The sequence below is a fragment of the Magnolia sinica genome, chromosome 5 (assembly GCF_029962835.1).
Source record: "Magnolia sinica isolate HGM2019 chromosome 5, MsV1, whole genome shotgun sequence".
In the NCBI taxonomy this organism is placed as follows: Eukaryota; Viridiplantae; Streptophyta; class Magnoliopsida; order Magnoliales; family Magnoliaceae; genus Magnolia; species Magnolia sinica.
The window spans coordinates 76,369,580-76,513,758 of record NC_080577.1 but is presented as its reverse complement, the minus strand read 5'-3'; the positions used below and the strand labels follow the sequence as shown (position 1 = coordinate 76,513,758).

Genomic DNA, 144,179 nt, shown 5'->3' with positions numbered 1-144,179 from the left:
TAGACCAGTCGAGGGAACAAAATTTTTACCTACAAATAGAGGATGAATCTCAGAGTTTTTCATTCATTCCAAGCCTAATCAAGTCATCACTCTGAGAGATAAGTTCCTGCAATTGTGAACCTATTACTTATTCATTTTAGATTCTTGTTATAGCTTTTTGTATTTGATTTTGTGATCTCTTTATTCAACTCCATTGTATTAAAAAAGCAAAATCTTGATTTAGTCTTTTGAGATCAAAATCAAATCAAGCTAGCCCCAAGTTAATTTAATTTAAAAAACATTTAGACCTTGAACCCTTTTCATTTGTGAGATTGGACAATGAGCATCTACGTCTACATCAAATTGGTTCTACCGGGCTACATTAGAAGAAGAATCTTTAGATAAGTACAATTTCATTTTCTGCATTTTTGGTTTGTGGGATTCAGCCAGGAAAAACTCATTAAGGGGTTTTTGTGATTGTGTAAGCTTATTTGAAAAACAAAATTGTGAAGGTTTTAAGTGAACCTCTAAAAACTTTATTTTATAGTGAAAGTCAATATCCTGTGAGTGTGGATATTGGGAGTGGAGTAGTGTGTGGCTGTTTGCAAACAGTTGGCGTACACACACGAACCACTATAATTCTTGAAGTTTAGATGATGATTGTGATGTATGTGTGGTGATGAATGTTGTAATTTTCTTTATGTGCTTGGGTCACTATGTATGTTTATAGTCTTTTCTTCGACTAGTCCTAGTCATTGTTCGACTAGTCCAAGCACTGGCTCAACCAGTCCAAGGAGTTTCTCGAGTAGTCCAATATGTTGAGAATTTTTTAGAATTTTTTCTTGTGGCACGACCAATCGTGCACACTGCTCGACCTGTCGAGTGAACAGTCCCAACCAGTCGAACAGGGCTCGACTCGAACTCCAACAACTTAATTTTAATTCACTCGACCAGTCGAGTAACGGGTTTATCTTATCGCGCCAGAAATTTTAAAAATTGGATGGTGCTTCGACCAGTCGAATCGACCCTTAGACTAGTCAAGGGAACAAAATTTTTACCTATAAATAGAGGATGAATCTTAGAGTTTTTCATTCATTCCAAGCCTAATCAAGTCATCACTCTGAGAGATAAGTTCCTGCAATTGTGAAGCTATTACTTATTCATTTTAAATTCTTGTTATAGCTTTTTGTATTTGATTTTGTGATCTCTTTATTCAACTCTATTGTATTAAAAAGGGGAATCGTGATTTAATCTTTTGAGATCAAAATCAAATCAAGCTAGCCCCAAGTTAATTTAATTTAAAAATCATTTAGACCTTGAACCCTTTCATTTGTGAGATTGGACAATGAACATCTACGTCTACATCGAATTGGTTTTACTAGGCTACATTAGAAGAAGAATCTTCAGATAAGTACAATTTCATTTTCTGCATTTTTGGTTTGTGAGATTCAGCCAGGAAAAACTCTTTAAGGGGTTTTTGTGATTGTGTAAGCCTATTTGAAAAACAAAATTGTGAAGGTTTTAAGGTGAACCTCTAAAAACTTTATTTTATAGTGAAAGCCAATATCCTGTGGGTGTGGATATTGGGAGTGGAGTAGTGTGTGGCTGTTTGCGAACATTTGGTGTACACACACGAACCACTATAATTCTCGAAGTTTGGATGATGATTGTGATGTATGTGTGGTGATGAATATTGTAATTTTCTTTATGTGCTTGTGGTGAATGTTAAAATAATTTAGTTTATTTCCTTCGCCTCATTCTCAGTTTGAGTTTTTGATACTTACCAACGTTCTAAACATCAGGTTGTCCTACCATAAACCTTAGTTTTTGGTGACAGGTTGTCCTTAGAACTCAGTTTGTATCAACCTCTCAAGACTAGTGCACTTGAGGTTGCTATTTAATTGTGCTATCTGTCTTTGTATTCCGCATTTATTTTTTTATTTGGCATAGTCATATTCCCCCCACCCCCTCCCCCTCTAGGACTTAGAGCTCGTCCTTTTTAGAAACCTACTACCTCGACTGGATCGCCAACATCATGCTAGTGAAGAAGTCAAATGGAAAATGGCAGGTACGTATCGACTATACAGATTTGAACAAGGTGTGTCCTAAAGATAGCTTCCCTCTCCCAAGGATCAACCAGCTAATCGATAGTAAAGCAAGGCACAAGCTCCTCAGCTTCATGAATGCATATTCAGGCTACAACCAAATCATCATGCACTCGCACAACAAGCAAAAGATGACCTTCATCACCGACAAGGGGCTCTACTATTACAAAGTCATGTCTTTCGAGCTGAAGGACGCCGGAGCAACGTATCAACAACTTGTTAACAAAATGTTCTCTGGGCGGATCGGACACTCCATGGAGGTCTATGTCAACGACATGCTGGTCAAGAGCATTAAGGCAGTGGACCATGTGGCTGACCTTGAAGAGATGTTCACCATCTTTAAGAAGTATTAGATGAAACTAAAGCCGAGCAAACGCACCTTCAGAGTGAGCTCAGGGAAGTTCCTCGGCTTTCCAGTCAATCAGAGAGGGATCAAGGCAAATCCCGACAAGATCCAAGCATTGTTGAACATGAGCTCACCTAGAACTACAAAGGAAATCAAGTGCCTCATAGGCAGAGACGCCGCCCTCAACAAGTTCGTATCTAAAGCTACCAACTAGTGCATCCCATTCTTTCAACAATTAAAGGGTAAAGCAAAGTCAACATGGACCAACGACTGCGAGCAAGCTTTCCACCAGCTCAAGCAGTACCTGGGGTCACCCCCACTACTTTCCAAGCTCGAGTAAGGAGAGTCACTGCTACTCTACATGGTAGTTTCTGTCGTATCAATAAGCTCGATCGTGGTATGGGAAGTCAGGGGCAAGCAACTTCCTTTCTACTACATTAGTAAGGCACTGGTCCAAACCAAGACCAAATATCCAGACATTGAGAAGCTCGCACTAGCTCTGATCGTGTCATCGTGCCGCCTCCGCCCCTACTTCTAGGCCCACACCTTTGTGGTCCCCACCAACCAGCCCCTTCGTCAAGTACTCCAAAAACCTGATGTGTCGGGGAGACTGATGAAGTGGGTAATTGAGCTCGACGAATTTCACATCGAGTATCGACCCCGAACTGATATCAAAGGTCAGACAGTGGCTGACTTCATTGCTGAGTTCACCAACAAAGAGCTCTCGAGAGAGTTCGGGGAGACCATGGAGGAAATCAACCCCCATGCATGGACCCTTCACGTCAATGGGTCTTCCAACTTTAAAGGTAGTGGGGCAGGAATAATCCTTGTGGCACCCGACTAAACCTACACACAATATGCCTTAAGATTTGGATTCCTGATGTCCAATAATGTGGCAGAATACGAGGCACTCCTCGTCGGATTCAGAGGCTCCTCATTTACTTGTTCTTTGCTCCTTGATGCTCATGTCCTCTTATATCTTTGATCTTTATATTTCAAGGGTTCAATCGCCTACTTGACACATGAACTCATATAATTGACAAACAAGATGCACAAATCAGTACACTAATATGTTTACAAAAGTCATGCAATACTAACTCTACAAGCAATATGAGTTAAACCATTAAGAACTTCGGGCCCACTTTTGAAAGTTCATGTGGTCCCCAAATAAGATGATTATAACCCTATTTGAAAGCTTGTTAAATGAATTTTTTAATGAGCCCAATATTTCTTCAATTTGACCTACAATAAGGAAGTTATGACCCTTTTATAGGTCGCGTGATGTTGTAAACAAGTTTGCAAAGTTGTATTATTTGCGTTTGTGAATTTATACCTTTCTCGTTCATGAATTTTTACTATTTACGTTTGTAAAAATCCCACAAAAATTATCATGATTCCCTCATTACGTGTTAAATTAAGACGATTTTGGACTTGTTAGAAAGATAATTTGATAAGCTTGCAAATAGGACCAGAAGAGACCATTTTACCTTTTAAAAGTATGCCTAAAGTCTCTGATGAGGTAATTTACGTTGCTTAAAAAGTCAACACAACATGAATTCAATAAACAAATTAAATCTCCCTCATTCCACCTTGGTTAAGTGACATTGAGCATGTTGGAAAGCTAATTAGATAAGATTTTGCCATAAGTTGTCGTGATGAAAAAATATTTGGTCTGTTATCATCTGACTTTAAGTATGCCTTGTGTAGAATTAGTTCCACCTCATATTTCCACGAGTCCGAGTTAGATGATAACAAACCAAGCAATTTTTTTATAGAGACGACATATGGCTTATTATAAAGTTTATCCTATTATCTTTCTAACAAGCTTAAGATCACTCAGATTTAAGGTGGAATGAGAGAGATCCGGTCTATTTATTAAAATTGTGCAATGATGACTATTCAAGCAACATGAGTTACGCCATCAGGGACTTTGGGCCAACTCTTGAAAGATAAAATTTTCTCCATATGATATGATTCTAAATCTATTTGAAAGCTTATCAAATTATCTTTCCAATAAACTTAAGATCACCTGATCCAATCTATAAAGAGGTAGTTATTGATAGCAAATCATCTCCTTCCAATGTATATAGATTCTGTAATTAGTGATGTAACAATTTAAGAGAATTCTCCTTAAGTCTTTCCATATATTGCTTTGGCCTTAAATGGAACTTTTATAGAAATATACAACCCATTTATAATAATGAATCACTAATTACAAAATCTATATATATGAAAAGCGATGAAGGAATCACTAATTACATAATTTATATACATTGAAGGATGTACTTTGCTATCAAGTATAACGGTTTACGTGAGATCACATGGTGCTAGAAATGAGTTCTCCCCGTTAAGGCAAGTTTTAATAAACTCTTTAAAGGAAAGAATAGGAATCAAATTTACAACTTCCACTTTTTTTAATATTTTTTATATCCTAAAAGTCTTAATTTATATTTATTAGTGTATGTGGTGCAAGCTGCGTAGAGGTAGAGTTAGATTAGCACCTTTTAAAAAGTGATTCTTCAGCCATACGCATGAGTTCCAAGACAATCCTGACCATCCAAAGCATTGGCCGACTGTGGATGGAGCATGACCAAAAATCTATACGGATGGGATAATAACCTTTTGATTTTCCCTTTGAAGTTGAACCATTCGAAATATTATGCTTAGCCACTAAAAATCGATGGTTATGACCACTTGGTAAGTATAATTTGATAGATATTTTTATCCACCCTTGCAACACAATTTCAATGATCTTTATAGCTTTATATTAGCATCACATGTGAGGAGATAGTCACCATCAATTTTGAAAAGATGCAAAACTAACTAAAGAGTCCGGCTATGCAGAGCATGCACCCACGTGGTATACGGAAGCAGTTGCAACATGGCATGGGTAAAGGATCCAAACCAGCCATCTTGAAAGTCCTATCATAAAAATTCATATGTAATGAAATCAAGTATGATTGGCTTTATAGATTGGCCCCAAATTGTGGAACAAATCAAGGGATGATAGTAAATTTATCAAAATTCTCCACATAATGCATGTCCATCCCTTCCACTTCGGGCCACGACATACTAAAAGTTCAACACATGGAATGAATGCTTCATGTAATTACGCATAGATATAGGCTGAGAGCACACATAGAAAACCTAACACCAGAGTCTACTCACAGGACATGAATGGTATTTAACAAAAAATGCAAACTTGTACTATTCGTGTAATCAACCTGACCCAGATGAACATGAGTTTGAGTCCGGTCGACTCGGCCCAACCCAGTTGAACATCGAGTCGAATCAGTTTCGCAGGTTTTAAAACTATAGTTTGGATGACGAACGCACTTAAAATCACTTTCATTCATCTATGGCCAACAAAGCCGACATATGTGTCAGCACTAAACCGATATATTTACATTTGTATGATGCCATGCCTCAGCCAAGGTACGCAACGTAACGTAGAGTCCAGATCCTAATACCCATGCAACGTATTGGAATTTGTGGAGGATGGCAGGATATCTCGGCCTCCCCTCATCGTATTTACCCCACATGCAGACAAAAAATCAAACCAATATATCCAAACAGGCCCTTTTACCCTTTCTAATCAATTGGTCTCTTACACGTGAAAGTGAAAAGATTTTTTATATTTTTTATATTTTTTATGTTTTTATTATTATTTTTTTTAAAATTAAGGCTGCGTTTGGCCCACAACAAGTGGGATGGAAATTTATAAAAATAAATAATTTAAAAAAAAAAAAATCAAATCAAATCAAATCATACCAAATCACGTAGTGCCACATGTAGCAACATTAGCGCCTGAAAGAAAAATTAAAAATAAAAATAAAAATAAAAATAAAAAAATCAAACACTAACAACCAATGTATCATTTTCAAGTATGAATGAAAATCAAAGCTAGAGAACTCAAGAGAATATGCACCAAATGTCCCCACACACACCATACAAGGCGATACTTAGCTGTGTTTCTGGCCTCAGACCATCTGAATACTTCGGAAGAGAAAAAGATATGGGAGAGCTCAAAGGATGAGAAGAAGAGACAGAAAATATAACAGTTGCGCCTGATGAAAATGGCAAGTCGAAAAGGACCACTGCATCCTTGAGGGAGATATTCCGTGAGTCAGACAGAATAGACACATGTTTAATGATGCTCGGGACTGTGGGATGTGTAGCTGATGGGGCGACGGTGCCTCTGATAATGCTACTGCTATCAAAGATGATAAATACTTATGCGATTAATTCATCTTTTACGCTCCAAAACATTAATGAGGTTGGTTTTTCCCTTCCATCTGTCCACACTTTCTATCTCCCACTTTCTTCTCTGATTTTGTGACACAAATGCTTGTGCGTGGGGTTTGGGATGTCCATTGAGTGGTCTCTAAAAATCAAGCTAGCCATCTTTAGTGGAGATTGAATGGCCACTGTTGAAAACTTCCCCTGGCCCACCGTGCTTATGAGACTGACATCCAAACCGCTCATGAGGTCATTCCCACTAGAATGGACTGAAAACACAAATATTAACTTTATCTAAAATTTATGTAGGCTTTGATGGGATGGCCGTACGTATTTTTCAATGGTGGGCGTTCAATAACAATAGTTTTTAAGCCTACCACTGAAATCATTCGGCAAAAATGATATTTTTTTAAACATCACGGTAGGTCAAGAATTTTTTTACTGTGGGTTAAAAAGGTATCAAGCAGTGGGATTTTAGTTTTTGATGTATCTCATTTTTGAGGCCCCTACCTAAATTAAACTGGATAAATTGGTGGACAAGATAGATTCCTCAAAAACATCACAGTGGGCCCCACCACTTCTTCAGATTTGGATGCTGTTTCAAAGATGGACATTCAATACCAACTGTTTCAAGCGATGTAATCCACTTAATTTTAGATTTGTCTATTTTTTAAACCCCTCACTAAAATCATACGGCGAAACTGGTAGACGTAGTGGATTATGACAAAATCACCACGGTGGAACCTTGAATCTTTAAATGGTCGGTATCCATAACACTGTTTACGTATGATTGCATATGCATCCATGCATTAACGGGAAGCACGTCTGGCACGACTCTGTGCGCCCACGTGATGTATGTATTTTATTCACGCCATCCATCCATTTTGACAGCTCATTTTATGACATGAGCAACAAAATGAGGCGGATCCAAAGTTCAAGTGGTGGCCCCACAATTTTTCATCTAGAGAGAGCTCAATGGTCGGCATTCAGTACCGACTTCTTCCTGCCATGTGGCCCACTTGAGAGTTGGATCACCCTGATTTTTTTTGTCCACTCCCTATATTTATGTGGTTAAAATAGTGGACGGGTTGGATATCTCGAAAACATGACGATAAGCACCACGACATTTTCGACTACCACTGCATGCAAGCCAGAGAAGGTTAAACCATTAGCGTTGGATGCGATTACCGTGTGCCCGGTTGAGTTTTGTATCGGCCTCACTTTAACATGAGCTGAAAAAATAAATGAAAAATGTAGATTTTTCAAAAACATCACGGTGGGGCTCTAGTGTTTCAATGATGGCCACTCAACCTGCACTATTTTTCACTATGTGGTCCACTCGAGTGTCGAATCTGCTTCAATTTTTGGCCCATCCCCTAAAATGATCTTAGGAAGCTGATGGACGGGGTGGATTTTCTATAAACATCATGATGGGCCACAATATTGTTTCAACGGTTCATGCCATGTGGCCTTGGATTTTTTATTTTTTATTTTATTATTATTATTTTTAAGAACTAATGGGCGGGATGGATTTGCCAAAAAATTAAGATAGAGCCTGACTGTTTCAACAGTGGGCGTTAAATTCCCATTGTTTTCATCCTGCAGGGCCACACCATGCGTCCATTTTGCCTTCTCATTTTAGGGCATGAGCCCAGAAATGAGGCAGATCGGAAGCTCAGGTGTACCATAATGAAGGGAATGGTGGGGATAATGATGACCACCATTGCAATCTGCCTAGGGCCCACCGGATCAAACTAATGGTTGTTATTGATCGACCACCAAAGGTGGGGCCACACATGAAAAATAGTCCAATTCACCAAATATACCTTTTCGAATATGATATGTGGACCCTCTTCCTATTCATTGACAATATAGTTTGAAACATTGATGGGTTAGAAATAAAAGGTAGACACGCGGATTGACGATCCATATCATTAACCGTACCTTTTCTAGTAAATATAATTGAACCATCTATTGTCAATGATCAAATGATTAGGATCTGCAAATCAAAGTGTATATTTAGAGGGCTTGGAAATTAAAGGGCCCCACATGATGAATGAACCAGATTGATCTCTACAATTATCAATACCAGTCATCTGTTTTCCTAGACATCAATTGGATTATTAGGAGCATCATATGAAATTAATTTTTGTTAGGGATATAACAATCAAAGATAGTCCTCACATGATGAATGGTGTAGATCATTGATCAGACCTTTTCTAATATACTAAATACGGACCCCAATTTCCTGTCCATTAATTGATTGTTAGGATCATCAAATCAAAATAAACTTTTCAAGAGTGTTAGCAATGAAAGGTGGACCCCATTGTAATGGAAGGTAAAAACCACTAATCAGACCTTTTCTAGTATAATAAATATCAACCACCCATCCCATCCCTATCCTTTTAGAGGGATTGTCAATCAGAGTTAGGCACCTCATGATGATTAATACAAATCAATTATCAGACCCCTATTATAAATAATGGATAGTACAGATCATTCCTCTCTATTTTTCTAAACATTGACTAGATGGCTATGATCATCCGATCAAAATGATTTTCGGAGAGATCAACATTCAAAGGTGGTCCTTAAATGGACTGTCCATGTCTTTTATTGGACTTTTATACTATGATAAATGTGGATCATCCATTGATCTAGCTATTGATCTCATGGTTATAATCATCCAATCAATGGATTATCAGGAGTGCATCTCACATGATTAGTGGTCTGGATCACTTAATGAACTTTTCAAGTATAATAAATTCAAGCCATCCATCTCTTATTCATTGATTACATAGATAATCGAAAAAGCCTTTTAAAGGATCAACAATGTAAGGGGGTCCATGCGATCAGAAGTGCTGATCACTGAATGAACCTTTTTTAGTATAATAAATGTGCTTGCTCGTTTCTTATCCATTTATTGGTACTTAGGATCATCATGTCAAAATAGTTTTTTAAGGTAGATTAACTGTCCATATGAAGAGCGCACCTTTCTTTTTTTTTTTCTCTTAAAAATCACTTTGATCTAATGATCCTAACCATCCAAACAATATATAAGAAATGTATATTTTATATTGATTATAATAATGCAAAGTTCAGATAATTTAGACGGACCTTCCCTGGGGTGCACTACCTGCCCATCCCTCTCCACAGCCGCTCTGATTTAATTATCCGATCAATGGGTAAGAGACGGATGGTCCATTTTTATCATACTAAAAGGTCAAATCATTATTTAGACCATCCATCATGTAAAGCCCATCTTTCTTTGTTCATCCAGTTAATGTATAGAAATGGATGCTCCATATTTATTACACCCAAAAATGTTTGATCATTGATTTGGATTGTCTGCTGGGTCAGGCACGCCTTTCATTCTCCAACCCTTTTGAATGCATCACTAATTTGACTATCCTAATTATCCAATCAATGGATAAGAAGTGGGTGGTCCATATTTATGTACTAGATATGATCAGTCATTTCACTGGATTATCCATAATGTTGGTTGCACCTTTGATTTTTTATCATTGTCAAAAAGTAATTTTGATAGGATGATCATAACCACCTGATTAGTTGCTAAGGGAATGGACAGTCCATATTAATCATAATAGAGGTACAGTCATTGATCTAGCCCATCCATCATGTGAGGGCAACATTGGAGTTTTTATCCATCCTAAAATGTCCTCTGATCGGATGATTGTAACCATCCAATCAGTGGCTAAGACAATCATCATCATCTCAGCCTTATCCTAGCCAGTTGGGGTCAAGTACATGAATCCTGTTTTGTTTAAATGTGATATTGTCCGGATTCCTAACAATTTTATCTATGGCTGAGACAATGGGCAGCCTATTATGATTTTAATAGAGAATGAATGAACATTGATCTGGGCCGCGCATAATGCAGGGCCGGCCAACGTTTGGTTATCCATCCATCTTAAAAGTCATCCTCATTAGATGATCCTAACCATTCAATCAATGGATAAGAAATAGGCAGTCCATATTGGATATAGAAAAAAGACCAATCCATAAAAGGCCCACTTTTGATTGTCAAACCTTCTCCAAAATCATTTTTGAGCTAATGATCTTTAACCATCCAATCGGGATGCGCAATCTACGGTAGGCCCCATATCATGGTTGGCCCAAATCTCCTAGGTTGGAGGATCTTATAGTGACATATTCATATGATATTACTATAATCAATTCTAGAAATTCTTGTTAGTCGAACAAGATTGATAGTACTAAATTCAAATCTTGAGCAAGACAACCGAATGGCCTATAATCTATTTAAAAATTGAAAATATTATCCAATTCTAAAAATAATGAGAATATAGATTAAACAGAAAAGAACTTCAAAACTTTGTGTCCAAATGGGGCCTAAGTATGCGTTTGAAGTCACCTACCTCGAACTTCAGTGAAATGGCACTTGAGAAATTAAATTGTTTGGAGGCCACATTAACGAAAAATAGCACTTTGAGGCCTTTAAATCACCACTCACCAGTTTAGTAGTTCCTATTTCAAGTAGAAACTTAAAGAATTGCCATTTAAAATGCCGCACTGTATATTTAGGATCTTTTGATCAAAGGAATGGTTGATATGATGATCCTAAGTATCAGCAACCCACATTTATTATACTAAAAAACGTTCATTCAGTGATCAGCAATGCCCATCACATAGAGCCCACTTTTGATTGAAAAGGCATTTCCAATTATCCAACTATCAAATCAATGAATAAGAGATGGATGGTTTGGATTTATTATACTTGAAAAGTTTGTTAAGTGATCTAGATCTTCGATTATGTGGGATGCACTCTTGATAATCACTTTAATCAGATGATCATAGCCATTCGATCAATGGCTAGAACAATAGATGATCCATATTTATCATAGTATAAAAATCCAATAAAAGATATGGACAGTCCATTTAAGGACCACCTTTGAATGTCAATCCCTCTCAAAACACCATCATGGTCCACATTTTGGTCCGTGGAATTGAATGGTATTAAATTGTATTAGACGGGATTAACATTATTATTGCACAATGATTGCATGTCTGGAAATACCATGGTATTGTTGTCATCCAATCCCATGTTTGGGATACAAATTTTGCTACGGGAAAACATGGGATTAAGAAAAATCATGTTTGGTGGACCATGGAATTGTAATCAGCAGACCAAATTCACAACGAATGTCGTTCACTTGTACACATATATGACCAGAATGTCACGTGTAAACAGTGTGTATGGATGGATGGCATAGATAAAAGCATGCATCGATGTAGGGCCCACATGTGTAGTGGATTTCAAAATCCACCGAAATCCTTTATGGGACCAAATGCAATTCCATCCCACCTAATCCCAACCTTTCCCATCCTCTCCAAATGCTAGATGGAATTACACAGGACAAAATACAATTCTATCCCACCTAATCCTATCTAATACCATGCGCTAAATGCCCCGTTTCCCAAACAGCCCCAAGCAATCATCCTAATGCATCTGAATTGTAGTAGATTGACAATATCCAACTCTTGGTGAAACGCCTGATGCTGTCCGAAAAGAGGCATCACATGATATCCCAACATGGGGTTTGCCCCTGATACATGTGTTTTCAATTATTGGAAAGTGGCACATGCCTTCGTGATCAGGACCGTTGTTTTATGGGTCCCGTTGCCGATGTACCATGTACCAGAAGAATCTATATTGGATGATCCTAGTAACCGATTTTCAATTTCTCTAAGCTGGACACGGAGCATTCTATTTCTAGGCGCCATGAATCTAGAGCCTGTGATTATCCTACCAAGTAGATCGGTGGTCTTGATTACCAAAGCATGGGCCGCATTTGTCAAACGGAAGACCCGTGTATAACACACAAGGCCTCCACGCCACATGTCCCACAATTCCTCGTGTTTATATCCAATGTATGTGAGCAATCAAAGTGCACGTCGACACATTTACCACACGTGCTTGTGAGATTACTTGGGCTCGGGTGCAACGAGAAGAGAAGATATTCCTAGGAATGTTACATGTATATAAGTAGTTAAACTACAGCTTAATTTGAAAGAAGCATTTCAATGAAATAATCCTTTTACCCAAAAAACTGTACACTACCAAACAGACCCTAATAGATCACTTGTATGGTTGGAAAGGATGTCATTCAATGAAATAGTGACCACAAGCTCCCAAACAAGCCCTTATAGATCACCAAGAGAGTAGGAATGGATGCTGTTTTGGTTGTTTGTTTCCAGTTCACAGAGTCTAGACTAAGCACATTGAATTTATGTGATTTGGTGATGCATGTTGAGAAAACATTTTCACGAGCATATAAATCACTTTAAGAAACGTGCTTCTGTTTTTGGAAGGCAATGAAGAAACACACTTCTATGTGCCATTCAAAGAAGAAGAAAAAAAAAACGACAAAAAGGGAAAAAACAATAAGGAAAAAGAAAAAGAAAGAATCATGCTTCTACATCCCAATTCCAGCAAAAAGGTTTATCATGTAGTTAATAGGCCTGAAGAACTGATCCCATGGAGTCGCTTGGGTTATGTTTGGATGCTCAAGTGAATTACATTACAAATGTTTAGCTTAATCAAGCAAAAATAACAAAAGATCGAATGATGTATCCTAGCATCCATCATGGTTTCGGATAGTGCTTCCAAGCCCAACTTGAAAGTAATGTACTTACCATTTGGTTATTTCCACTTTATTACACCAAGGGCCTTATTAGTAGCCACCTAAAGTGAATTCATCTCATTTTAGTCATAGTTCAAAAACTAAAAATCTCGACTTAATTCGATGTCTAGCAGGGCCGGGTCAACTCAAGACTCGACAGGATCTTTAATGGACTCAAGTCGATATTTTTTAATAATTAAATTTGAAGAACCTTGATAAGGTCATAAAATCTTAAATTTCTTAGAAGTGTGTAAAACATTAAAATATCCAAACGAAAATGAAGCTGCTGTCGGTGGTATGCTGGTAGAAACATTGTCATTCCTTTATGAAGGTTACTGTTCAAATCCTCTATCAAGCATGTCATTTTATTAGCTGTCCAACTGTTAAGTGGTGCAAGTGACTTAGCCAAGTCATGTTGAGTCGAATCGAGTCAACCAAGTTTTCAAGTCGACTCAACAAGTCTTGTCAAGTCCTGATTGGGTCAGACTCTCCATCGAATTTCTAAGATTCTCATCTCAAAATCTCATTGAGCTGAGTTGACTCGGCCAAGTTTCGAGTTGACCCGCTGAGTTTTAGAACTATGATTTTATTTAATTGTAATTATGTATTAGAGATCATATTTTTTGGATAGCAATTAAAAAAAATCCCAACAACTGTGTATATAATCTCTAATACATAATATTAACTAAAATTAGATGAACTCATTTGAGCTCGTTTTTAAGTTGCTTCCAAACGGGCCTATTTATTGCAATTAAATTCGATGGTGATTCTGATTTCTTCGACTCTGCCAAGCCTAACACCTTACCACAAGGTTTCATGGTCTCATGGGTACATGCCGAAGTACTTCAAGAAGGTTAGTACCAAACTACTGGCATTTTATTTCAAGACAAATAAGTATGTAACCAAATTAAATCAGCAGACAACAACAAGTGGAGGCTATTAAGAGTTCATGGACAAGGAGATCAACATGGTTGCAAGGCCACATGGAAGACATCTCCTACGAAAAATGGAAACAAAGAAACAAACTATAATAAGCCCAAGAAAAGAGAAAAAATAAAATAAAATTATATTCTTCTGAAATTCCTATGTACCACTAACTCAATGTAGTTCCTATGTGCATTTCAAATTTCTCTACTACATTCACCATTTTCACATATTTGATGTGCTTTTGATACTTTTATAGGACACCATGACTCCAATCTACTTGGCTATTGTTGTGGGCTTGGGTGCATTCTTCAGTACCTAGACATCTTTACCTCACCACCTTTTCTTTTTCCTTGTTTGATTAAGATGTTAAAGAGATAGTAAATAACTGCTTAAAATACTTAACCATAATTAGGAACAATGATAGATTTTGTCAATGGCAAATAACTGCTTAAAATATTGATCCATGATTGGGAAGAATGATACATTTTGTCGATGATGATGATGATCTCAAATTTTTTATTTTGTGCTGGATCAAGCACTGTAGAAATATGCCAGAGAACCTACTTCTTGGATGGAAATCCAATCTCCTTAAAGACAGAAAAACCAAGAGAATTTCATTGTAGCTGTTGATGCGAAAATCTGGTTCGTCCTCTCAGACCTTCGTATACCTGCACGGGAAGAGGACAAAGGAGACCCTGGCTTGAGCAGGGGACCCTCCGATGCCAAAGTCAGGCCTGGATTCTGGGTCTGAATGTATTGAGGGGTTTTTGAGAAAGAATTTCTGCTTACCTTACAAGACGATGGAGGCCCCTCTTTTATAGCTGCTGGAGCATTTAATCGTACGAGGATTCTCCTCCTGATATCGTGCGCGGGATCCTCTCCTGGTATCACGGAGAAAGGATCGTGCCTATCTCCAGTCTTCGTCCGATCCCGTGAGCTTCGGAGTCGGGGATCTTATTCCGAGATATTCGGGATGAGGCTTTATCTTGCGTTGGCCGATCCGATAAGAAGATCGGCCCGATGCATGCCCGGATCGCTGATGTGTCATCCGAACCGACTTAACTTCTGTCTCGGTTTAGTGAACCATGCCTCGGATCTGACACATCCTTTGGCGACCCGAGGCATTAAGTCCGAGTCTCCGAACTCTGTATCTTTTGTCCCCAACAGTAAGCCCCCTTACTCCGTGTGTTTCATATAACACTTAGGAGTAGCGAGTTTTGAGTCGGTTCATAACTTAGTCCGAGACAGTAAGTAGTCATTTAATGCATTCTATGTCACCTTTGACGGGAGACGGTTCAGTCTCTGACATCGCATGCGCCGACAGCCGTCAAATCGCTCATCCCGCCAATGAGGGTTGGACACGTAGCAAGGGCATTATTGTCGTCAGTCGACGTGCGCCACGTGTCGAGTGGGGGAGTCGATGCAGGCGTCGAATCATTTCCCCATTAATTGTTTCCGCCACATGGCAATCTTATAAAATGGTGGGGGTCCCGCATTTCGAACTTCTACTGCCATTCCCGCTTTGCATCTCCTTTGGAGCTTTTTCGGTCTTTCGTCTTCTTCCTTTCCTCTTTCTTGACTGTCAGCGGCTCCTTTCACCATTTCCGTTTTCCTTCCTCCCTCCGGTGAGTCTCCCCTTCCTCTTTATTTAGTGATAATGGCGGCTAGAGATTCTCGAAGTCCCCAGGAGGGAGTTTCCGGAGATGAAGGTGAAGCGCAACGTTTTTGGAATGTTGCGGATCGCCTTCCTTACTGACAGAGATAGCAGTTGATGCGAACGCTGCTTTTCTTTCTGAGAGGGTCACTGAAGCTCCGGCGGAGCGCCCTGCTTCCGTTGATCCTTCTCGTGGTGGGTCGTCTTTAATAACCCGCCCGGGAAGGCCTAATCTTCCAAGGGGCATGGAGGAAGAAGAGGAGGAGGAAGAGGAAATGTTGATTGCCGAGGGAACCTCTGGGCCGGTTCCTGTTGATGAGTCGGCACACGCCGAGTCTGAAGGAGAAGGATCGGGGGATGATCTAAGCGGCCCGGTTCCTTCAGTTTTGACTGAGGCGGATTTAGACAGAATCCGAATCGGGTATCACATCCCCGAATCGGTTATCACTTATCTCCCCCGTCCGAATGACTTGCTGGATCGTCCTCCTGCTGGGGCGGTCGCGATCTACCAAGTCTCGATGCAATGCGGCTTGCGTCTGCCCCTTCAGGCCATTGTCCGGGGAGTTTTATCTCGTATTCAGATTGCCCCGGGGCAAATAGTTCCGAATGGGTGGAGGAACTTATTCGGGTGTGCGGTGTTGTGGGCTAAGATGGAATAGCCACCGCTTACAATCGACGAATTTCTCCACTTATACCAAGTGCGCGTGAACCCGAACTACCCCGGCTTTTATGTCTTCTCTGCTTAGCGGGGCGGAGGCGGTTCCCTAATAACTGACCCTCCCACTTCCAACAAACATTGGAGAGAACGTTGGTTTTGGGCCTGTGGTCGCTGGGAGACGGCTGAGTCCGAGTCCTGCGAGGCTCGTGTTCCTCGGGCGTTCCAGAGAGCAGGTGACTTGGGTCTTCTCTCCTGCCCTTCTTTATTTTTGTAACATTCTGAGTCTAACGGGCTCGTGTCTGGCAGATATTCCGAAGAAGCGGCAAAAACTCGGCTCCAGTGCTTCAACTCGGATCAAAGAGTTGAGGACGTTGGATCCGGCAGATAGGTCCTGGAAGGTGCTTTTACAGCCGGAGCGTCTTCACCTCGCAGGTCTAGATTCGGCCGTCACAGGTAATGGAAAAATGTATCTTCATGTATCTTCTGAATTTTTTTCTGACTTACTTCGTTTTTTTTATTATTATTATTTTTAGATTTGCCCGAAGCTCGACCCCATCTCAGGATTGTTCCCGAATCAGCTCCCTCGGAAATGACTGGAGCTCGTCCTCCTCTTAGGGCGGTTTAGAAGTTAAAGGCTCCTCCGCGATCAGTTCTTCTGTCGGAGCCTCGGCTGCCGAAGAGACAGAGTGGTGCGGAAGGAGAAGGAGCCTGCGAGTTCTTCTGCCCCTACTGTCGTCGTAATTTCTGACCCGGAAGAAAGGGTGGAAGCGACGGTGGCCGCAACCTCGGAACCTCAGGCGGCGCCCGACTCGGGACACGTTGCGACGGATGTTCCGAGACGGGAGGAAGAGACTAGGGTTGCGTCTTCCAGAGGGGAAGAAGAGACGAGGACTGCATCCTCCAGAGGGGAGGAGACGAACCAAGAAGGGTCGTCCATCCTGCAGAAGGTGGTGTCGGGGATGGTTCCCTGGGCCTTAGCCCATGGGAGCGAAAAAGAGTTCATCAGTCTCTACAACGCTCATTCATCGCAAACCGTCGGCCATGCGGCAAGAGTGCTTTTTGAACTCGCTCCCTGCTTGATTAAGGCCAACAAAGAGTTATCTTCGACTCATCGGCTGTAGACTCTTCCGTCGGAAGCCGAAGGGCGACGCGAGGATGCCGAAACTCGGGTCGGCGTTCTGATGGGCGAAGCGGCCCTTGCCCGGAAAGCTGCCGAAGACGCAAAGGCAGAGGCGGCTTCCTCCAGGAGAGCCCTCGATGAAGCGCAGGCCGAGGTTACTCGGGTATTGGCTCTCCTTTCCAGAGCTGAAGAAGAGAACCGACGAGTTCTCGCAGTCCATGCTTCTTGTGCAGATGACTTGGCTCGGGCTAGGCTTGAGGCAGCGGAGCATATTCAGCAGGCCAACGAGAAGACTCGGGAGGCTGAGAAGGCTAGGGACCAAGCCGTCCAAGCTTTCCTTGAGTCAGCGGAGTTCGAGGATGAGAGGGATCGCTTGTTCCAAAGCGGATATCTGGAATGTGTCAAAGACATAAAGAAATCTTTTCCTGACCTTGATCTCTCAGAAATCGAGGGAGGAGGAGCCTCAGAATCCGAGAATCCGGACGCCGCTGCTGAAGTCACTGCTGGGGATGAGGCCGGCACATGCGAGAATGCTTCGGGTACCGTTCCTACCGGAGGACAGTAACCAGGGCCCCTTGTGTTTTTTCTTCTTCTTTTTTTTTTAAAAAATCGATGTATTCACATGTTGTACTCGCATGCGGTTGATGAATGAAAGAAAACGCTTAGTTTTATTCATTTGACTCGGCTTCAATCTTTCTTAGTTCAGAGTCTTTAAACATTGAGTACCGAGCTAAGGATAGTAAATTTTGAGGTGCTCAGCGTTCCAAGGATGAGGCAATGATTGTCCGTTTAGATCTTCTAGCCGATACGTTCCTGGTCGGATGGAGCCCGAGACGATATAGGGTCCTTCCCAATTGGGTCCCAACGTACCCGATCCAAATTCCTTGGTATTGGAAAATACTTTTCGAAAAATCATATCTCCCATTCGAAACCTCCTGATTTTAACTCGGGTATTGTAGAACCGAGCCACTTGTCGTTGCCGCACCTCCGTGCGCAGCCGCGCCACTTCCCTTTGTTCGTCTAGAAGGTCGAGCCTGAGTGTAAGGAGTTCTTCATTTTCTTCTGCATTGAACGAAGTGATTCGAGCCGAAGGTAATCCGATTTCAACGGGAGTGACGGCTTCCGAGCCATACGCGAGCTAAAAGGGGGTTTCTCCTGTGGCGGTTCGGGCTGTAGTTCGGTAAGCCCAAAGAATTTTCGGGAGCTCTTCGGCCCATGCTCCTTTGGCCTGGTCAAGCTTGGTCTGAAGATGTTGCTTGATAATCTTGTTAACCGCCTCAACTTGTCCGTTAGTTTGAGGATGATGAGGTGAAGAATAGACGTTTCTGATTCCGAGGTTGTCTCACATCTCGTGAAAGCTCCTATTATCAAATTGTCTTCCATTGTCTGTAATAATGGTACGGGGTACTCCGAATCGGCAGATAATGTTTTTCCATACAAACTCGGTGATCTTCTGCTCGGTTATTTTAGCTAATGGCTCTGCCTCGGCCCACTTCGTGAAATAATCCACTGCTACCACAGCAAACTTGGTCTGACCTTTTCCCATAGGGAGTGGACCTATGATGTCGACGCCCCACTGTGCGAAGGGCCAGGGACCAGTCATCGGCGTCAGCGCCTCGGGGGCTTGCCTCAGAATTGCCGCGAACCGTTGACATTTGTCGCATTTTTGGACGAGCTTGCGAGCGTCGTATTGGATAGTGGGCCAGTAATATCCCTGTCGTAGGACCTTGTGGGCGAGAGATCGCCCTCCAGAGTGGTTTCCGCAGATTCCTTCATGGATTTCACGTAGTACATAGTTCGCCTCACTGGGTTTGAGGCACCACAGCAACGGAGTGTAGTAACCTTTCTTATAGAGGGTTCCGTTGAGTATGGTGTAACGGGAGGCTCGGATCTTAACTCGTCGAGCCTCGGCATGATCTTCAGGCAGCTTTCCCTTGTCAATGTATTGGCGGATTGGATCAATCCAGGATGGTTCCGAGTCGATGGCATTGACGGCCTCGCTAATTGGTTCATTTATACTCGGCTTATCGACGTATTCGACAGGGACGGACCTGGGTATATCGTCTTCATCCGCGGAGGCGAGCTTTGCTAATAAATCGGCTTTACCGTTTTCTGTACGAGGGATCCGAGTGACACGACAGAGGTGAAATTCATTGATAAGTTCTTTTGCTTTCTCCATGTATGCTCTTAATTGGTCTTTCCGTGTCTGGTATACACCGGTAACTTGATTAACAACCAACTGAGAATCGCTGAAAACACTTAGGTGCGTGACTCCTATGCTAGCGGCGAGTCGGAGGCCGAGTAACAACGCTTCATATTCTGCTGTATTGTTCGACGCTTGGAATCCAAGTCGTAAGGCATACTGTATATAGGTATGATCGGGGGTTTCCAGCACAACCCCAGCCCCACTTGTCTTCGAGTTGGAAGAACCGTCGACAAACAGTTTCCAGGGAATAGGGCAGGGCAGGGTCGGGGGAGCGGTTGTTGTTGGAACTGCAACATCCTTTGGCATATCGTTGACCGGGAGTTCGGTTGGTGGTGTTCCCTCAGCAATAAAATCAGCTACGGCTTGCCCTTTGATTGCTACCTTCAGTCTGTATTGAATGTCAAACTCACTCAGTTCGATAGCCCACTTCGTGAGTCGGCCGGACGCTTCTGGTTTCTGCAATACCTGGCGAAGCAGAAGGTCGGTCATCACGACGATGGTATGGGCATGGAAATACGGCCTGAGTCGATGAGAGAAAGTTATTAAAGCCAAGGCCACTTTTTCCAAGCTTGGGTATCTCGTTTCTGCTGGCAATAACGCTTTGCTGACGTAATAAACCGGCAGTTGCTTTCCTTCGGATTCTCGTATCAAAGCCGAGCTAACCGCTGCCTCGGATACTGCTAGGTAAAGGAGCAGGGACTCCCCTGATTCGGGTTTTGATAAGAGAGGTGGAGAACCGAGATATGATTTCAATCGTTGGAATGCCGCTTCACATTCTTCCGTCCAACCCATTGTTTGTCTTCCTTTCAACTGTTTGAAGAAAGGGAGACATTTATCTGTGGCTCTGGACAGGAATCGATTAAGTGCTGCGACTCGTCCAGTCAACCTTTGGATGTCCTTAATGGTTTTAGGGGATTCCATATCAATCAAAGCCTTTATCTTCTCAGGGTTTGCCTCTATTCCTCGCTGACTGACCAAGAAACCGAGGAACTTTCCAGAGCCCACCCCAAAAGCACATTTACTCGGATTCAGCTTCATCCGAAACTTCCGTAGGATGAGGAACATTTCTTCCAAATCATTCACATGATCTGCCGCGTGTATACTTTTGACGAGCATGTCGTCAATGTATACTTCCATGGTTCGGCCTATAAGCCGAGCAAAGATTTTGTTAACTAATCTTTGATAAGTCGCGCCGGCATTCTTCAGACCAAATGGCATCACTTGGTAACAATAAAGGCCTTTATCGGTGACAAAGGTAGTTTTTTATTTGTCTGTTTGATGCATTACAATTTGATTATACCCTGAATATGCATCCATGAAGCTAAGGAGCTCATGTCCGGCGGTACTATCTACTAGCTGGTCTATCCTCGGAAGCGGAAAGCTATCCTTCGGGCAGGCTTTATTTAAGTCAGTATAGTCAATACAGACTCGCCACTTCCCGCTGGATTTCTGTACAAGCACGACATTCGCGACCTATTCTGGATAGTGTATTTCTTCTATGAAATTAGCCTGGAGGAGTTTGTTGACTTCTTCTTCAATGATGGCGTATCGTTCAGGGCCGAGCGGTCGTCGCTTCTGTCGGATCGGTCGATATGACGGATCGATGTTGAGTCGGTGAGTCATCACAGAGGGGTTGATCCCGGGCATCTCTTCATGACACCAGGCAAACACGTTGGCGTACCTACGGAGCAGGGCTATCAGCTTTTCTTTCAAGGGGGACTGTAAAGACGAGCCAATTCGTACCGTCTTGAATCCATCTGTCTCGACCAAGGGGACTGAGATAAGATCTTCGACCGGCTGCCCTCGTTCATGACTCTCGCCCCGAGGGTCCAACGATTCGATCGTTGATATGTTGTTGTCGGCGGTTCCCTTTACAGCTATCATGTAACAACGCCTCGCATCTTGCTGGTCTCCTTTGACAATTCCTACTCCCGACTCAGTCGGGAATTTCAGTGAAAGATGGTATGTGGATACCACGGCCTGGAGGAGACTCAATGAAGGTCGGCCGAGTATTGCGTTGTATACTGAGGGTTGATCGTCGACCAAGAATTCAACCATCATCGTCGTCTGATGTGGGGCACTACCGGCAGTGAGTGGTAATGAGACAATCCCTTCGGGCAGTACTTGTCCTCCGAAAAAACCGATTAACGAGGTCCGAACCGGGCGTAGCACGGATCGTTCAATCCCCATTTTGTCGAACGCCTGAGTGAACAACACGTCTGCAGATGACCCCATATCGACGAGTATCCGGAACACTTTTCGGTTAGCGATAGTCAGGGTGACAATCAATGCGTCATCGTGGGGGTGATAGATACCTCGGGCATCCTCCTCTGTGAACGAAATGCAATATCTTTCCCTTTTCTTCTCCTTTGGTGGCCGATCTATAATCATAAGCTCGGACTTAGGCTGACTAAGTTTTCTCGCATGATTCCTTCGAGCATTGTTTGAGTCGCCCCCACCTCGCGGACCGCCGATAATTGTCCGGATTTCTTCCATAGGCTGACTCTCGGTCGGACGTCCCTCAGCTACCCCAGCTTTAACCACATGTTCTTTGAGTCGTCCGTCCTTTATGAGTCGTTCGATCTCTTCCTTTAGGTAACGGCAATCACTTGTGTTATGCCCGTGATCACGGTGATAATGGCAGTATTTATCCTTGTCCCGCCGATTAGGATTACTCCTGAGCTTACTGGGCCAGTTGACAAAGCCTTCGCTTTTGATTTCCATCAATACCTGTTCCTGAGTCTTGTTCAGGGGGGTATATGTGAAAAATCTTCGATCTGGTCGTTAACCTGACCTTCGCTCATCATGTGCTTGATCATCCTTGCGTTTCCTCCCTCCGGCCGAGTCGGCTTCCTTTTTGGCGGACTCTTTGACCAAAGTTTTAGTTTCACGCAGAATTCGCCTTTCTTCGGCGTTTGCATACTTATCCGACCGTGCCATAAATTCTGCCAGAGTATCGGGCGGAGTTTTGTCTAGAGATGCCAGGAATGGTTTATCTCTAACTCCTTGCATGAGCGCATTGAGAGCCGTTTCTTCTGAGTGTTTTCGAACCTGAAGGGATTCGAAATTGAAACGCTTGATATAATCTTTCAATAGCTCTCCCTACTTTTGAACTATGTTGTTCAGATGTGTAGGGGGCTTCAATTTCTTTTTTCCGTCGATGAAGTTGGTGAGGAAGGCATCGCTCAGCTCAACGAATGAGCTGATGGACTTTGGTTTCAACTGTTTAAACCACAGTCGAGCTACATCGGTCAATGTAAGAGAAAAGGCCCGACACATTACTGCATCCGAGGCATCGTGGAGCTCCATATAGGTTCTAAAGCATTCGATATGCTCCGTCGGGTCGGTCTTGCCGGTGAAAGGAGTGATTTGAGGTAATCGAAACCTCTCGGGCAACCGAGCCTTCATTACCGAGTCCACAAAGGGGGACGCCTTTGCCTCGGATCTGGTCGAATACATATTCCGGCTATGCTTCATGTCCGCCATCTCTTTTGCCATTTCTTCCCGCACCTCTCTTTTAAAATTTTGAATATCGGCTTTCCAAGGTTCACTGCTCTCTGCCGTGCCTTCCATGGAAGGGCGGTTGCGCCTTCTTCGCTCTATCTCGTGTCGAAGATCGGTCGGGGACAGGGAAGCGTTGGCCGACTGCGCTGGAGATGGTTCTGATTCGCCTTGGGGTTGGCTCGGCCGGAAAGACTGCGGCGCGGAGGGTTGAGGATCAACCGCCGCAGTCGGTACGTTCGCTCCCTCCCCTTGAGGATGCGGGAGTGGCCGCATTTGCTGATGATACATTCGTTCCAGCATCTGCTTCATCATATTCATATCAGACCGGATTTCTTGAACCTCCTGGTCCAACCGCCCATCGTCGCGACCCCGCTGATTGTTGCTTGTTCTGGTCACTCCTCGTTGACGGTTGTTAGGCGGGTTCTGGGCTGCGGGGACCGCGACTGGACCCGCAGGCCCTGTAATCGCAATCTCTTCTTTTGGGACCGCCCTTCTAGTCATCACCATGGAATTCAATATAGAAATATGAGATGGCTTTTTTGTACGGTTCCCACAGACGGCGCCAAACTGTTGATGCGAAAATCTGGTTCGTCCTCTCAGACCTTCGTATACCTGCACGGGAAGAGGACAAAGGAGACCCTGGCTTGAGCAGGGGACCCTCCGATGCCAAAGTCAGGCCTGGATTCTGGGTCTGAATGTATTGAGGGGTTTTTGAGAAAGAATTTCTGCTTACCTTACAAGACGATGGAGGCCCCTCTTTTATAGCTGCTGGAGCATTTAATCGTACGAGGATTCTCCTCCTGATATCGTGCGCGGGATCCTCTCCTGGTATCACGGAGAAAGGATCGTGCCTATCTCCAGTCTTCGTCCGATCCCGTGAGCTTCGGAGTCGGGGATCTTATTCCGAGATATTCGGGATGAGGCTTTATCTTGCGCTGGCCGATCCGATAAGAAGATCGGCCCGATGCATGCCCGGATCGCTGATGTGTCGTCCGAACCGACTTAACTTCTGTCTCGGTTTAGTGAACCATGCCTCGGATCTGACACATCCTTTGGCGACCCGAGGCATTAAGTCCGAGTCTCCGAACTCTGTATCTTTTGTCCCCAACAGTAGCAATGTCTATAGATCCATCCTAAGCTTCTATATTAGGTCTAGTTGATTTGTATCATCAAATTATAAAAACAGAATACTGAGAATAAAAATTGAAACCAAGATTTTACCTCAAATGGAAACCAAGATTTTACCTCCAATGGTCGAGCATCTAGCTGTCAAGTAAAGATGGAAGTCCAAAGTAACGTCATTAGTGAATCCAAGATAATTAATTGTTCATTTTGCCTATCTAAGAATTACATACTCAAATTTAATGAAGACGATCTAGGTATTGGATGTGCTGACCTAGTTTAGTTTACAATGAAATGAGTTTACAACTTTAGATGATTTCGCATTCGTGAAATGCCACATATTGCATCTCAATATCAATCTGCTTTCTTAGAAAATGGGGTCACAAAAGGCCACTTTGTTGAATGTTTAGTTTATTATTTGGGTGCTTGACTTACTGTAGGCTTTAACATTTTATTTTGGAAAATATATAGATCACATATGCTAAGAGATGTGTCTTTATGGTTGTCATTAATCTCCTAAACCAAGAAAAAAATTTGGCACACCATAAATTTTCATCTTATGCATCTCACTGGATTGCATAACAATATACTCACCATTGTCATCTCTTGTAAATTATACAATTTCCATACATTGAAAGAAGTAATTAACATAAAAGAGTTTGCTTGATGAAGAATGAATATTTTTGAAAACTTCTATTAAAATTGGCTTTCTCCAAATAATTTTTTCATAGCTTCTATTATCTCAAGTCCTGCAAAAATTCTTGTTTTAGAACACAAGTAACTTTCTGCAACCTATATACAAGATGTGGTAATGTTGAATCTTTATGCTTTGAATGTCGTAAATAAACCTCTTTACCTAACTCCTCAAAAAATGCATTTAAAAAAAAAAAAATCAAGTTAACCAAACATGCATCCAAAATATGGTAAAATAGAAAAGACACCCTACAAACTAAACAGACTACAGGTCTCATCGTATTGAATGTTAGTTAATAGTCTTTCTTTATTACTTCTAGATAATTGATCATTTTAGACTTTGATCTAGGTACCCATTGATCCAGAAGCGCAGGAAATAGAAGCAAATGTTTTAGGAGGGGGTGCATTCTATACAAGGTAGGGGAACAGTATAATATTGACATATTGTAGAAGGATTTACGGATGGGGAAACCCAGTGTTGTCATATGCAATCACATTAGTGATTTTGCGATCACATATGAGAATTTGGGAGGTTGGACTGCAAATGCCATAGTGGCATATGCAATTTTGGGATAATGCAATCGCATAAGCCATGAATGTGCGATTATGCTATCACATACTCTATATGCAATGGCATAATCATTTACCTCAGATAGGTTGGAACAGTGGAGTCTGTCTTTTGTTTATAATGAGATCAAAGGCATCACTTTGAGGCTCTACAACTTGTTCTCATCAACCCCCATATTCGGCATGCAGGGAGTTGTCTTCTTTGGAGATGCTCTCTCATGATGTGTTCCTAGCGGATGGTGATCCCTCTATTGTTTGAATCGTTCACCTCAGATAGGTCAGAACAGTAGTGTTTGCCTTCTGTTTATGATGAGATCAAGGCATTACTTTGAGGTTCTACAGCTTGTTTTCCACCTCTCCTAATCTCATCAACCATGGGGCCACTATAATTTCCATATCTGGCATGCAGATGTCTTCTTTCGAGATGTTCTCCTATGATTTGTTTCTAGCAGCTAGTGATCCCTCTTTTCATTCCCTCCTCTTTTTTTTCTTATTAAAAGTTTTTGTATAAAAAATATGAACCACTTACCAAGACTTGATGACCTAACTGCGGTTATGGCCCTTGATAGGGTGGAATTGCGGAACAGGAATCGTGTAGCTGACCCCTATTACTTGCAATTAGGCTTCGATGGTGATGATCATCATCATTTGTAAAGAACAACCAATCCATTGTTCACTCTTTGTTATGTATTCATTTGAGTATTCTTTCAATTTTTTTACATATTTTTTCATGATTCTTTATATTCATTCATTTCCATTTTTCCTTTTAAAAAAAAATTCAAATAAAAACAAAAAGAAAAAACTGTTTAGGGGGGGGCCGTGCAACCACTTATATGATTATGTGATCACATAAGCGCACATACCCCCCTGGTTCTCATGCAATTGCTTATGTAATTTGACAACACATTGGGGAAACCATTCTAGTTTCTCGGTTCCCTCGTCTTTTCTTGATGGCCAGTTGGAAAAATGTCTATATCAAAGAAAGTTATGAGAATTTAGGTACAAATGTAATTTAGCATATATAGCTTTGAAGAAATTAAAGACATTGAGATTGAGAACCTCTCAAGCTTCGCATCCCTCCGAAATAAACTTCCAAGGCTTTTTTGGATGCTTGTAATTGGACATACCATTACCTAGAGGGGACCCACCAAATGTGTAGCGTCGATGTCCCACACATCACAGGGAGGCAGCTCCCATGAGGTCGACCTCATAGAACATTTTCCCTGTGTGTAAGATAGTAGGAGGAACGGAAGAGAGAGAGAGAGAGAGAGAGAGAGAGAGAGAGAGAGAGAGAATGGGTTAAATTAGGGTCCCCCCAAATCTCTCTTTTATATTATAAAAGTTTCATAATTACATAAATACCATTAATAACAAAAACAGAAAATGTTCACTATGTCCTATACCAAAATAACCCAACTAAATGGGCCTATGTAGGCCCATATCACATTCATTAAGACTCCCCCTCAAGCTAGAGTATATATATTATCTAATGCCAAGCCTGGAAGATATGTGTAGCCTGAGTAGAACGAAGAGGCTTAGTGAGCACATCAGCAAGTTGGTCCTGAGATCAAACATATGGAGAAGAGATTTTGCCACTGGAAACTTTCTCATGTATGAAGTGACGGTCAATTTGGATGTGTTTAGTCTTTCATGATAAACAAAATTATTTGCTATATGTCAAGCAGCTCGATTGCCACAAAATAACTGTATAATTAGGTACACTATAAATCCCATTTCTTGCAATAATTTCTTGATCCACATCAACTCCCAAGAGGTATGAGCCATTGCTCCGTACTCTACTTCGGCACTCAATCAGGCCCCCACACTATACTTCTTGCTCTTCAATATGACTAGATTTCCACCCACCAATGTACAATCCAGTAATTGATAGTCTATTTGCTAAGGACCTTGTCCAATCTACATTTAAATATCCTAGTACCCGAAGATGACCATTCCGTTTATACAAAATTCCTTGACTTTGTGCTCCTTTTAAGTACGGAAAATTTGAATAATTACTTCCATGTGAGCTACTCGTAGAGAACTCATGCATTGGCTTACAACAGTCACTACATAGGATATGTCTGGTAGAGTAATAGTTTTCTAACCAATCTTCTGTACCTCTCCAAATCCTCCACTGCATTTCCTTGATCACTTACAAACTTGCAATAGCATTCATTGAAGTGTCAACTAGCTTGGTCCTAAGAATACCCGTCTCCATGAGTAAATCTTGTACATATTTTCATTGAGATAAATTAACTCCTTTGGATCTGGCTAATTCTATACCAAAAAAGTATCAAAGATGACATAGATCCTTTGAGAAAATGTTGTTGAATATACTTCTTTAGTTCTTCAATCTCCTTGGCATCACTTTTAGTAATAAAAATATCATTAACATATACTACAAGCACAATGAGACCTGAGAAATCCTTTTGTATAAAAATGAAATGATTAACATGACTTCAAACAAAGCCATAATTTAATACAAGCTTGTTAAACCATGCACATGGAGACTATTTTAACCCATAAATTTCCTTTCACGATTTACACAGTTTGTCAAACTCCCCCTTAACAACAAATCCAGGAGATTCCTCAATATAAACTTCCTGTGTGAGATCATAATGAAGGCATTTTTTACATCAACTTGAAAGAAGGGTCAGCCATGATTAACTACTACATAAAGTATAACGCAAATGGAATTCATCTTAGACACAAGAAAGAAGGTTTCACCATAATCAACACCAAGTGTTGAGTATACCCCTTAGTGACTAGGCGAGCCTTCAACCGTACCATCAGGATAAAACTTAATTGAGCAGACCCATTTGCAATCCACAACAAGTTTACCAGTTGAAAGAGTGGTAACTTCCCTAGTGTCATTTTAATAAAGTGCATCCATCTATTCCTCCATTGCCTGCTTCTACCTCTTATGTAACATAACTTCCCTATATGACTTGGGAACAAAATGAGAAGACAAGGACATAGCAAATTTGCAGAAATTTGAAGATAAGTAATGAAAGAAAACATATTTAGAAATATGATGAATGGTACACGTACACTTACATTTTTTTAGGAACATACAAATATTATATGCATCTGAGAACTCACTGGACCACAATTCTCTAAAGAATATATGTTGGGTGACACATTATAATCGATTGCACCATGATGCAAGACAATTAACCACTTGCTTTAAAAGCTCGAACTGTTAAAGCATGGCGAATCAATCCCTTTACCTCATAGCCTAGGTCCCACATCTTATGGGTTAGGACCTCGGCCGAACCCCCCTCATGGGCCCCCAATCACATGGGTACCGTCTCATACGAGCCATCCGCCTCACATGGGCCGCCCACCCCGAGTGTGCCCCTGCATCCCACAGGCAACCCCACTCAAACCCGATGTAAAAATGCCCGTGCATTACACCATCTATCTATTTTCATCATGAATAGACATTTAGCTGAGGCACCGTGCGAATAGAAGAGGCAGTAAGTGATGGAGGTTGAATGTCTTCATTGACCACAACCAGTATGGGAACAATTTCTATATTAAGAGATTTGAGATCTTTTGAGAAGTACGGGGAAGACTAAAAAAAGTACCATTTGCACATAAATATTGTCTTCGAAGTGATGAACTATAATAGAACTATAACAACGATAACCTCTCTCTATGCGAGAACATTCAAGAAAAATACATTTAACTACTATTATAACTGATAAATAAAACAAGATATCCAAAAACCTTAAGAGGTAAAGGAAACAATGGAGTATTTGTGAACAAAACTTAATGAGATGATTGACCCTTCAAAACAAATGAGAGCATCCAATTTATCAAAAAACATGTTGTGACTACGGCGTAACTCCAAAAACTCTTAAAAACATTCATGTAAATTAAGAAAACATGAGTTACCTTAAGGAGGTAACAATTTTTTTCATTCTGCAATCCTGTTTTGTCATGGGGTGTGTGCACATCATGTTTGATGTATGATTCCTATTTTAGAAAAAAAAAAAAAAAACTGACTAAAAATTCGAGACACACTCCTTGCATTATCAAATCGAAACACAAAAACTTTCTAATTAAACTGATTTTGCACTTCCATGTAGAAAGTCTCAAAAATAGAAAACAATTTAAATCTTTCTTTCATTAGATAATGTCATGTCATTCTCAAACAATCATCAACAAATGTAACAAAATGCCAACCCACACCTACTAGATATTTTAACTAGACCCTATACATCTGAATAAACTAATGAGAAACTAACTAAAAGATGCTTCTCAATACATAGTGGAAAATTAGCACAGGTTTTGCTAACATCCTCACTTTCACGTTCATGAGGACATTAGCAACTTCCTAGAAGCTTTTAAATGGAACTTGGGTTGACCTATCGTCGATCTGAACCATTCATTCATTCATACCACTATGAGCCACTCAAAGTGTAAAAATCACACCAATTTGAAAGGAAAGACTACCAAGCAAGAACAAACTGAGATCTCAACTCAAAATTGCACAATTAGAAGATTCATTTATAAATTTGACTCTACTCAAGCCATAAAATCTTAGAGGTCCTAATTTATATAAATACCACGTAGATGTTGAAAACGAGTTTATCTCAACAGTTCACAGTGTACAAAGGATTTATATCATCAATCAATCTTAGCAAAGCCCATGGTATGCCAAAATAGTTACGTAATTCTAATGATTGAAACCATTACGCGTTACAGGGCCGAAACGGCTGTTAAAGAAAAACAACCTATAATTGCCCTGTACGGTCCCAAAATAGGCTTTTTCACAAAAAAAAAAAAAAAGAAAGAAAAAGAAAAGAAAAAAAAATAAGAAAGAAAGAAAGAAAGAAAGAAAGAAAAAAAAAAAAAAAAAAAGGTCGTAATGGCCATTACAGGGGCCATATTGGCCTAGCGGTGGCTATTACGGAGGCCATCATTACCATTATTGAACACCTTGGTGGAGCTATTTTAGGTTGGCTTCACAAGTCTCATTTCATCAATTCTATCAAAAAGCATTAATCCTTGGTGTGTGAACAACACTCCATATTCCTTCTCACTAGCTCAATCAAAGCATTTTACAAATTTTTTACCTCATCCTCCTTTCAAGGCCCATCAACCCTAAGCAAAGAAAAGACTCTAACATACAAGTGAAATAAATAAATAAATAATCCCATATTCGTGCCATAAATTAATCCACTATCTATGGGTATCATGTACAATATCATTAGTTAACCATGCATTAGTTGTATTGTTCATTCTGGTCAATCTGGTCCATCACATCCAATCATATTGATAATAAAACAATCCTATAGTCAACAAGCATCTCCAAGTACTCCGTTACATGGTAATATAACTACTCTTCTTCCTCACCATGTGTTATTATGGTGGTACAATAACAGAAGGGTTGTGTTGGGCTCGGACTGCAGAGAGGCAAATATCCCGTGTAAGAAAGAAATATTTAGCTGCCCTGTTAAGGCAAGACCCCAGTTTCTTTGACATGCAACACGGTGCTTCGACAACATACCAAGTGGTTTCCAGTATTACAACTGATACTCACACTATACGAGATGTTATCAGTGAAAAGGTAATCTGCCTCTCCACAGGGATATTCTCCTATTGTTGGTTCAAGCCACTATATTCTATGTTCTAAATTCTAACACAACACATCATGTGATTATAGACAAAGCATGGATTTCTTCTAGCTTCTGTTAAATTTTTATTTTTATTTATTCCCATCTGACATAGATTTTTTTTTAACATGTTCCACTTGACATCTTAAATGGTACCATTTGGAATTCATGCATCCAATGGTTTGAGCATCTACCATCTCATGAGGATGCTGTTTTTCATGGCCTATAGCAAGTGGCATATGCCATGTTGAAAATATCTATACCCTACTAAATTCTTCTTCTTCAAACTTCACTCATTAACGTATGTCCTGAATTTCCTAATGAAAATAAGACATCCGTAACTGCTCAGGTGGTTTATTCCATAGACTACAGCACATGGCATATGTTATGTCGAAAATATCTACACACTTCAATTTAATTGTCCTTCAACCTTCGCTCATTGATGTAGGTCCCAAATTTCCTTATGAATATTGCGACATTCTTAACTGCCGAGATGGTTTCAATATATCTCTGTTGGAGATTGGCTATTATCGTCATTCCACGATTGTCTCTATTCATCATTCCAGGGATAGTATATGGTAAGCTATTAGTGGGAATTGGAAGGAGGATACAGGAAGCTTATGGAGCTGCAGGTGAAATAGCAAAACAGGCACTATCATCAATTAGAACTGTCCTCTCGTATGTTGGAAGCACCAAACTGGAGAAAGCTTCTCAGCTGTGTTAGAACAGAGCTTGAAGCTTGGGCTTAAACAGGGACTCATGAAGGGCATGGCAATTGGAAGCACTGGTGCCATCTCCGTAATTTGGTCATTTCAAGCCTGGTATGGTAGCACCCTAGTGATTCACGAGGGTGCTAAAGGTGGAGATGTTTTTACTGCAGGTGCCTGTGTTGTAATTGGAGGACTGTAAGTCAAGATGTTTACAACTAAAGCAAGTACATAAGCTATGCTGTTACAAGAAAATGCACCTTACAGATGTCAATCTAGAAAATGCAAGTATGGGCACCCCACAAATGCCACATGGCATGTCTGACTAGGGCATTTTATCAGGCAGTCCAATGGTAAATGTTCCCCAGCACAAAATTAGCTGGTCCACTTACCATGCAGGACACATGTTGTAAAATGGATTGTTAATAAGGGTGAAAAATTATCTAGATACAGTGTGACCCAGTTAATTAGATTTTTGACCTATGAAGCATTCACAACAGCTTCTTAATGAATGACAAAGATCTCAAGCACATGGGTTACGTTAGCAATTGGCACATGCGGGGCACTTGTGGCAGGCCTTTACAGATGCACTTCTATAAGAAGCATTCTCATCAACAGAATAATTAGATGTAATCTTCAAGCGTCACAGCTAACCTTTGATGTCTAAAAAGTTCACAAATATGAGAACTGTTATTTCATAATCTTGCGGTGCAATAGGGAGTGCTCTAGCCAATTTGAAGTACCTCAGCGAGGCATCTCTTGCAGCCTCTCTGATATTTGAAATGTTCGAAAGGGTCCCAAGCATAGACTCTTATAATCAACAAGGGAAAGTCTTGGAAGTTGTTAAAGGTGACCTGGAGTTTAAGGATGTTGATTTTGCTTATCTGTCAAGACCTGAAAGCATGGTACTACAGAAATTCAATCTCATAGTAGAAGCCGATCAAACTGTAGGCTTGGTTGGTGGCAGCGGTTCAGGGAAATCCATAGTCATCTCATTGGAGGAGAAATCCTCTTAGATGGAAACAGCATAAAGACCCTTCAGTTGAAATGGTTGCGACATGAAATTGGTCTTGTCAGCCAAGAGCCTATACTTTTTGGGACCTCTGTTAAGGAAAATATAGTGCTTGGAAGAGAGAGCGCCTCCATGGAGGAAATTATAAATGCAGCTAAAGCTGCAAATGCACATGACTTCATTAACCAATTTCCTAGAGGATATGATACCCAAGTATGTAATACATCTCCTTGCTGATGTTGGCATTGTTATTGCTACATACTACTGCTCTTTCATATGAGATTTAATAATATAACCATTTATCTAATGTTGTTGCTTCATCTATTACTTCTACCTTCTTTTCACTACTGATACTGCAGGTTCTGCTAACTCCTAACTCCTGAGTTCTGACTACCACTAGGACTACAATAGCTGTTGCAGCTATTTCTGCAACTTTTGTCACTACTGTTACTGCAAGCTACAAATTAATATTATTGCCGTCTACTAGATGTTGCTACTGTTGTTAATGCTGCTAGAACTAATGCCACTACTGCTACTGTGGTTGCTATTTCTATTCTCTAATCTCATTACTATACCTTCCTAGTAATTCCTAATAACCTACTATTCTTGTTGCTATTGCTTCAACTTCCACAATTACTACAGCTGTTATCTGTACATAGTGCTACATCATCAACATAATCACTCTTGGTGTCGTTGTTGTCAAATAGCGTAAGCGATTATATGTGACCCAAGGGGCCTGTGTGCATATGCAAGCACATAATCGCATATGGCATCTCACAGCCCTCCAAAAAATTTACATTTTTTTATCGCGTAAGTGATGGCATAATCGCATAAGTGATCGCATAATCGCATATGCCATCGTATAATGCCTAATAGTCATAAACCGCATATGCCCCTATGGCATATGCAATCTGTGCTCCCATAATGACATATGACAACACATTTGTCGTCAATGGATATCATATAATTTAAAGCTAAAGGTTATATATAAAAAAAAAAACATGTATATTAGTTTCAACGATACACTTGGCAAAACATGTGGACACTTTGACCAACACTTGCTGTTTTTCAAGTAGGGCAATTTGGAGTTCAAATATCTGGAGGACAGAAGCAAAGGATTGCCATCACAACAGCTTTACTCAAAGACCCAAGAATCCTATTGCTTGATGAGGCTACCAGTGCATTGGATTCACAATCAGAGAGAACTGTGCAGGATGCCTTGGATCAGGCCTCTGTAGGACAAACGACCATAATTGTCGCCCATCGTCTCTCTACACTCTGTAATGCCAACTTGATCATTGTTCTTCAATCAGGACAAGTAATGGAATCCGGTTCCCACAATCAACTTATTCAAAACAAGCATGGTGTGTACTCGACAATGGTGCAACAACAGATGACTATGGACAATGATGAACCCTCCATGGCTCTACAAGAATCTGACCGTAATGATTCACCCACCTCAACAATGAAGACCAAAAGTAATACCAAGATATTAAATGAATCAAGCCCATGTCAATCTTTTGATCATAATAACCAGACCAATCCACACCAAGAAGATAGCTATAGTCCTCCATCTCTATGGCATCTATTGAAAATGACAGCTCCTGAGTGGAAGAGGATTGTACTTGGTTGCATTGGTGCTATTTGCTATGGAGTAATTCATCCAGTGCACTCTTTCTGCATAGATGCAATTCTTTCTGTTTACTTTCTTAATGACCACAACGAGATCAGGTCACAGACAAGATTGTACTCTTTTGTATTCCTAACAAATGTTGTCCTAACTTTTGTTACCAGTGTGAACCAGCACTACAATTTCAGTGTTGTAGGTGAGCACTTAACGAAGAGGGTCAGAGAGATGGTGCTAGCAAAGATCTTAACATTTGAAATTGCATGGTTAGATCATGAAGGCAACACTAGTGGAGTTGTATGTTCAAGGCTCACGATAGAAGCAAGCATGGTGAGATCTCTCGTTTGTGATCGATTGTCATTGTTGGCTGGTGCTCTCTCTGCAGCCACCTTAGCAATCATATTGGGGATGTCATTGGCTTGGCGACTCTCAATCCTAATCATTGGTTTGCAGCCACTCATTATTGGTTCCTTCTATGCAAGAGGTGTTCTGCTGAAGAGCATGTCAAAGAAAGTCTTAAAAGAGCAACAAAGAAGCAGCGAACTAGCGAGTGTGTTGTCAACCACCGAACCATCACTGCATTCTCCTCTCAAGAAAAGATCATGAAACTGTTCGAGGATGCTCTACAAGGCCCGAGAAATGAGAGTGAAGAACAATCTATATATGCAGGTTTTGGCCTCTTTTGTCACAGTTCCTTACTGCTGCTAATGCTGGTCTAATTTTCTGGTATGGAGGGAGACTATTGTACCATGGACAGATCAGTTACAAGCACATTTTTCAGACATTCTTCATATTGGTGACAACAGGAAGAATTATAGCAGAGGCTAGGAGTATGACATCAAACCTATCCAAGGGAACGAATGCCATAAAATCAATTTTTATGATTCTAAAGAGGAAGAGTAAGATGGAGCCAGATGACCCCAATGAGATCAAACCAGGAAAGATAAATGGATGCATAGAGCTCAAAGAGGTGGATTTCTCTTATCCATCAAGGCCTAAACAAATTATATTCATTGGCCTAAGCCTCAAAGTTGAAGCCAGAAAAACTGTCGCATTGGCTGGTAAAAGCGGGTCTGGCAAATCCACAATTATTGGATTGATTGAGAGATTCTATGATCCATTGAAGGGGTCAATAGAAATAGATGAAGTGGACATCAAGATGTATAATTTCAAAGCCCTAAGATCACATATTGCATTGGTCATTCAGGAACCTACTCTGTTTACAGATACAATCCATGAAAATATTATATATGGAAAAAGGAATGCAACTGAGGCCGAAATCATTGAAGCAGCAACTCTTGCCAATGCGCATGAATTTATAAGTTATTTAAATGCAAATAGTGATGCTTACAAAAGATTAAATCTTTTCAATTTTATTATGTTCACATTAGTGGTCTTTTTTTTCTTTTTCTTTTTCTTTTTTGTTTTTTCTTTTTTACCTTTTGTACTTCTCAATAACTCTGTCTCAAATGAACTTAGCCGGCTTACCGATACATAACGGTAACTTGAGGTATGTGGTCGGAAAAGAGCCCTCCCTACACCCAAAGATCCTAACAAAGGCTTCTACCTCTTCTCTTAAAAGGCCTACTCCCAATAGTTCACTTTTGTGAATATTTACCTTTAATCCTGATACCACCTCAAAACAAACTCAAATCATCCATAGATTTTCAATCATTTGCTCGTTGGCCTCATAGAAAAGCAGAGTATCATTCACATATTGTAAATGTAATATTTGAAAGTAAGAGTTGTCTACTCAGAAACCTTGCACTAAACCCAGCTGTGTTCTTCCTAAAATCGTCCTACTTAACATTTCCATGACTAGTATGAAAAGATATGGCAAAAGTGGATCCCCTTAACGCAACCCTCTAGTCACTTGAAAGAAACCAGTTGGTGAACTGTCAACCAGAATCGAAAATTTTGCCGATTGAACACAAACCTGAATCCACAGCCTCCACTTCTCCCCACACCCCAAACAGCGTAACATGTAGTCAAGAAAATCCCAGTCCCCAAATGGCGTATCAGTAGTCTATGCTTAGGGACTGTTCGGATGGCAGAAGCTGTTAGTCATTGAATAGTTACGAATCCTAGGAGCAGCCAATAATGGATTTGCTATCCCTAGAATTAATAGATCTGTTGTTTGGTTGACATCCAAACTGATAGTCATAAATCCTGGTATGAATAAATTTCTTGTTTGGTTGACAACTTTAAAAAGAAAGACAAAACCTAAAACTACTAAATAAAGGTTACTTGTGATAGGAGATCAGATGCAGGTTGGACAATGTTTGTACGACAGCCAGATGCAGCCAGATATCAAAAAGGGCATCAATCTGAGTTTGTGTGCATTCGTGTTTTTTTTTCAAAGATAACGAGATTGTATTAAAAAGGAAAGAGAACATGGGAGGCAGCTGCTGAGATAGCAGCGAAGCCAAAGCAAAAGGAAAAACAGAAAACAAAACTAATGGCCTAGAAACAAAAGATCCACATCCTTAAGCCCACGAATATTAACTACCAATTCGATAATCTTCTTTTTAGCTTTAGAAATAACCACTTGAACCGAGGACTTGATATCATTGAAGCATCTATCATTTCTTTCCTCCCAAACGGACCACCAAATGGCTAGAAGAGCCATTCTCCAGATGCGATTCTTGACTTTACCCATCTTGAATCCGTGCAAGTAAGGTAACATAGAAGAGGAGGAGCCCGGAATACACCCACTGATATTAAATCTGAGGAAAATATCGGACCAAATGGCAGCGATAAACGGGCAATGCAGCAAGAGGTGATCTACCGATTCTTCATTATTCATACAGCATGAGCATATATTCACTAGCTGCATACCACGTTTGCGAAGATTATCAATTGTGAGAATGCGATTTTTCCCTACCAACCAACCAAAACAGATGAATTTGGGTGGGGGGCTGAAATTTTCCAAATGGAAGGGAAGGCAAATGACGCTGGAATGGAAGGGGGGAGCAGGAAGGAGTAGAGTGTTTTAACCGAAAATATGCTTGATTTCTCCCTGGTCCAGATGAGCTTATCCACAGTCAACAGATCACGAGCCACTTTAGACATGCAATTAAGAAGAGCCGCAAATTCCGAGACCTCCCAATCATGAAGATTTCTAATACACTTCACCTCCCAGGTTACAGAGGAGCCGACGATAGGTAAGCAGTTAGAAATAGAAATCATCTTATCTGGAGCCAAACGATATATATTTAGGAATGAGATTTTGAGAGGTGCGTCACCAACCCACTGATCTTCCCAGAATCTAATCGAGGAGCCATTACCAATCTTGAAACTGATGTTGTCGAGCACGGCTTGCTTAGAACATAAGATACCTCTCCAGACGAAGGATGCTTTGTCTGCGATGGAATTTTTGGTCCACCAACCCCCTGACGACCTCCCGTACTTTCCTTTAACAATATCATTCCAAAGAGCACCATCTTCTATGCCCAGCCTCCAAGTCCACTAACCTAGCAGAGCTTGATTCATTACTTTCAGATTTTTAACAATAGCACCCCCATCTTGAATATGCTTTTGCAGACTTCTTTCCAGTCAAGGAGATGTAACTTCTCTTAATTCTCCTTCCCAGTCCAGAGGAAATCACGTCTGAGGTTGTCAATGCGCACCAGGACCGAAGACAGGCATCTGAATAAAGACATATAGTAAATAGGAAGGTTGGACAGGGTAGCCATGATGAGGGTCATTCTACCTCCCATAAACAGGTACTGGCATTTCCACGTGGCTAAGTATTTTTGGATTTTAATAACGATTTTGTCCCACATGGCTTTCGGTGGAGGGCCAATGCAGAGAGGGAGACCCACAAATGAGGTAGGGAAAGAGGCTGCTAGACAACCAAGAGAGACAGAAAATCTACCGAGATCGTCATCTAATATGTTGTGTTTGTGGTCAGGTGAAGTGAGAGTGGTACTTTTAGCCCATTATGAGTGGTGCTATTAGCCTCTTATGGCAACTAGATGACCATCAAAGATCAAATAGAGTGTTGTTATGGGGTGGGTGAGAGGAGATGAGAGTGATCAATCCCTGTATTGTGCAATAACACCTTTTTGGGAGGGCTCATCAGTCACTACTTCTGGGAATTTGAGGTGGTGCATGAGCTCATCAATCCTAAGATTTACCAATCACAAGAGGCTCCAAACATTGAATTTGAAGCTAATGCTTGGATTCTTGAATCTAGAATTAACAAATGCATGGATCCAGATGGCCCCCTAGATTATAGACATTTAGTTACTGACACATACACATTCTCAATTTTTCATCATGCAAGCACTCTTCTATCTTATCTCTTGATCATTGTTTTCATTCTATATTTCTTACAGCTTGATAAACTGAGATATTTTAATGTGGGTGGTTGGTTAATGACTTTTTTCCCTTCTTTTTTTCATTTGTGACAAATAATGACTGGTTTATTTATGACCATGGGGAGACAGTTGCATGAAGGATGGATACATGACCTACTGTGGAGAAAGAGGCATGCAGCTATTAGGTGGGCAAAAGCAAAGGATAGCTCTTGCTCGAGCCATTTTGAAGAACCCTGCCATATTGCTCTTAGATGAGGCAACGAGTGCACTAGACAGTGCATCTGAGAGCCATGTTCAAGAGGCAATCGAAAAGATGATGGTGGGTAGGACGTGTGTAATTGTAGCTCATAGACTATGAACAATACAAAACCAGACTCCATAGTAGTGATTGATAATGGGAGGATAACAGAACAGGGGTCCCACGGTGAGCTAATTGCCAAAGGAGAAAAGGGCGCATACTACTCTCTTGTTCGACTCCAGCAGAGCAACCCCTAGGAAACAAGGAGTCCTCAAACTGATGAGTAATAGAAAGATCTCAACGGCAGATCCAGTGCTGGCTTTGACCTATTAGCCAATCCATCAGCATCCATGAGGGCCTGAGACATTCTAGTATTAAGTTACTGTCACATTCTATCCATCATAAAACCAATGCCAACACAAGTAAAAGCCCCTACTATCTCTAGAAGCAACAAGAAACCATTGGTTATTATCAACTACAATTTTTAATGCATGCTCTAAAGCAACTAGAAATATGAAAGGACCATTACACCAAGAAAGATTTGAGAGGGTATAGAATAAATGGGAATGTTCACTCGTAATAGTAACGTTGGCAAACGTTATACGTTATAGGGTCCTAATGGCTGTTATGGAAAAATGACTTGTAACAAACCAATATAGGATTTCTTCAAAAAAAAAAAAAAAAAAAAAAAAAAAAAAGAGAGAGAGAGAGAGACCATAATGGCCATCATAATGGTAATGGTGGTGGCCATTGCGGCCACCATTAGTATTATAGAATACCTAGTTGTCCATTCTCAAGACATAAAATTGCTCCATCTAAGGAAAAAGATTTCCATCAATACAAATTTACGGGTCTATCAAACCGCTTTCATAAAAGATTTGAACTGGATAGAATTGAGGCATGTAATGACAAGGAATGAGCATTAAATGGGGAACATATGAATTGGTAAGCAGCAACCATCTATAGTTTTCTCTTATATTGGGCACATTGTTATGGAAAGCAAAATCATCTACTAAATTAGAGTGGAAAAAATTATATACCAATATAATGCATCGTTTGCCAAAAACATATAAGAACATCAGCCTACATTTTAGGTGAACCTACAATTCAAGAGTTCCATCTACTGGCAAATCCAAGGGTCTTTAAGCAAGACCCAAGACTTACTTGGCCCCATTTATCCTATCAATTAGCAGATGAATGGATATGGAAGACTTGTTACAAACAAGGAGAGTTAAATAGAAGATTATTCTTTTCTCTTGAAACCTAGATGAACAATTACAAAACTAATCCAATGTCGTTGAGGACCAAGTTAGAATACCTTGTCCAAAACCAAAGCAGCTCATGGCATGGAGAGTCCCTGAGTAGAAAATTATAGAGCAGAAAATGGACGTCAGAAAGTATTATCAACAGAGAAGAATAGAAATTAACTTGAACTGTAAAAAAAAAAAAAGCATATTAGAACAATTATAATTACAATTCATGTGTTCTATACCATGAGTATAGTTGCACGAACCATGAAGCGAAGTGTCAACGAATTTGGGTGCAGGAGCAAGGAAGCGTCTCTTTCAAAATGTAAACAAGTATAAATGGGTAGGAAGCGGTGCTGGTAGTGAGAGCCTGAAGAGGGGATTTGAAGCAAGAGCAGCACCTAGTTAGAAGGATCCTACAACTAAAACCATGAGCTCGCGCACTTTTTTTGACAGATTTCTATGACATACATGAACTATCCAAAGACAGTGTGATGATTACCATAAATGTAAGACCCGAGGCCCTGAAATCTGGTTTGTACACTGGATAGCCGTTGACTGTAGGTCCATTAGCCTCGAGAATGTTTTGACTTGATCATAATGTTGCTCTATTATCAAGCCGCAAGCTGTATTTCAACCCGATGTCTGAATTTTAAGATACGGACTTAAAATTAAACAATCTGAGAAATGACACTTATGTCCTTATTTTATCTGGCGGAGCCCCACCATTAAGTTTTCAAAATCCGTTAGGTCCGCGAGCCTAACCGTTCTGACCGTAGTCGAGTTATGGAGTTAATGGCGAAAACGGCATGTCAATAGGACACCCGGATTGTAAGTTATGAATATATATGTACATGTATATTTTGATAAAATAACTCAAATGACCTCAATTTTCTTAAAATCCATGGAATGCTTTCTTTCAAATTACTTAAATAATATTTTGTTTATTGCTACCATAAGCTTAAACTTCTCAAAATCATCACAAAACATCCCATAACCCTCCTTTTTAGACAAAAGCCAATTTAAAACCATTTTCAAGTCTATAAATATAAAAACCTTCTTGTAACATCCCATTTCCAGCACTCTCTTTCTTGTTGAGTGTGAAGTTGAGAAGAAGAAGAAGAGGAAATAGAAGCTGAGGTTGAGAGTCAATCCTCTGATAGTTATAGTTGAGTGCATAGATTAGGAGCACGCATATGTGTACGTTGGGGTTTCCTTGAAAATCCTATTGCTGGAATTTCTGTTTTAAGGTTAAATTATTGTTGGATTTTCTGAAGGTTATTGCTGGATTTTTCTGATTTAATTAGTGAGATTATTAATGAAAGGTTGGATGATAGATATGAGTTAATTTTGTTTAAATTCATATGGATTGCCATCGGTTTCTGGTTGTCCCTTGCAAAGTCCGCCCACTACCTATTTGACAAAACGTTTAAAAGAATTATCCTTCCTCCTTTTAATGTAGTTAATTCTTAAGAAAAAGCATGCTTGTGGCATGAAGTCTTATAGCGGAATGAATTTTAGCTTGGATTTAGATTGGCTAAGTCATATGCAAATCATACGCAGGGTTCATAGTTGATGTATCATTGCATGATTGAAAGTGAATGATTCATATCATGGTATGTTGATCATAGTGGGTTGTGTTGCGACAGATGATGTGTCTATGATTAGTATGTGAACCATCTAGATACAGGATGCATTACATGAGACCCCTATGAGAAACTTAAAATTCATGAGGAGACCACATGAGGAAGGTCATCCTTTGCTTATCTTGAAAAACATGATATATTGTGCGTGTGTGTGGACTCATGCATACATGCATACGGTGATTGTAAATGCGATGAAACATACTTTGTTATGACATGAGTTGGACACCATACCGAAAATGTGTAATTCAACAGGACATGATTAGAGGGTCCGTGGGTGAAAGTCCCTAAACCCCGATTGGTACCACTGGGAGCAACCAATGCATAGACCGGGTGGAAGAACAAAGCGCTGAAATGCCAAAATACTAAAGTAGGCAACGACTCCCACCGACGCGTGTCGATTGGCTGAGAGGTTTGACCTGACCTGCTTATGGGCAAACAAAGATAGGTTGTGTGTGACGAGCTCGTAAATTGTCCGCTATCATTTTACTAGGCGACTTATGACTTCTCACTGTTAGGCAGATAGTGAGGTTCAACACAAGTGGGTTAGACTAGTTCGGCCCGTGAACTATGTAGTCCCACCTCTGTAGTTGACCACGGTTGAAAAGTCTATACAAGTGGGTAGCGATCATATGCGAGTCCCACCTCTGTTTTAGACTTTGGTGATCTAATTGGAAAATGTGGAAAGTTGTGAAAACGTTAAAAGAGTATGTATGTTACAAGTGTGTAAAAGTCCCACCTCTGTATATAAAAATAATTTGGAATATAAAAAGTGGTATAATGCATTGTATCTTTATTTTATTGTTATCGATCCAGAAAGCCCGTGCATTCCTGTGCATTATATGAGCATGACATGAAACATGCATTTTCACTGCACACACGCACTCACTGGGCTTAGTAGCTCAAGCTTTCCTTTCTATTTTTTACAGGTGAGAGTAGGGAGCTGCAGGAGTAGAGGCTACAGACTCCAGTTGTCCTTTTTGTTTTGTACATATCAATGTATATATATATTTTTTATAATACCCTAAATATGTACATCAGGTATAGTAAATATGACATGGTTTCATCAGGTATAGTAAATATGACATGGATTATGTTTTGGTTTTGCCTTGATGTGCTCAGTAGTACAAAGTAATATCTGTTGAATATGATGAAATTTTGAGAAATGATATGTGTTTGTCGTCTTTACTTTCAGAAATCCTCATTGTGGAGCCCTGCTTATGGGACTTAGTATGTGATAGTTGGAAGTCCCAAAATTGGAGTTCGACGGAGGCTATCAACCAAAATTTGGTGTATAGTAATCAGAGATTACCAACACTAGATTTAGGGTCATGACAGAAAATGGTATCAAAGCATGATCTGGGAAATCTCTGCATAAATCATGTAATGTATTTACTATATGTTGTTGTGTTAGAGTTGTTAGGTTCATGCTTTGCGAAGTCGAGGAGTTGTATAGTTATTTACTATTGTGTATATTATATAGGTTTACTTGTTCTTTTTAGGCTAATTCGGTGTTTTATCTATAGGATGCCACATAGACAGAATCCTGTTCAGACTCCTCCAGTGCAACCCAAGTCTAAGTCAAAATCTACGTCAAAATCTGTTTCAGATCCAGTTATACCTATTCCTACAATACAACTTCAACAATTGTTGCAGACTATGTCAACTATAACGACTAATCGGAAGTAGCGAAGTTATACTCCTGAGACATCAGCACAGGAGCGGGCCAGTGCTCTTTTTATGGATTTTAGACGTCTAGATCCACCTTGTTTTTCTGGCAAGCCAAATCCTTTGGCAGCTGAGTTATGGAAGTCAGAAATAGAGAAACCTTTTCAAGTTATGGATTATACCTCTAAGCAATGTGTTACCTTAGCGACTTATCAATTGTAAGGAGAGGCAGAACAATGGTGGAAGTCAGTTGTTCATTCAGTAGATCCAAAATTTGTGTGGACATGGGAAGCATTTAAAGACCAGTTCGATCGTAAGTTTTTCCCCGTAGCTGTTCGTCGTCAAAAAGCATATGAATTTGAGTCTATGGTTCAGGGTGAGATGTCTATTGCTGACTATGAGGCTCGTTTTATAGGATTATCTCATTTTGCTCCACATTTAGTAGCCAATGATGATTTGAAGGTGAGGAAATTTAAGGATGTCATGCGTCCTAGTTAGCGATCTCGAGTTAGAGGGTTTGAGTTGTCGACTCTTGAGGGAGTAGTAGCAAAGGCACAGATTTTTTTAGTCTGATTGAAACTAACAACAAAGTACGCATCCATCTACTTCTAATCAGCAAAGGAAGAGGAGATTTATTTCAGAGAGTGGTAGTAGTTTTCAGCCCTTTTCATCCCCAAAGAGGCCTACAGTTAGATATGATAATGCAGTCAGACTTGATGTAAGACCCCTAGTATCACCATCTGTTCCTCAACGACAGTTTTTAGCCAGACCTGATGTCAGATCCTCAGTATTACCGTTTGTTCCTCAACGACAGTTTTTTGAAACCTGTTATAATTGTGGTGGTATAGGGCACCGTAAAAAGGATTGTCCCAATCTGCAGAAACAGCAGCCATATCAACTACCTACACACCAGCAGCAAAGGCCACCATTTAGGACACAGTATAGTCCCCAACAACAACAGTCTCAATAGCAGTCATAGCGACAGCAAGGTAAACAACCTTTACCCCTTCAAACGCAACCTTGTGTTTATGCAATCCAGAAGAGAGATTCTCAGACTAAGGGAGAAGTCATAGAAGGTATACTTGTAGTATCATCCCTTTTTGCACGCGTCCTTTTTTATTCTGGCGCATCAGATTCATTTATAGCAGATAACTTTTGTTAGTCGTTGGAATTGCCGAGAACATCGATGACCAAGGAATTAGATCTCTTGACTCCTTTAGGGCAAAGAATGGAGTTGAGTTCTATATGCTAGGACTATCCTGTTTACATAGCAGAGTATGCCCTTCCAATTGATTGTTATGTTTTGGTGTTGTTAGAGTATAATGTGATTTTGGGAATGGACTGGTTATCCAAGTACCATGCAGTGTTGGACTGTACAACTAAGACAGTCACCTTTTCTATACCTGACCAACCTCAATTTCAATTTGTGGCTGATCCTAAAGAAAAGTTTATAGAGACTTTGATGTCCTATATTCATAAAGAATCCAAAGGTGTATGTATTGAATAGTTTCTTGTAGTACGTGATTTTTCAGATGTTTTTCAGGAAATTTCAGGATTGCCACCCATTAGACATACAGAATTTCAAATAGATCTTATCCTTTGCACTGCCCTTATATCCAGAGCCCCTTATCGTATGGCACCGATAGAGTTACATGAGTTGCAAAGACAGATAGATGAATTACGTCATTTGGAGTTTATTCACCCGAGTACTTCACCTTGGGGAGCGCCTGTGCTTTTTGTAAAGAAGAATGATGGTTCTTTACAGTTGTGTGTCGATTATAGAGGACTTAATAAGTTTACGATTAGAAACAAGTATCCGCTCCCAAGAATAGATGATTTATTCGATCAGTTGAGTGGTGCGCAGTATTTCTCGAAGATAGATTTACGGTCTGGGTATCATCAAATTCGAGTTTGGAAGGAGGATATCCTAAAGACAGCTTTTGTGACTTATTATGGACAATTTGAATTTCAGGTCATGTCATTTGGTCTGACGAATGCACCTATAGTATTTATGCAGTTGACGAATGAGGTATTCCGTCCTTATTTGGACCAGTTTATTGTTGTTTTTATTGATGATATTTTAATATATTCAAAGACAAGGGAAGATCATGAGTGTCACTTAGAAATGACGTTGTAAACCCTTCGTGCCCACCATCTATATGCTAAACTAGAAAAATGTGAGTTTGGCAGGAATAAGTAAAATTTTTAGGGCACACAGTTTCGAAGAATGGAGTTTCAATTGATCCAGCTAAGGTTGAAGCAGTTTTGCAATGGAAACAGCCGAAGAAGGCATCTGAGATTCGGAATTTCTTAGGTCTAGCAGGGTATTACAGATGTTTTGTTAAAGGATTTTCTCGTATAGCTGCCCCACTGGCTCGATTAACTCGAAAGGATGCAATGTTTGTTTGGAGTGGAGCCTGTGAACGAGCATTCGCGGAACTAAAAACTCGTCTTACGATGGCTCCGATTCTCACTCTTCCATCTGGGAGTGAGGGATTCGTTGTTTATATAGATGTCTCGCTTATAGGTTTAGGGTATGTCTTAATGCAACAGGGCAAGGTAGTAGCATATGCATCTCACCAACTTAGGCCTCATGAGTAGAATTATCCCGCACACGACCTAGAGTTAGCAGCGATAGTTTTTGCCCTCAAAGTATGGAGGCATTACTTGCATGGGGTTAGATTCGAACTCTTTTCGGATTATAAGAGCCTGAAATACTCTTTTCCTAAGCCGACTTGAATATGAGGCAGAAACGTTGGATGGAATTGATGAAAGACTATGATTTTGATCTTCAGTACAACCTAGGAAAAGCTAATGTGGTGGCGGATGCTTTAAGTCATCAGCCACAGGCCCAAGTGGCACAATTGATGATGCGAGAGTGGAAAATGGTAAAAGATATAGCAGAATTTGATTTTGAGATGACTCTATAATCCTTGGTTGTACACTTAGCAAACTTGACGATTCAGCCCTCTTTGATATCCCAAGTAATAGAAGCCCAACAGTTTTATCAATGGGCGTTGTTTTGTAAAGATGTGATAATAGGGAAAAGTCAACCGGAGTGGCAGATAGGTTTGGATGGTGGACTTCGGTTTCAGGGCAGGTTATATGTTCCAGATATCTCAGAATTGAAGAAGACCCTTATGGATGAGGCACATCACATTCAATTTACTATCCACCCAAGATCTACGAAGATGTATAAAGACATGAAAAGGCAATTTTAATGGACTGGAATGAAACATGAAGTTGCTGGGCATGTGTCAGAGTGTGACGTTTACAAACGAGTAAAGGCAGAGCACCAAAAGCCTGCAGGGGAATTGCAACCTTTGGAGATACCAGTATGGAAGTGGGAACATGTAACTATGGATTTCATTGTAGGTTTACCAAGAACCTTACGTCGACATGATGTTATATGGGTTATTGTAGACCGTTTGACAAAGACAGCCCACTTTCTTCCTATTTGTATTTCTTGGTCTAAAGATCGACTCGCAACTTTGTTTATAAACGAAATTGTTAGATTACATGGTGTACCTATTTCGATTGTATCTAACCGAGATCCGAGGTTTACATCAAAGTTTTGGAAGAGTTTTCAAAAAGCAATGGGGACGACTTTAAGATTTAGCACAGCATATCATCTACAAACAGATGGGCAGTCCGAAAGAATTAACCAAATTCTTGAGGACATGCTCAGATCATGTGCCTTAGATTTCTCTAGTAGTTGGGACGACCACTTGCCGTTAGTAAAATTTGCGTATAATAATAGTTTTCAGGCTACTATTGGCATGACATCGTATGAGGCGTTATATGGTAGACCTTTTAGGTCCCCAAGTTGTTGGACTGAGATTGGTGAGCGATGTCTTTAAGGTCCTAATGTTATCCGGAAAATGTCTGAAAAGATTGATCTTATTCAACAACGTATGCTTACAGCTCAAAGTCAGCAGAAGAGTTTTGCAGATCGCCGACGTAGACCCTTAGAGTTTGTCGAGGGAGACCGTGTATATCTCCGAGTTTCACCAGTGAAAGGTGTAGTAAGATTTGGTGTTTAGAAAAAGTTAGCCTTGAAGTTTATAGGGCCCTTTGATATTGTTGAACGAGTTGGCACTGTAGCTTATCGTCTCGCTTTGTCACCCCAATTATCTGGAGTTCATAACGTTTTTCACGTCTTGATGCTCCGTAAATGTGATCCGAATATAATAGCACTTGTTATTGACTGGCAATCCTTAGCAGTTAGGGAAGATACATCCTATATCGACCAACCAATTTGTATCGTGGATAGAAAAGAACAAGCTCTTCGTATTAAAGTCATTCCCTTAGTTAAAGTCTAATGGGGTTATCATTCTGTAGAAGAAGCAACTTGGGAATGGGAAGCATAGATACGCAGTTGTTACCCTCATCTATTTGATTCCTAAGTATGTATAAATATTATATTGTTATTGTTGTATTGTACTGTTATAACCAGATATGTTTTGAAATTTCAAGGACGAAATTTTTTTAAGGAGGGAAGAGTTGTAAGACCTGAGGCCTCGAAATCTGGTTTGTACACTGGATAGGTCCATTGGCCTCGAGAATATTTTGACTTAATCATAATGTTGTTCCGTTATCGAGCCGCAAGCTGTATTTCAACCCGATGTCTGAATTTTAAGATACGGACTTAAAATTAAACAATCTGAAAAATGACACTTATGTCCTTATTTTATCTGGCGGAGCCCTACCATTGAGTTTTCAAAATCCATTAGGTCCGCGAGCCTAACCGTTCTGACCGTATTCGAGTTACGGAGTTAATGGCGAAAACGACATGTTAATAAGACACCCGGATTGTAAGCTATGAATATATATGTACATGTATATTTTGATAAAATAACTCAAATGACATCAATTTTCTTAAAATCCTTGGAATGCTTTCTTTCAAATCACTTAAATAACATTTTGTTTATTGCTACCATAAGCTTAAACTTCTCAAAATCACCACAAAACATCCCATAACCCTCCCTTTTAGACAAAAGCCAATTTAAAACCATTTTCAAGTCCATAAATATGAAAACCCTCTTGTAACATCCCATTTCCAGCACTCTCTTTCTTGTTGAGTGTGAAGTTGAGAAGAAGAAGAAGAAGAAGAGGAGGAAATAGAAGCTGAGGTTGAGAGTCAATCTTCTAATAGTTACAAGTGAGTGCATAGATTAGGAGCACGCATATGTGTACGTTGGGGTTTCCTTGAAAATCCTATTGCTGGAAATTCTGTTTTAAGGTTAAATTATTGCTGGATTTTCTGTTTTAGGGTTAAGTTCTTGCTGGATTTTCATTTAAGGTTAGGTGAATGCTGAAATTTCTGTTTTAAGGATAGATTATTGTTGGATTTTCTGTTTTAGGTTTAGGTTATCGCTGGTTTTCTATTTTAGGTTTAGGTGATTGCTAGAATTTTTGTTTTAAGGATATATTATTGCTAGATTTTCTGTTTTAGGGTTAGGTTGTTGCTGAATTTTCATTTAGGATTAGGTGATTGCTGGAATTTCTAGATTATTGCTAGATTTTCTGTTTTAGGCTTAGGTTATTGCTGGAATTTTTATTTTAAGGTTAGATTATTGCTGAATTTTCTGTTTTAGGGTTAGGTTATCGCTGAATTTTCATTTAGGGTTAGGTGATTGTTGAATTTACTAATCTAGGGTTAGGTTATTGTCGGATTTTTTGAAGGTTATTGCTGGATTTTTCTGATTTAATTAGTAAGATTATTAATGGAAGGTTAGACGATAGAGATGAGTTAGTTTTGTTTAAATTCATACGAATTGCCATCAGTTTCTCGCTGTCCCTCACAAAGTCAGCCCACTACCTGTTTGACAAAACGTTTAAAAGAATTATCCTTCCTCCTTTTTATATAGTTAATTCTTGAGAAAAAGCATGCTTGTGGCATGAAGTTTTATAGCGGAATGAATTTCGGCTTAGATTTAGATTGGCTAAGTCATATGCATATCATACGCATAGTTCATAGTTGATGTATCATTGTATGATTAAGAGTGAATGATTCATATCATGGTATGTTGATCAGTTGTGTTGCGACAGACGATGTGTCTATAATTAGTATGTGAACCATCAAGATACAGGATGCATTACATGAGACCCCTATGAGAAACTTAAAATTCATGAGGAGACTACATAAGGAAGGTCATCCTTTACTTGCCATGAAAAACATGATCTATTGTGCTTGTGTGTGGACTCATGCATACATGCATACGATGATTGTAAATGCGATGAAACATACTTTGTTATGACATGAGTTGGACACCACACCGAAAATGTGTAATTCAACAGGACATGATTAGAGGGTCCGCGGGTGAAAGTCCCTAAACCCCAATTAGTACCATTGGAAGCAACCAATGCCTAGACTGGGTGGAAGAACGGAGCGTTGGAATGTCGAAATACCAAAGTAGGCAGCGACTCCCACCTACACATGTCGATTGGTTGAGAGGTTTGACCTGACTTACTTATGGGCAAGCAAAGACAGGTCGTGTATGACGAGCTCGTAAATTGTCTGCTATCGTTTTGTAAGGCGACTTATGACTTCTCACTGTTAGGCAGATAGTGAGGTTCAACACAAGTGGGTTAGACTAGTTCGGCTCGTGAAATATGTAGTCCCACCTCTGTAGTTGACCACGGTGGAAAAGTCTATACAAGTGGGTAGCGATCATATACGAGTCCTATCTCTGTTTCAGACTTTGGTGATCCAATTGGGAAACGTGGAAAGTTGTGGAAACGTTGAAAGAGTATGTATGTTACTAGTGGATAGAAGTCCCACCTCTGTATATAGAAATGATTTGGAACATAAAAAGTGACATAATGCATTGTATCTTTATTTTAGTGTTATCGATCCAGAAAGCTTTTGCATTCCTGTGCATTATATGAGCATGATATGAAACATGCATTTTCACTGCACACACACACACTCACTGGGCATAATAGCTCAAGCTTTCCTTTCTATTTTTTTACAAGTGAGAGTAGGGAGCTGCAGGAGTAAAGGTTACAGACTCCAGTTGTCCTTTTTGTTTTGTACATATCAGTGTGTATATTTTTTTGTAATACCCTGAATATGTACATCAGGTATAGTAAATAGGACATGCTTTATGTTTTGATTTTGCCTTGATGTGCTCAGTTGTACAAAATAATATATGTTAAATATGATGAAATTTTGAGAAATGATATGTGTTTATCGGTTTTACTTTCAGAAATCCTCCTTTTGGAGCCCCGCTTATGGGACTTAGTATGTGATAGTTGAAAGTCCCAAAATCGGAGTTCTACGGAGGCTGTCAACCAAAATTTGGTTCATAGTAATCATGGATTACCAACACTAGATTTAGGGTCGTGACAATAAAAGAGGCAAATGTTGTTGGTACAAGACACATTATTTAATCCTAGTATGAAACAAGGAGATTATGAAAGAGTCCTTAAAGTAATTTAATTAACAAAAGATGATAACCCACCATGTAATTAAGAGTAAATAATAAGAAATAAAATTTGATTTAACCTAAATCATGCGTCCGCATGCTAAGAAATCATATAAATCAATTAAAATTATGCCCGATTGGATGATAGAACTTCCAATTTAGTATAGGTACGTTCCACACTCAATGGATTGACTTGTAGGTTTTATGATTGAGGTTAGGAAGGAAAAAATCTAAAATTTGAAAAATTATGGTTCATGGGAATTAGGAATTGGGAATTTTGGATTAGGATTTTTTTTTTTTTAAAGAATTTGGGGAAAACATGAAATTAAGAATAAATTGGGTGAATTGGTCAAAGGGGTTGATGGATTTAGGTATTGGTAGAGGGGAATTAAGATTTTGGGATCCTCAATAGTTAATTTTGGATGATGAAAAGTTAAAGAAAAAGATGATTTGGATGGTTTTAGATAGGAAGGGAAGAAGACAAATGAAGTTTTTTTTTGAAAAAATACCTATGTGGATAGAAAGGAAGAGAGAAGGAAATGATAGATGAAAGCCTCGCACTTCCATTGAATGGGGAATAAAATCACACCATGCCCAAGCTCCATTCAAATCACATGGAGTATTCTTCAAATCATATGAAGAAGAGAAAACATAGCTTTTTTTGTTTTTTCAAAATAATGGCATTAGGGCTTCACACACCCATTTTTATCTTTTATAATTTCAGAAAATACCTTTTACAAAAAGATGCTTCAGACAAGATTCTCAACATAAAAATGCTTGATAAATTAAAAGTTGTTCCTAACTCCCTAATCTCAACACAAATATAAGGTATACCAAAAATAACAAGCATGTAAGCAATCTAAACAACTAAACTATTTCGTGGCCCATGGGGGTCCACGATCAAGATGTTGGATGATGATAATCCAATGATCCGATCTTCGTGTCCACCCAATCCAATGGTCCGATGTGTCTATCAAGCTCCTATATGCAGCCCAAGTGCATCTTCCCAGTGTGGGGTCTTCAAAGATGCACGAACATGCACGTGGGATCTTCAATATGGCTAGGAATATGAATTGGGCCAAGTGGGCCCCATGTAATGGTCGTCTAGCCATAAGAAGGCTGGCGCAACCCTTCTCTAGTATGGTGCTCAGATGTCCTCATCAATTTCCCTCGGCTGATGAGATTTCGTCTCTGGCGAAATAAAGCTGCAGTGATGCTTGAGGAGATCTGGGTCTCGTCGCTGAAGCTCTGTCTTTGTGATCCACATACTGTCTGACTTTGGTCTGCTCTTCCACTTAATAAGGTACTCCTGGCAACCGCCATATCGTATGGAAACTGCTTCATCATCTAAGATGTCCTTTATCTCCTCTCTTCTCGTAGGTATGGATGGTACAAATGGTAAAGGTTGAGAAGAGGTGTCAGGTAATGGCTATGGGTTATGGGACAGGTTAGGGGCATCATCGTTAAAGTTCATGCGAGGGGTAGGGGAAGGTGCATGAAATGGTACAAGATCTTCCACATTAAATGTGGAACCGATACCCATGTTAGGTGGAACATCTATCAAGTATTTAAATCTAGTCTTTTCAAGATTTTTTACGGTCTAGCACTACGAGCTTGTAATTTTTTTATGGTTCCCTATGGAAACCTTTTTTGACGTATTCGAATCATGATTTCATCACTCATAACAAATTCTTTAAACCTATGATGTGAGTAAGCAATCATTTTGTATGTTTCATTACTTATATTGATTCTTTTTCTAATCTCCACATGCAAGTCATGCATATGTCGTGTAGATGCATGTGCAGACTCTAAAGGCCTATGGAACACTGACATGGGTATGCAATCTATAGGGGTCATAAGCTCATATACTTGTCTTTCTAGATCCACTTTCTCCTCAGGACTAATTTGATCATGACGAAGGTTTGGTAGAGTCAACGTGTGAATGTCCCGCATGGGTGTAAGCTCATCCAATATATCCTATGGAAAGACAATACTAGACTCCAATACCAGACTCACCTCAGGTAATAACTCCACACTAGACTCCAATACTAGACTCTCCATAATAACCTTAGGTGTGACCTCACTTGCCACGTGGGCATACAATTTTAATCTTTCTTTTAGACTCTTTGACATTAACTATAGGAAGAGACTCAAGCTGGACTTTCGTCACATCTTCAAAACCACATTTCTTGACGTCCACTTTTTTTTGGGTGCTTTTAAGTGAGAGAGGCTTCAAGACAATCCTATTGCCTTCATATAGAAACGTACATGTATTTGAGCGACCGAATAGTGTTACATCCCTATCATACAACCAAGGCCTACCCAAAATGATGTGGCCTATATCTCTAGGCCAAACATCACACCACGTGTCCGTATATGAACCAAACTTTATGGGAATGGGACAACGGTGAGAAACCGGAACGAAGATGCATCAACCCATGAGAATCGATAAGGCTGAGGGTGAGGAATGACTAGCATACCTAAGCGGTCCATGGTGTTAGCAGAAACCACATTGATGCAACTGCTACTATCAATGATCACCTTACAGTTTTTACCACCACACTTGGCATAAGTGTGGAAAATTGAATTCCTGTGCCAATCATCACTTTTTACAATATGGTTTAAGGCGTAGCTAACAATTGCAAGTGGCACAGTCTCAATCCTTCAATTTAATCCCCAGCTTGTGATTGGACATTGGGTTCACCTGAAGAGATGCTTCAAGATGATCAACACATGCATTGGTCACGGTCAATTGAGTCACGGTGGTCCTATTGTGCGCTTTAATGGCCATCAGACGGAGGTTGATAGCATTAAGAGCCTCGACAATCTGCTCTAGATTCATAGTGGAATGTAGACCAAATACAATCTAGAACGAGTGTGCATACACAAGGTAACTCTAAAAGGGAAACTTAGATCTTAGGGTAATGTTATGACAAAGATAAAACCAACCTAGATATCAAACTGGACACACTAGAAACACTAATCTGAAAATTCAGGAAGCCGTTAACCTAAAATATTATGTTGAAAATTCAGTAGGATAACAATCTGAGAGTACTAAGCTAAAATTTTAGCAAGAATGTAATCTGAAAACTACAAACTGAAATTCAGCAAGGCGGCAACCTGAGATTACTAGGCTAAAAATTCAGCAATGGTAATGTGGAGAACACAAGCTGAAAATTCAGCAATGGGACATTCAAAACTAAGAACAAAATTCAGCAGGATCAACATAGATTCCATATGTAATGTATATTCTACACCCTAGATGTAAATTCTACCCTAAATGTGACTCTAACCTAAGTGCAACATAAAAATCCTATACTAAACCTATAGCTCTGATACCAAATTTGATGCAGGACACATGATTTAATCCTAGTATGCAACATGGAGATTATGAAAGAGTCCATAAAGTAATTCAATTAACAAAAGATGCTAACCTACCATGTAATTAAGAGTAAATAATAAGAAATAAAATTTGATTTAACCAAAATCACATGCCCGCATGCTAAGAAATCATATAAATTAATTAAAATTAGGCTCAATGGAAGGATTGAACTTCCAATTTAGCATAAGCACGTTCCACACTCAAGGGACTGATAAAATTTGAATTTTTTTTTTTATAATTTGGGGAAATGATGAAATTGGGAATAAATTGGGCGATTTGGTTAAGTGGGTTGATGGATTTAGGTTTTGGTAGAGGGTAATTAAGGTTTTAAATGAATGAAAGTTACGGATTTTGGGGTCCTCAATGGTTAATTTTGGTTGGTATTGAAGTTGAATGATGAAAAGTTAAAGAAAAATATGATTTGGATGTTTTGGATAATAAGGGAAGAAGAGAAATGAAGTTTTTTGAAAAAATACCTCTTTGGATAGAAAGGAAGAGAGAATGAAATGATATATGGAAGTCTCGCACCTTCATTGAATGGGGAATGGAATCACACCATACCTAAGATCCAAATTACATGGAGTATTCTTCAAATCACATGAAGAAGAAAAAAGATAGTTTTTTTTTTTTCAAAATAATGGCATTAGGGCTTCACACCCATATTTCTCTTTTATAGTCTCAGAAAAGACCTTTTACAACAATGCTCTCAGATAAGATTCTCAGCATAAAAATACTTAGTAAATTAAAAGTTATTCCTAACTCCCTAATCTCAACACAAATATAAAAAGCATATAAACAATCTAAACAACTAAACTATTTCGTAGCCCATGGGGGTCCACAATCAAGATATCCGATGATGATGATCCAACGGTCCGATCATCGTGTCCACTCAATCCAACAGTCTGATGTGTCTATCAAGCTCCTATATGCAGCCCACGTGCATCTTCCCAGTATGGGGTCTTTAAAGATGCACGAACATGTACGTGGGATCTTCAAAGTGGCTAGGAATGTGAATTGAGCAATGTGGGCCATATGTAATGGTCGTCTAACCATAAGGAGACTGGCTCGGCCCTCCTCCTTTGGTGTGGTGCTTAGATGTCCTCATCAATTATCCTTCAAAAAGAAATTTATTGTAAAAGAGGCAAATGTTATCTTTTCAGTCAAGTGATACATTCTATAACACTTACTAAGAAACTAGAAACTATGTAACAATTCATTGATAACTATTGTTTAACCTTACAAGTGAACAGAGATTTCATGCTCCCAAATCCTACATATAAATATAGCAACTACAAGGTATTCCGAAAAGGTAACAGTGGACGTAACAACCACCGCTAGCCCCTGTAATGGCCGTTGTGGTCCCTTAAAAAATAAAAAATAAAATAAAATAAAAAACTGAAGAAAACCTATATCGGCCCCGTTAGCAGTTATGAGTTGTTGTTTCTGTAATGGCCGTTATGTCCCCATAATGGGTAACAGTGACCACCATTATCATTACGTAACAGCCATTATGTAACCGTTTTTGCATACATTGATATGTTATGCCAAATATTCTTTGGCAGTGCAAATCATATTAAGAAGGCCCACAATCTTCTCATGGAAACAATCAAAACCCTCCATCAGCAATGTAGTATGGAGCTCTTACAAACAGACTGATGATTCTCATTGTTGCGTATCTTGTAGGTGGAAGCAACAAAAACACAGTTGTTATGCAACACAATACTTGATTTTGAAGGGACTTGACAAATGGCATGTAATGTTTCAAAGTGCTTATTGCTTAAATGTAGCCTACATATTAAAACTAATGAAAGGGGAAGAAGGGAAAAAAAAAAAAAGAGTAGATCGGTACAAAAATATTCACACAGCTGAACGATTATGGTGTTTGCTTGATTCATCAAGACATATTGCCATATGATACGTTGGGACTTTAGCCTTTGAATATGGGTTATCTTCCAATAATTCAAACCGCTCAAATGACAAGCCTCGCTTTGTATGGTGGAAAGAGCCAAAAAAGAGAGAAAAAAAAAAAAGCCTCCATTGGATTATTTCAACCCGTTGATAATTTGGCTCATTTGCTTTGGACATGAACAGTCATCATAACCTTTATATAATCAATGGGCACATCCAAGTAGAGCCCTATCAAATATACGGTTTGGGTCATTGAAAAAGGTAAAAATTCAACAGTTAAAGAGTCCCGACATATCTTGTTGTAATAGATTGAGATGTATTCAAGCAAACCTCATCCATTATTACAACATAAAAAATCAGTGACAATGATACTCATCATGTCCATATGCACACAGTTCCATTCTTATCAGCAGATGCTAGGGGCTTTCCTAGCCAACTCCATGAACATGAAAGAACGGGAGCAGTGTGTCCCTTTAGAGTGCTCACGATGTCTGCCCCTGATCTTGACCAAACATAAACAGAGCCATCGGAGAATCCTGCTGCGACATAGCTGTCATCAGCACTGATGCATGAACGGCTCCAATTGGATGCCACTTTGTTGCCATTTGCTCTTAGTGTGCCACAAACTTCTAGAGACCGCACGTCGAAAAGATTGTGCAAATTGTCCCTCCCACTAGTCAACACAATGCTACCACTATGAGATAGAGAGATTGATGTGACAGGCTGTGCATGAGCAGCAACTTCACTGATTAGCTTTCCTGTCTGAATATCCCACAAACGAAGGTTCCCATCAACATGACCCGAGCATATGGTTTGACCATCCATGCTGAAGCAAAGAGTATTGCAGTTGCTGTATGAGATGAGGGTGTTGATGCAATAACCTCTCTGCAGATCCCATACTTTTATAGTTCGATCATAAGCAGCACTCACTACATTGCGGCTAGAAACTTTGCTTGCATCGACAGCACAGACCTTATCTGCATGGCCTGTTAGAGTATGACGGACACGACCGGATCCCACGTCCCACACAAACAAGTTGTTCGAGCTGCTTGCTGCAATGACAGATCTGTTATCATGAGTAATGGAGAGATCAAGAACAGAACCAAGGCAACCATAAAGAGTGCTGCTCAGTGTCCCGCTCTTTGTATCCCATATTTTAACCGTCTGGTCCTGGCCTCCAGTAATCAACTTATCAGTATTGTATTCAAACAAAAGGGAACCACAACCGCCTGTGTGAGCACTAAGCTTGTGTTTGCATGTAGTCGGAATAGTTGATTCCACAAAGTTCTCGGCACCTACTTCACTTTGGCGGATTACACCATCAACTTGTAGTCGTGCAAGTTGTTGTATGCTGCTAGCCTTGACCTGATCCATCATGTCTTCGTATAATGCATTAGCCTGTAAGCAGAAAGGAGAGTGTGATCAATAACAGAATTAATAGATTCTTTTTTGGAATAATCAGTTAATCTAACTATATTAGATAAAGACAAACAAAATGAGCATTAGAAGAAGATAAATTCCCATGGGATGGAATGACAATAAAAGTCAAGTAATTGTCAGCTCAATAACGATGAAAACAATACTTAGCATACCCAAACAAAAGACAGGAAAGAAATGGCAAAACACCTAAAATAATAAAGCAAAAGAATAATGCAGATATCACGAACATGTGTGTGTACATCCGCCTGCCCTTGGTTTGGGCTGTGGGCCTTTCCACTGATAAGTTTTATGTTATCTCTTAGGGTTTTTTTTTTTTTTCCTGTTTCTAATTTTTCCCTTTTAATTAAGGGTATTTTATGTAATTTGCATATTTTTTCTTATAAATACGAACGGGTTGGACGTCCAACCCTACTGGTCTTTCTTTTCTTTCCAAGTGTTTTTTACTTTACATGGTATCAGAGCAGATTTCTCAACCACGGCAAGTCTCGTGGCTACACGGTGTCTCTTATCTCTTAAGAGCAACGCATAAACACTATTTAAGGAATGTAGAGTAGATGAACCAAGAATCTAAGCCCACACAGGTTCAAAATCAGAACTAAGGCCTGCTAAAAACTTGAATATTCTATTTTTCTCAATATTTCATTTATATGCCTCTACATCAGTGATATAAGCAAATTGAAGATCATCCAGGAAAGGTAGTTCCTACCACAAACCTTGTATCTTAGCATAATAATCAGAAACTGAATAATCCTTGTCTCAAAGTCCCAATCCCCTACTAAATATTGTAAATCCGAGCCATATTATTCTAATCAAGATATACTTCATGAGTAGTCAACCAAATCTCACAGGCAGTAGATAATAAGAAATGAGAAAGGGTACCTTGATGCTTATTAAGGGAAAGGGCAGCAAATTAGTTGAATATCAGTTTCAAGATGGCCATATCAGCTGTATAACTATATTAGCCACCCCTAGTATGGAGTTGAACAGGTCTGTCATGAAAAAATGGGTTGTATCAGCCGATATAGATTAAAACAACCCATTTCAGTGTCGGAATGGGGCCAACACAACCGATACAAGCCAATACAGGCCATATCGGTCGCCCACACAGACACATGCTCATCGGCACACTTGCGTACCCACAGACACGCACAAGCGCAGGCACCCCACACACATACGCATGCACGATACTATATGACACATTCCAATATTCTCAAGCTTGAGCCAATGTTGAACTTACATATTAGTTATTGGGGAAAATGCATCAACAATACAATCTGATGTTGTGTGGCTGCATCAAAATGTATCAACGATACAAACAATACTTTCCAATACATTGTCAAATCTCTATAAGAAAGTTTTGATCATATCAAAAAATGAATTTATTGTGACACATTCCTAATATAATATAGCCTGATAAATTAAACCTTCCGTCACTGGTTATTATAGCACATGGCCTAACCATATCAATTTTCCAAGACATCAATGTCTACATCCTCATCTCAGCAATGCCCATCCTCTATTTTTCCTCCTAATTGCCCAACTGGAGTTCTTGATTTTATAAAGTTCCCCCATTAAGTCATATTGGTGTGAGTGGATAACACTCTAAGGGCCACATCCCACAAAGCTCTAACTCTATTAATCATGAAACACATCAATTAGAGGTTCTCTCGCTATTGATTCATGCTAACATATTGCATCTATAATTATTCCTCCCAAAGATGCATTCCAAATACTCTACCTTGCTTACACTAATTTTTAAACATCAAGGCTCCTTTCACTATTGATTCATGCTAACATCTTGCATCCATAATTATTCCTCCCAAAGATGCATTCCAAATACTCTACCTTGCTTACACTAATTTTTAAACATCTAGGCTCTAGAGCCTTCCTACAAACCTATATAACATTCGCCTCCTCTCTTGTCCCATCAACCAAAACCACTCCATCTACAAACAACATATACCAAAGAACCTTTTCCTCCAATTCTATGGTCTTTAATTTTTTTCTATCCAATAAATCTTGAATGCAGAACATTGATTTTAAATTAATTTTTTTGTCAACTTCCTTATAGTATAGATTATTTTCTAAGTTCGATAACATGATAGTCAACATCCTTTTCCATTTTTATAATTATTTCTCTTCTTAGAAAAATGTGATCAAATCTTATGAATTACCAGTCAATTTACTATTCGATTCAATTTGACCCCAAGAGCAATTTATGATACAATACAATAATGATTATGAAAACATTGCCTACATCTATTCACATCCCTAGTGCAAAACCTTTGCTACTTGTGTTTCCTGTCTTAGGAACATTTTGTGCCAAGGGGGTTTGGCTTTGGGGCTTGTGTTTGGAGTCTTCTACATGGCTACAACGATGAGTTAGTGTTTACCATATCAACGATATTGGCTGATATGTCACCCAATATTATCGATATCGCAAGTCACCAATACGATATCCCTGTGGAGTACCCAAAATCCATGGTATCACATAAGGCAATGTATCGCTTGATATCGTGAGATATCGCTGAGATCACGATATATTGTAGTTTATCGCTTTAGTCTCTTTTACTTTTTTCGGAAGTATCGATACCATATATCGTCAATACCATTAGGGAATTTTGCTCTCAAGTGAAGGAAAAAAAAAAAAATCAATTTTTCTTGTTTTTGCTACATTCTTTCCTCCTCTAAACACTTCTCGAGTGGATTTCAGTCCATCCTCTTCAATCATTTCGAAGAAAAAATGCATTTTCATGCCGGAATTAGGATCAAATTCAATTTGGGGCCGGTTTTGATTCGGTTGAGTATTTATTTTTTTTCATCCCCCCCCTTTTTTTTTTTGTTTAAATCATATCAAATCAGTGCCAACTGGTTAGAAATGCATGATTATTCATTTTTTTTACATGGAAAATCAAGGATTTCAACCTTCAATTTCGAAATTTGAGGCTAGGTAGACTGATTTTGGAGAAATTAGGAAAAAAATCAAAAATTCTGCAATTTTTCCCAAATTGATTCCGATTTTACTGTCCAAACACGAAATCAAACATGTATAAGGCCTGATCTACTTATTCTAATAGTTTTGGATAATTTTTGGGGAAAAATATTTTTTTGATTAAAAAATAGTTAAAAATATTAAAAATTATTTATTTTTCAAAATTCCACTTCTAAATTTATACTTCTTTTGGTTTTGAATATATTGGTAGTGTTTCCATAAATGTCTTCTTATATTTTTGAATTATATGAATTGACTTTGAATATAGTTGCGTCAATTAAGTCAAACAGCTTTTGAATAAATTTAGACCTATATAAAGGAAACCTATTATGTGCACATGCTTTTTGTGATGTTATGGTTTAAAAGTGTGTATTAAATACTATTAATGTCTTCTTTAACAATCTCAGGAGTTTCATTGAAAAATTCGACCAATTTCCCAATGTTTCCCCATGTTTCCCAACAACAACGATACATTACCCGATATGAACGATATATCCCATGCGATAACCGATATGTATCCTTATCCCAAGGATGCGATACGATGTGCGATACTGATACAGTAAACATTGCGAAGAGGATCACTTGACCACCCAACTTGGGTCTACATCAAGTTCATCCAACCACCAAGGCCACGTATCTACACTGACAAGGTTCATCTTTCCACCCAAGCTGGATCATCCACACTGATGAGGTTCAAATGACCACCCAAGCCAAGTCAAACCCGACAACCCTTCTTTTGGCCATCTTAATTAGACAATCCATGCTAGTCATTTCTACTTCTCAACTAGTGTTGATTTGTCACTTTCTAGACTTAACTCTTCTTCTGATCATCTTGATTGTTATTAGGCAATTACTTTCTAGATCACCATACTAATGACGTTGCTCTCTGATGCAGGACAATTAACCACTTGCTCTAAAAGCTCGAACTGATAGAGAGTGGTGAATCAATCCTTTCTCTTATAGCCCAGGCCCCACATCACATGGGTTAGGACCTCAGCCAAACCTCCTTGTGGGCCCCACTTCACATGGGTTTCTGCTTCACACGGGCCACCCACCCCGAGTGTGTCCCCGCTTCCCACGGGCTACCCCACTTGAGCCCAGTGTGAAAATGCCCCTGCATTACTCTCCCACTAGAGACCTAGAAGACACTTTCAACGATGTTGTTGTCCTCAGTCCCCAGACCTACAAATCCAACATCCCTCACCAGTGACCTTTAATCTTACAAGGGGCTTGATTAGATCTAAATGAGATCCATCCAACCGACTAGGCCCAAGTCAAACCCCACGTCCCTCCTTTTTGCCACCTTGGCCAAACAACACACAGCTAGCTTCATCTACTCCTCAACCAACTCTGGTGATCTCTTTACAAACCTAAACACTCTTCTTCTAGACATCCTTGTCGTTGTTATTTGCAGTTACTCAAAAAGATCCAACAATGTTACTAATGATGTAGCTCCCAAACTAGAAAACGTTTTCAGTTGCATTGTTATTCCTGCTTTCCAGACATGAAAATCCAATGACCCTCGCAACAGACACTGTCTTCCGCGGAACTTGAGCAATTTTATGATTCTCCTCTTTGGATAGATCCACCTCCAAATCTTTTTTCAACTTGATTACAGGATCATCTTCCCATCATAGAACTGTCTTCCCCTCGATCCGATCTTATAAAGAGACCCAACCCCCATGGGCTCACCACATAATAGCATTAAGATGATTGTGCCAACATGGTGGACAGAAAGCATCCTTGCTTTGTCAGACTGGCTAGGCTCATAGACATATTACAAGGAATCAAGGTTCATAGGTCGTAGCTTTATAGCTTTTCTCAAGAGGTAGTCATTCTCAAATCGTCATATGAGTGGACATACGAGGGAGAAATAGTAATATGATCGACATGAGTGTGTTGAATGATCACGGACTTTCATGGGTCCGTGTGTTATCTGCCCTGGCAGGGGGCATAAAGGAGTTGGGGTTGTAAGAGGGCCTGAACGTCTTTTATGACATGGCCAAGTAATCTCATCTTTAAGCAACTCAAGCCCATGGATGAGATGATATATGATAAGATGCACATAAATACATGAATAATGACTTTTGGTGCCAAAAGTCACTTGTAGGGTGGTTCAACTTCTCAGGTGACTCGAGAAAGGGGTGCATGTCCGGCCCAGGACTCATAAGGCTTAAGACGTGCTGACCAGCTCGGAGAGCATTGGAACCCGTAGAAGTTAGAGGCCCCGTGAGTGTCCTTGAGACTTGGGGGAGGCCAAAGTCAGAATACAATAGACCTGAGACACCACTAAACGTGATATATGGGCTTTAGTAGTCAGTACATGAGCGATGCAAATATGCATGGAAGTATCTTTAATCTGCTCGAGGACACCCGAATCATCAGCAAATCACCTACTGGTTGGGTATCCAATGTCCGATATAGATATGTCTCGACATATCACGGAAAGAATGTTTTCATCTTCCAATATGCCTTGGATCATTTCATGAACATATAATTCACCTCGGCGAGAGTCAATGATGAAGCTAGCTTTGTGTCCCATTCGGGCTATGCACATTTGTATTTTACAGTTACATCTCTCCCTTTTCCCACGAATTAGAGTGAGATGCGAGAGGTGTTGACCGGACAATCTTTAGGGAGCCTTTGATAGATATTTCGTGCTAGACTAAATAGAGGCATGGTTGTGAACATGAGCATATGCCCAACTCCACGGATCAAGGTACACTAGTTAGGCTAGTTCCGGTACCCATCTTTAAAGAAGATATTTATGTTCTCTTCTTGCTCAGGATCAGATTAGAGCAATCCAACGCTTATCGGGGGATAGATCCATTTAGCCTTATGGGTTAGTTGTTCGCCCGAATCGGATTTCAGTTCTTGTATAGGGGGCACGGCCCAAAGCTGATATCATGATGTTTATTGCCATGGTTAAAATTTGGGTCAATGCCACTCACGCATAGGCCATGCTTCAATGCGGGCCACAACATTCATTATCTCACAACCGTATTCGGTCGTTTTCATGACATTCCCGAACGAGAATTTCGACATCTCCCTTATACCCAATGTTGTCGAATCGCACATGCGATCATGTGTGATCGCATATGCGATTACACAATCGCATGTGTGATCGCTTTCTTTTTCTTTTTTTTTAGAAAAATTAATACACACACACACACACACACACACACACACACACATATATGGGAAAAATTCAAAAATATATAAAAATATATAAGAAACTAATTAGAACTTTTCTAAGTTAATAGATAACTAATTTTACATATTTAAAATACATTTGAGAGAGATAAAATCAATTAAACATCAAGTCATCCACATTTAACAATATAGTTAATAAGAAATAACAACAAAATCAACAAGCTATTTATTGTAGAAAATCAACAAACTATCTTCCTTGAAACTTGAAAGTGCTTGAATCTTGATCTTCCAACTTCCAAGAGAGAGGGAAGGTAGGAGAGAGAGATTAAGATCACTTGGAAGTAGGAAATACAAGAGAGAGAGAGAGAGAGAGAGAGAGAGATTACAACCACTTGTAATTAAGAAATGTAAGACAAAATTAGAGTAAGAGAATTTTAGAGTGAGAATATTGCAAATGGAGGAGATTTGGAAGCCTTTTTATACGCAAAATGTTTTTTTTTTGCAACAACAATAACAACAAAAAATAAAAAATAAAAAAATCAATGTGTCATGGCCAATATGCGATCGCATATTTTCACATATACCACATATGTATTCGCATATGTGCCATGATCACATATGCCATGACCGCATACGATTTGCATATGGATATGCACATCTACAATCACACATGACAACAATGCTTATACCAAGGGCATGCACAGGCCTCATCGGGCACTTAACAACAGGAATTTCAACAGCATTAGGGCATGCATGGGCCTCATTAGGCACTAGGACGGAGCGTCCATAAAATCATAGCACATGCAAAGCGGGAAAGGCCAGAAATAGCGGTGAATGGGGTGAACTGGGCACAAAGGGATCCTAAACACCAACGGGGGGATGCGGCACACATGCGTGGGAGGTGGCCAATACCTATGTGCCGACGCCCAGGAGTGCACCGGGTCTCACAAGGTGGGCGCTAGCAACAAGGTGACAGCAGCCAGGACAGGCGAAGCGCTGACAGCAGTGCACCAGTAAGGTGATAGTGCTCAAGGTAGGTAATGCAGGGGCATTTTCACACCAGGCTCGAGTGGGGTGGCTTGTGGGATGCGGGGACACACTGGAGTGGGTGGCCTGTGTGAAACGGAACCCATGTGAAGTGGAGCCCATGAAGGGGTTCGGCCGAGGTCCTAACCCATGTAATGTGGGGCCTAGGCTATGAGATGGGATTGATTTGTCATTCTCTATCAGTTTGAGCTTTTAGAGCAAGTGGTTAATTGTCTTGCATCAATAGGCGCTAGCAAGGTGTGTGCCTACAAGGCAACGGGTTCGCCCGAATTTCTCTTGGACTTTACCTTTCCTAGAAATTCGGCCAAAAGTCATAATGACAGATATTAGCACATTATTTATAAGCAAATTTGACGGGAAACCGGGCCACGTGGCAACCTGTGATTGGTCCATGCAGCGCCAAGTGACAGTCATAGTGCACTCTGTTGTGGCAGGCGAGTCAAACTAGGTCAATTCAGAGTTGACTCGGTTTCAGCACTTTGGAAGAAATGAACAACTTCAGTAAAATCAGTGTATATCCTTCATTACAACTCCGATTGGGCTAATTCCGAAGCCATTGGAAAGATAACTTGAAAGGTTATCAAGTCATCCCAAAATGGGATCCATTGGACCCTAGATGGCCCACCAAAAGTGGCCATAAAGTGATCATAGGCTACAGGCCTTCCTGGCTTTACAACCGAGTCTACAAGCTTATGAAGGGGAAGCATAAATTCACAGTCTTAGCACGGATTGAGCTAATATCAAGCTTTCTAGAAGATTGTTCGAATAGTTGGTCTCGGGCTTTCCGAAAAGGTATTTGAATGACCTTCTAACCCTTAGAATAATGTTTCCAGTCTTGGGCACGCGATTGAGAGTTTTAGGCTTGCCTCTTTCAATTGTGCGGTAGAGCCTCTAAATAATCTTTAAAACTGCGCAGTTCCAGGGATTCTGCTTGTGTTTGGCTCATCTGATCTTGAAATGGGATGATCCTAGATTCCTTGGAAAGTAGTTTCGATGACCTTTCCAACGGATCCGAGTTTGCTTTATTCGGAGCTCGTTTGACCCTCCATCTACTGGTCCGAAGTCAGACTTGATCCAAAGGAGGATTTTTTTTTTTTTTTTTAACACACAAAATCCATTCCTCACCTTTTCCTCCATTGTTCTTTTGTTGTTGAGGTTTGGTCGTCCATTTCCTCCAAAGTTCATTGGGTGATGCCTAACTCAATTTAAAGCCACCTATTCGCTTGGAATGGTTTAGATCTTAAGAAGAATTTTAAGGCAAGTAGGAAGATGGAGGTAATGGCTACTCTTTGGGCTCTTCGAAAAGAAAGGAACAATCATTGTTCTTGTGATCTCTCATCCTCTTCTTCTTTAGTGTTGAATTAGATTATCTGGGATCTGAAGAAATGGTCATTTAGTCTAAATGTCTTAGACAAAACTATCATCTCCTTGATCTTAGATTAGTGTTCTTGCTTCCTAGAAGCTTCCTCAAGTTGTATAACTATTTTTTAAGGTTTTTGTGTGCTTATGGTTTATTTTTCTTTGCTTTGCTCTATCGTTTCGTTTGGCCATTTTGCCTCTTCTAAAATAGTCAATTCAATCTTTAAAAAAAAATTTAAAAAAAAAAAAAAAACGACCCTCACGCGAAAAATAATAATTTTCCAATGGAACCTAATCCTGAAGCCATTCTCCAGATCTAACAGAAAAATTCCAATTATACTTAGAGTACACCCCCAAAGGGTTTGGGGTGTTAACAAAATTGAACCACAAGTGTCCCAGGAGATCTAAAAGTATGCAGGTAACAAGGACCTTGACTGCCAACCCTCAAGTTCGAACACCCCAATTGACTCAAGGAAGCAGCTCTCATGTTCGTGTGAGAAGACTTTTCAAGGCAACAATGTGAGTCGTGAGGTGCCTTACCTCAAGGGAGTTCAGGTTATCAACAAGACCAAAGCTCAAGCATTTCAGCAAATAATAGAATTATAAAGGACCATGGATCTTAACCATAGGCGTCAAGTCTGTAGACCCATGTCAAGCCGGTTCGTTTGCCCTAACAGGATTCATCTAAACCACCCAAGTCGGGTGATCTACACCAATGACATTAATACGAACACCCAAGATGGGTAAGACTGACCTCCCTCCTTTCCAAACACCTTGGTCAGACACTATCCAGCTAGCCTCATCCAGTTCTCAATCAACATTGATTCTCACTATCAAGGTTGACCACTCCTAGTCACCCTAGCTGCATTCTTATTAGGTTGTAAGGCAATTATTTCCAAATCTGACAACCCTGCTGATGTTGTCAGTCTCTAACTAGAGACTAGTACACATTTTTTTGTGGTGTTGCTATCGCCACTCTCCAGAACTATAAATATTATGACCTTCACGATATAGCTCGATTAGATCCAAAAACCCTCAGACCAAAGAAGTTCATTTTCCAAAGGAACCTAGCCCAATAGTTGCTCTCCAAGTCTGACAATCCATGCCATATTACGCTCACTCAAGCAAAAGTATGCAAAGGCAAGGGACCATAACAATGGACCCTCGTATTCATCCAGATTGAACAAGCGCAACAGTTGTCAAGGTTGATGACCGGCATGTTTGTGCGAGAAGACCTTCTAAGGTAGCAAAACCTAAGGTTCCTCACTGAAAGTTGTCGTAGAGGTTCTGATGAGGTTACTCAAGTGGTTTTGGGTTGAGGTCGTTTGCATCAATGAGATTCATCTAACAACCGAGTTGGGGCATCCGACTACATAGGTCAGGTCAAATCCCACTAGCCTTCTTCCTGCCACATTGGTTGGACATTGTCCGACTAGCCCATGGTTCTAAATATCGGTATTCAATGGTCATATTGACCCTCCCAAAAACCTATACAATATAGCATCACGTATTGATATCGGCCCATATTGGATCATATTGAATAATTTTATTCTTTTTTTAGCCAAAAAAATCACGGAATATATATATATATATATATATATATATATAAAAGGTAAAAATGAGATATCTAAGAATCTGTACTATGAATGAGAATGATGAGGACATCATGCACACGCACGCCCGCACACCACCACCCCTACGCACGTACGTACGCAGGACCCCACCATCGATCCTTCAAATTTGTCCTTTTGTTGCATCAGATTTTTTCATTACAGCAGGTTTCCAGATTTCGGCCTGCAGGCGAGTTGAAACTTCAGCGGAGCACCACGCACAAATCGTACATCGGATCGAGCTGAGATTTGGGGGTTTTGGAGACCATCCCTAGCCGACCAAGGCCAAGGTGGCCTTTTTCTGAATATAATTTTCATGTCCTGCATCAGAGAATCATGGAAAAAATGAGATATCTAACAAAATTAATTGTTATGAATGTTGCTTGTCAGGTTGACCTATTGTAAGCAGTGCACTGAATCTTTCAGGTATAAATCTTATTCTGATATGATAAATTTACTCATGTAATTATCTATCAACTATTTTACTATCATTTTCATTAGTTGATGATGTATAAAGTAAAATTTAGAGACTAAATGATATATCAATTGAACAATTAAAAATAACTCAAAAATATTAAAACCATAATTGATAGACAAATTAAAAAATTGAAAAAATAGCTGAAAATGGCCAAAAAATACATACATAAACAAAATCCAACACAAAGATGGTAAATCAATGTTCAAAAACATAGACCTACCTAAATCTATCATTCCACTAGACTAATAAAATAGAAGTTAAAAAAATTCAAAAAATGGGCGCTAATGGTCAAAAATGGCTTGAAAATACACAACTAAAATCCAACACACAGATGGTATATTTATGTTCAAAAAACATAGATGGAACTACACCTGTCATTCCTCTAAACTAATTTTGAGAGAAAAAAATGAAAATTGCCCTAAAAAAGCCTAAAAATAGACACATTATTGAAATCTAGTATATAGATGCTAGATATATGTTTAGAGAACATATATCTACCTAGATCTATCATTTCCCTTAGAGTAATTTTTGAAAAAATTCAAAAATTCAAAAAAAAAAAAAAAAAACAAAAAAAAAGGTCCCGCAGAGGCCAAAAATGGCCTAAAAACACACTAATACTAAAATCTGGCAATGAATGGTAGATTTATGTTCAAAAAATATAGATTTACCTAGACCTATCATTCCCCAAAACTTATTTTGAAAATACATACATACATATATATATATATATATATATATATATATATATATATATATATAAAATTCAAAAAATGCCGCAAAAATAAATTAATTTTGTTGTAAACAACTAATCTAAGAAAAATGCATCTTGAGATATAATAGGATCATTGTAATCGTGCATCATCGCAAAATTTAAAAAGAGAGAAGTTGCTGAAATTTAAATTTTAAAAAAAAAATGAAAAAAATGCAAATATCCCCAAATCAAACACAAATCAAGCATGATTTGACCGATTTGGGGTTATCATCTTAATTCAACACCATCTGAGCAAGAATAAATAAATAGATTTTTTTACCCTTTTTTCGATTTTCCCCAAATTTGCTACCTAATGTTCGATTCTTTGGTTTGAGTCCAAATCCCATGTTTTGATCTTCAAAACAAGCATAAATGTGGTCGGAAATTGGTTTAGAAGAATCCCTAACCAAGAAAAATCGAAAGAAGCACAAAAAATCAATCAATTGTTGTGGGACGATGAACTTATATACATGTATTAGTAGCTACAGATACGCTATAAATATCAGTACCAATACAACCATATCGGCCAATGAGGGCCGACAAAACATTGTTTTTTAAGACAAATTAATACAGACCCATATTGCATATCATATCATGCTGGTAAGGATAAGATACAGTCGTATCGGCCAATACAATACTGATATTGCAAACCATGTGCCAGTTTCATCCATTTCTCACCGAGTTTTGCGTACTGTATCATGCCCATAAGGATATGATACGGCCGTATCAGCCAATATGACACCGATACTACAAACCATGGGCTAAACTCATCCACTTCTCACCGGCCTTTATAGTCACTCTCAAGACCCAACCACCCTCCTTCCAGATGGCCTAGTCTCATTGCTATTGAGCAGTTACTCTCCATATTCAACAACCCAACTAATGCACCGCTCTCCAACTAGGACCCGATACACATTTCTATGCCATTGATGTCACCACTCTCCAGTAGTTTTGTCCAAACTGTACGATTCATAACAGCGTTACATAACAGGAATGGTGGAAACTGTTAAGCGTTCAGGAAAAAGACCCTTAATGGCCATAATGGTCCTTTATGAGGCTGATACAAGTTTTCTTTTCAGTTTTTCAAGAAAAGAAAAAGAAAAAAGAACAGTTAACAGCCATTACAGCCTGTGTCATAACGGAAATGATGGTGGTCGTAACCATTACAGTTACGAAATCAAATTATTACCGTTACCTTGGCGTATATTAAAATTATACACCCAAATCACAAATCTTAAACAATCGTATAATTATTGTATGAATCATATCGAATCGTACAAGTATTGTATGAGATCGTATGATTATCATAGAATCACATAAGTGGACCCAAAATTACATAAGTAATCAAAATGTTTAGTTTTTATTCATTTTTTCCTTTCTTCTTTTTATCCTTTTGCTTATAAAACATGAAAAAGGCCCTCCCCTATGCTTATTCAATTTTTCTTCTACCTTTATACCCATTTTCTCTTCTTTTTTCTTACCCCTTCTACCATTTTACACATGCTACATATACTGTTTGCATGTTCTCAATTGATAATATCATGATATGCAACTACTTTTCTTGGTGTATATTGATGGGAAATGGATTATTGATGAGTTCTTAATTTTTTTGATTTATTTGTATTCTTTTCAACTTTTTATAAAATCAGAGAGAAAAAATTAAAAAATAAAAAATCTTATAATTTATAATACGATTTGTGATTCGATACTATTTGACCCGTCTTATGTGACATGCGATATGATAACAATTTTGACAGCATTGATCTCAAGAACCGTAGATTTAACCAATGTTTTAAATATCGAAGATATTGGCCGATATATCTGTAACGTCTCAGAAAAATCCGTACAAGGACCCAAGTACCACCTCAAGCAGAAATCACCCAGGACCAAAACCTTTAGAAATTAGGTTAATATTAGCAAGTGCTAAATTAGAATACTTGTGAAATTAGCACTAATCACTTTAAATATGATCTGCAAGATCCAAAATGTGCAGAATCATTGACGCTACATTATCCTGAAATCTAGAATCCATCTCAAAACCCCATTGCTCTCGGGAGCATCTTGAAACTTCATATCGGACCTGGACCGCACGTCGAAAATCCGATAACCGCAAAACTATACGGATATGACCGCATTACTAGACTTGACAACCCCTCAGAAATCAAGTCCTAATTGTGTCTAGAAATGCACAACTTGAGCCTGGAGCAAAGTGTGTGAGAAACGTGAAAATATTTAGAAATAAAATCCGAATTTAAGTAATCTGAGTCGTGTCGCTTGCGGGCCAAATATAAGGATTCAGACCATCAGAATCTGACCCAAATACACCCTCGGATCAGGAGAAATGTCCCACACATGTCGGTGTACTTGTGGCCTTGATCGAGTGCCAGTGACCGTTAAACTGAAACTGGTCCGCCACGGCTGATCTGTAAATCCGATCGGAACGAAAACTCAGCCTGACCTAGATCCATGGTCAGGGAGCTTAAGTCCGACCGCACGTGGAAAAGGGGCCACCAGAAGTGCTCCGTTGGACCGGAACAGTCCGTATTTGGATATAACCTAAGTATACCTTGGCCCTGGGGCCATTCCCATCAAACCTGGGCCTATATAAGGACCTTAAACCCTCTCTCTCTCACCTCATACGAATTTGAGAAACCCTAGGAGAGAGAGAAGAGAAAAGAGAAAGGAAAAGAGAGAAAGTGAGAGTGAGAGTTGGAGATTCTTCCTAGGATTCGATCCCGCTATTCCACGCACTCAACCGCCATTCCTGTATCGCTATACAGGCGATTCCGACTTCGTACTTAGGTAAGAAAACCTAACCCTAACTTGTCTTAGGGTTTCCGACTAGCGTAATAGATGAATTAGCTAACCTATTCCCTGTTATAAGTTATTGTGGTGCCGTAGACAAGACTTAACTTTTAAAACTGAGTTCGCCACGAGTCTACCGGCAAAAGGTGCGGACTATAAATGTTTAGGTTATGGTTTTCAAGGCTTTCAATGTCAGTTAATGATTTATGCTTGACTTGAATTGCTATCACATGCTTAGACACCTGGTTTCCCCCACTTTACACATATATATGAACTATGTTGAAAATAGTGTATTCTTGTGTTTGTTGAAATGTTTGTATGAGTATGGATTCTGGTTATGGTTTTGCCATGATTAACAGTTGTAGACATATGGTTGAGGTATACGTGACAATTCTTTAGTGAAAGGATTTGCCCTAATACGTGCTATCACCAACATACGTCATGTATGTTGGAATATGTAGTCTAAGTGTTTGTAGAAATGTTTGAATGAACAAGTATGTGATAAATTGTACTTTATATGAGCGTTGAGAAGAGATTCTCAACTACCTTAACGATGTGTATGATTTCCTACATGTAACTTATATTCTTGTCTATTTTACTTAGGCACTGCATATGTGTGAATTCATGTTTAAGTTGATGTCCATCAAATGCTCATATGCTAGTATGATTGGAATTGTTGATCCATTACTGTTTTGAATAGCTTATATGATTATCTGTTATAATTGAATGTGTTTGGGACTACGGAATAGTCCGGGCAATCGGTAACAGGCCCTGATTTGGTGGCTGAGGTTGTTTTCGCCCTACAGGACGTGTTCGATGAGTCCGAGCCGTACTTCAGTTGTCGACAGTGGTTAGGCCACACGAAGTGCTCATACATTTCATGTCGATCAATTTGATGTGCGCTCATACCAGTCGAGCTCATCAAGTAACCCGATTGACCCGATGTATGTTCACCATGTATGGACGCTACTGCTTGAATCTAAGGTACCAAACTCACCAGTGAAAACTCCTTTAACCTTGGTACCTCGATCCGCTAAGACTCATGAGCCGGGCATGGTGGTATGGGACACCGTGGTCGAGCTGTCGGCCTATGCTGGGGTGACGAGCCTCCCCGTAGTGTCCAGTGAGCAACACAGCCTCGTGTGCCGAATACGGTGGTATGGGACACTGTATTCGAGCTGTCGGCTTACACTGATAAGGTGACGAGCCCTTTGTAGTGACCTCGAGCGTACTCTAAGACCACGTAGAGGCGATGAGCCCTTACGTAGCAAAAAGACTACACTAGGCCTGCACTGATAAGGTGACGAGCCCTTTGCAGCAACCTAGAACCGCAATATCGTATGAGAATTGCTAGGACTGACGACCCTAGAATGGATCATTGTTTGAGAATTGATATAAGGGAGGTACCTTAGCTTCCCAATCTTGCTGTATGAAAAGGACTAATAAGAACTTGGTAATCATATTCATGCACCATATTGCATGTGCCGTTTGGCGATGTATAGAGAGCATGAGGAAGTGACTGACATGAGCGACCGTTAGATGAAGATCGTTGAGGGAGTGCAGGCGAGGGCATGCATCATTTATTCATACCATTCCTGCATTAATCAGAGTACTTAGGGATGTTCGATTGTATTGCTTTATCATTACTGTTTGGCTGAATTGATAATATGTTAACCTTTGCTTTACTATTCCACTGAGTTGATCACTTACTCCCACGTTACGGGACGGTGTCTTAAACACCAACTAGACCCTGTTGTAGGTTCAGATGATGGCGTAGCCTGCGAGGCGGAGCCGGACTTTAAGGATGATGAGGAGGCATTCTCATATATGCAGTATTCAGGAGGGTTCTCGTAGACCGTTCGGAATTGACGGGGCTTCAGGGTTATACTTGTAGTGGACTATTACAGTTTTGATATTTTGTATTTTGAAACAATACATGTAATTATTGACCTGGCAATGCATATATTCTTTGGGGACTTATACTGATTTGTAGAGTTATACATATTTGAGTCAATCTTCCGCTTGCGTATTACAACTGTCCCTGGATTATGTTTTGCTGATTTGGCTTAATCTTATTCATGTTTTATGCACTAATACAGACAACATTTAATCATCATTAAATATGTTGCATAAGTGATGCGTTGGAACTCGGGAGTTGGACTTTTACTCAATCCCCGATTTTCAGGGCGTTACAATATCCCACGAGATATCTTGTATCCCACTTGTGCGATACGAAATGCATAGGTAGTACAAATGTATCCCACATGTTCGATCTGGTGAGTGTTTTCAATTTCCGATCTCTTTTTTTGTTGAAATTATATTAAATCAATGTCAAATGAATAAATCCATTGGTTCTATGTTTTGCATGAAAAATCTTGGACTTGGAGCTTTGATTTCGATATCCATTCGTTCGTATCTGCACATTGTAGACCGACATGTGCCTAGTAATCTCTACTTTGCGACGTGGGTAAGCAACTATGTGCTCCGAGCATTATGAGTTGGACTCTACTCCTGGACCGTTTTACTTACCAATGGTCGATGCGATCTAATCAATGCATTGTGCAGCAGGCTGGTCTCGTAGGTGATGCTTGTGCCCTTGTCTACCCACCTTTGCGTACAGGAGAATGAGATTTGAGTGTTGTTACTTTAAAATATAGTATAATGGTCATGATTGATTTAGCCAATGATGTACTGCTAGGAAAGTGGCTTGGTCGATTCTAAATTACATAGTTGCGTGGGGAAGATTCCTTGGCAGATCACCATGTTTTAAGACCATGTTATGCACTTGAGACTTATCTATCATGGCATTATTGACTTTTTGTGGGATGATGATTTGCAAACTATTTATTAAAACTATATGTATATGTAAATGGTTTATTTTAAAAAGGCTTTGAAGAAAGTTTGCAAAAGATTTGTGAATTGAACTCGACAAGGGGATAAATGGGTATGTTGGTAGAGTGATTCTAGATCGAGAGTTGTTACCATCCAATCTGGTCATGCAAGTCTAAGGCAAGTTGTGGTGAGCATGGGAAGCTATGAGTTAGTGTAATAGTCATTTACCGTACAAAAACCAATGTATAGAGACACTTAAATCCCAGCTAGTCCTACTTCCCTAATTATTGTTCTTTATATGGAAAAATCTCAATTGATCTTATCAGAGCAGGCCTATAGAAGTGTGTTCCCCACTATGAGGAGATGTTGAATAGGTGTTGAGGAGCAATCCCTAGTGGGGCCCACCCGCATGTGGCAGCTTAAAGGGCTACCAGCCCTCCACCGCCCACTGCCTCTCCCCGTCTCTCATCCCCTATATTGAGATAGACAAGTGTGGCAGGAGTAGAGAGAGAGGAGATCTAAAAGCGAGCATGTTAGTGTGGTGTGTATGCATAGTAATGAAGAGCAGATAAAGGAAGATTTGGACCCGTTCTCATGTTTAATTGAGGTCACACGTACATTGGCAAACCATCATCGTTGTCAGATCAAGTGAATAGGCTCATCTTCATGTTGGGTGGTTGACTTGAGCAGGTCACCAAATTCTGTATAAAATGGAAACCTATTATGTATAGTTGTTTTATGTAATATTTTGAGTCCTAAGCATGTAAAAATGTGTCTTTTAACATCAATTGAAGTTTCAATTAAATTTTCCATTTTTTCGAATGTTTGCTTGGAAAGCGATATTTTAGCCGCTGTTATGATATCATCAACGATATCAATACATGTAACGACGCTGATGCTCTAAACACCTTTATCACATTGGATCAATTAATAATGTAACAAGGAAATTATGTTTCACTCCCTTTTCTACGACGCTAGTTCCATTAAGGGCAATGTTTTAAATATCGAATATATCAACCGATATATCTTGTATCCCACCTGTGTGATACGAAACGATACTCATGCCTCATGCTCTAAACACCTTTATCACATTGGATCAATTAATAATGTAACAAGGAAATTATGATTCACTCCCTTTTCTATGACGCTAGTTCCATTAAGGGCAATGTTTTAAATATCGAATATATCGGCCGATATATCTTGTATCCCACCTGTGTGATACAAAACGCACAAGTAGTGCCGATATATCCCACATGTTCGAGCTGGTGAGCACTTCCAATTTCGATCCCTTTTTTTGGGATGATATTATGTTAAATCAATGTCAAATGGTTATAAATCCATTGGTTCTTCATGTTTTATATGAAAAATCATGGAGTTGGAGTTTTAGTTTTGATTCCATTGGTTCTTCATGTTCTCCATGTTTTTTTTTAAAAAAAAATTTCCTTCAACCGGTATCAATTGAGACTAATTTCAGAGTATTTAGGAGTATTTAATGAAATGATCATCACGTACACTCTAATTTCGAAATTTGAGTATCAATTGTCTAATTCGGTGAAAATTGGAAAAAATTCAAAATTTTCCCAATTTCTCCCAAATTGCTTGCAATGTTGCACTCCAAACATGAAATCAAGCATGTATGAGCATGGAATTGCTGATTTATCAAGTCCTTGTCAATTTTCAAAAAATAATAATCATTTTTTAATTTAAGAAAATTTATCGAAATTTCCCTTCAACCAGCTGTCAATTGAGACTAATTTCATAAGTATTTAGGGGTGTTTGATGAAATGATCATCACATACACTCTAAATGTTATGCATTCAATTTGAATATAAGTTGCATTAGTTCAATCAAACAATGCATAGCTAAGGATCCTATACAAAGTAAACCTATTACGTGCACTTCCTTTTTGAGATGTTATGATTTAAAAGTATGTATTAAGGTCTTTTGTAACAATCTTTGAAGTTTCATTGAAAAATTCAACCATTTTCGTAATGTTTCCCCATGCTTCCCAAAAAGTGCGATAAATTACCTGATACAAACGATATATCCCGTGTGATAACCGATATGTACTTGTATCCCAAGGATGCAATACGTAACGCGATACCGATATTTCGAACACTAATTAAGGGTTAATTCTACAAAGGTTCTCTTATTCTTTCTCCATTTGTACAAAATTCCTTTTTCCCTATAGTATACAATGCATAAAGTATTTTCATTGATCCTATCAAATAGTTTGATTAATCAACCTTTTACACTTTTATGTTGCTCCAAAACATCTTCCCATACTCCTAAAGAAAGGCATGTTTTGGGAATGGGTTATCAGTTTTTAAGACCTTGCTTTGCCTCTCCTTTCCCTATATTAAAATTTTTATTGTGTTTCTTGATACGAATTAGTCAAAATTTGTCAAATTTTACGAGAAAGCAACCAACATCCAACATCATTATAATTGTATGATATACGATTTGAGCTGCACGATTTGAATAAAATCATACCAAAATTTATCCAAATCGTACATTTTCATATGACTTGAATGCAAACCGTATTCGCATTCTTCGATTTGAATTTAAATCCTACAATGTGGTATAGGGTTTGATGGACTGGCCTCGTTCAGCAAGCTCTCATGCCAATCTTGCCACTATCCAAGATTGTGTTTAATTTTTAGGCCGGTGGACTAGGCTTGGCCCTAATTTTCAACGGTCTTACCCGGGCATAAATTTATTACATTTCCTTTTTTTAATAGGTAACACGACATTTCTACTTGAGGCCTATCAAAACCTACATCTATACCCATTTACATCTGCAATGAGCTAGGGTTGGATCAACATTTAGGCCATTGAGGCCCAAAATTTAATAGGTTGGGCTTGGGTTGAGCTCTTATTGACAATCATGATTTGGTATTAATCATACAATTTGATAGAAGTGGTGGATCTCAATATATTGACCCTTAAAAACCATTTTCTATAGTGATTTGCCTTTTTTCCTCTTCTTTACTTTGTATTTTAAACCTACTTATCACTATTCTCCACCATACTCCTATCTATTCCCACATCATGAGGGTTTCTTGAGATAAAAGGAAAGAGTTTTAGTTTTTCTTTTTCCTTTGTTTTCTTAAGAGTATTTCAGTTGATTTCCTTTCCCCTTTCCACTAATCCCTATTCCATTTATGCCTTTTATTGTCATTTATAGACTGATATGTTCTTTTTTCTTTTTCTTTTTTCTTAATTATGATTGAACGTTGAATGGACCAATTGTCACTTGGGATTAACTTGTTTGATGATTATTTCATATAGTAACGAAAACATTACTTGTAGATGGTATGGAAGTACCAAAGTAGTCATATTTCATATCGTTACATGTATAATTGATGAATATTGATATCAAATGAATGATAACTCAATATCAGTTTAACTTAACTAATTTTTCCATATTTTTAAAACTTTTTTTAAAATTTTGATTGTATCTTACGAGCTATGAATGGATTTTACCATTCAATTTAACTTGATCCCATTTGCAATTTACATGCAAAAACAATTTTGGCAACGTTGCCCTCCTCTATGCACATCCCTAGCTCAACACCTTTTCTTTTGTTTTCAAACTTGTTTTCTCAACTTTAATGATTCAAATGCATGTAAGCTATTGAGGGCCTTCTCTATGGAATTCTTTTGTAGGTTATGGGAGTTCCAAGGCTCAGTCTCTTTCACTCATCAAAGTTGAAGATAAATACTTACAATTTGTACTCACAATTAGGGGGGTGTTTGATTTTCCATTTCCACCTGTAAATAGTGGTAAATAAGCAATTACGATATTTTCCCCATGTTTAGTAGAGAATGAAATACCTGTTTAAATACGCCTTGGAAAATGTGATTACATGCAAGAAATTGATCGGGGATTGCTTACATGTCATCTCTATGGGACCCGCCATGATGTATATGTTTGATCCACGTCATCCATCCATTTAACCAACTCATTTTAGAGCATGAGCCGAAAAAATGAGGCAGATTCTAAAGCTTGAGTGGACCACACAATAGGAAACAATGCGCAAAATGACGTCCACCATTGAAAGTTAGAACCTTCTTAGGGCCCACAGGGATGTTTATCTGTCATCCAACCTGTTCATAACTTCACACAGACATGGATAAAGGGAATACACAAATATCAGCTTGATCCAAAACTTTTGTGGCCCCAAAGAAGTTTTCAACTGTAAGCATTCAGTTCCCTCTGTTTCCTGTGGTGTGCTCCAGTTGTGCTTTGGAACTGCCTCATTTTTGGGCTCTTGCCCCTTGAGAAGCAAGTAAAACAAATGTACGACGTGGATCATACATATACATAAGGTGGGGCCCCACACTTTTTGTGCACAATCCATTTTCTGCCTCGTTTTTACAAGTATTTACAAATGTAATTGAAAAATTAAACACCCCTTAAAAAATTTATTTGAGTTAATCGCAAAAAGAAACACCAAGTTGGTTCCTGGCTAGGAGTTTGGAAAGCAACAAGGCTGTGACAAGTGAGGGAGATTTTTGTTCCTTGTGAAACTAGAGTCCCGCAATTATGAAGATAGTTGTACAAATTGCTTACTTTATTTTCAACTCTAGAGAGTGAAAACAGTATTCTGAACTAATGCGTCCCACTTAGATCCATCATCAGCATCATCCTCATTGTCTTAGATTTTCTCCAAGCAATTTGGGTTGGTTTTTGAATGGTAGATCGGCAGAAGTTTCATGACAGGCTCTCCACCACATATACAACTTCCTCTTTTACCCAGGCTCTTGGAACCAACCATGGCAGAGGCAAACATTGACACCACAAATATTTCAACATGGTCCCACCAGTATCAACCCCTCACAAAAATGTTATTGCATGCCCACGCCCCGAAGGGCAAGAAGCATGTAGTTTGCTAGGGAAACTGTCAATCAAGACAGCATGGACAGCATGTCAATCAGGACAGCATGGACAGCATATATTTAGCCATAATTAGGTCATCTAACTATGGCATGATTGTGTCAATCAGGGCAGCATATATTTAGCCATAATTAGGTCATCTATTTGTGGCATATATCTTATACAGCTATTGATTGTATATATCTTGTACAGTTACTGCTTCCTTGTTTGTTAGCTTAGATTAATGTTAATGGCTACAATTTAGCCTTGTAATTAGCCTAGAGTTTCTATATAAACAGAGGAACCTCACTGGTGCAGGACAAGAAAATTAAATATGATATGCGAGATTTCAAGCTTAAGATAACGGTAGTTCAGAAACAATTACACAAATTCCATATCCCACATGAAAGTCCAAACATTCAATTAAGGGGAATCTATGCGGGTCCAGGCTTACACATGATAGGGCTGGATCAATAAAAATTATGAACCAAACGATACTTAAAGATAAGAAATAATCATCCACACATGCATAGTAATCAGTCCTTAATCCAAGGGATTCAGAAATTCCAATTCGGGGAACATTAGGGTAAGAAAAGGGGCATAAAATTGGATATTTGAATAATTTAGGGTTAGGTTTAGGGATTTTGGGTGAAAGCGGAGTGAAAGAGAGGAGAGACGAACCGGCGCGTGGACAACAACAATGGCTCAGACGCACGTGCGTGTGATCTCCGCCGCACGTGTGTGGGGCCCACTATTCAAAAAAAGGCCACCTTGGCCCTGATCGGCCAGGGATGGACTCCAAAACCCTCAAATCTCAACTCAATCCGATGTACGGTTTATGTGTGGTGCTCCGCCGAAGTTTCAGCCCTCCTACAGAGCCAGATTCTGAAATTCTGATGTAGGGAGGAGAATTGCTGCAATAGATGATTGATTCGAAGTGTAGATGATGGAGTGAGATGAGAAGAAGGGATAGTAGAAGATGGGTAGTAGAGATAGCGATAGATGGGGGCGAATCGAGATAGATGTGGCTTCGCACCACGATAGTTAACACTTCGATAAAGGGAGGGCTTCACACCCAATTAGGCTTCACAACTCAGAGAGTCGGAAAGCGCAGAATTTTTATTAATCTTTAATGAATGAAAAAAGCTACAAGGGGTGCCTATTTATAAGAAAACCGTATACCCCAAAACTCGTGCCATGTGCACAACCTATTACTTAGCGATGAAGTAAACCAAAATAAAAACTAATCAAAGAAATCTAAAGCCTCCATGATGTTCTAGATAACATTAATAAGCAAAATCTAAAATATGAAATCAATCTGACTAGTGGGCCACGATGATGAGATCCCATGATGGGCTTTTCTTGACAAACAGGCCCACTCTTTTGAATCAAAACTTCGTCTTCTAGCTAGGAAGCCCTCCCTGGACATCGTCATCGATCCAAATCAACGGTGGGGCCCTCCTGGTGTACGAGCGTAGGGAGGGTGCTGTGCGTGCATATGTGGACAACGTGCGCGGGATGTCCCCATCACTCACAACGAGGACATTCAATCCAAAATACTTACATGGTATCAGAGCCTATTATGAGATTTCTGGGTTGGGTTGGGACTAATCTGTTGGTCTCCTTGGCTGTCAATACCTTCAAAGGAAGGTGTAGACAATTCTGGTGGGTTATAAACTGTTGTTCGGCAGTTTCTGTTGAGGGTAGGAAGTTTCTTTCTTGCTGGAAACTCTCATTTTGTGGTGATTAGTGGCTGTTGGCATGTCCAGTTCTTGCTGGAAACTCCATTTTGATCTCTTTTTGTTTTAGGCTTGCTGGTTGTAGGCTTATTTTTGGACTAGGGGTGAGGTGGATTTAGTATTATATCTTTATTACTGTGTTCCGGGCACCATGTCTACTAGCAACTCGAATTCTTTTGGTGTGCGCTTCACAGGCAAAAATAATTCTGCCGGGGAATTTCAATTTCGCCTATTTGTACTGGGGAAAGAGTTATGGGGTCACATAGATGGAAGTGATCCAACTCCTACTGACCTTTCTAAATTGGGTCAGTGGAAAGTGAAAGATGCTAGAGTCATAACATGGATTTTAGGATCTATTAATCCTCTAATTGTCCTAAATCCGAGGCTGTACAAGACCGCAAGAGATATGTGGGAGTATTTAAAGAAGGTTTACAATCAGGACCACATAGTCAGACACTTTCAATTGGAATATGAGATCGCCAATTACACTCAGGGCGATCTCTCCATACAAGATTAGTTTTTTGGGTTTCAGAACTTGTGGGGTGAATTTGCTAACATTATTTATACTAAGATACCAGCTGCATCTCTCTCTGTTGTTCAGGAGGTTCATGAACAGAGCAAGAGAGATCAGTTTCTAATGAAGTTACGGCTGAAATTTGAAGCAACTCGATCCAATTTGATGAATCGTGATCCTCCTCCCTCTTTGGATGTGTGCTTTGGGGAATTACTTCGTGAAGAGCAGCGTCTTGCAACACAGGCTACTTTTCAGCAGAACTGCATGACCTCTAATGATGTCGCTTATGCAGCTCACGAGAAAGGCAAGGGTAGGGATATGCGGAAGGTCCAATGCTTCAGCTGCAAGGAATATGGGCATATTGCTGCTCACTGTGCCAAGAAATCTTGCAATTATTGCAAGAAGCTAGGACATATTATCAAGGACTATCCAACTCGTCCCCAGAATCGCCAAACTAATGCCTATCAAGCTGCGGTGGGTACTTCTGCTTCCGCTAATTCCTCTACAACTGGTGATCCCTTTGTTCTTACTCCTGAAACAGTTCAACAGATGATTATTTCAGCCTTTTCAGCCTTAGGGCTTCAAGGTAACAGTACACTACCATCTTTACCTTGGCTTGTTGATTCTGCTGCGTCTAATCATATGACTAGTTCCTCCAACACTCTTACCAATGTTCGGAATTATCATGGCTCATCGTACATTCAGATTGCTGATGGTAGTCAGTTACCTATTCATGTTGTTGGGGATATTAATTCATTAGTTAAAGAAGTTTTTGTATCTCCTAAGCTTTCTACTAGTCTCATTTTCGTTGGACAATTGGTTGATAACAACTGTAATGTTGGGTTTTCTCGTGATGGTTGTATTGTGTAGGATCAGGTGTCAGGGAAGATACTTGCGAAGGGGCCTAAAGTTGGACGATTGTTTCCTCTACATTTTTCCATTCCTTCTTGCATTTCTTTGGCTTGTACTACTGTAAACAATAAGGGTGAAGTATGGCACAAACGTTTGGGTCATCCCAACTCTATTGTTCTATCTCATTTAGTAAACTCTGGTTTGTTGGGTAATAAAGATCGATTTTCCTCTCATCTCTCTTTTGATTGCTCAATATGTAAATTAGGTGAGAGTAAGTCTTTCCTTTCCTGCTCATGGTAGTCATGCGGAAAGCTGTTTTGATTTGATCCATAGTGATGTGTGGGGTATTACTCCTGTTATATCTCAGGCAAATTATAAATATTTTGTCACGTTCATTGATGATTATAGTAGGTATACCTGGATTTATTTTCTTTGTTCTAAATCTGAGGTATTTTCTGTGTTTCAACAATTTGTGGCTTACATTAAAACTTAGTTCTCTTCAGGTGTTAAGGTCCGATTCGGGTGGTGAATATGTCTCGTGAATTTCATGCCTTTCTCAAGCAGAAAGGAATTGTTTCTGAGCATTCTTGTCCTTATACACCTCAACAGAATGGTGTTGCTGAACGTAAGAATCGCCACCTGTTGGAGGTTGTTCGAACGTTATTGCTTGAATCTTCCGTTCCTTCTAAATTTTGGGTGTAAGCCTTATCCACGGCAGTTTATTTAATTAATAGATTGCCTTCAAGTGTCCTGCATTTTGAATCTCCCTACTATCATCTTCATCATCAGCATCCCAACTATCTTGATATTCATACCTTTGGTTGTGTTTGTTTTGTTCATTTGCCATCACATGAACGACACAAACTTTCTGCCCAATCTATTAAATGTGCTTTTATGGGTTATAGTAATTCACACAAAGGTTATGTTTGCTATGATCCATGCTTTAACAGATTTCGTATTTCTCGTCATGTTGTTTTCTTTGAAAATCAGTCTTTCTTTTCTACTCATGTTGCATCATTGCCTGAGATCAATGTTCTTCCTCATTTTGATGACTTGACTCCTATTCCTGAGCGATTCAAACCTGAATTTGTGTATGAATGCCGACGACCGACTTTGCCCCTTCCTGAGCTTGACCCGACATCTGAGCCTGTTCAGACTGTTGCTTCTGCGGATGATCCGGGTTCTAACATTGTTCCTCGCCGGTCTACTAGAGTCTCTCGTCCTCCTGATCGGTATAGCTTTTCTCAACATCTCTTCATACTACTTTGTCCTCTATTTCAATTCCATCATGTTATTCCGAGACTGTTAAGCATGAATGTTAGCATGAGGCGATGGCCGAAGAACTTCGGGCTCTTCAAGACAATCACACATGGGATGTTGTTCCTTGTCCAACAAATGTTGAAGTCATTGGTTGTAAATGGGTTTGCTCGATTTAGTTGTGTTCTGATGGTACTCTGGATCGCTATAAGGCCTGATTGGTTGCACTTGGTAACAGACAGGAATATGGGGTGGACTATGAGGAGACCTTTGCTCCAATCGCCAAGATGACTACCGTGCAGATGGTTATTTCTATTGCAGTGTCCCAAGGCTAGCCACTTCATCAAATGGACATTAAAAATGCATTTCTTCATGGTGATCTCAAAGAGGAAATTTACATGGCCCTGCTGCCTGGCTTGACCTCCTCCTCTTCTTTTGATGTATGTAAATTGAAGCGATCTCTGTATGGGTTGAAATAGGCTCCCCGGGCATGGTTTGATAAGTTCTGGTCTACCTTGCTTCAGTTTTCCTTTGAGCAAAGTCAATATGACTCCTCTTTGTTTCTTCGTAAGACCTCTGCTAGTATTGTTCTTCTTGTTTACGTTGATGATATTGTTATCACCGGGACGGATTCAGACTTGATCACTCGTCTATAGCAACATCTTCAGGCATCGTTTCATATAAAGGATCTTGGTCCTCTTACATACTTCTTGGGGTTGGAAGTTCACATGGATCCTTCCGGTATCATTCTAAATCAACATAAGTACACACAGGATTTGATTACTTTAGCTGGTCTTCAGGATACTTCTTCTGTGGATACTCCTCTAGAAGTAAACACGAAGTATCGTCATGAGGGTAATCTGTTGTCTGATCCTACTCTATTTCGACAGCTGGTAAGTAGTTTGAACTATTTGACTATTACTCGACCTGATATTTCCTTCGTTGTCCAGCAGGTTAGCCAGTTCATGCAGACTCCACGCCATCTACATTTGGCTACCGTTCGTCGTATCATCTGATACCTTCGAGGGTCCCCTAGCCGTGGGTTATTCTTCCCAACTGGCTCTCCTCTTCGCCTTGTTACATATAATGATGCGAATTGGGCCGGATGTCCTAATACTCGCCGGTCTGTCACAGGCTGGTGCATGTTTCTTGGTGATTCCTTGATCTCGTGGAAGAGTAAGAAACAACCTCGTGTTTCTAAATCTTCTACTGAATCCAAATATCATGCCATGTCTACTGCTTGTTCTGAGATTGTCTGGCTTCGTGGGCTTCTAGCTGAGCTTGATTTTTCCCAGTCTAATCCTACACCTCTCCATGTTGATAATACTAGTGCCATTCAGATTGCTGCTAATCTCGTTTTCCATGAACGAACAAAGCACATTGAGGTGGACTGTTATTCTATTCAGGAAGCCTTAGACACTCGTATCATTTCTCTTCCTCATGTTTCCACTGACCTTCAGATAGCTGACACGTTTACCAAGGCCATGACACGACAGTGCCATCAGTTCCTTGTGGGCAAATTGATGCTTCTTGATCGACTAACATCAATTTAAGGGGGGATGTCAATCAGGACAGCATGCACAACATGTCAATCAGGATAGCATGGACAGCATATATTTAGCCATAATTAGGTCATCTAATTATGGCATGATTGTGTCAATCAGGACAGCATATATTTAGCCATAATTAGGTCATCTATTTATGGCATATATCTTGTACAGTTATTGATTGTATATATCTTATACAGTTATTGTTTCCTTGTTTGTTAGCCTAGATTGATGTTAATGGCTGCAATTCAGCCTTGTCATTAGCCTAGAGTTTCTATCTAAACAGAGGAACCTCACAATGAGGACATTCAATCCAAAATACTTACACAAACAACTAAGCACAAAGCACCCACATACATGAAAGGTCAGGCTTGAGCAGTTAGGTGCTCAAAATAACACGAAACCTGCAATAAACTTCAAATGCAAACACAGTTATGCCCCAGGCTGCACCTTAGCACGACTTTGCACATTACCCACAAAGGGGGAATTTGTAAGCAATTGATGTCTGTAGTATGTTGTGCAAGACGTGCCTGCCAAGCATGAACACGTCCCACAGCAGATTTCTACCAGATAGATGCCATTTGAGTAGCATCTGACCAAAATGGTGATGTGATAGAGATACTTTGAAGGAAAGATAAAAACATACAAAAGCATCATATAAGCAGTCAGTCCTACCAAGTCAAATATTTTCACCAGCAAATCATCGATAAGAAATGTTTGCAGAAAAATTTGAATCATGTCTACTAACAGAAAATGAGATACCTCATTAAGCCGTTCAGCATCCTTCATCTTTTGCAACATCCAACGATCAATCAACATCTTGTTTTCAGCTTCTGCATTTTTAGCTTTTGTTGTAACCTCTTCTAGTTGTGCTTTAAGAGTCTGGTTCTCTTCGATCACCAGTTCTAGAGCTTCTATCTTTTCTTCTAAAACCTCCTTTAATCGAGAGCATTCCTCCCTGCGCAATTCTCAACCAACCTTAATCATGGTCATTCCTGTGACTCATTGAAACATCAAATATAGCATTCCCAGGCCATGGAAATAATGAGTACAAACACAACCTTGATTGTGAAACTTCGTTTTGCAGATCAGTGATAGCAACTTCTTTCTCTTGAACCATTGCTTTTGAGGCTCTACATTCTGCAACTTCCACCACAAGCTGCTCAGACAACCGTGCTTGAGCTTTGTAACATTGTTGAAGTTCCAATTCAAGGTTTTCAGCCTTCTCCTTCCACTCTGACCCCTACAAGAACATATAAATCAACCCAATCACAAAGCTGCAGAGAGAGAGAGAGAGAGAGAGAGAGAGAGAGAGAGAGAGAGAGAGAGACAATAATCATCATCATCCTAGTCTTAGAGAGGGAGGGAAATAAACATTAATTAGCATCATCTTAGTCTTTCTCCAAAAAATTTGGGGCTGGCTTTTTAGTGCTAGATTGGCAAAAGTGTTACAATTGGCTGCCAACCAGACATCAACCTTCCTCTGTCACCTAGGTTCTTGCAATTGATCATGGCAAAGGCTGCCACTTGAGGATGGGAAGAAATTATGACAAAAAGTAGTATTTTGAATAATGATAATGTTTTGAAGCGGAAAAAAAAAAAAACAAAACAAAACAAAACAAAACAAAACAAAACAAAGCAAAAAAACAGGAATAAGCATGGTATCCTATTTCACTGGAAGTGCCAACAAGCAATGCTCAGGAACCAAAAACCTTAAGTTTTATTGGACTAAAATTTTCTGCCAACTGTTCCCCTGAATACCAAATGGCAAAGCCATGATATTTAGCTTTAATATAACAGAATACTGCCACCAGGAAGCAAACCTCACATCACTTTAGAAGAGGTTTACTAGCCCCACATGAAGCCTCAAACTTCAGCAGATTTATTGAAGTACACCTCATTCTCTGCCCCATGCATAAGGTGGGTCCAACTGTAGGGACGATCCGAGCAAACCTGAGGCCCGTGAACTCATCAAACGGCCGCCTGTACACCAGATGTGGGTTATTGGCATTTTCTTAAAAATCATTTGTTGTTTTTGTCTAAGGGTGGCCTACCTTAAGAGTTGAATTGCCTGATTTCTGCTTCAGGTCATTTTCCCAGGGAGGCCCAAGGTCAGATGTCCAAAATACAATTTTTGGCATGCATACTGCATTTAGATGTGTGTTGTGATGAGGAAGTGCATGGGGCGAGCTAATCATGATTTACAATTTGAATCCTTGAACAATAACGAAGTTACCCAATCATGTTATTTGGATGTGCCAGAGTCAACCCACGTTGGACTTGTCGCACAACATGGCAAACACTAAGCAGACGAATTGCCAACATTATACCCATGTCATTGTGACAAAAGTGGATGCTCTTTAGATGTTTGAATCCTACAACCCAAAGCATCAATGTAATGCATGTGGACCCCACACCCACAGGTGACATCTTCAAATTAGCAACATCTACACATTATTGGAGAAATGCTCATGGCTTCCGAGTATAATAAATATAAATAGAGAATCAAAGATATTATTAAACAGCTGACCCCAATTAGTTGAAAGAGAAGTCTCAGATGATGATAGTGAGATATTAATGATACATATGTACATCTATGCATGCATATAAATTAGATAAAAGGTATTGATATAATTATAAGCACATAACATCTAGATAATATGAGCATTGATCACCTTTTGTGGATTGCATGCTAAATTAGCATGCAGCCCCTTCCTTCCTGCCAACATGTCACTTGTGTCGGGTGTTGGTGCAAAGGGTGGGTTCCACCATGACTATCACCTGGCAGGAAAGGCAGACCAACCCACTCATCAAGTTGCCCATGCCATCAAAATAAATGGACAGCCAACACTCTGGCTCAACATACAAGTACAGCCCACCTAGTGAGCAGATTCCTAATCTTTAAGACAGGTGATATTCATGGTGGCCCCTACCTTCGGCATGGACCAGATGTCCTGCACATGTTACCAGTTAGTGGGAACGACAATCTGCATGCTAATTTGGCAAGCAGACAGTTTTGGGTTATCTTCATGTAATGTATGCATATTCATGGGTGGGAACTGATATTCTCAGCCATAACTGAAGATTCACCCCAAAGAGTGCCTCTTGATTAGCGCAGTAAATCAGACCCATGAAAGCAGCTAATAATGAAGCCACGATCCTGATGAGGACATGGACAACCAAATGTTAATACATCAAGCTGATGTACAAGATGAGGAGTTTTGGGATGGATTAGAGCATGGAAAGGGGCCCACATATCTTCCATAATGGGCCAAATCCATAGACCCATTAATGGACCATGTATTATGGCTTGGCACCTATAGACTATAGTACACTTCTGGGTCCGCAAAAGGGTCTTTTGGTTGCATTTACCTTAAGTTACGAATTTTAGTTTATTTTTAGACGAATTTTGGGTTTTTTTTTTTCTTTGTTTATGTCTCACTTAAGTGGATTGGGGTATTTTAGTCAATTTCCTTAAATAAAGAGTGTAAGGCTGAGATTACAACATCTAGTCCATAGTTTGTGCTTGATGTAAAGTCCAGATTAGTGTTAAGGCTTCTCTTTTGTTTTCCTTCATATTAAAACAGAAAACGTTCAGTGGGTCTTTCAGACATTTCTCCTTTCTACAAGCCTTGGGCATATCATCAACCGATGAATTATTGAGTTTATATGAAATATTTTGTTTGCAAATTATCTTTTGAAAACTAGAAAAATGTAAATTCTATATATTTTTAAAATTTTCAAAGAATGTTTGTAAAAATTAATAGTTTTAAAGTCAATAAATTGATAAGTGTGAGAAGGCACAAGCTCTCGAGATAAAAGGTTATCACTAGGGTTTATGCAAGTGTATGTTTTCAAAAGTGGAGCATATGATCTAAGCCATCAAAATTGGTGAGAGTTTTGATTATTCATTGGTTATTGCAATGTTTTATTTTTTTCCTTTCTTTTCAAGTGGAAAACTCTATATTCTTGGATTGACATGTTTGGGTATGATTTGATTCTAAGGTTTGATATAACTGCTCGCTGTTGACAATTCTCACTCCTTAGCTACACCAGATTTGGTATCAAAGCTTCCGCTTCTGCCATTGTTTCATTCTTGTGTGAGGTTCTCATCCTACAAGGATGCTACATAGAGGCAGAGGCCGAGGTGCATGAATAATGGACGAGGAAGATGTAGATCCAGTCAGTGTTCGAAATATCAGTATCGCGTTACGTATCGCATTCTTGGGATACGGATACGTAACGGTTATCGCATGGGATATATCGATTGTATCGTGTAATGTATCGCTGTTGTTGGAAACATGGGGAAACATTGGAAATTTGGTTGAATTTTTCAATGAAACTTCGTGATTGTTAAAAAAGACATCAATACACACTTATAAATCAAAACATTACAAAAAACAAGTACACATAATAGGTTTTCTTTGTATGGGGTCCTAATCTATGAAGTGTCTAACTGAATTGATGCAAGTGTCTTGAATGTCTATTTATATAATTTATAAATGCAAGAAGACATGGAAACACAAGCAATACATAACACAAGCAATACATTCAAAAGCAAATGAAGAATCACTAGATTAGGTTACATGTTTGATTGATGCTTAGATAGAAAGATTGCTAACGATTTGTAAGAATTTTTTACTTAAAAATTTAAAAATAAAATATAAAAATAAAAAATCCCACAACTCGGTCCATCTCCTCCAAATCTCGAAATCGAAGCTCCTAATCCATGATTTTCCATGCAAAATATGAACAATCATGGATTTGTAACAAATTGACATTAATTTAATATGATTTACAGAAAATAAAATTATTGAAATTCGAAAATGCCCACCAGATCGAATATGTGGGATATATCACACTACTTGTGTGTTTCATATCGCACTGGTGGGATACAAGGATATATCGTGGGATATATCGGCCGATATTGTCGATATTTAAAACACCGAATCCAGTAGAATAGAGATTTCCAACGTTAGAGAAGCAAATGCAAACCATCACCCAACAACTCGCTACTTTATTAGCGAGGAGTGAACCACCAACTTATGAAAACGATGACAATGGGGTCGAATGGGTGTGACATTAACTTGTTTCATCATGAAGCTTAGTTTGTTAGGCCGTAACGAGTGGGAAGAAGGGGGGATATTATCGTGACCAAAGTAGGGAGTTAGAAGAAAAGGTGGAAGTCCCTGAAAATGATAGTAATATGCATGGGGACGATTTTCTAAATTGGATTTATGCAGTGGAAATGATCTTTGATTACAATGATGTGGACGAAGAAAAAAAAGGTTAAAATTATCGCCATGAAGTTGAAAGGTAGAGCTTCAACATAGTAAGAACAGGTAAAGGCCACCTGAGAAAGACACGACAAGTCCAAGGTGAAAACATGGGAGAATAAGTCTCTCATGGAGGAGACCTTTCTACCCATCGACTATGTGCAATCTCTTTCCTAACGATTACAGCATATATGACAGGGAGATAAGACCACAGAAGATTATGTGGAAGAGTTCCATCATCTGGTGGCTCAAAATAATTTATCCGAGACCAAAGAGCAACTGGTTATTCATTTCATGCATAGGTTGCAGCCCACCATTGTAGATCAGTTGGGGATTCAGCCAATGTTTACCATTGCAGAATCATGTAGGCAAGCCCGCTTGGTTGAAAAGAGAAGCAAAGCCAAGTATGATCGCATGGAAGCTTCTAATCAATCCACTGGTACTCAGGGTAACAATAATAAGCCTACAGGGGATTCGAGTTGGGCCACAAATGCCATTCTAGCGTCTGGGTCATGAGTTCTGAACGACGAGGCAGTTGGACAAACGGGTCAGAAAAATATCCAATGCTACAAATGCAAAGAAGTTGGGAATATCCTCCGAATATAAGAAGCAGCAAGTCAATTTGGCCGGTTGTTACAAAGCAATTGTGGAGGAACAACTAGTTGACAATGAGGGCGAGACCACAGAAGGAACGCATGATGCGGATTATGATACTAACGGTGGAGACAACGGAATATGTGGTGATGGTCCAGAAACCTTGGTGATCTGAAAGGCTCTTTTGGCACCCAAGTTGCTTAAGGAAGATGACTGGTTGTGGACAAACATCTTTTATATCAGCTGCACAGTGAATGGCAAAGCCTATGGGGTGATCGTAAATGGAGGCAATTGCGAAAATGTCATCTCGGATGTAGTAGAAAAGATCTAGATGAAGACCGAGAGGCATCTAGTTCCGTATAGACTTGCTTGGTTTAAACAAGGTAGTGAGGTAAAAAAATTTCCCATCGTTGGTTAGTTTCTTTCACAATTGGCAAAACCTATCATGATAATGTGTGGTTGCGATGCAATCCAAGGGATGGATGTGCACCACATTATTGGGTCAACCATGGCAATACAACCTGTGAACCATTCACAATGGTTGGAAAGATGCATACACATTCATAAATGATAATCAGAAAATACTATTAAAATCCATGAGAGGGGATCCTAGTGAAACCCGCGACCACGAGAGACATCATCCTTCTGCCCCATGCAAGGTTTCTAAAAGAGATAGAGGGTCATGATGTGGTCTATACGTTGATTCGAAAAAATACTAATGTTGTCACCCCTACGAGTAAACCGATAGAAGAGCTAGTTGGCGGATAAAAAGATATATTCTCAGATGAGCTACCACCGGGATTACTGCCAATGAAGGATATCCAACATTGCAATGACTTGGTGCCGAGATCAAGTTTACCCAAGCGAGCAACCTACAGGATGAGCCCGAAAGAGCAAAATGAATTGAAACAACAAGTCGCCAAGAAATAGAAAAGGTATACATTAGGGAAAGTATGAGCCCGGGTGCAATCCCAGCTCTACTAGCACCTAAAAAGGATGGCACATGGAGGATGTGCATCGACAGCAAAGCCATCAACAAGATCACCATAAAATATAGGTTTCCGATACCTTGATTGGATGACATGTTGGATATACTTTCAAAAGCGAAAATCTTTTCTAAAATAGACCTACAAAGCAAATATCATTAGATATGGACCCTCCTGAGTGATGAGTGGAAGACCACGTTCAAGATGTGAGAGGGGTTGTATGAATGGTTGGTAATGCCATTAGTCTCTCTAACACACCAAGCACGTTCATGCGAGTGATGAATCAGGTGCTACAGCCTACAGCCCTACATTGAAAGTTCATAGTGGTATATTTTGATGGCATCCCAATTTACAGTCTGGATATGCACACCCATATGCATCATCTACAAAGTGTACGTCACACTTTGAGACGAGCAGTTGTATGCTAATACAAAAATAATAATAATAATAATAATAATAATAATAATTTGTAGTTTAGGGAGGACCGGGTTGCATTCCTTGGCTATGTCATGAGTTCAAATGGTATTGGTGTGGATCAGGAAAAGGTGTAGGCAGTACAAGAATAGCCCACGCCCAAGACCATATATGATGTGCAAAGCTTTCTTGGATTGGCTACTTTTAAATCGGCAATTCATTAGAAACTTTAGGGCCAGCTTGGTTTTCCAATTTCCTATGAAATGCAAAGTAAATAAGTCATCATTATCATTTCCAAGAGTTTGTTTCAAATAGGAATTATGGCTCATAAATCGAGAGTCAAATACACAAGTAAATGAAGTAGGTAAAGTAAATTGTAATCATTACATTTTCACACTATAAAACTACCATATTTACAATGATTTTTGGGTGAGACGAACAATGTAGCAAAATCATCATTACAATCAAATGTAGGTGATGTCACCACATAATTACAAGAGTAAATAATCATTACCCATTTACAGCCATTTACCGTTATAATTGGAAAACCAAGCGAGCCCTTGCTACATTGGTAGCTCCTTTTTTTTTTTCTAGAAAGGGATCATTGGCAGCTTCTTTGACGTATTGCTTGAACAATGGACAGAATGGATGGTCTATGGTGACAGAGAAGAGTTTGGAAGCTGTGAAGAAAAAGCTGAAAAAGTACTTGTTTTAACTTTGCCAAACTATGATACATGTTCCAGGTAGATTGTGATGCGTCCTACATTGGCATCAAAGTGGTACTCGGCCAAGATGGCCGGCTCGTAGCTTTTTATAGTGAGATGTTAAGTGGTCGAAGGGTGTGGTACTCTACATATGATGTAGAGTTCTATTCCATTGTGCAGGCTCTCCGTCATTGGAGACATTACTTGGTACAGCGCGAGTTTATATTGTTCTCCAATCACGAAGCTTTGAAATATTTGAATGTGCAGCAAAAACTTAATCAGCGGCATGCGAAATGGTTATTGTACTTGCAACTATTCACCTTCAGTTTGAAGCATAAAGCCGGCACACACAATCAGGTAGTGGATGCATTAAGTCGCAAGAGGAGCTTATCGACTACATTGCAAGCCGAAGTGATTGGCTTTGATTGCTTGGTGGATATGTATATTGGTGACTGAGATTTCGGCCAGATTTGGACCAGAATGGAGAGCGGACAACAAGGAAAATATACTTTACATGACAGTTTTCTCTTTCGAGGAACAAGATTGTGCATACCGGATAGTTCTTCCTAAGAGAGTATTAGCTGAGATTCATGTAGGTTCATTATCAGGGCATAAGGGTCGAGATCAGACCCTCACATTGATTGAAGAAAAGTACCATCGGCCATGATTGAGGAGCAATGTGGCTGAGTACATGAAAGATGCTAGATATGTTAGACAGCCAAGGAGCACGTGCAGAATGCAGGATTATATATGCCATTACCTATTCCACAGGCACCATGGGTGGACGTGAACAAGGATTTCATATTGGGGTTGCTACGTACACAGCGTGGTAATGATTCTATTTTTGTTATTGTAGATCAATTTTCCAGAATGGCTCACTTTGTTCCATGCAAGAAAACTAGCGATGCGTCATATATTAAGAGGTTATATTTTCGAGAGGTAGTGAAGCTGCACGGGGTGACAAAGAGTATTACTTCAAACCGTGATAGCAAGTTTGTCAGTCATTTTTGTCGAACTTTAGGGAGAGTTGGACACTCATTTATCTTTCAGTAGTGCTTATCATCCACAAACCGATGGGCAAATTGAGGTAGTAAACCAGAGTTTGGGCAACTTATTGCGCACAATGGTATGGGACAAGTTGAAGCAGTGGGGCTTAACTTTGCCACATGCAAAGTTAGCATATAACTGAGCAGAAGAATAGAACTACTTGGAAGAGCTCATTTGAAGTGGTCTATGGTGCTAACCCTTCGAACATGGTTGATCTCATACCATTACCCAAAATGACTAAGGTGCTTGATGATATTGATGAGTTGATGATGTGAATTCAATAGGTGCACGAACAAGTTAGCAAGCAACACAAGTTACAAGCAAGCAGCAAATAGACGACGTTGGAAGATGATTTTTTAAGGAGATCTAATGTGGATTTACATGCGGAAGAAATGTTTGCAGCGGGCACTGGTAACAAGTTGAGGCAGAAAAATATTAGCCCGTACAAGATCTTGAAGCGGATTAACAACAACGCCTATTGTATTGAGCTATCTCCTAGAGCGAACACTTCTAATGTGTTCAATGTTGCTGATCTCACACCATATAAGGCAGCTGACAATGGATCAGACTCAAGGTCAAGGCCTTCCCGACCAAGGGAGGATAATGAGAATGTGGGCAAACAAATGTTAATGGATCGGGCTATGTACTTGCTAAGGAGTTTTGGGATGGATTAAAGCATGGAAAGGGGCCCAAATATCTTTCATAATGAGCCAAATCCATAGACCCATCAATAGACCACACATTGTGGCACCTATGGTACACTTTTAGGTCCACAAAAGGGTCTTTTGGTATCATTTACCTTACATTACCAATTTGAATTATTTTTGGACAGATTTTGGTTTATTTTTGCTTTGCTCATGTCTCACTTAAGTAGATAGGGGTATTTTAGTCATTTTTCTTTAAATAAAGAGTGTAGGGGGCTGAGATTATAACATCTAGCCCATACTTTATGCTTGATGTAAAGCTTAGATTAGTGTTAGAGTTTCTCTTTTGTTTTCATTCATATAAAACTCAATAAACAGAAAATATCTAGCAGCTTTTTAAGACATTTCTCTTCTCGACAAGCCTTGGGCATCAACCATTCACTAGGGTTTGTGCAAGTGCATGTTTTCATAAGTGAGGCATATGATCTAGGCCATCAAAACTGGTGAGAGCTTTGATTATTCGACGGTAATTGCATTGTTTTTTCCTTTCTTTTCAAGTGGAAGACTATATTCTTGGATTGGGCGTGTTTGGGTAGGATTTGATTCTAGGGTTTGATATAACTGCATGCGGTTAATGATTCTCATTCCTTAGCTACACAAGGTCCTCAATGAATGAACCACAAGTGCGCACACAATTTTAACTCCAATGTGAGTTCTAGCACTCTCATTGTCGATCCCAAACCACGGATGGAGGGTTCTGTGAAGCAACTAGTGTAAAACTTTTGCCATGCCTTTCTCGTGAATCATATTCCAGACAAGCCATTTCAATCTTGTGTTAGGGCATTCCCTGCAAGCAATGTTCGCAATATCGATAATATCAGCCAATATTACCGTTATCGCTTGCCAGCGAGATGAAACCCATCAAAAGTCCCCGAAATTTATATAATAAAAAAAAAATAGAAATTTTTTGTATCATGCGATATATCGCACGATTTTTTGCAAAAACCCCAATATTAGCAATACTATCGCACATTACAAAGCCAACAACCATTTGAGGAGAGAATTCCGACGATAAAAGGCCATGAATGTCGGGTTTGCAATATTCTCAAAAAATTGAAAAAAATTCCAAACAAAAAGAGGGAAATCTATGTAAGAGAGGGGATTTTGGTACCTACAGAAGATGTGAGCGTGAATGGAAGCTAAATCTGGTGGGCCACTCGATCAAGAGGTAGTGGTGCGCCGTAAGTGCGAAAAAAACCCGCGATTTTCCTATTTTTTCGTCGAATAGGGGAGAGATTTTCTGCGAAATGGAGATTTCGACCAAAAATTTGCCAAAATCGTAGGGATTTTGGATTTGGGATTTGAGATGTAGGATTCCGAAAGGACCGGAATCCTTTCTTGCTGTGAAAATGGCTTCCGATGCCATTTATGGAAGCGGATCGGGTGGTGTACCGCACACCAACGACCTGGCTGTTGAGTCAACGAGTTCTGTGGGCCCTACCATGAAGTAAATGTTATATCCAAACCGTTTGTCCATTTTGTGAGATCGTTCCAAGGGCTGAGCCCAAAACTAAGACAGATCCAAAGATCAAGTGGACCACACCGCAAAAAATAGTGGGAGATTAAACATCTACCATTGAAACCTTTCTGGGATCGTAGAAGTTTTCGATCAATCTAATATTTGTTTTTTTTCTACATCCATGTTTGTGTGGCCTTATGATTAGATTGGATGGAGAAGAAACATTTCGGTGGGCCCTACGAATGTTTTAACGGTGGGAATCACTGTCCCGTTGCTATTTGTGATGTGATCCACTTGACCTTTGGATATGACTCATTTTTTGTTATGTGTCCTGAAATGATCTCGCCAAATGGATGGTCAATATAGATATAATAAATACATCATCATAGGGCCCACATAACTTTAATTCTCTTTTCATAGTTAATATGCACGTAGACATACACCGGCGAGGCTGCTGATGTGTGGTACAACAACTAGTTGGCTTACTTTACAAACGGGTTGTGGGGTCCACCTTGATGTATATGTTTTATCCATGCCATTCATCCGATTTTTCATATCATTTCAGGATGTTAGGCCAAAACTTCAGCAAATCCCAATCTCAGGTGAACCACAGCATAAAAAGCGGTGAATAATCATTAATAGCATTTTATATGCCAAGAAAGTTTTGGGTTATGGTGATCTTTGTATATTCCCTTCATTCACTTCTGGTTGAGCTTGTCGACGGGTTAGATGACAAACAAACATGATGCATCTACTTAAAGTGGGCCTTCATATGTTTTTAATGGTGAACGTTTAATCATCATTGTTTCATGTGGTGTGGTCCACCTAAAATTTGGATGTACTTAATGTTAGGGAAAACATCCAAAAATGAGTTGAAAAATTGAATGGACGGAGTGGATATACAACATATCATCATGGTGGGCCCTACAATAGCACTATTTTTTGTGATAGGGCCACTTGAGTATTGGATCGGCCTCAATGGTGGGTGTCATTGTCCCCACTTTTTTCTGTGGTAGGGTCCACTTGAGTATTGGATCGGCCTCATTCTTTGGCTCAAGCCCTAAAATGGTCTCTCCAAATGGAAGGACAATGTGGATACAACACATATATAATGGGTGGGGCCACAATCAGGGTTCCATGCACATCGTTCTCCGGTTCATGCTCTAAAATGATCTCTTAAAATGGATGGATGGTATGGATAGAATCCATATATCATGGTGGGCCCATAGTTAAGGTTCACCCTCAGTGCGGCCCTAAGAAGTTTTTAATGGTGGCCGTTCAAGAATCACTGTTTCCTATGGTGTATTCCACATGAGATTTGAATCTACCTCATGGTCCTATCAGGCTCGTGGCGTGGCCCACCATGATATTTGTGAGAAATCCACTGTGTCCATCCTTTTTTTTGCATGGCATATTAGTTGTACATTATGCATCATAACTGAATATAGTTAGTTGTCTCAGTTCAATTAGACAACGCATAGCTTAAGACCCTATACAAAGGAAACTATTATGTGTACTTCTTTTTTGAGATTTTATAATTTAAAAGTGTGTATTGAGGTATTTTTTAATAATTCCTAAAGTTTCATTGAAAAATTCAACCAATTTCCCAATGTTTCCCCATGTTTCCCAAAAAGTGCGATAAATTATGCGATAAAAACGATATATCACGTGCGATAACCGATATGTATATGTATCCCAAGGGTGCGATACATTGTGTAATACCGATATTTCGAACACTGCCTGCAAGCAACATGTTGCACCGGCACCCAAGTGTAATGAGAAATGGCCAAGGGTTGACTAGGGCGCTCCCTATAAGTGACAAATTGCACAAGCAACCGGGTGGAATGAGAAATGGGTAAAGGTTGTGATGTAACTAAGTCGAATAAAAAGAATATAGATTTGGGTATGAACCTTTTTCTTGAAGATAAAACCATTAAATTTCTCCACAAACGCAACAAAAAATAAAAATAGGGGCTATGGATTAATATCCAACAACCTACTAGCCATTATACTAGGAATTGCAATAAACCCCCACTCTTCTTCTACTAAAGGCAACAAATACCAAAGGGAAGCACCACATGTTATAGCCCAAGAGAAAAAATATCTTTTTCTTCCACCATTACTCCTAAGAAAGAACTCTTTACATGCATCTCTATTCTTTCATAAAGCAAGAGAACGACCATAATATAATCCTTACCATCTATTACTTCTAATCCTAACCACCTATTTCACTGAAATAGTCAAAATGACCAAAATACCCTTGAATACCATCACAAACCCATAGGCTCTATGTAAATTCGTCGTAACTGACTCAAGCGGCATCGGAATCATAAGGTATTGGGCTCCCTTTGAAAGGTAACTCAATAGGCTTTCTAACAGAAACAATTCCATGTTATTCGGACATCGTTTAATACACGAAAAGTGGCTCAGAGAATGAGCGACGAAATTACTAAGGGAAACTTATTAAACAAGTCATAGACTTTTTTGTCTAACAACTCATAGACTTTTTTTTTTTCTAACAACAATGATATAACTGGTGGTATGATCTAGAATGTCATTAAGACTGTTGATCTTTCATTGGATTAATTAAACCCTCAAAGTGATTGAAATCTTCAATCTACACAGTTGGATGGTCTATATCCACCTTGATCACAACCCTTGGATGGGGCCGATGTGGCTTGGATGCATCATTCCCCCCAGATTCGGTAAAACTTGTCCTCGAGTTTCAATGGTAGTTGATGTTGAAAGTGGCTGCATTGACATCTCGTTCATATGATGGTGTCGTATATCGCAAAATTCCTTCTTTTTCTTTTTCGAGGTCCTCCATCTCTTAGGCGTCGCTTCGTCCATATCATAACCGCACTATGAGGATGACCAATTCAAGTTAATCAATGACACTGGTTACCCACATTACGCAATGCGAGGGTGAAGCAGTCGTTTTCAAAAAATAGTTGTATCGGCTGACACAAGCCATGTCAGTGTATGGGCCACTAGCACCACAAAGGACCCATTTCAATTTTTCCCAACTCTCTACTTCTTCATTTCAGCCATAGAGGAAGTTGAGAAACTCATTCTCAAACTCGATCTAAGCATATTTTCATATCAACACACAAGACTTGATTGGGATTCAGCAAATCAAAGCAAAATGAACAATTTTGAGAAAATTTAGAACAGGTAAACCATCACTTCATTTTCACTTTTTCATCATCTTTTTGTTGTACTGAAATATAATGGACCCTAATCCACTAAATCACGATTAATTTGTGTTCAGTTGGAGCTTATTTGATTGACTTTTAGTAGGTCAAGCCAACAGACAACATTCTTACTAAAGAATGGCCTGATACACCATTGAATACATGTTAAAAACATACACAAAAGATTATATATTTTTGTGTTATCTATATCTTGTCCTTTTTCCTGATAAGTTTTCGAAATTTGTGGGCCAAAAAAAAAAATTGGATGATACAGATCCAATACACCCTGTATGGGACAAGATTCTTCCTAAAGAATGGTCTTATACACCATTGAATGTGTTAGACACATACACAAAATTATATATTTTACTGTTATCCATATCTTGTCCTATTTGCCTGATAATTTTTTTGAAATTTGTGGACCAAAAAATTGGCCAATACAACCTTCAAAAAAAATTGACCAATAACAATTCAATACACCCTGTGTTGTATCACTTTTGCACCTAGCCAAAATCCTTAGTTGCAAGCAAGATTAGAGGAGAGAATTAAGAGACCATTCTCAGAGATGATGGATGGACTGATAAAAAAAAGGAGGCTCCAATGGTCATGTAGGAAAAGATAGTAAAGAATAAGACAAGGTGCATGGAGGATATTGTTTTGGGAATGAAAAAGAGATGGGAGATGTTATCCTTGATTTTCTTGTGGCATATGATCTTGGAATAGCAAACCCATACTTTAAAAACAAAAATGAACATTCAATAACCTTCATAAGTAGATCATATACAAGCCAAATAGACTTACTATGGGGAGTACAAGAGATGTATATGTTTTTAGTGTTTTGGGTGTGTGCATGTACATGGTGTTGTGTGCTCCTGTGGAGTATGTTTTTGTATTTCCAGCATTATAATAAAAGGTGTGGCCCTAACACACAAAACCTCGTTTTTCACTTTTTCATCATCTTTTTGTTGTACTGCAATATAATGGACTCTAATCCACTAAATCATGATTAATTTGTGTTAATTCGGAGCTTATTTGATTGACTTTCAGTAGGTCAAGCCAACAGACAACATTCTTACTAAAGAATAGCCTGATACACCATTGAATACATGTTAAAAGCATACACAAAAGATAATATGTTTTTGTGTTATCTACATCTTGTCCTATTTTCCTGATAATTTTTCGAAATTTGTGGGCCATAAAAAAAATTGGACGATACAGATCCAATACAACCTGTATAATAGGACGAGATTCTTCCTAAAGAATGGTCTTATACACCATTGAATGTGTTAGAAACATACACAAAATTATATATTTTGCTGTTATTTACATCTTGTCCTATTTGCCTGATAATTTTTTGAAATTTGTGGACCAAAAAATTGGCCGATACAACCTTCAAAAAAAAATTGGCGAATACCGATCCAATACACCCTGTGGTGTATCACTTTTGCACCTAGCCAAAATCCTTGGTTGCAAGCAAGATTAGAGGAGAGAATTAAGAGACCATTCTCAGAGATGATGGATGGACTGATAAAAAAAAAAAAGGAGGCTCCAGTGGTCATGTAGGAAAAGATAGTAAAGAATAAGACAAGGTGCATGGAGGATATTGTTTTGGGAATGAAAAAGAGATGGGAGATGTTAACCTTGATTTTCTTGTGGCATATGATCTTGGAATAGCAAACCCATACTTTAAAAACAAAAATGAACATTCAATAACCTTCATAAGTAGATCACATACAAGGCAAATAGACTTACTATGGGGAGTACAAGTGATGCATATGTTTTTAGTGTTTTGGGTGTGTGCATGTACATGGTGTTGTGTGCTCCTGTGGAGTATGTTTTTGTACTTCCAGCATTATAATAAAAGGTGTGGCCCTAACACACAAAACCCACATACAAGCCAAATAGACTTACTATGGGGAGTACAAGTGATGCATATGTTTTTAGTGTTTTGGGTGTGTGCATGTACACGGTGTTGTGTGCTCTTGTGGAGTATTTTTTGTATTTCCAGCATTATAATAAAAGGTGTGGCCCAAAACCCCTTCCTCCCCTCCCCCCATTTCACTGCTAAGATTATCCAAACTCAACTTGATATCAAAGCAAAACTTTTGAGTTGATCAAAGCTACAAGAGCCTACTGACATTAGCAGTCGTATGGCTGACTTCAGCACTGTACAATCCGTACAGACTATTTTCGACCAGAAAAAACATGGTTTAAAGCATCTCAATTTTAGAAGATTTATGGTGATTTTTGTAGAATTTTTTTACCTCATCTTATGTATGTTTTGAGCCACTTATCTCATCCGACAAAAAAAAAAAAAAAAAAAAAAACCCCTCAAATCTTCATTTTTCTGCGATTCTGCTCAAATCGGTGGATATTTCTTGGAATCTTCTTCACGTGATGGGTAAGTTTTATCCTAAGTGACTGTCCCAAGTGGTATTTTTCATTGAGGGGGAGATTTGGATGATCTGTGAAGCCAAAGGTGGTCCAACTAGGCCGATTTTGGGGTCCTTAGGATTCTGAACATACACCAGAATTTCCGATGTATGTCTAGGACCTAGGTTGATGTTCTTAGTGTGTGAGATGTATTCACACTTGATTCAAGTCTATTTCTGATGCTCAACATTGTTTTTCACACCTGATTCAAGTCTATTTCTCATATATTATTTTTAGTTTTTTTAGGTGTGTGCATGCTATTCACACTTGATTCAAGTCTATTTCTAATGCTCGACACTGTTTTTCAGTTCTAAGGCTGTTTTTGGAACCCCAAGTCCTCATCTAGAACTCAGAGTTGTATGAATATGCGTCTCTTGCATAGTGTGCCTCCCTTTTCAGTTGTTTCTGCTTGCGTTTCTTCTCGTGGACACTTATGGAGGAGAAAATCTCTTCTGGATCCGGGGTGGGATCTTCATAATCAAATCCCTTGTTGATTACCATAGTAAAGTTGAACAATAACAATTATCTACAATGGGCTCAATCAGTGAAATTATTTTTAGGGAGGAGAGACAAACCTTCCTACATATTGAATGAACCTCCAGATACCTCATATGGGAATTTCAAGACCTGGACCAAAGAGTACTACCAAGTCATGGCTTGGCTACTTAATAGAATGGACTCCACTGAGAGCAAGTCTGTCAGGTTCCTAACCTCAGCAAAAAGGATATGGGGCACCCTTTGTGATATGCATTCAAAAACCCAAAATGTATCCAAAATTTTCCAGTTGCCCTCAGACATCGGGAAATTTCAACAAAATTCAAGATCCTTGAAGGAATATTTTTTAACTCTTCAGGTAATGTGGGATAAATTGGATCCCTATCGTCCTCTCCCTTCTCATTTTAAAATGGGCTATGAACATGCATGGAAGCAACATGAAGAAACTAGAACAATGCAATTTCTCTCTAACTTCAACTCTGAGTATTACAGTGTTTGGAAACTGATTGTTGTCATGGACCCTCTTCATCCTCTAACAGCTATCTATGCCATGTGTCAAAGGGTCAATACATCATCCACCCCAACTTTTGCTCCATTTGATCGATCCATGTATATTGTTGGGGACCGACCATCCTTTAGCCACAATTTTAGAGCTCCGGTGTGGAGTTCTCACGGATGTGGATGTGATAGTGGATAGAGAAACCAAGGCAGGGGCAATGACACTGACCGTGGTGGTTGTGGTAGTCATGCCTGTGGTGGATGAGGACAAGAACGTGATGGACCTCACTTTTGTACACATTGTGGGAGCACAAATCACTTTGTTCATAGATGTTGGGAACTTGTTGGTCGTCCTTCTTGGACCAGTGTGTCTATAGCTAGTAATGCTTCCACTATTTTTGAGAAGACTACACAGCCGACTGTAGTGGAAAAGCCTTCCTCGGGTGATTATGTTCTTTTGTCTCACGTAGCTTATGATGCATTGATGCGACTTCATGTTCGTGGTGTTCCTGACACTTCCAGAGCCATTGTAACACAGTTAGGTACTGCTCTAAGTGTGTCCTCTTCTCCTTCTCCCTAGGTCATTAAGTTTGAAGCCACCTCTCATAGCCTCATTTCTTTAGCTCCTATTTTCCTTCTAGCTAGTCACACTTTGTTATTGTTGCTGATGGAAACTATACTCCTGTATCTGGAACTAGTGTCATCAAGCTTTCTCCATCCATATATTTGTCATTAGTTATGCATGTTCCCAACTTTTCCCTTAATCTATCATCTGTCAATTCCCTCACGAAATCCTTGAATTGCTCAACAACATTCTTTCCTTCTCATTTTGTGTTTCAACATTTCCAGACAAAGCGGATGATTGGTGGGGGCCATGAACGTGAAGGCATTTATTTATTGGATAATGCGCCTGCGATAGTATCTAGTGCCTGATCCTTATAAAGGAAGTAAATGTCTAGATGGCATTGCTGCTTAGGTCACCCATCCTTGTCTAGGTTAAAACTTTTGTTTTCTTCAATTTTTGTATTTAACCCTTATGAAATCCTTGAATTGCTCAATAATCTTCTTTCCTTCTCACTGTGTGTTTCAGGATCTCCAGACGAAGCGGATGATTGGTGGGGGCCATGAACGTGAAGGCATTTATTTCTTGGATAATGCGCCTGCGATAATATCTAGTGCATAATCCTTAGAAAGGAAGTGAATGTCTAGATGGCATTGTTGCTTAGGGCACCCATCCCTGTCTAGGTTAAAACTTTTGTTTTCTTCAATTTTTATATTTAACCCGTCATGCTGTAAAACTTGTGAGTTCTCCAAACATCATTGGACTATCTTTCCTCCTAGTTCATCCCAGGGGAAACATAGACCATTTGAGTTAGTCTACTCAGATGCTTAAGGTCTTGCTCTTGATATCTCTCTTTTTAAATATAAATATTTTATTACTTTTATTAATGATAGCACCCGGATGACATGGATTTATTTTCTAAAATCTAGACATAAAGTGTTTGATATGTTTAAGATATTTTATAATGAGGTGATTACCCAATTTCAATGCTCCATCAAAATTCTACACTCTGATAATGAGGGCAAGTATATGTCGCATGCCTTTCTGTCCTTGTTGCAAGACCATGGGATTTTATCACATTCTTCATATCTATGAACCCCACTACAAAATGGCGTATCTGAGCGAAAGAACTGTCACCTTCTTGAAGTCACACATGCTCTCTTACTCGTTATTAATCTTCCTAAACAATTTTGGGATGATACCTTGCTTACTACTGTATTTTTTATTAATCGCATTCTATCTCAAATATTGTAACACAAGTTGATGCAAGACACATGATTTAATGCTAGCATACGACATGGAAATTATGAAAGAATCCATAAAGTAATTCAATTAACAAAAAATGCTAATCCACCACGTAATTAAAGAGTAAACAATAGGAAATAAAATCTGATTTAACCTAAGTTACATTCTCGCATGCTAAGAAATCACATAAATCAATTAAAACTAAAGCCCGATGGAAGGATAGAACTTCCGATTTAGCATAGGCACGTTCCACACTCAAGGGACTGACTTTTAGGTTCTATGATTAGGTTTGGGAAGGGGAAAATCTGAAATTTGGAAAATTAGGGTTCATGGGAATTGGGGATTTTGGCATTAGCATTTTATAGAATTTGGGAAAAAGATGAAATTAGGGCTAAATCGGGTGAATTGGTTAAGGTGATTGATAGATTTAGGTATTGGTGGAGGGGAATTAAGGTTTTGGATGAAGGGAAGTTAGGGATTTTGGGTCAATTCAGGAAATCAAAGATTTGGGGTTTGGGAATTTGGGGAAATTAGGGAATTAGAGAAATCTATGGTTAGGGTTAGGGTTTATAGGTAAAGTTAGGGATGGGGAATCAAAGGGCTTTAATGAGGGAAGCAAGAGGAAATTAAGGGATTGAGGGGTTGTTCGTACAGTCAGCCTAGGGGCTCGCACGTGTAGTATACAGTTACACGTGTGGGTCATTGGCTAGGGTTTTGGGGTCCTCAATCGTTGATTTCGGATGGGGTTGAAGTTAGATAATGAAAAGTTGAAAAAAAAATAAAATTGATTTGGATGGTTTTAGATAGGAAGGAAAGAAGAAAAATGAAGTTTTGGGGAAAATACTTCTTTTTTGATAGAAAAGAAGAGAGAAAGAAGATGATAGATGGATATAAATATAAGTTATACTAAAAATAACGAAGCATGTAAACAATCTAAACAACAAAAATATTCCGTGGCCCATGAGGGTCCACGATTAAGATGTCCGATGATGATGATCCAACGGTCTGATCATAGTGCTCACCCAATCCAACAGTCTAATGTGTCCATTAAGCTCCTATACGCAGCCCACGTGCATCTTCCCACTGTGGGGTCTTCGAAGATGCACGAACATGCACGTGGGATCTTCAACGTAGCTATGAATGTGAATTGAGCCACGTGGGCCCCATGTACTGCTCATCTAGTCACAAGGAGACTGGCTTAGCTCTCCTCCAGTATGGAGCTCAGATGTCCACATCACGAGTCTTCATTTGAAATTTTACATCCAAATGAGAAACTTTTCCCTTTATCCCCTAAGATTTTAGACATATATGTTTGTTCAAATTCTTGATAGTAGTAAATGATAAGTCCTTGGGCCACAAATTGTCTTCTTAGGTTACTGTTGATTACAAAGTGGATATAAATGTTATGACCCTCTGACCGGTAAGAGATGTATCTACCGATGTAACCTTCTTCGAAGATGTTCCGTACTTTTCTAATGAAGGGAGATCACAACATAATCCTCTTACTAGTCAATGAGAGCCTGTGCAATCTAACTCTATACCCCTTCCAGTCTCATCTTGAGGATGCTCCTACACCGTTTGTCTCAAAGCCTATCCTTGTGTATCATCGACAGACTAAATCCTCTACTAATCAGCCGCCCATCATTTCATCCACTCATGGTAGTAGTTCGGGTATAAGTTTTCTATCTCCTGATGATCCTCCCATTACCTTGCGCAAGCCTCCCCTCGCATGCACAAAGCATTCCATTAGCAATTTGTTTCACATCACCATCTTTCACCATCCTTCCAGTCCTTTGCAACTTCAATATCCTCCATTGTTACCCCACGTAATTTGAAGGAAACTAAGAGTAGCCCTAGCTGGACTAAAGCTATGATGGAAGAAATGCAAGCGTTGGAGAAGAACACCTGGAAGTTAGTTCCCTTACCTAAAGGGAAACGGACTATTGGATGTCAATGGATTGATACCATCAAGTATCTTTGCGATGGTTCAATTGATCGTTATAAGGCACGGTTAGTTGAAAAGAGCAGTGTTGTTAAAATCCAACGATTTAAGATTTACAATATACAATTTGAGTCGAAACTTGAGCAAAACAATTTGAATCCCACCTTGAATCCCTTTTTATATGAATTCTACGATTATATGATTTGAATTATACGATTCATGATTCAAATCCCAATTTATGATACAAATTATACTTGTTCTCTAATATTTAATCCTCCCTTTGCTTGCATTTTATGCTTTTAAATTGATAGGGGCTTGAAAAATCGTTTAGAAAAGGTAAATTATTTTATTTGTTCTTTATAAGAGATTAAATGATATATATTCTCTTCAACGTTAAATCATGGAGCTTTTTATGATTTGTTCTTTAACTGATCAAAGCACCAAGCTCATGCAAGACTTATATGAAATGTTTTTATAGATGGTTATGATCATGTTGACATGCATGTATTATGAAATGATGTTTAGAAATCAAAATATTTATCAAATGTCTATTTTCCAACATGATTCTACATTCGAGAAAGCTAAAAAGAACATAAATTATTAAAGGCAAGGTGTTCCATATCAATTACGATATAGCTGTAAAGGCCGATACATATAGGTAATGGCCATGACCGTTACACGATATGGGGCTGAAACGGGGCGGTTGGTTTTTTGGGACCGTATCAGCCGTTATAGGTGCCATAATGACCGTTACAGGGCATAATAACGGTTACCCATGTAACTGTCGAAAAACGACCACTTCTATGTAAATCAATTTTTCCTCATTTTTTTCCCTTTTCTCATTCGAAAAACTTTCCTACATCATTCTACATCAAATTTTAACCACTCATACTATAGTTTTAAGGATTAAAATAGTAGATTGAAGCGATTTGGGCAAATAGAAGCTCCAAGGGCCCTTTTTTCTCCCCAAAAAAAGTGCTATATATGCATTTTTCCCGATTTCTAATTCTAATGCTTGATTGTGATGGCATTAGATACACATAACCAGTGTTTGAGTTGTCAGTATCGCTACAAGTTTCGCTAGCCGGAGATAAAGATATAATATCGTTATCGCCGATAATATCGCCGATGACTGGCAATGCAAGGAAAAAGGGGGAAACATGGAGAAAATGGTGGAACTTTTCAGTGAAACTTCAGGACATGCCTAAATACACAAATTTCCATATTCAGGAATGAAAAAATTGCAAAAAGAATACATTAAATTAGAAGTTTCCATTTAATGGGGGCCAAAAGGCATGCGTTGTCGTAAGAAATCACTCAAATAATAACCAAAATGAGTTTATATAACACAAATGCAAGCTTACAACAATTAAGACATGCAATAGTAAATGAATTCAAAAAAATACACATTTCTGGCCATATTTCATCCCCACATAGAGTGACGAGGTGGCTCGTAATCATTGTCCGAATCCCGTGGCAGTTGAGAGTAGTACTGTTGCCTAACATGTTGGCAGTACTATTCCCAGGTCATCCTCTACTCGTACCAATTAAGGAACTCTCTCATGTACCTCTGACAGTTATCCTCCCCAAACTGTACAAGTACACCTAGACGTGGGAATTGCATGACATACATCGACGGCAGGGCGATTTGTCTACTGACCTTGTCCATATCAAATCCGCGCCCGTTTCAATGGCAGGGTGTTCAATCCTCCACTGCTTTTTACAGTGTGGTCCACTTGATTTTTGGATTTGTCTTATTTTTCGGATCAAGACTTATGATGAGCTCACCAACTGGAAGGACGGTTTGGATATAACTCATACCTCATGATGGGACCCACAGAACTTGGTGACGTCAACACAGTGGTGTGTGGTACACCAGCCAATCCGCTTCCAGTGAGTCCGATGGCCATTGAGAGGCCACCGTGATGTATGAAATTTATCCACACCGTCCATTTATTTCCTCTTATTTTTTAGAATAATATCCAAAAAATATATAATATCTAAATCTCAAATGGGCCACACGGTGGTAATTAAATTACTATCTTTGAAAAATTCTTAGGGACCACAGAAGTTTTAAATCAAGATTATATTTGCTTTTTCACTCCATCCAGGTGTATATGACCATATCAAGGGGTTGGATGTAAAATAAACAATACAGTGGGCCATGGGAAGGTTTCAACGATGTGCGTCCTTAGCATCGTTGCTTCCTTGAGCTTTGGATACGGCTCACTTGAGCTTTGGATACAATTCATTTTTGGCAACATGTCCTAAAATGAAATCACAAAACGGATGGACAGGGAGGATTTCTCACAAACATCACAGTGGGTCCCACCTGAGTTTGCAGCGCATGAACATTAAGGGAAAGGCTTTCGCAGGAAATCCGCGCCCATCCGTTGCGGAAATGGCTTGGCTACTCCCCCTGCCACCAGCCAATGGCTGGTGGTCTGTGCTCTGTCAGCCCCACCACGAGGTATGTGTTTCATCCATGCTGTCCATCTATTTTTATAGATCATTTTATTGTATGAGAAAAAAAAATGAGGTATATCCCAATCTCAATTAAACCACATTATAGGAAACAGTGTTGAATGAACTTTGACCATTAAAAACTTTTTAGGGGCCATAAAGGTTTTGGAACAACCTAATCTTTGTTTTTTCCCTTCATCTAGGTCTGTATGACTTAATTAACAGATTGGATGTCAAATAAATAGTACAGTGGGCCTTAGGAGGATTTAAATGGTGAATATCCGATCACTATTATTTTCCTGTGGTGTGGTCCACCTGAGAGTTTTATCCCTTTCGATTTTGGGATAAAGCCCTACAATGATCTGTAAAAATGGATTAACGGAATGGAGAAAACATTACATCACTGTGGGCCCCATAGAGCCCTACCCGAACGGATTACAATCCGGGCAGGGGTAGGACGCTGATCCAAAAATCGGATTGCATACTAAGTTAATCAGTACCCTTAGCGTACTGAGTAAACACTGTGGGGTCCACCGTTATTTATTTATTTCATCCACTCCGTTCATTCATTTTAACACATAATTTTATGGCTTTACTGCAAAACGGAAGAATATATATATATATATAAACCTCAAGTGGACCACACCACAGGAAACAGTGGGATTGAACCTCTACGATTGAAAAATTGGTGGAGGCCACAGAGAAGTTTTGGATCAAGCTGATTTTTGTGTTTTCTCTTTATCGAGGTTCGTTCGACTTTATGAACAGGTTGGATGACAAATAAACATAATTGTGGGCCCTCAAAAGGTTTCAATGGTGGAAGTCATTATTCCACACTATTTCCCGTGGTATGGTCCATTTGAGCGTTGGATTTACTTAAGTTTTTAGATCAACCACTAAAATTAGCAGAAAAAATGGATAGAAGGTGTGGATAAATCACATACATTAACAGTGGGCCCAAATGAGTTGACTCAGTACAATAAAAGCGTACTGTTTCATCCATGCCATCGGTCCATTCTTCTAGATATAAAAAGAGCTACTGGTCCATGCTTTGTGGTCCCACCATGATGCATCTGTTTCATCCACGCCATCGGTCCATTTTTCTAGATCATTTTATGATAACAGTCCAAAAATGAGATGGATCAAAATCTCAAGTGGACCACACAATGTTGATTGAACGTCTACGGTTTATCATTAAAAACTTCTTGCGGGCTACGAAAGTTTTGGGTCAAGCTGATATTTCTTTTTTCCCTTAACCCAGGTATGTAAGACCTAATCAACGGCTTGGATATCAAATAAACATTACAATGGGCCTAGGAGGTTTTAAATGGTGGACATTTAATCACTACTATTTTCCCGTGGTGTGGTCCACTTGAGTTTTAGATCTACCTCATTTTTTGGATCAAGCTCTAAAATGATATTTAAAAATTAATGGACAACATGGATACAACAGATGCATCATGGTGGGGCCCACAAAGCACCGACCTGCACCGTCAAAGCGCCACACGCACGCCCGATCCCCAAATTTCGTTAAAACCCCAAAAATCCCTCTCCCTCATCCAAATTTTTCAAAAAATCATCTCCTTCCCACCAATATTTCCAGATTTTCAACCCGAAAATCCCTCTACCTCATCCCAAATTTTTTTAAAAATAAAAAAATAAAAAAATTCTCTATTTTCCAACAAGATCTCGACCCGCAAGCTGATTCTTTTCTAGAGAAGTTGCCTGAGGATTTTTCAAAGGAAAAATAGATTTTTTTGGGGTTGAATCTTACCGGAAAGTTGCCGATCTGCACTCAACAGCCGTGAATTCGCGTCTTCAAACAGATCCGGGCGAAAAACAGGTATTTTTTGTGTTTTTTGTTTTTAATTTCGATGATTTTATCGCCGACAACATCCCCCCTTTTATCAATAAAAGTGGGTTGTTGGCTACAATTCCCACCCGTGGTTGGTTGGAACAGTGAAATTTTGGCGACATTCCGAAATTATCGACGATACCGAAATTATCGTCGATACCTGGCACCGAAACGAATAAATGGGGTTATGGTATCGCTGAGCCAGCAATACCAATATTATCGGCGACAATTCAATATTGTCGTCGATAATTTAAACACTGCACGTAACCATGTTCATAAATTCACCAAACAACCCAATACAACAGTCTCACCAAAGAGTGGACTGTTACATAACCATAAACAAGTTTTTTTAAAAAATGAATACAGATTTGGAATGTTGGCATTATTCTAGATTTTCCACATATTTTTCTAGAATTTTTCAAGCAAATGTTTTTTTAACCGTTATAGAGTCATAATGGTTGTTACGCCCTCGTATCAGCCATTACGACCGATACTTGTATCAGTAATAGTAGTGACCGTTACGGCCACCTTTACTAATATAGAATACCTTGATTAAAGGATTTAAGGGAAATTGCTTGAAAAACAAATAATATTATTAGTAGTAGTAGTAGTAGTAGTAATAATAATAATAATAAAGGAAAGATAAGAATCCTTTGACATTATTATGACACGATATTACTTTTTTTCCTTGAAGAGCTACAAATAATTTTCTTAAAAAACTACCTGACAAGCAATCAGGATAAAAGAATACAACGAAAGTGAGAAATTACAAATCCAAAATAAAACGAGCTACACTGATGTCAACTTGAAGAAGATCTATAGCCCATTCAATGCATCCCTTTTGCCTTCCACAAAACTTGATCCCATGATTTAAGCTCGTTGTCGAAACAACGTGCATTGTGTTTAGCCCAACTGCTCCAGAGGCAAGCCTGAAGGATTAGCCTGCATAATATTAATCCATCTTTCGACAAGTGGACTCCACGCCATGCCCAAAGTAATTGCGGAACTAACTAAGGCATTACCCATTTCACCTTGAAAAATTGCAAAATGTGATTCCATAGCTGATTGGCGAAAGGGCAATGAATTAGAAGGTGATCAACTAACTCCACACTGCTCATATAAAGAAGGCATATGTTCGAAAGAGACATTCCCCTCTTATAAAGATTATCTATTGTTAATATCCAATTTCTACCCACCAGCCACGTGAGGGAAGATGACTTTGAGGGGCCCCCATAGAACCAAAATGCATATGGAATCATGTCATCCAGATCGTGCCTCAAGGGACGAATCTTATTGTGAAAAGATTTTATCGAGGAAAAACCAAATGAGGATGCCAGCCATACCAATGAGTCAGTCGAGTCTAGAGAAGGATAATAGTGCTGGAGGTGCATATTTATGGTAAAAGGGGTGATTGATGAGTTTAAACTTTTTTCTGATTTCTTTAGATTTTTCATATATCAAATGTCGCTTTTCTTCTACATTTAAGAAAGGTAATAAGAACATAAATTGTTAAAGGATTTAGGGGAAATTACTTGAAAGATAAAATAAAAAATAAAAAATAAAGATAAGAATCTTTTAACACTATAATGACATGGTATTACTTATGTGAATATTTATGGCAAAAGGATGATTGATGAGTTTTAATTTATTTTTATTTTTGCGATTTCTTTATATTTTTCATTTTTTTCAGTTTCTTAGGAAATTTATTTTAAAGAAAAAATCGTACGATTTGCAATTCAACACGATTCAAACCCTATTACAATTTGCAATACGATAACAATTTTGACAACATTGGCAAAGGGTTATACTCAAATGTATGGTGTGGACTACTTTGAGACATTCTCTCTGTGGCCAAGCTTAACTCTGTTTGAGTGGTTATCTCCTTGGCGGTAAACTTGTCTTAGCCCCAATTTCAACTAGATGTGTAGAATGCATTCTTACATAGTGATCTTGTTGAAGATGTCTATATGGATCAGCCCCCAAGTTTTCTATGCCTTCTAACTCACCTCTTGTGTGTTGGTTCAAGAAGTCCATCTACAGTCTCAAACAACCCTCACATGCCTGGTTTAATAAATTCAGTTGTGCTCTTTTGAATTTTGGTTTCGTTTGTAGCCAAGCCTATCACTCTTTATTCATTTGTCGTCAGCCCATAGGGCTTATGGTGCTAATTGTCTACGTGGATTATTGTTTTGTCCGGCGAATAAAACTAAGGGAATGGTGGCCATTAAATCTTCTCTCAAAGATCTTAGGATTCTTTGGTGTTTTTTGGGCATTGAAGTTGCTCAATCTAAATCCAGAGTTGTGCTCTCTCAATGGAAATATACCCTTGATCTTCTCTCAAAGACTGAAATGCTAAAATGTAATCCCTGCTTCCATGCCTAGGGATACTACTCACAAAATTAGTCTTGATTATGGTGAGCTCCTCTCTGACCTAGGATGCATCAGCGGTTAGTTGCCATCTTATCTATCTAACTATTACTCAATCGGATCTTTCGTATGCCATGGGGGTTGTGAGTCAAGTCATGCATGCCCCTCGTACCACACATATAGTACCAGTGTATTGTATCATTTGGCATCTTGAATCTTCCCCAAGCAAGGGTTTACTTTTCAACAACATGGCCATCTTCATTTGTCTGCTTATTCTAATGTTCATTGTGTTAGAAGCAATGTTGTCATGTGCGATCGCACATTCGCATATGCGCACAGTGCAGCAAAAATCGCATATGTATGCGATTTCTACACATGTGATCACATATGCCACATGTGCGAGAATATGCGATCACATATTCACCAACAGTCATAAACCTAACCATTGGAAATTAAAAGTAAAAAAAAATAAAAAATTCTTCCTTTTTTCCTTATAAAAAGGCATTCAAAACACTCTTATTTGCACTCAAATCGTAACTCTCTCTCTCTCTCTCTCTCTCTCTCTCTCTCTCACACACACACACACACACACTTTCAAAGTCTCAAATCTCTCATTCTCTCTTACATAATTCCAAGGCTCAAGCTCATATTTCTTTCAAGTTTGAAGTTTCAATCAAGGATTCAAGATTCAAAAATCAAGAAAGCAAAGCAAGCAAGATTCAAGAATACATCGAAATTGAATTCAAGTCAACTCAAGTCTCACATTACATTTTCTAATTCTACTTCTATTATATCTCTTTCTAGTTTCTTCTAAGTTCTAAATATCATATTCATATTCATACACCCACCATTCTCTCTTTCTATCTCTCTTTCTTTACATTCAAGAGTCAAGAGATTCAAAACATTTTGTTTTAGTTTGTTGCTTACAACTTACGGGTTACAAGTTACAAGAGTACAAGTCTACAACATTCTCAAGACTCAAGACTCAAGTCAAGACAAGAGTGAAAACAAGAAGTCAAGTGAAGAATATATTTCCGAATTTTAGATTGTGTAATTTGTGTTTTTGTAATTGTGTTGTGTAACTCTCTCTCTCTCTCTCTCTCTCTCTCTCTCTTTTCTTTTCCCTCTCCCTTTCTACTACTAAGTGTGTAAGCGTAACTCTCTCTCTCTCTCTCTCTCTCTCTCTCCCATCTCTTTAGTCTCTTGACTATTTAATCTTTAGTTTTTACTAGTTTACAACTTACAAGCTGAAGATCCACCATTAGATGTTGATGAAGTATTAGTACATACAGATGATGAAGAAACGGAAGAAGAAAAAGTGTATATGGAAGAAGGAGATGACGCAAATGATGATGGTGATGATGACAATAGTGGTAGTGATCAAATGCCACAATGGCAAATAGATCAATATATATATAGTAGCATAGTCATTTACCATTTACTATTATTTTGTTATAAATTATAATAGATCAATAATAAATAAATACCTTCTTCATTTTGTTTACTTACTGTGTTGACGTTGATTGTTGACTGTACTGTTGATGATATTTGTTAACTATATTGTCGAATGTTGATGACTTAATATTTACTTTATTGTTTAATTGGTTTTATCTTACTCAAATGTATTGCAAGGGCATATAAAATTATTTATCTATTAACTTAGGAAAGTTCCCCCTACTTTCTTATATTTTTTTTCATTTTTTTCTTATTTTCCTCCTATTTTTCTGATTTTTTTAAATTTTTCGGAAAAAAAATTATATATATCTATGCGACCGCATATGCGATTGTGCGATTGCATATGCGCACAAGCTTATGCGATCGCACACGATCGCATATGCGATATGACAACATTGGTTAGAAGTTCACATATGATCGTGGTTCTACATTTGGGTACTATACATTTGTAGATGGCAACCTTGTCACCTAGAAGAGTAAGAAAAGTTCATCGTGGCGCAATATTCTGTCGAGGTTAAGTATTGAGCAATGGCTCATGCGACATGTGAACTTATTTGGCTCTGTACCATCTTACAGGAATTCAATTATAATCCTTTGAGTCCCATTCCGTTGCATTGCGATAATCAGGTTGTCATTCACATTGCTAGCAATCCCAGTGTTCCATGAGCGCACGAAGCACATTGAAATTGATTGTCATTTCATTTGGGAAAAAGTGGTTTACAAGGAAATTATGACTCATTTTGTTCACTCCGGGGATCAGTTGGTTGATGTTATTACCAAGTCGCTCAATCGAGATGCTCTTCTTCGGATCATTGGCAAGTTGGACATGATCAATATCTATGCTCCGACTTGAGGGAGAGTATAGAGAGTACAAGTGATATGTGTGTTTTTAGTGTTTTTGGGTGTGTGGGTGTACATGGTGTTGTGTGCTCCTGTTGAGCATGTTTTTGTATTTCTAGCATTATAATAAAAGGTGCGTGGGATTGTGGCCCTAACACAAAACCCCTTTTTCTTCAAAACTCTCTCTCTCTCTCTCTCTCTCTCTCTCTCTCTCTCTCTCTCTCACACACACACACACACACTCCTCTTCTTCTCTCCTTTCCTATTCACTCCTAGGATCATCCAAACTCAACTCTTACTTTTATTTAGGAATGCAAAATGATCAATATGTAAAGATTGTAAGATTATATCGGGATAGAGTTTGATCATGCATCATAAGGTGGTTGTTATGGACATTTATATGAAGAGATTGAAGAGAGTGAAACCAATATGAATCCAAGAACAAGGTGATGGAATTTAAAAGGAGAGAAAACGGTGTTATTTAGGAATAAATTGATAAGGAAAAAAAAAAAAAGGATGGTGGAATATCGAGGAAGAAGTTAATGTCATCTAGAATGAGATGACTAAGTACATTGAGAAAGTGAATAAAGAAGTTCTAAGAGTATCTACATGGAAAAGCCACTCTTATAACAAAAAGTGGGATGATGATGCCTAAAAGGGTATTAGTGAGAAACGAGAAAATTTTACAAGAATATAGAATGCTAAGATGAACAATGCGAAAGTAGTGAGGTTGAACTTAAGCATTATGATGATCGATACAATGACTTGGGCACCAAAGAAAATCAGAAGATATCTTCAATCTTGTAAAAATGAGGGAGTATAGGCACAGTAATCATTTTCTTATGATTTAAGAGCAACGACCAAAGGGAATTGGTAAACGACGACAATCCTTTCAAGTGAAGAAGTTATTTCCCAATCTGGTTAAATGAAGACCATTCTAAAAGCTTAGTGTTTGAAGGAATCATAAACTCAAATAAGGCTGGAGATGAAAGATACATTTTGTAGGATTAGGATCAAAGATATTCCATAACGATAACGGTGGCCGTAAAGGACACCGCTATTACCACTACGAGACGAGCCACAACAGTCGTTACGGCCATTTTTTACAAATCTGTTTCGGCTCCATTATGGGATAGTTGAGGGCCATTTTTTCTATAATGGCCATTTCGGCCATTTCAGCCCCGTAACACGTAACGGTTACCACCATTACCATTATAACAGCCGTTACGTAACCGTTTTGGCATACCTTGATTAGGATGTCTAAAGTGAAAGAAGCTTGAGAAAGATAGCGGTAGGCATTAAGACCAAATGATGTACTAATAATAGAGGTTTAGAAGGGCATACAAGATATTGTCGGTATACTAGTAGAGGTTTGGAAGAGCATGAGAGATTGTCTTATTTTGGTTGAAAGTTGTTCAAAAAATTTGTAAGAATTAAACGAATGCCAAACGAATGGCAAAAAAATATCGTGCTTCATATTTACAAGAATAAAGGAGACATACAAAGCTACATTAACAATTGTGGTATTAAACATATAAACCATACTACGAAACTTTAGGAAAGTGTTCTGCAACGATTATGACATCAGACAAATGTATTAGAAAATCAATTCAAATTTACACCAGGGAGGCCAACCATCAAGATATTTTCTTAGATAGTTGATGGAGAAGTTGCGGGAGAGGAGAAAGGATCTCCAATTGGTCCTTCTTGACTTAAAGAAACCATGCAATAAAACCCCTAGAGAGATGACCTGGTGGGCATAGGGGAATAATGGAATCTGAAGAGAATATATTGACATGTTAAGAACATGTAGAAGAGAGCGGTAACTAATGTGACATTCCCAATTACAGTAGGTCTACTCTACACCAAGGGTCGGCATAGCTTCTTGCATTGGCTATGGCCTTATGGGCAAGTTAACTACATATTTATAGGACAAGGTCTTGTGGCGTATGTTACTGTGGATGACACAGTTTCAATTGACGAGACAGGGGAGGCAGTAAGTATAAAGCTAGAACAATGGAAGGATGCTTTAGAATATAAAAGTTTTAAAATTAGCTAGACAAAAGCAGAGTATATAACATGCAAAGTGGAAACGAGGAATTAGTTAAGATTCATGGACAAGAAATACCCCAAAATGACCATTTTGAGCATCTTGGGTTGATTAAATTCATGAGAACATAGATATTGAGAATGGTTTTGCTTCCCAATCTAGCGTGTGTTGGTAACTGATATAAGAAAAGAGGCATGGCTATTGGACTGTTGGCGACTTTCCACAGTTTTTGTTTCTTCATTGGTTATTATTCTACAATAGTTGTAACTCCAAATATGAGGAACCTTGCAACCAAATCAACCCATCAAGTACACATTGTCTTCAAACTTAGAGGACACTTACAAACCCATTTTAAAGATATGGCCTATTTTGGGGACCAAACGCAAGTTTTAAGCAGGATTTGACAAATTCATGGGAGTTGACTGTTTTGGTTAAAATCTGAAAAGGGCACAAACCATCACTTTTTCATCTCTGCGTCTTCTTTTTGTCAAATTTCAATGTAAGGAATGCTAATTCACCGAATCATGCTTGAGATGTGTTTGATCAGGCTATTTGCTTTATTTTCACATTTTTTGCCGATTTTTTAGGAATTAGATTTTTTAACATAGGAAACAGATAAATGTCATTTTCACACAGTAAATAGCATGTAATAAACGCTTTGTGAAGGCTTACATATTTTCTCATCATCCTTCAAGGGGGTTGTGATTTTTGAAGGATATTCTTGTAATGCTATTAAGTGGCATCATTAATTGAGCCAAGCCAATAGAGGCTTTCTCGCTAACTCTTTAATTTGGTGCTGAAACTGAAGATTTTTTCTTTAAAGAATTAATGAGGGTAAGTGGGATTGCCAACATTTTCTATAGATGAAACACTAAGGTCACTCGGTGGTGACACCTCTTTGCCACTTCCTTAATGTTCCTTTCCCTACCTTTTTTTCCTTCTTTCTATAACTAACTTTAAAAATCATAGTAAAAAAATCCCCTTTAATTTTCATTAACCAACCTAATAAACCAACAAGTAATGAATAAATAGTATGGTTATCAGTGGATCAGGTCCGTCCAGGTCCTAGAGTTGTTGGACCCAGGATGATCAAAGTCGCATACCCCTTTGGGTCTAAGGACCTTTGTTTCAATCTCGATTCAGGCCAGGTCCAGGTCTCCATGTCAAATAAGGGCACGTACATGTTCAGGCCAAGGTATTCCATAAGGGTAATAGTGACCATAATGGCATAATGGCCATTGCCGTTACCATTACTATCGGGCTGTAACAGCCATTATAGATTTACTTTTTCTTTGAAAAAAAACCTATTTGGCCACATAACAGGCCGTTACAAGGCATCATGGGGCCGTTACGGGGCTGTTAAAGGCCAATTTTTGCATAATGGCCATTACGACCCCATAATGCGTAACGGTAACTACCTACTACCGTTGCCATTACGTAATGGCTAAAACCATTTTGGAAGACCTTGGGTCGAGCCCACCTGAATGGATTGATTAGATCACACACATGTCGGAACTTTAACACGTGTGGTGTAAACGGGCTATCCTGGATGCACATGGCTTAACATACCTCATTACATTGCTAGATTAATTAATATATACCTATATGTACGTCGTCGTCATCGTCGTTGTCATCTATGCCTTGTCCCAACTAATTGGGACCTAATATGTATATAATATTACTCTTAAAATTAAATAGACTCAACCTGACTTGATTTTAACTGCATCAAAGATGGTGGAACTGACCAGAACCCAACTAGACCCTTTTTTTAACCAGGTCCAAAATGACAAATCCAAACCCGACCCAATTTCTAAACAGGTCCAAGAAATTAGACCCAGACCAGTTAAAATTGGGTCAGGTCCAGCAGGTACCCATTGAGATGCTTAATAAACAGCTCCTTCTCCATAGAAATTTCCTAAAACAAGCATTGTATCGTAAATCGCATCCTCCATGACTTAAAACGAAATGAACAAGAATCTCAAATGCTAATCCATGCTTGCATCTCCTTAGCTAGGCTTACAAGGACAGAAAACCGAAATTTACAATTCTGAGTTCTATCATTTGCCATGCAATGAAATGAAAAAGACAGTCCGTAAATCACATTTATCAGATGATGTAAGAATTGAGTTTTGTTTTTTAACCGTGACTAGAAAGGATAGTTGTTGGGAAAGCGATACCTGAGAAGCGAAAGGCTGAGAGAGGGCGATGAAAGCAGGAGCATGAGCGCCTTCTTCAAGCAATCGTCGCTTCCGCAGAGCTTTCAAGGCGTGTTCTATGGCAATCTTTGCGTTTCCTTGAGCGGTCCTGAAAATTTCAGAGCAGGGTTTTAAAAATAGGAGAGAATGGAATAGAGGAAGAGAAGGAATCTGGATTTTCTTAGATTTACTTACATTTTGATAATGAAAAGGAGGGAGGGAGGGATTGAGGTTTGCTTCTTTCAGGGGGCGATCGCACTCCAGACGCGAGGAGAGATGTCGGAGATGGTAACGAAAGCAAGAAAAACTCTTATTCAAACGTCCAATACAAGGCGTAGCAACCCGCGGTCGGACCGAATAGCCTCGAAGGCCTGTTATGCTGAAGCGGATTGAGTCATGCCACCGCTGAACCGAAATCGGGAAATCGGATTGCGCCCTGGTTGGGCCCACCGTGACTGGTATGTGGTTTATCACGCCATCCATCCGTTTTTCCAGCTCATTTTAGGTGTTGAACCTAAATTTGAAGCATATCCAAAGCTCAAGTGGACCACACAACAGGAAACAGTGGGAATAATGATTTCCACCGTTGAAACCTTGGCCCACAGTTATGTTTATTTGTCAACTAACCTGTTCATAGGATCACACGGACATGGATAAAGGTAAAACAAATATAAGCTTGATCCAAAACTTCCGGGACCCCAGAATTTTTCAACCGATAGACATTCAATTTATACCGTTTCCTCTGATGTGGTCCACTTCTCGGCTAAGTCCTAAAATTATCCGGTAAAATGAATACTAAAGTACATAAATAACAGTGGGCCACACGGATTTTACATTGTACGCTTAGCCTACAGATTAGTAGGCAATTCGCTTCCCCAAATCGGTCCAGGTAGGGGCTCTGTGGGCCCCACCGTGATATATAATTTTTATCCACGCTGTTAATCCATTTTTTTCAGATTATTTTAGAATATGATGCTAAAAATGAGGCACATCTGAGGCTTAAGGAGATCACACAATGGGGATTGAACGCCCACCATTAAAAACTTTTTGGGGACCACATAAGTTTTGGAGCAAGCTGACATTTGTGTTTCCCAACTCTATGGCCCATTTGAGCATTGGATCCGGGCTGATAATATCCATATATCACGGTGGTCCCCATGGGGCATAACGTAAATCTCCTGTTTGTGGTAAAACAGGGAGTGTTTGTTTGTTTTATGTTTATTAGTCCACTTCAGCTTTTAAAAAAGAAATTGTATAGCTATTATTAAAAGAAAAACAATAGAAAAAGTCTATTCCAGCTAACTTGTCTTCTATCCTAACTAGAGTTGTACACGAGTCTAACCAAGTCGAGCTTAGCCCAGCTTGGCTCAACTCGGCCAGCAAGCTACCCCAACTCGAACTCGGCTCGGTCCTCAAGCCTAGATGGGTAACTCAAATCGACTCAGTTAGCAGCTCGGGCTAGTTCGAGACGAGTTCAAGCTTGAGCTTTTGAGTCGAGTTCGAGCTCAAGCTTCCGAGTCGAGTTTAAGTCTGTGACTTTTATTTGAGTCTGTGCTTTGTAGCGGAGTTTGAGTTCGATATATTGAGTTTGAATTCGATTTTAAATTCAAGTTTAAAGTTGAACATAACACTAAAATATATAAAATGCATAAAATATAATTATAATCAATTATAATTATACTATTCACAAATTTCAACTAATAACCTCCATGGGAGGAGTGCATTCATGTTCCTTGCATATAATTATAAGCTCTGACATTGTCGTTCAATCCATCCAAACTAGTATCTAATTTTACGTATAGATATTGGTTCAGCACTTCTAAATCAGCAGGTGAAGAGAGATTTCTTTCGTGGTCTTTTATAATTTGAAATAAAATTTTCAAACTTTCTTTATGTGGAGATCTGTGCGTAGTGCCCACCGCCTTATCAAATTCACCGAGAAGGGTAAAAAACTTGAATTTGTTACTCTTCTTCTTTTTGTTGCTCGTGCTCGATTCTGCTTTAGCATCTTATTATCTTGGAGGACATCGTTGGTATTTAGAAGCTTCTTCTATACTACGTTTTAAGCTAAGTTAGAGTTGATCATTTTCCAAAGCTTTTAATATAGCTTCTTCACCTGCCTCTTATGCAAAAGTTCTCCGTGTACCAGAAGATTTGGATGGAGAAGAAAGTTTCTTATTTAAATGTAGAAGGGCCTGAAAAATAACTTTGACACCCTTTGGGTGCATTAGGGCATGGTTTTGCATCACCACCTCGACATGTCAAGTGTAACCAAAGCCGATTAATTTTGTTAACGAACTTTGCACACACACAATCTTTGTTCTTCTAGACCTTAGCAATTCGATTAAGGAACCGTATTCTCAAATGTTGGTCGATGAGTCAGATGATGACATATCTACACTTACTTTTTAAAAAAAATTGTATGTTGAAAATTTATAAAAATATATAAAAATTAGAAATTAATAACTTGATATAAGAGTAAAACAAAAACAATATGATGAACAAAAGCTAATAAGCAGTAGTGAGTAAAAGTCACATTGCACCACTTTCAACTTAAGTAATATTACATCGCATTCAAGTTTCAACAAAATAAAAATAATTTGTAGCAGCTGTTGAGACTCACATATTGCATAATTTCTCCCATTTATATCTTAGTTTTATGAACATGAATCAGTTTAATATTCTATTTTACTCATGTTTGTGTTGCTATGTGAATTTAAGAGCTTGGATTGAAAAGAGTACTAAAAGCATGGATTTTATGCTTAAGAATCACCAAGTCAAGGGATGGATCTTAGGAGACCAAGATTGAATAATTCGTATGCTAAAGATTCAAGAAAACTAAGTAAAGAATGAAGAGAATCAAAGATTTGAAATAAAGAATCCTAAAATCATCCTGAAAAAGCGTACTCTAAACTCTAAAGTCTATTTTGGTAAACTACACAGAGTGAAGTCTATGTTAGTAAACTGTGTAAATTTGAGGAGGTTTCTAGAGTTTTCCAACTAAGTGCGAAAGTTGGAGTTCCGCACTTATAAATAAGCCTTCTCAGGGCATTCCTAAGCATCATTTAAAGCATTCAAGAGCAATATTTAGAGTTTTTAGAGAGTTTTCAACTTTATTAAAGTTTTAAATTTTTTTTTTCTTTTGGATCTTTTCTATTTGTATTTATTTCTTTCTTATTATTTTTCTATTTTGCAAGTTAATTATATTCTTCTAAGTTCTCTCTAACCCAAGTTAGAAGGGAAGTACATCGGTTTAATGTTTTCATAGTTATGATGATTGATTATTTTGATAATGAGAAGAATGGTGTATGCATGTTATCAATTGTTTAGGTTTAATTTTTTATCCTAATATGAGATTCATATGTTTCTATCATATGAAATTCACATTGATGGATAGAATTACCCTAAATCAATTAGATTTCCTACATAGGAGGGGTTCTCAACCTGTTATATTTCTTTGATATTCATTATTTTATAGATATGAATTCTTAAAATCACCAGCACTTGAGAATATATATCAATGGTGTAAATCCATGATTTTCTAATCTTTTATATCATCAATTTAAAATGTTTAAATTATTTTATTTTCTGATTAGGCCGACCATAGTGCTCGAATCCTAGTTGTGTTATCCAAGTCATCATGATTTTGGAACATTAACTTATGTGTGGAACTTTGAAGCTTGGGTATTGTTTTAATTCAGTTGAATTATATCCATTCAAAACTCCCAAAATCAAATCATCAGTTTAGTTTTTATTACTTAGTTTGTTTTGCATTTGATTTTCTCCTTCTCGCAATTCATCTCCCTGTAGGATCGACCTTGTATTCATGGGATATTACTTACGAACCTTTGTACTTGGAGGCAAGCAATCAGCAACCTTCATGTAGTTGTTGTTGTAGGTACAGTCTCGTCTTCGTCTTGACTCTCGATCTTTTTCTCTTGCTCATCATGAATATTATCTCCTTGCTATATCAAATGCAACCAATCTTATGTACAAATTAATGCTTCGACTATTTGTTGTGAAAGTGAGCTTCGATGCTTAGGCCAAAATTATTTCTTCATTATATTTCCTGAACAGTTTCTCCAAGTACCTATGTTTGGGCCATCACCGTAAATTATGCATACTGAAACGATGAGACCTGCTTTATAATTTTTAAATCCCATACATAAAGCTACTAGATGGATCTTTCCTTTCACCATATGTGGCCCCCACATAATCATGAATCTGACTTAGAGATGGCCAGAAACCAACCTTGCACCAAAAGTCTGTTTGACATAAAATTCATGTGGGGCCACATCAGTGGGGTCCATCACCTTCCCAAGGCATTTAATAGAGCATTTAAACCCTGAAAATGAACTCTCATGTTATGGTGGGCCCAAAACCTTAAACGCGTCATCTAGTGTCAGTTGTCTTGTATGGGCCTTACCCTTAATCTAATGAGGCTCACCTGACATGTTTTGTAAATGAGTGTTATCTAACTTGTGAAATGTGTAGTTGATAGATCTTACTTCCCAAATGTTGTCTTAAGACATGGATAACCTTGGGCCTATCTAAACGAGGCAACCCTAAGGCCCAAGTGGGCCCAACACTAAAAGAAATCGTTAGGGAATGAAAAGCCCACCATGGTAACCTTCCTTGAGCCCGTTGGACAGGCCCATTACATAGTAGTCAGTGTGTTTATACACTACTAATCAAGTGGACTACACTTAACGAGGCCTATTTTAGAATGCATAAATTAGATAATTGGACTTCTTATTAGTTTGCTTGTGTATTTAGTTAGTGGGCTCAATGTGATGTATGATGTAAAAGATGTTAATATATATGTTGTCCTTATATTTAAGATTGTGCATTGTTTATAGTTGATAGTGGAATTGTGGGGCCCACTTAATTGTGGAATTAGATCCACACCATTGAAAGCCTTGTGGTTAGAAGTTTATCCATTTGAATTAGCCTAATGGTTCACCAAGTGGGACTCATGTTTGACCTATAGGACCACCTATTGATGGCTGAGAGGAAGATACATGTATGGTAACATGATGATTATGGTGATCGTGGTGAGTTGTTGGTTGAAATGATAGATATGATCTAATTAATGGTGACTATGGTAGGGTTGATATTGATTATGGTGATGATTTAATGGATGATGAATTGATGGTATATGTATTGATGATGGATTAGGAATTTGTTTGTGGTAGTTATGATATTACTTATGTTAATCATGAAGTGGAAGTGATCCTCATAGTATTGAATGTGCATACACATAGAGAGAGATATAGACAAAATACGTTAGTTGATCACATGCTTTACTTATTGTATAATCATCATGCTTTATTTGATATTGATTGTATAATTGACAATAATGCATATGTTAATGACCACGATAATATCATGTATGTGATAACCATGCTTTACTTGATGCATGGATGAAAACAACATATATGAAGATGATATTTGTAAGGATAACCATATGCATGATAATGAACAAATACCTGATACATAAGGCATGTGTGATGATGGTGTTGCATGATGGCTATGATAATGATGAGGGGTGTAAATTCAAGCATGTCATGCATTACATGTAAATGCACGTTGAAAAACACACAAGCTTGTGATATAATTAATGGTAATAAATTAGATATAATTGAGGGCTATAAAATGATAATGCATGTGAATACTTGAAATTGTGAACCTTGACATCATATTGGTTATTCTTAAGTTGGGCCTAGGGCTTGTGATAGCCTACTTACCCATGGAACTTGGGATGCAATCTGGTTACAAATAACCGTTGGATGAGAGGTCAAGTGAGCCCACTTCCATGGTCAAGAGAATGATGTTTTTATTATTAGTTTGCCAGTCTACTTGCCCAATTGACACTATTGTTAAGTAAAGCCCATGAGGGCATGAGATATATGGCAAATGTGTGATAGTATGCGATGTGATGTATGGTGAAGGCATGGTGTCATATAATGCATGATAGAAGTATGATGACACATGATATGTGGTGAAGAATAATGGTGGTGTGATGTGTAGCTCACACACAATGATTATGGCATATGTTATGCAACTAATAGATGATGGATATGGCATGAAATGTGTAGCTTATACACAACATGGGTCTTGTAAGATCATATTATAATTGATAATTGAATCTTAGTTAGGCTCAAGTTAAGGCTTATTGCTTATGGTTATTAGGGTCATGACCAGGCCTGTGTCAAGACAAGATTAAAAGTCTAGATGGACATTCCCATGGACAATGGGGTATGAACTAAGGGTCTACTATTAAATATCTATGTGTCATAGCTTGGCAAGTTAATATATCCAGTCTTTGTTTATGTTAACACCGGCTTGATAGTTTGGTATATATAATTAATTTATAAGCATCCATTATATGCATGCATGAGTACATCATGAAATTGGGGCTCTCGTATTGGTCCATATACTCGGACAAGATCCAGAAGAGTTAGGAAATTATGGATATTATTTTGATTTGGGCCCTCGTACTAGTCCATATGATTGGATGAGATTCAGATATGTACTATGTTTAGGTCATCGTGTTGATTTGTATGGTTATTTGAGGCCATCGTGTTGGTCCGTATGGTAGTATTTGGGTCATCATGTTAGTCCATATGCTTGGATGAAATCAAGAGGAGTAGGGGGTCTGCGAATACAATTATATGGGCTTTCATCATAATGTGTTTCATGAGCAGATATTTTATACGGTGGCCACGTGATGGCTAGTTGGGAGAGATGGTTTGTGTTGAGACCTTGTGATGGCCAAGTTGTTGATATTATTGAGAAAGTTTCTAGAAGGGTGACCTATGGCCACCCCGAGCTTAAATTCCGAGATTGGAGACACCTATCCTCTAATGAACCTACTAAGATTGGTCAATTGGGTCTTCTTCCGTCGTTTGTCGAGTGGGTGTGAGCACGGTAGGATGGGTACAAGAGTTTTTTCCACTACCAGGACCGGGTAGGGAAGAGGTGTAACGAACCTACCTACCATCATGTGCCGGGTCGAGCTGGGTGATATTCCGATTGCTGAGACTGAGTAGGGTGAAACAAATCAGGGTCCCCCATTGTTAAGCCAATGCCTAGATAGGAATGGGTTGACGCACTCAATACTTGGCTTTTTGGAAATGCGTCACATACTTATGTAAAGATGTTAGATCACATGTGTGGTATGTTTGTAATTCTTAAGGAGATGTATAATGTGGTATGGAGGTGTACTAGTAGAGAGGATGAATGTTCAACATTTGACTCATGTATTCATTCATCCACTATTCACTTGGGCTAGTGGTGCACAATTAAATCATCATATGCACCTTCGCAATGGCTACGGTTTCGGTTAGGTATGGGACTAACATGAGATTAGGAGTTTACCACATTTAGTCTTGTTATTCAAATCAGGTAGAGACTGATTTGAATAGAAGTCCTTTATGATGGACCCCACAGCTTGTAATGCTGCATATTATCATCCTGACTACACACCCCAACTTTGTAATTCCTTTTCCATTATATGCCTTATAGGTGAGTATAAAAATTAATTATCTTGTACATGATTATTAACTACTCTCATGATTCATAGTTGCTGATTTGAGTAGTATGCCTAACATTGAAGACATGTTCAGGATAATCAGTTTAACTATAACAACATGCTTAATTGATGACATGCTCGCATATAATAGCATGCTTGGTTAATAACATGCCTATGGTTGTTTTGGATGTTTTTACGGGAGTACCTTGATAAGCTGTGTTTTACTCCCGGCATACCGTAGACTCACAAGTTGTGGTTTGCTCATACATACAATTTACACATTTTTCAGGATGTGTTTAGTAGCAGGATGCATGCAGGAGCTGTTAGAGCTTGCTATTTTTTCCTTCATTGTTGATGGGATGATTGTACTTTTGTATACATAATATAAAATAATGTGTGTTGTTGTTTGGAGTGACTGTCCTGGGAATGATATGTCCATCTCTTGGATGTATGCATTAATACCATGAATATGATGTGTAACCGCCTAATCAGATTATACATTAAAAAAAAAAAATCATTCGTCATGAGCCGATTTGGTGTTCAGAAAGTTTGCTAACCGTTCACCAAGTCTGGTAAGTGGTGAGGAAATTGCTCTAACCTGAGTTCGGGACTTGGGAAGTAGTAGTGCCCAGGTTTCAAATATGGGGCATGGCAATCCCATCACAACAAGAAGGGGGAGTTAGTTGCGATTTCCCAACCCATACCTAGGTGGCTAGATTTGATCAACGAAAAAAATATGAAACATCCCAAGCTTCGATGATTGATTATGTTGTGTCAAGCAGGGGAAGCCGTAGGCCCCTGGGAATTTCATGAGGGGGTTCTTTTCTTTAAAAACTGTATTTATTTTAAAAAAAGATTCCCCTCTTGTGACAACTACCATAGCGGAGATTCACTCAAGCACTCATGAGGGCTACCATAAAATGTCGCATCATATTAAATCTATTTTATATTAGAAAGGTATGAGGCAACAAATCAAGGATTGCATCCAGATTCATGATACATGTTAATGTCATAAGGTCAAGAACACATCTCATATAGTCTTTTTACAATTGTTGCCAATCCCTACTTAAGTGTGGTCAGACATATTAATGGACTTTATCGAAGGGTTACCCCCATCCCATGGTAAGTTGGTCATTTTTGTTGTAATATATTGACTCTTAAAATTTTTTGATTTTATTCCCATCTCACATCCATATATGGTTGTTAGTATGGCTCAAATTTTCTTTGATCACATTTTAAAGTTACATGACATGCCACACAATCCATCATTTGTGATCATGATCCTACCATCACAAGTGCCTTTTAGAAGGAATTATTTAGGCTGAATGAGACTTATTTTAACTTTAGTTCATCATATCACCCACAAATAGATGAACAAATCGAAGTAGTTAATCAAATAGTTAGATGTATTTGAGATGCTTTGCAAGTTCTCAACCAAAGGACTGGGTTCAATGGGTTTCATGGGATTAATTTTGTTACAACAAGAGTTGGCATTCTTCCACAAAAAGATTCCATTTAAAATCATTTATGGGTGGGTCCCACCTACACTGTTATCATATGTTCCTTAAACTACCAAGGTGGAAGATGTTAATCATGAGTTGAGGGCATGAGATCATCTCGAAGGAGTTACAAGCGTAGTTGTGTGAATCTCAAGCTCATATGAAAAAGATATATGATAATTGCTATGTTGAAAGGGAGTTTATAAAAGGGGATTGGGTCTACTTGAGACTTCTGCTTTATCATAGTCCTCTCTTTCTTTTAGAAGAATACAAAGTTATCTTCTTGATTTTATGGGCCATTCTAAGTTATTAAGAAGATGGGATCTATAGCATACAAACTAGATTTACCTTCTAAATCAGGTATTCATCTTGTTTTTCCATGTGTCCTTACTTAAGAAGTAGCTTAAAGCCAAAGACAATGTTCACTTCCACTTAAGAAGCAGCTTAAAGCCAAAGATAATGTTTGTATCATTGCGATGTAACATTAGAATGATATAGGTTTTTAACTTTGTACTTGATATACTATTACTAGAATAATGTACATTAAGCTCTGTAAATCATTTTAACTAATGGACGACCTACCATTTAGTTAGCCATCACAGTCCAATTTAATTAAACGAGGTAAAACACGGTCGACCGATAGTAGTCAAGGCTTGTCAAACACTTCATTGGATCTATAATACCATAATTCCATTGTATTACATGAAGTTGCATGGAATAGTCTAACACGACACGTGCAGAAGCTTGGTGAAGCTTATAATCATGGCTAAGTCTTAGAGAGGGATGGGGGTGAATAAGACCACTTTAAAATTCTTTGCTTACTTAAGACAAATTTACCAATTAAAACTAATAAAAAAACTAACACTAAGACTTCCAAGCCAAAGTAGGTCCAATCACGTAGATTACAAATGATATACCAATCAAGCAACTAGTCTATAAGAGATAGTGAACTTGTGTGTGCATACAAGTTAGATGCCTAACATACAATCCAATTCAAGCAATCATATAGTTTAACTAAACATTCATATATATAAGAATAAAATTGTGAAAGAGGTGAGCTAACAGTCCTAGAGGGGGGGTGAATGGGACTATGCCAAATAAAAATTTTAAGGTACTGAAATAATAAATAAATCAAAATGAATCACTAATCTCAATAGCAATAGTATTGAGAAATTGAGTCAAACTTTGTTCATACGACAACCTTACACCAAAAACAAAGTTTTAGGTAGGATAACCTGACTTCATGAACGTAGTAAGGATCAAGATCACAAACTAAGCAAGAGACTAGAAAGAGCTATCTATTACAATCATTCACTACATAAGCATAAACAAATTACAATCATTCATCGCAAGCACACAAATTAAACCATTCACCACAAACACTAGAAGTTATAGTGGTTCGATGTGTACACCAACTGTTCTCAAACAGCCGCACCTACTCCATTCCTAATAATCACAATCCACGTGATATTGGCTTTCACTAACAAACAAGATTTTCACAAGTTCACCTTAAAACCTATACAGTTGTGTTTTTAGATAGGCTATCATAAATAAAACCCCATGCTGAGATTTTCTGGCTATCTTAGTCAAAACTAATACATGAGATTTTTTTAATATCTCAAAGAAACTAAAAAATAAAAGTACAGAATGATACTTATCTTCTTCTTGAAGACGTTCTTGATGTAGCCCATAAAACCGCTTCAATTGATGGAAAATGTTCAATTCCAGTAATACAATCAAGGGTTCTAGGTTCTAATTGATTTTAAATTGATTCAAACCTCATGCTACATGTTTGAATCCTTTAAATCTCAAAACAAGAGTGATTACTCTCTTTCTTTAAAAAATAAGATTCATAAATGAGAGATCAAAGAATCAAAACAAAAGCTATATAAAATAGAAATATAAAATACCGTGCAATAGCTTGATGATAATGGTGACTTCTCTCTTCTAAATGAAGGCTTTTCTGAGCTTGGATTGGTAATTTCGAAATGAGAGAAGGCCTCTATTTATAGGCTGAAATGTTGTTGCTTCGACTCGTTTAAGGTCTCCTTTAACTCGTCTAAGATCCAACTAAATTTCAAATTTTGGGCGAGATCGGATAAAATAGTTCTTCGACTAGTCGAGGGCCTTGTTCGACTGGTCGAGCACAGCCTTCGATTGGTCGAGGGTGAGGTGCTAAAATTTAGTTGCTAGACTTTGAGTTGGGCACCCTTTGACTGGTCGAGAAACCATCAGAAATATCCATTTTTTGAGTTTGAATCTTGGACTGGTCGAAGATATACTTAGACTGGTCGAGCTATAGCTTAGACTAGTCGAACCAAGGCTTAGACTAGTCGAACTAAAGCCTAACCAAAGTATAAAAACCTGTATAAGTTTAACATTTGAAAGCACCTAAGTCCAAAGTCTTTCTAGGGTCATTTATACTTGAGAAAACTAGACATTGAAGTATATAGGATGAATCTTCTAGTTGAAGGTTGTAAGTGTTGTGATGTATAAAGCACCCTTAGTTGTCAAATTTCAATGAGACAAAATAGCTTATAGTGTGACTTATTCATGTGATGGAAAGTTCACCTTCAAGATCATAATATGAAGTTTGAAAGTGTAAGACATGAAGATAGTACTACAAGGTTGAGTTTTACTTCACTTCAAGTGCAAGATCAAGCTACAATTTCAAGTCCACTTCAAGTAGAAGATCTACTGAACGCTATTGAAGATTCAAGTAGTAATTTCAAGGTATATACTTCAATGTCTAATAATCATAGGTATAACTAGAGGTGTACACGAGTCGAGCCGAGCCGAGCTTTGCCTAGCTTGTGCTCGAGTCTTAGCTCGTGCTCGACCTTCAAGCTCGGAACAGCAGCTTGTGCTCGGCTCGTCTGAGTTCGAGTTGAGTTCGAGTCTTCGAACCTGTTTCGAGTTCTAGTTTTTGAGTTGAGTATCGAGTTCCAAGTTCGAGCTTTAAGCCGAGTTCGAGTTATAAATTGAGATTCATTTGATTTTTAATTCGATTATCAAATTGGAATTCAAAATTGAACAAAGCAATAAAATATATAAAATGCATAATTTACGATTAAAAAACTTTGATAATTACATATTTACATTGTTCAAAATGACAATTTACAACTAATAACCTCCATAAGAGGAGTGCCTTCATATATTGTCATCTGATCCATTCGAACTACTATTTATTTTTTCATATATATATATATATATATATATATATATATATATATATTGGTTCACTTCCTTTGAGTTAAAAGGCGAAGAGATGTTTCCTTCGTGCTTTTTTACATTTTAAACTAGATTTTTTAAGCTTTCTTTATGTGAAAAATTGTATGTAGTACCAAATGCCTTATAAAATTCACCGAGATGGGTGAGGAATTTGAATTTGTTACTGTTCTTCTTCTTCTTACTTGTCATACTCGATCATGCTTCAACATCGTGTTATCTTTGAGGATATCGCTGAAGTCTAGAAACTTCTTCCTACTGCATTTTAAGGCGAGTTGGAATTGTTCTTCCCCTAAAGCTTTTAATTTGGCTTCCTCCTCTGCATCTTTTGTAGATGTCATTCGTGTACTAGATCTAGAAATAGAAGGTTTGGATGGAGTGGAAGGTTTTTTATTCGAATCTAAAAGGGTCTGAAAAAGAATTTGGACATCCTTAGGGGCATTTAGGCATGATTTTGCATCACCACCTCGACATGACAAGTGTAACAGAAACCAATTAGTCTTGTTCACAAACTTTGCGTCACATAAACCACACACAATCTTTGTTCTTCCAGACCTTGGTGGCGATTTAACTAGGGAAGCGTTGTCCTAAATGTTTGTCGATGGGTCAAATGATGACATATCTACACTCAAATTTTAATAAAAAAAATCATAATATTGATAAATAATTTGAACTTGATATAGGAACAAAATAAAAGCAATATAAATGTATCAAAAATGAAAGCAAATGAACAGTAGTGAGTAAATAAATATCAAAGTCTTACAAACCACATTCCACCACTTTCATATTTCAAGTTAAATAATATTACAGATCATTTAAGTTTTAATAAAAAAGAATTGAAAAACTGAAAATAATTACAGATCTGCAGGTAGAGACTCGTCATGAATCTCAATCTCTTCTTTTCATCATCATTCATATCATCTCCTCCCCATATCGGGCACAACGAATCTTCCGTACAAATCAACACTTCAACTGTATTTGGTGAAAGTGAGCTTCGATACTTGCTCACAACCCTGTTCCCTATGTTAAATGTGGATTCTTATGCCACTGTTGAAATTGGTATTGATAATGTCCTGTGCCATCACAGATAATGTAGGGTATTTTGATTCACTAACCCTAATCTTCCACCATTCCAACACATCAAAGTCAGATCGTACTATGATTGGCTCATTGAGATACATTTCTAGCTCTGATTCCTTAGTCTCAACTCCTATTCATTCTTGTGCCAAGTATAATATGTATTCATTTATCACATCCTCATTATCAGGTATAAAAGCATCCGTATATTTACTTTCTTCAACACCTGCTGTAGGTAAAGTAGTAGCATACGAATTATATAAATCTTCAAGGGCTTGACGAACCTTGAATGTCTCTGTTGCTGCTCTTTCAATAGCATAAATCTTCATGAAAATAAACTTAACCAACCCCATATTACAATGAGGATTAAGAACAACTGCTAAGGACATCAACAGATGACATTCGTCATAGTATTTATCGAACTTTATCTTTATACCAACTATCATCTAGCATATAAAATCTGGACCTACATTGACATTTTCTGTAGAGTATCCTTAATCTTCCAAATAGACGAAAGAAACGGATTCACAGTTGGATATTGATTCTCGGAAAAAATCTTCGTGTAATCATAGAGAACTTTGAGAAATGTGTGAACTTGTTTTGCTTTGGCCCAATCAGTTGTGCTCGGCAACCAAGAATACGTTCTGTCACGTGTTACATATTCAGAAAATGCAAGCTGTAATTCTATTGCCGTACCTAACATTTCATAGGTCGAGTTCCAACGTGTACACATATCCAACTTCAACATTTTTTTAGATGACACATTCAAACGTTAGATGATGTCATTCTATACACTCAGTCTCGATGGCGACCCCCTTATATATTTCACACTTTCTCTTATGTTCTCTACAGTGAGGTTAATTTCTTTCATCCCTTCTTGTATAATCAAATTTAGAATATGGGCACAACATCTGACCTAAAATATCTTTCCATCAGAAAATAAATTTCCTGTAGCCCTGAACTGGTTACGTAAGCATGAAATGACACTGTCATTTACTGAAGCATTGTCTAAAGTTATTGCTGAAATTTTCTTCTCAATGCCCCAGTCTTGTAGATAATTGTATATGCAATCTAAAATAAGTAAGCCAGTATATGGAGGACAAAGATTACGGAAATTCAAAATTCTCTTGCAGAGTTTCCAATCCTTATCTACATAGTGAGCGGTTAATGAAATGTATCATTTTCTTTTATTGGACGCTGTCCATAAATCAAATGTCAAACCTATTCTGGACACTGAAGCCAAAACTTCTTTCAGTTTCATCTTCTCCTTTGCGTACATCTCATGCACTCTCTCTGCACTGTGACGTAGGAGACATTCTCGACTTGAGGGTTAATGAATTGACAGAAATACCTAAACCCTTTACTTTTTATCATTTTGAGCGGTTTTTCTTCGAGAACACTAATCTAGCATAACACTCTTTTAGCTTCTCTTTATCAAACTTATGGGTGGACACTACGCCTTATGAGTCATCCTCTTCTGACTTTGTAAATGATAACAACTGTTGGCCGGGAGGAGGGAGTCTCGGTCTCTTAGGACGCGTCTTCAAATGTCTGTTTAGATGTGTTGTAGAGCCTCCTAGAATCTTGCCGTATAAATCTTTACAATGATTACACTTTATCTTCGTCACACCGCTAACTGTGACTTCTTCGAAGTCATCCCACACTACTGATCACTTCTTCTTCCCTTTGCTTGTAGTTGACGTGTCTCCTTCTACGATTAGTGGAGATGTGGCTGATGCACCCATTCCGGGGGTATTTGGGCTTTCATCTTGACTAGTCATCTATAAAATAAAGTTTTTGATATGTTATAATCTCCACTACACCGCTCTATATAATTGCATTTGCAGGAAGTAATGCCTACCTTAGTTACCTATACGGCTGTACCTAGACCGCTAGACGGGCATACTTACTTAACTGTCTATATCAGTCACCCATTCAAGGTTGAATAAATTGTAATGCCTTCATTTTCCAATTTAAATGCTACACTGAAATTTTGATAGCGTCTCCCTTTATCTCTCCAGAATATATTAATCCTGTATGATTCCCATGTCAATCATCTACACAAAGTGTGGACATTTGACGATGAAAATAAACACAGGAAATATATCCAGAGAGAAAAGGGAGAGACGAAATCAGAATAGGCATATGCATTTAAATTGGAATAAATGAAGACATTACAATCTATTTAACCTTGAACTATAAAAAAATGGGACAATTTGAGAATTTCTCCATCTCCAAGAGCATACTGTATCTATGTATGGCAACTTAGAAATCCTTAAATGCGTAACTGATTATCTATCTAATAATAACATATAAAAAATAACTCAACTAATTAAAAAAATTAACATTTACATCTATCTAAATAAATTAAAGACAATTTAAATAAAAAACAACTTAACAAATATCAATTAATAATATAACACTTAACAGTTAACACACATAACTAATAAACAAAAGCAATATCGCATTGACAAACATAACAATTAATCATCTATAAATCTACAAATTAACAAACATAATTATCCATCATCATTCATCATCCATAAATCCATTCCAAACATTTATCATCCATAAATTCAACCATCCTCCCATTCATGATACATCTATCATCATTCATCCAACCATCCTCCCATTCCCATACATCCATTATCATTTATAAACTACTCAAATAATTCATTTATCAACTAATCAAATAATTCATTCATCAACTAAGCAAATAATCCATATAAATGAATAAAATCAATATAATCAATAATATATATTCATTTATTTATCAATTAAATCAATTAAATCAATAATATTATATGTATATATATATATTATAAATAGTGGGGCCCACAGCCTACAGCCACCGGGCCATTGGCGTTCGATTGTATTAGAGAGGACGGTGGGCTATACGGCCTATACCAGTCGCTCATCCGGCTAGTGGTTGCTGGTCGGAACTAGTCGAACTTAATATACATTTAACAGGTCCGTTTGGCCAGTGGTTGTTGGTCGGATGGGTTCCGCTACTTGGACGACCAGAAAAAATGGAGAGAGTGGAGGTCGGAGGATAGTAGGACTCACTTTCGAAAGAAATGCCGCCGGACGGACGTTGAACGGCCGGACAGACACTGGACGAATGAAATGTCATCGGACAGATGTTGGAAGAACGAAATGCAGTTGGACGGACGATTGATTTGGGCGATTTGGAAGGAGAAATGGGGCAATTCGGGCGAAAGGGTAGGGCTTGCTGGTTTGAGTGTACGGGTAGGGTCGGGTGACTTATGGGTAGGGTTTTAAAAAAAACCTTTATATATAACTTAAAATCGAGTTGAGCTAAGTCGAGTTGAGTCGAGCTTAAAATCGAAACTGAGTCGAGCTACGTCCAGCTTAGACTCGACTCAAAATGTTCCGAGCGCCCAAAATATGGCTCGACTCGGTTTGAACAACGTTTCGATCTGAGTCGAGTCAAGCTTTTTTTAGCCGAGTCGAGTGAGTTACTGAGCTTTTGCTACTCGTGTACTACTCTAGGTATAACTGACCCTAGAAAGACCCTAGACCTTGGTCCTTTCATATGCTAATCATATATGGGTTTTTATACTTTGGTTAGGTTTAAATTTGACTAGTCCAAGCTCTGGTTCAACTAGTCCAAGAAATGCTTCAACTAGTCCAAGAAATGCTTCAACCAGTCTAAGATTCAAACTCAAAATCGAAATTTTTCTGGTAGTTCCTCAACCAGTCGAGCACTGTACTTGACCAGTTGTGGATACTCGCTCGACCAGTTGAAGGGAGCTCGAGTTGAACTCCAGCAACTAAATTCATGTTCCCTCAACCAGTCGAGCAGGCCACTTAACAGTTGAGCAAGCCACTCGACCAGTCGAAGGTCGGTTTAATCTGATCGAGCCAAAATTTCTGAAATTTGGTTGATTCTTAGACCAGTCGAAGGAACCATTTTTTAGCCTATAAATAAAGATCTTTGCTCACTTCGAATTCATTCAGAAAAGCCACAAAAAGTCTTCACTTTGAGAGAGAAAACTCACCGTCATTTTCAAGCTATAGTCCGGTAATTTTAGATCTTTTTATAGCTTTTGTTTTTATAATTCCTTGATCTTTATTTTGTGAATCTGACATTTTAAAAGGGAGTCTTTACTCTAGTTTTTGATATCTAAGGAATTCAAACAAGCAGCCCCAGGTTTGAGTTAATTTAAAATTTATTTAGAACATAAAACCCTGGATTATATTTATTAGAAATTGAACATCTACACATCAAGTGAAGCGGTTCTACGGGCTACATCAAAGAGCATCTTCAGAAGGAGATAAGTATTCTTTATTTGTTTTTAGTTTTTAAGATATGCAGAAAATCTCTATATTGGTTTTGACTGAGATAAGCCACAAAATCTCAGCGCGGGGTTTTGATTGTGATAGCCCATTTGAAAACACAATAGTATAGGTTTTAAGGTGAACTTAAGAAAACCTTGATTTTTAGTGAATGTCAATATCACGTGGGTTGTGATTATTGGGAGTGGAGTAGGTGTGGCTGTTTGAGAATAGTTGGTGTACACACCGAACCACTATAATTCCTGGTGTTTTGTGGTGAATGATGTATGTGATGTATATGTGCTGAATAATTGTAATCTTTTGATGTACATGTGGTGAATGCTTGTAATAGATAGCTTTCTTCCTTTGCATCTTATTTTACTTTGCGATCTTGATCTTTACTGCGTTCAAAAAATCAGGTTGTCCTACCTAAAACATCTGTTTTTGGTTTAAGGTTGTCTTTTAAACAAGGTTTGAATCAATTTCTCAATACTATTACAATTGAGATCTCGGATTGGTTCTGATTTATTTAATCTTTCATTTAATCTATATTATATTTGGCATAGTCCAATTCAAGTGGTATCAGAGCTAAGTTGCTCATTTACTTGGATTAAGTTCCTTGAGTTTAAAGATCTATTTTAGCTTCATTATGTCAAATTTCAATAGCTCGTCTATTGCTAAGCCACCACCCTTTAATCGCTCAAATTATGCTTATTGGAAAGGCAGAATGAGGATTTTCTTAAAATTCATGGATGAAAGCATGCGGCAAGCTGTAATGCCCTGAAATTCGGGGGTCGAGCATAACTCAGCTCCCGAGTTCCAAAACATCACTTATGCAACATAATTAATGATGGATGTATGTTGACTGTATTAGTGCATATAACATGGAATAGATTAAGCCAAAACATAGATATAATTCAGGGATAAGTGACGAAAGCAAGCGGAAGACTTATAGAAATATATGTGAACAAGTGTAAATCCCTGATGTACATATACAAACCAGGTCGTAATGAAAGTGTTACTTATCAAAATTTCAAGTATCAAGTTACATCATTTAAATCCCAAAAATAATCCCAGAGTCCCACGCATCAAACCAAGGCTCGCTAGAACAAGTCTGAAAACTGCATATAAGAGAAGGCAGTCTCATCATCATCCATCTCCCGCTCTACCTCAGAAGTCGCATCAACATCTGCAACCTCAGAACCTAAGAGGGTGTTTAACACCGCCCCAGAAATATGGGAGTGAGTGATCAACTCAGTGGAACAATAAATAACTAGTTAACATGTTATCAGTTCAATTAAGCAGTAATGATAAAGCAGAATAATTAAACAGTCCTAAGTACTCTTGTTAATGCAAGGATGTATGCAGAATGATGCGTGCCCTCACGCGTACACCCTTAGCGTCTTCATTTTACATTACGCATGACACCACCTCAAAGTGCGCCACATCTAAAAAGCACATGCAAATGCGATGCATGAATATGATTACCAAGTTGTTTTTAGTCCATTTCATACAGCAGGATTGGGAAGCTAAGATACCTACCTCATATCACCATCCAAACAGTGATCCATTCTAGGGTCGTTAGTCCTAAGTATCTCATACGATCATATGGTTTCAGGTCGTAGCAAAGGGCTCATCACCAACCAATGCACGCCTTTCACACCTTTATTACCACAGTTCGGCTCATCACCTCACTGCGGTATCCAGGCATGCTCAAGGTCACTACAAAGGGCTCGTCACCAATCAATGTAGGCCGACAGCACGAATATAGTGTCCCATACCACCATAATCAGCTCACGAGTTTAGTTGCTCACTGGTCACTACGGGGAGGCTCGTCACCCCAGCGTAGGCCGACAGCATGACCACGGTGTCCCATACCACCATGTCCGGCTCATGAGTCTTAGCGGATCAAGGTACCATGGTTAATAGGATTTCAACAGTAAGTTTGGTACCCTAGATTCAAACAGTAGCGTCCATACATGGTGAACATACATCGGACAATCGGGTTACTTGACGAACTCGACTAGCACGAGCGCACGTTGGGTTGAACGACATAGAGTGCGCAAATACTCCGCGTGGCCAAACCACTGCCGCCAACTCTAATACGGCTCGGGTTCGTCTAATACGTCCTACGTGGCGAAAGCAACCTCAACCACGAACATAGGGTCGATTACCGATTTCCTGGACTAGTGCATAGTCCCACACACATTACACTACAACAGATATTCGTATTGAATGTAGAACAGTAAAGGAACAACAACTCAAATCATGGTACATGAGTACTTGAAGAATATCAGCTTAACATGAATGTAAGCATATGTAATGCTTGAACTTAAACGACAAGGAATGTAACTTGCATAAAGGAAATCATGCACATCAATAGGAGTGTTGAGAATCACTTCTCAACGCCCGTAATTAGTGTAATAAGTTACACTTTAGATCATTCAGACATTTCTACAAACACTTAGCATACATAATACAACATACATGACGTATGTTGAAATACACACCTTTGGACAATTCCTTTTACCAAGGAGTTGTCACACATACATCTAGCATACATACACGACAAATAATCATGGCAATCACAAGTGCGTATTTTATACGTATACAGTGCTTTATACATACACATAGAATACACAAATCTCAAAGTAACACATGCATATCAGGAAAGCAACGTAAACACAACATTTGGCATGCAAAATCTCATCCATAACAAGAATAAACCATTAACTGGCATTGAAAGCCTTGAAAACCATAACCTATACATTTAAAGTCCGCACCTTAAGCAAGAAAAGAGACACCGAACTGATTTAGACGAGTTGTCTTCGTCAACGGCAATAGAATACCCTAAAGCAAGGATAGAAATGAGATACAACAACACCAAGACTAATCTAAGCTATAACACAGATTAGGGTTAGGTTAACTTACCCCAAGATGAACTCAGAACCGTCAGAATAACGATTCAAAGTGAAGGTTCAAAGATGTAGAAGAATAAGAAAGAATCCAAGATGATTCACCAACTTATCTCTCACTTTCTCTCTTTTCCACTCTCTTTCCAAGCTAGGGTTAGAGAAAATTCGTATGGAAAAGAGAGCTAGGGTTTAAGGACTATAAATAGGCCTCATATTGATGGAAATAACCCCAGGGCCAAGGTATACTTAAAGTATAACCAAAACCTGACTCTCGCGATCCAACGAGGCACTTCTGGTGGGCCAAATACCACGAAAGGTCGGACTTAAGCTCACTGACCATGGATCTAGGTCAGGCTGAGTTTTCATACCGACCGGCTCTTCAGATCAGCCGTGGCGGACCAAACTTAATTCAACGGTCACAGAATCTCGATCAGGTCCACAAGCACAAGGATATGCCTGGGCCACCTTTCCTGATCAGAGGGTGAAATTGGGTCAGAATCCAACGGTCAGATAGCTTAAAATCATCGCGCAAGCGACACGACTCAGATTTCATAAAATCTTATTAAATTCCAACCGTTCTCACACTCTTCACTCCGAACTCAATCAAATCGACCCAAAACATCATCTGGACTTGATTTTCGAGGTGATGGTCAAGCCCAACCTAGTGACCGCAACAGCCTAAGATCATCGCTATCGGACTTTCGACGCACGGTCCAGGTCCGATCCAGATCTTCCAAACATTCCCCAGAACAACTGGATTTAGCGATGGATCTCAGATTCCAGAGTAACATAGCGCTAACTAAGCTACAAGTTTTGAGCCATGCAGATACAATTTAAAGTGATTGATGTAGATTTCACAAGCAATTGAGTATAGCGCTAAATACCCTAAAATAACTACTAAGGAAAGATTAGCACAAAATTTCTAAGGTCATTACAATCTACCCCCCTTAAAGAAAATTTCGTCCTCGAAATTCATACCTTCATAAATTCCTCAAGGATCAGAGGGTAGGTCTTCCTGACCTCAGCTTCAGATTCCCAAGTAGCCTCTTCCACACCATGATGCGTCCATAGCACCTTCACAAGAGGGATAACCTTGCTACGCAATACCTGCTCCTTCCTGTCGAGAATACGCGTCGGTCGCAGTACATAAGTGGCATCCTCACTCAACTGCACTTGCTCCCAACTAATAATATGCGAAGGATCAGGAACGTACTTTTTCAGCATAGAAACATGAAATACGTTATGTACGCCCGCAAGAGGTGTGGGCAAAGCAAGGCGGTATGCTACCGCTCCCACTCGATCCAGAACTTGAAATGGACCAATAAATCTCGGCGTCAGCTTCCCCTTCTTACCGAACCGCAGAACTCCCTTCATAGGAGAGACCTTCAGAAAAATATGGTCTCCAACCTCAAACTCAAGCGGTCGACGCCTCGTATCAGCATAACTCTTCTGCCTGCTCTGCGCTGTCAGAAGTCGACGTCGAATGATGTAAACCTTCTCTGAAGTCACCTACACCAATTCCGGGCCAAGCAAACTACGCTCACTAATTTCTGCCCAGCAATGTGGTGCTCTGCACGGGCGACCATACAACGCCTCATAGGGAGCCATGCCGATACTCGCCTGGAAACTATTATTATACGCGAACTCTGCATACTGAAGACAATCATCCCAACTGTCCTTAAAATCCAAAACATAAGCTCGCAACATATCTTCCAGGACTTGATTCATGCGCTCCGTCTGCCCATCTGTTTGCGGATGAAATGCGGTGCTGAACTTCAGTTTCACACCCATCGCTTCCTGGATACGAGTCCAGAAGATAGATGTAAAATGCGTGTCTCTATCATACACAATCTCCAGGGGAACGCCATGCAGACGTACTATCTCCTTAATATACAACCTAGCCAACTCGTCTGCAGAGTTAGTGACTCTGATCGGTAAGAAATGCGCCGACTTCGTTAATCGGTCGACGATCACCCAAATAGAGTTATATCCCTTCATCGTTCTCGACAACCCAGAAATAAAATCCATAGAGATGAAATCCCACTTCCATTCAGCTATGGGCATGGACTGCAACAACCCAGGAGGTCGGCGATGCTCTGCCTTGACCTGCTGGCACGTGAGACAACGAGAAACAAATTCAGCAATCTGGACCTTCATATTGTCCCACCAATAAGATCTCTTCATATCCTGATACATCTTCGTGCTACTTGGATGCATTGCAAGTTTAGAACTATGGGCTAACTCGAGAACCTCCCGTCTCAAGTCAGGGATGTCAGGAACACATAACCAGCCACGAAAACATAGGCCCCCATCAGAACTAACACTCTAGTCGGAATTCTCATCTGTACTAACCCGTTTCCTCATTTTCACCAAAAGCTCATCATCTGCCTGAGCTGCAACGATCCTCTCGTTGATAAGGGGCTGTACACGAATGTGCGCGATAACCTCATACGACTCAACCACCGTAAGCTTCTGCTCAAAATCTCGTACGAACTCCAACATATCCCACTCTGCTATCATCAGCGGAGCCGCAAACTCAATAACCTTCTTGCAACTCAACGCATCTGCCACAAGGTTTGCCTTGCCCGGATGGTAAAAAATATCGAACTTAAAGTCCTTCAATGTTTCCATCCATCGGCGCTGCCTCATATTCAAATCACGCTGCGTGAAAATATACTTAAGGCTCTTGTGGTCGCAAAAGAGCTCGAACTCCTCACCATAGAAGTAATGTCTCCAACACTTTAATGCGAAGATGATAACTGCTAACTCCAGGTCGTGCATAGGGTAATTCTCTTCGTGTTTCCTCAACTGACGCGAAGCATAAGCAATCACCCTGTCCTTCTGTATAAGGACACAACCCAGGCCAACGCGAGAGGCGTCAGTATATATAATATACTTAACCCCTTGCTCTGGCAATACTAGCACAGGGGCGGACGTCAACTTATCCTTCAGCTCCTGAAAAGCTAACTCCGCCTGCTCATTCTAAGTAAACTTCAAATCCTTCCAT

General features: G+C 39.0%; 1 protein-coding gene and 1 pseudogene across 1 annotated transcript; one reads left to right on the top strand and one right to left on the bottom strand.

The window, feature by feature from the left end:
• The first annotated feature begins 31,102 nt into the window (after positions 1-31,102).
• LOC131246167 (putative multidrug resistance protein) lies at positions 31,103-39,686 on the top strand (annotated as a pseudogene).
• Positions 39,687-56,763: 17,077 nt separating this feature from the next.
• On the bottom strand, positions 56,764-120,834 carry LOC131246166 (autophagy-related protein 16). The gene is made up of 5 exons (XM_058246074.1): positions 120,816-120,834; positions 120,603-120,729; positions 86,904-87,085; positions 86,605-86,800; positions 56,764-57,985 (listed from the first exon to the last, which is right to left on the bottom strand). Coding segments are annotated over exons 1-5 (1,530 nt in total). The 5' UTR covers positions 120,818-120,834; the 3' UTR covers positions 56,764-56,962.
• Between the last annotated feature and the right edge of the window lie 23,345 nt (positions 120,835-144,179).

Coding starts and splice junctions, on each gene's coding strand:
- LOC131246166 (XM_058246074.1), bottom strand. Junction 86,801..86,903: donor AACGAAGTTTCACAATCAAG/GTTGTGTTTGTA, acceptor AGAATTGCGCAG/GGAGGAATGCTCTCGATTAA. Junction 57,986..86,604: donor ATGCTGAACGGCTTAATGAG/GTATCTCATTTT, acceptor TTCTGCTTACAG/GCTAATGCATTATACGAAGA.